The 121,896-nt window shown below is 39.8% G+C and overlaps 1 protein-coding gene and 1 pseudogene across 7 annotated transcripts; one reads left to right on the top strand and one right to left on the bottom strand.

Annotated features, from left to right (window-relative positions):
- Positions 1-53,409: 53,409 nt before the first annotated feature.
- LOC103350555 (uncharacterized) lies at positions 53,410-119,949 on the bottom strand. 7 transcript variants are annotated; one of them, XM_051819063.2, is made up of 5 exons: positions 119,344-119,747; positions 94,957-95,120; positions 89,389-89,483; positions 55,799-56,302; positions 53,410-55,586 (listed from the first exon to the last, which is right to left on the bottom strand). In XM_051819063.2, the coding sequence occupies exons 4-5, from the start codon at positions 56,060-56,062 to the stop codon at positions 55,272-55,274; spliced, it is 579 nt and encodes a 192-aa protein (XP_051675023.2). In that variant the 5' UTR covers positions 56,063-56,302; positions 89,389-89,483; positions 94,957-95,120; positions 119,344-119,747; the 3' UTR covers positions 53,410-55,271. The 7 variants fall into 7 exon arrangements, with proteins under 7 accessions (XP_051675023.2, XP_069928173.1, XP_008265193.3 ...); XM_070072072.1 differs by lacking the exons at positions 89,389-89,483; positions 119,344-119,747 and adding an exon at positions 119,798-119,949; XM_008266971.4 differs by lacking the exon at positions 89,389-89,483.
- LOC138849542 (U4 spliceosomal RNA) lies at positions 83,406-83,471 on the top strand (annotated as a pseudogene).
- Positions 119,950-121,896: the final 1,947 nt, after the last annotated feature.

Consider the following 121,896-nt stretch of genomic DNA (forward strand, 5'->3'; position numbering starts at 1 on the left):
CCTTTCTCTCTGTCTCTCTTTCTCATTGTCCACTCTGCCTGTCAAAAAAATTTAAAAAAATAAATAATAAAAAAAACAATATCTAGCATATGTCATTTAACATAGTATACTCATTCACGTGGTCGCAAATGGCATGATCTTCTTTTGAAGGTTGAGTAATATTTCATTATCATTGAGTAATATTTCATAGTAAAGCTTCTTTGTTTATTCACATGTCAAAGGATACTTAGGATGTTTATATAGCTTGACTATGCTGAATAATGCTGCAATGAAAACAGGAGTACAGATAGTTCTTTCAGATAATGACTTGATTTTCTTTGGATATACATCCACAAGTGGAATTGCTAGAGCATAAAGTGGTCCTATGTTTAATTTTTTAAGAAAATTCCATGCCATTGTCCATGGAAGCTATACCAATCTATGCTGCCAGCAACAGGGTACAGTATAAAGATTCCCTTTTCTCTACAGTCTCATCGACACTTGCTATCCTTTGCCTCTTTGATAATAACCATGCTAAAAGATAGGAAGCAATATCTCATGGTGGTTTTTATTCGCATTTCACTGATGATTAGTGACGTTGATCACCTTTTCAAACACCTATTTGGACATTTGTATGTCTTCCTTGGAAAAATATCTGTTCAGGCAAAACATCCTCTTATTCATTTACATATTTACTTATTTATTGCTCTTGAGTTGTATGATTCCTTCTGTATTTTGGATATTAACCCTTTTCAGGTATATGGTTTGTAAATAATTCCTAAATGAAATTTTGGTATAAATTGCATTGAATCTGGTGATTACTTTTAGTAGTATGAATATTTTGACAACAGAGAATCTTCTAACCCTTCCCATTTACTTTTATCCTCTCCAATTTTTTCAGTCTTGTTTTATAGGGGTCCTTTGACCCCTTGATTACATTTAATTTTAAATATATTCTTTTTTGATGCCATTGTAAGAAGATATTTCAAAATATACATGGAAAATTAAGACATTTGCTTTTATAAAAAATTTTTAAAATACACACATAGTTGTTTTATAATATGCCTTTTCATGAATATTTGAAGACCCCTTAGATGCATGGATTTCAAAAAAAATTTTTGCACCAAAATTTTTAATTCCATTTTCATGAATTTTTTGGAGAACCTTCATTTACCAATATATTGGGCAACCTAGAAAAAAACAAATTCCTAGAGACATAAAACCTACCAAGATTTAATAATGAAAAAACAAAATACTACAGGACAAATGTAAGGAAAATGAATCAATAATCAGAAATCTCCTGTCATCCGGCGTAGAGGCTCAATAGGCTAATCCTCCACCTGCAGCACCGGCATACCGGGTTCTAGTCCCGGTCGGGACACAAGATTCTGTCCCAGTTGCCCCTCTTCCTGTCCAGCTCTCTGCTGTGGCCGGGGAGTGCAGTGGAGGATGGCCCAAGTGCTTGGGCCCTGCACCCGCATGGGAGACCAGGAGAAGCACCTAGCTCCTGGCTTCAGATAAGCACGGTGTGCCGGTCACAGTGCGCCAGCCACGGTGGCGATTGGGGGGTGAACCAATGGAAAAAGAAGACCTTTCTCTCTTTCTCTCTCTCACACTGTCCACTCTGCCTGTCAAAAAAGAAAAAAAAAAATCTCCTGTCAAAAAAATCCCATCAAAGATAATAGTGTCATTGGTTAATCCTTCCAAACATTTAAAGAGGGATTAATTCTAATTTTTCTTAAATTTCTCTCAAAATTTGAAGAGGAAGGAAAACTTCCAAATGCATTTTATAAGATCTGCATTACCCAGATATTAAAGCCAGGAAAGAACCCCACAAGACAAGAAAACTATAGACCAATAAACCTGATGAACATCAAAGCCAAAAATCCTCAACAAAATATTAGCATAATAAATTCAACATTACATTAAAATGATAATGCATCATGATCAAGTAGAATTTATCCCTAAAGTGCAAGGATGCTTCAATACAGTCAAATCAATAAATGTAACAGACCACATCAACAGAATGAAGGACAAAAGCCATATATGATCATTTCTGTGGGCACAAAAACCGCATTTAACAAAATTCAACATGTTTTCATTATTCAAAACGCTCATCAAGTTAGGTATAAAATAAATGTAACTCAACATAATAAAGGCCACATATGACAAGCCCACAGCTAACATCATACTCAGAGGGAGAATGTTGAAATCTTGGTAGTTGAAGTGAAGATTCTTCCTAATAACAGAGCCATTCTCTTGGGAATGTGTCCAGGAAAAAAATCACACTTGGATTACAGGAAGAAGAAACCTAGGAGATTTCTCATTTGTGGATTTTATGGCAAAAGAAAATACTGAACAACAAAACTGGCCTGGTAACTAAAGCTGAAGCATAGACCAAATGTGAGGCCCTTAAAATAGTGATTATAGTAGTTTGGAAAAAAACACATCTGTTTAGATAGTCATTGTGTACCTAGAGTTTAGCACACACAAGATGTTTAAAAAATACTGAATGTTGGACAATCACAAAATGAGACAAGATTAGATAAAGAGCTAACAGAAATGATTACATGTTCAGGATGCTCCACTTAATAATTGATGCATTATGAAATTGGGCTAAGTCCTCTATAAGCACTAATGAAGGAAGTACAGAAAGAATGACTGAAGGCCTCCAACATTGCTGTTTAAGATCCTGGGTAAGGAATTTCCATCAGGCAAGAACTGAAATCCCAAACTGTGATGGAGCCTGGGACTAGATCCCCAGGGATCTGGGGTGGTGAAACTTGAGACACCCAGTGAAATCTCCCGGACTTTTCTTGGGACCCAGAAATTAGGATATGTTTGTGAAGAGCATATAATGTCGGTCTTTTGAATACAGTCCTGGGTTCTAAATGGTGTGCCTGCAAAAGCAGTGTGGATAGTGTCAATAGACTTTAGGGTTTGCAGAAGAGGGAAAACACAATGACCATATAGGCTTGTGGGTGGTGGGACTTTGAGTATTGCTCCTGGTATGCTCCAAAGCCATGCACACTCACTGTATATCAGAATGACAGAAGAAGCTTTCCAAAAATCATAAGCCCTGAGATTCTGATTGAATTAAAGTAGAGCCCAGACATCTATGAGGGTACTTCAAAAAGTTCATGGAAAAATCAAGTGAAAGATAAGTGTATTTGGTTAAGATCATGAATAGTGTTTTTATAGTACATGTTTTCCATAATCCTTTTCAAAATTGCTTGTATATTTTTTGAAGATCTCTAAATGAGTCTAATGTATAGCCAACGCTGTGCTATACAAAGGCTGAGCTTTCCAAAAATTGAGCAGGTCCCCTGGTGGATCCTCAGAAAAAGTACATTACAGATAACTCCCAAAAGAAAAATGTAGGGTTTGGGTGGTAAAAATAATTAGAAAATAGAGCTGAATAAACAAGATGAGTCATTTGGTATTTGCATAGATTATATTTCAAGGACAGGTATTTACTATATTTAAATGCTGGTAGATTTTATGGTAAAAGTGGCTTCCAGTTATTATAGATTTAAGTTCATTCTTGCCTCCTTTCAAAACAGCATGACTTTTAATAAATAACTCAGCCTCTCTCAATCTCAATTTTTATCATCTTTAAGTTAGAAATAATAATTTTAAAATCCAAGGAGTCATTTGAAATGGAGAAATTGTAATGCCCATGCTAAGGCTTTATTAAGAAGTGCTGAAAGCCTATCCGTGCTGAAGTCACGTTCAATCTGGGGACTTTGTTCACCTTTCCAGTTCCAAAGTAAGAATACAGATGAGCAGAAGGCATAGTGATGAGGAGAGGGCAAAACAAATGACTATGGAGACAGGTATGTGAAGCAATGTCTACAGGAGGCAAGACTGAAAGCCAGCTAGGAGAGTAAAGTAAAGACTGAAAATGATAAGAGAACTTTCACTGGGGCAGTAAAAGATTATACCAATGGAATCTACATGATAAAGACTCAAAAGCTTGATTTTTCCTATCCTTGACCACCTTGTAGGAGCACCCTTCTCATTGATCTCCTTGGATGTACCAAAAATCCTTATTCATAATTGAAGGCCCTGCATTGAGTGCCATAAAAAGACAAAGTAGTGATTCTTTTCATTATAACTTCAAATGAGAGAATTCTGTTTTTCTAAATAGGATAACCAAAAACTTACATTAGAATAAGAGACTCCAAAAAGTACAATTGTCTAACCTTTCCTTAGTGGCCATGAAGCACCCCAGCAGAGAACTAAGAGAGTTCATGTTTTCCCAAAGCTCACATTGCCAACTTGACTACTCTAGGAACAGGACCCTGTTCCCTGTTTCTGTAAATTGAAAACAAAAACAAGCATCCTGCAAAAATCTATTATGGCCTGTTCATTTTCAGACTTGTACTTTGCACTAAACGATTTGACCAAAATTAATTCGACCTTCCATCTGTGAAATTATTTTCCATGGACTTGGTCATCTGATTATTAAATGGTGGTTTTAGTTTCATCATTTCCTTTATTACAGTTTAATATCAGTGTTTTATTATCTTTGTAGAAAGTAGAACTGTGGACTGTAACCACATTCATCATATTTCTACTATGAGAAAGCATTTAATGAGCTTCACATAAAATGCTACCTTGAGGAAATGTCACAATTAAAATTGTATAGCTGCTTTGAATACATAAAATTCCCCACTGAAAAACAAAACCAAGTACACTTGGAGTATTGTCATGGATGATGCCATTATTATGACTCTTGTTTGGTAGCCCCACCTCCTCCATCTCTTCATGTGTGTTCATTGCTTACAGCTAACGCTGTGGTCAAACAACTCACGGCACATGTGCAGTAAATAGAAAGTAATGGATGGATATGGAAGCTCTTCCTGTTACAACACTTGGCACCTTGAAAGACCTGCCTATTTATTATCTGCCTTCCACTTCCTTACAATGTCTGCCCTTGAGTTTTAGAATATTATGTGGAGGTATTTTCCACACCCTACCTTTAAGATCTTTCATGAGAGGTGAGGAACATTATATGAGGCACATTGCCTTTCCTATCACTTGGCTAAAGGAAAACAAAAGATATAAAAAATTTTCAAAGAGAAATAATACCATTTAAGCATTTTCATGCTAGATGGGATATCATTTTAGTCTCCTGAAACAGACACTACCCCAGGCACTCCTTTTGTGAGGTGTGCACAAAGCCAGACTGCTAACTGCAAAGCTGGTGCTGCGGCTCAGCTTCCTCAGAATCTGATGCAAACTTGCAAAATAGGTCAGACTTGGAGGTACACCAGTAGCATACATATAATCATTATGGGAAGTCTATGAGTTATTTACTCAGCAAGCCTGAAAATATCAAAGGATGAGTTTGGCTCTTATTAGCATGAAGCCTTTTAAAATGACACTCAGGAAATTCTTTTCTACTTTTTTATTTGCAATCCATCTCCTGAGCACCTCTGTACCACATCTTGAAATTAAAGAACCATCCACAAATTTCATCCTCTTTTTTTAGACAAACATTGATTTTATCCAGCCTTCTAAGCCCAAATATTTTGGATGAGTTGGAAGTGAATGTCGCATTTCTCTTTAGGGCTGTAAAGCACTTAATAATGGGATGCCCACAGGAGCTGTGGCACTCGCCATGCAGTCAGTCACTAGTTCTAGAAGGCGTTGTGGTGATACAGGGTCCCACTTCAGTGTTTCTTAAGCTCTTACTGGAAAACTAAGGCTAAGCGTGTGAAATTGGGAAAGCTGTCATCCCATCGCAAGTGATCTACCTTCAGACTACTACTACTTCTCAGGAGAGTTGCATCAGAGGGACTCGGTCTGCCTGGCAAAGGTTCTGTGCTAAACTTCCTCTGGCCCAGTCCACAAGCACGATAGCTGGGTAGGTCAACATTAGAGCAAACTCCCCTGGAACCTCCTGAGAGCAGAGCCAGTTCTGGGGCATCTAGACCACCTCTCTGTTCAGTCCAGAGCAACTACAAGGAGGGAAGATAAACACTGCCCAATAATGAGCGTGGAGTTACCAGAACCAATCCCTTTGTTGGGAGACGGGGCCTATTAACAATGCTGGACTGGAAATGGGCACAGAAAGGATAAAATATGAAACTGAGCTAAATAGAAATATCCCAATGCCAAGTAGAAGAAAAAGATTCACACGTTTCCTGGCTCAGCAATCATTTGGAAGGATGTGAGATATTGCAGAGTGACCACTAGAGGAAGGGAGCAAAGTCTGGAGATCTTATGTGACTTTGAGACGAGTTGGATCCTGGGGAAAGCAGTAAGCTTTTTTGTGGGTCTCAAGTGTTTCTTAATAATAGCATTTATGTGTTTTAATGTTAACAGAATGGATTTATATACATTTTGTCTTATATTTTTTTGTCATAATGCCAGGGAATGAGGATGAGGAGTTGGAAGATAAATATCATTCTGCTGTTACTCTTTGTCAAGTTCTATAAATCCATCCACTTAGTCCTCCAACCCTATGAGAACGCTACTAGTATTAAACCCAGAGATAGAAAATATGCTAGATGAGAAATGGACGTTAGAGAGGTCACCTACTGCCTGATGACACTCAATCAGTAAGTGTTGAAGACAGAATTCAAACAAAGTCATCCTGGTTTCACAACCCAAATACAAATGTATTATCATTGCTATTCTCACAGGACAATAAAAATGTGATGATGGAAGACAAGAACTACACAAGTAATTCTGCAGAGATTAAATCATATTTCCTCAGACTCCAAACTGCTTTCCTCCTGTGAGAAACGCAATGTTGAGTGCTACAAGTACTCATGTTGGTGATTCATTATAGAAACTGGCAACTAAGACTATAAGCACCTGCCACAATACTTCACATTCCCCACTGCACTACAGGCAGCCACCTCTAAGGTAAGAAGAAAGTAGGCATTAGACCTTTTTTAAAAAAACATTTATTGATTTGAAAAGCAGATTGACAGAGAGAGAGTGAGGGTGAGAGGAATACAGAGAGAGAGAGAGAGGCAACAAGACAGAACTTCCTTCTGCTGTTTCACTCCCCAAATGGCCATTAACGACCATGGTAGGACCAGGCAGAAGTCGGGAGCCAGGAATTCCAGCGAGGGGCCCAAACACTTGTGTCATCCATCTCCCACTGCCTCCCCAGGCACATTAGCAGGGAGCTGGATCCAAAGCATAGCCACATAGACTCAAACCAGCACTCTGATATGGGATGCCAGCATTGCAAGCTATGCTTTAACCCCGTACACCACAACACAGACCCCAAAATTGGACATTACTCTTATTCTCACTCAGCAAAGAAAACTGAGGCTTCCTATTCCTTACTGCACAAATATATTGAATGGAGTAGACAACTCTAATGCAGTTAAATCTTGTCAATTACACACTGTGTAATGCACCATGAATATTGTTTGCCCTGACTTGGATCCAAAATTTCCCTCCCATTGCAGTTGTTAGAAGATTCTGCTGGTGCAAGTCTGTAGGACTCTTACAAATGCTCTGATTCTACTTTTCCTCTTACACAGCAAGATCGCCCTTCCCCAGCCCACTGAAGTTACACATAGCTATTCGATTTAACTTGACTAGTGAAAGATGAGCATTAAGAGATGTGTGTCATTCCCCAGAAGTTTTAAAGCCAGTGTGTGATTTCCCATGCTTTCTTTTTTTCTGTTTATCAGGGTGATCAGCGATGTTTCACAGGTGGATTCTGCAATAGTCCCAGGATGCTAAGTAGGGAGACACGGGACAATATCCCCTACTGACCTGCTTCTGGTGTTCAGGGTGAATGTGAAAACACATTTTGCAATGTTAATTCTCCAGGATTTAGGGAATATTGCTGTTTATTTGTTTAACTTTTATTTAATAAATATAAATTTCCAAAGTACAATTTTGGATTATTGGCTTTCCCCCCCTATAACCTCCCTCCCACCCACAACCATCCTATCTCCCGCTCCCTATCCCATCCCAGTCACATCAAGATGCATTTTCAATTATTTTTATATATAAAGATGAATTTAGTACATACTAAGTAAAGATTTCAACAGTTTGCACCCACACAGTATAAAGTACTGTTTGAGTACTAGTTATACCATTAATTCACATAGTACAACACATTAAGGACAGAGATCCTACATGGGGTTTAAGTATAACCTAGTTTTAGGGTGTGTGAGGTGGGAAAGAGGAAATAGACAGAGAGAGACACAGAGAAAGAGAGAATCTAACCTCTGGGTCACTCCCCAGATGGCTGCAACAGCTCAGGCTGGGCCTGGCTGAAGCCAGGAGGTCTCCTGCATGAGTGGCAGGGGTCCAAGCATGTGGGTCATCTTCCAGTGCTTTTCCCAGGACATTGGCAGGGAGCTAGATCAGAAGTGGAGCAGCCAGGACAAGAACTGGCACCCATATGGCTGGCATTACCCGCTACACCACAGCACTGGCCCCTAATCTAGCCTTTTCTGACTAATGTACAGCCTGAAACCATTTTAGTAGGTGCCAATGTAAGAATCAAAAAACCACCCTACATATTATTCTAGCAGAAATATTATGAATAAATAAAATCAAGTGCTACAAAATCATTGAAAAGCTTGAAGAGAGATTTGGGTCACAGAACGAGCAACTATGCTGTGCAGATCAAACCTATTTCTGCCACCCCTTTTTGTAAAATTTTGTTTACTGTAACAGTCAAGCCCATTTCTTCTTGCCTTATCTATGGCTATTTTCAAGCTACCATGAAATTTAGTAATTGCAACAGAAAACTATACAGCCCACGAAGTCTAAAATATTTACTAACTGCTCATCACCGAAAATGTTTTCCTATCTGTGATTTAGCCATAGCTTCCTGTAATGGCTTCCACAGAACTCAGATCCAATCAACTCAGGGAGCTACTTCCTCTGAGGCCACACCTGGAGTTTTGCCAGAAGAAAGAAGACCATCTCCCCTCCCCCACTCCAGCTGCCCTTCTACATAGAGAAACCGGAGAGCAGACACTGGGGAGCTGCTTCATGAAAACTGAACATTTGCAGAACACCATTTGAAAGAGCTGCAGGAAGACAGCCTCTGCCTCACTTCCACCTCCCAGGTCTTATACAAGTGGACTTCATGATGGAATCTAGTTCTTGTCTAGAACTGTACTTTGTCAGCTGCAAGCAAGTATAGAGTAGAATTATTTTTCCAATTTCTCACCATGAAGTACAATGAAGGGCAGATTGAATCAGCCAACTCAGAATGTTTAGTTTACAGGTACTGCTCACTGTTCTCAAATTTCTGGGCCAGCCCATTCCATTTTTTTTTTAATTTTTTTTATTTATTCGACAGGTAGAATTATAGACAGTGAGAGAGAGACAGAGAGAAAGGTCTTCCTTCCACTGGTTCACTCCCCAAATGGCCGCTACACCCAGCGCTGCGCTGATCCGAAGCCAGGAGCCAGGTGCTTCTCCCTGGTCTCCCATGCAGGTGCAGGGGCCCAAGCACTTGGGCCATTCTCTACTGCCTTCCCGGGCCACATAGCTGGACTGGAAGAGGAGCAACCAGGACTAGAACCCAGTGCCCGTATGGGATGCTGGTGCCATAGGTGGAGGATTAACCAAGTGAGCCACAGCACCAGCCCCAGCACACCCCATTTATTTACATGTGAAAACTTTTCCAAGTTAATCTGATGCTTTCCTTGCAATCATTAGAGAAACACTTGAAATTAAGCTGCAAAAAATGTACATTATCTCAATTTTATAAAAGCATACATATATGAACTTAAATATTCATTTATGCATCAGTCACAGCAGAGTTGCCAGTTGACAGTAAGTGCCTAATGAATATATGTCACATTACATTGTCAAACGCTGGGGGCTGCCACTGTGGTATAGTGAGTAAATCCACCTCCTGCCACACTGGCATCCCACATGGGCACAGCCTTGAGTCCTAGCTGCTTCACTTCTGATCCAGCTTCCTGCTAATATACTGGGAAAGCAGTGGGGGATTACCCAAGTGCTTTGGTCCCTGCACCAATGTGGAAAACCCGTGGGAGACCCAGAAGAATCTCCTGGCTCCTGGCTTTGAACTGGCCCAGCTCTGGCCTTTGTAGTCATTTGGAGAGTGAACCAGTAGATAGAAGCTCGCTCTCTCTCTCTCTCTCTCTTTCTCTCTCTCTCTTCTCCCCCTCTCTCTCCCTCTCAACCTCTCTATCCTTCTCTCTCTCTCTGTAACTCTATCTTTCAAATAAATAAATAAATCTTTTAAAAAATTGTCAAATACCTTCCCAGCCTATCAGTTTCCCTCTTCATCAAATACAGTCTTCTCCATTTCAGTTTTAAGACCAGTTATAATCTGGCACCATTCTATCTATCCATCTACCCATCAAATCTTAAATCAGCTTTACTATTCTGCTCAAACTGATCTGGCTGCTGTCCCATAAATTCACAATATTAAGCCTACCACAGTGGCTTCCCAACGATATCCTCACTTTTCCTTTGAGCCCATCAAAATTCTTTGAAGCCAAACTCCTACAGCTGTTGTCTACATTGGTTGTCTCAGTTCCACCTTGACCTTTTATCTCTATCGGTCCAGGAGACAATGAAATTATCCATACCACTGAGCTAGTGGGCATTTGATCTTCACATTACTGCAGCTCTCAGCCACAGTTGAAGCCAAGACGAAGACCCTTGGTCTACCGTTTCTGTGACAACATCCTCACCTAGTGTGCTCCTTCCCCTCTCTGCCGCCACCTTGCTGTCTTCCACTCAGGTGCTGACAGTTTCTCAATCTTCTAACCTAGGCTGTTCTTTCTGTGTGTTCTCTCCCTAGGTGAAGTTGTCCAAGACAGTGAAATAAATTTTCATCCTCACACTGTTTATTTGTTTTGGTTTATATTTCTCTCCCACTCTTTTTGTTTCCTTCTTCATGAAGAGATGTCCCAGGTGCAACACATCCCTGACCTTCCTATCACCTCTTCTTGTTCCTACATAAGGGAGGACAGATTATTTGTCAACTGCTAATTTAGAGGAAAATAAGCCATGGGTGTATAGGTCAACCCCTTTCTACTTTTTCTTTAGAAACCAGACACATCAAGCATGTATTTTCCCCTCTTCCTCCATCCTTCAGGTTTCGAGGACTGGTCTACCCAGGTGTGGTGTAGCACTGCCTCTGGCAAACTGAGTAAGTCTGTTCGTGAGGTTCACTATGAGTGAGCAGAGTACCTACAGTCAAGAGCCATGTTTACCAATACCAGTCTCACCAGTTTAAAAAAAAAGTTTAGTTACCTGGAGCCAGTTGTGGAGCAGCAGGTTAAACCATCACTTTGGATGTCTGCATCCCATCTTGGAGTGCCTGGGATTGAGTCTCGCCTCCTCTTTCAATCCATTTTTTTGTTAATCACACGCCGAGAAGCAGAACATGATAGCTCAGGCATCTGGGTCCCTGCCACTTAGTTGGAAGACTGGATTGGAGTTTCTAGCTCCTGGTCTTAGCCTGGTACAGGTCTGGATACTATAACATTGGGGGAATGAATCAGCAGATTGAAGACCTTTGTATCTGTCTTTCAACCACTCATCTTTCCCAAAAAATGAGTAAGCTTTAAGGAAATGTTTAGTCTTCCATCCTAACTTTTGATTCCTGTGTCAGTTAACTGTATACTGGGCCCACAAACAAGTTTCATAAGATTGAGTCTCATGATCTCAGAGCATCCACCTCACTTCAAAGTTTTTATTGAATACCTACCAATCTAAACACTGTACTATATACTCGGAACATGCAGTATCTATTCTCAAAAAAACGAAATAGCTATCTTTGTTTCTTTACTCACTCATTCATTTGGCCAACAATTATATGTTGAACATCTGGTGTTTGTGCTTGATCTACAGCAATTAAAATAAACAAAGATAAAATGGCACATGTTCTTATAGAATTTAGGTAATTATGGGAAGATAAACAATATGTAATAAATAAATTACATAATATGCTGAAAGATTTTATGTACAACAAAAAAGAAGGAAGAAAAAAGAATGGCGGTAACATGGGAGGAAGGAAAGGAGAAATGAAAAGAAAGGTAGGAAATAAGGAGAGTTAAGACTTTTTTGTGACTTATAATAGGTTGTTCCGGGTAAGCCTCATTGTAGGTTGGTTTTCCAACAAAAATCAGAAGGAAGTAAGGAGGTAGTCTTGTAGACATCCCGGGAAACCAGATTTAGGCAGACACTGCAAAGGCCTTTAGACAAGACAGGAAGGAGGTCTGTGTGCCTGGAGCAGAAGTAACAATGGGAAGATACATACATGAGGGCAGACACAAATTCTAGGGTCAAAGTAGAGAGTGTCTTATAAACTATTGTCAGGACTTTGGTATTTGATGGCATCATCCAGGCTCCTGTATTCAGAGTGACTCACTGGGACAAGACACTATTTAGGCGGTTTTGCTGAGAGACACAGCGGTTGAGACCTTGCTGTTGGCAGTAATGGTGGTGAAAGATAGTCCAATTCTAGATCTAATTTGAAGGTAAAGCCAGAAGGATTCCCCAAACAGCTGGATATGAAGTGTTAGAGAAAGGAAAAAAAAATCTTAGCTGAAATCAAGGCTGCTTTTGTTTATGTTTTGTAGCTTTTAGTGTTCCATTGTATTTTTGGCTTTCTCACTGTACCTCTTTTATTAATTATTGTTTTACTTGCTTCCTTAAGTATTATGATATGTATTCTCTATTTCCAGTAATGCATTTAGAATTCCTGTTGTACTACTTCCCTTGAAATACAGGAAACTTCCAACAGTATAAATCCATTTATGCCCATCCTTTGGGCTACTGGTGTCATATATTTTACTTGTATATATATTATATATGTCACAAGAAAATGTTTTTATTTTTGTTTTAAACCACCAGCAGTTACATTAAAATTTTTCTCAAGAAGAAAACCATAAAATAGTCTCTTATATCCACCCATATATTGACCATTTCTCAAACACTCTTACTCTTTCCTTTAGATTTGAATTTCCATCTGGTATTACTTCTCTTGCATCTGAAAGCCTTACTTTAGAATTGCATGCAGTGCCAGTCTGTTGGCAACAAATTTTCCCAGCTCTTCTTTATCTGAAAATGTCTTTATTTCACCCTCCGTTAGAAGGATGTTTTCGTTGAATACCAAATCTGAGTTGACATATGTTTTTTTTTTTCTTTTAGGTCTCTAACAGTATTGTTCTTATCATTGGTCCCCTGCATATAAAATCTTTTTTCCCCTGGCTATTTTTATGATTTTCTCTTTACTACTGGTTTTCAGCAGTTGATTTGACAGTGTGGTGCATTAGTGTGACTTTTCATGCAACTTTCTTGGAGTCAGTTGAGTTTTTTGCATCTGTAAGTTAATGCTTTTATCAAATTTGCAAATTTGGGGATATCATTTCTTTAAATATTTTTCCCATGTCCTTTGTTCTCACCTCTTCTTCAAAAAATCCAACTATTGTATACTATACAACACACACATACACACACAAACATATAAAGAATATAGCATGCAATATACAATATCAGGAAGTATACTATACCATACGACACTAAGCTTCTATTCCATTTTTAAAGATTTATTTATTTATTTGAAAGATGGAGTTACAAAGAGAGATAGGGAGAGACAGAGTGAGAGAGAGAAAAACAGAGTGAGAGAAAGAGAGAGAGGGATCTTCCATTTGCTAGTTCGCTACAATGGCTGGTTTGGGTCAATCTGAAGCCCAGAGCTTCTTCCAGGTCTCCCACAAGAGTACAGGGGCCCAAGCATTTGGAACATCCTCCGCTGCTTTTTCCAGGCACATGAGCAGGGGGCTTGACGGGAAGTGGAGCAGCCAGGACTCGAATCAGTGCCCACATGGGATGCTGGCCCTGCAGATGGTGGCTTTACCCTCTATGCCATAGTGCTGGCCTTCCTATTCCTTTTTTAACTCCTTTTTGGTCAATCTTTTTTCTTCTGTCATACTGTCCTATTATGTTACTATCTTCTTGAAGTTCTTACTGAAAATATGTCCGCATATACATCACGTTTAACAATCTGTCCCAATGGTCAGGCACACCCTAGCTTGCATGGTGGTATGGAGGAAAGAGTGCTCAGAAAAGCAGCTAGAAATGTTCATAGCTGCTTTTGGAAGAAGATAATTATCTCTTTCTGCCAATAGGAACTAAATGAAAGTCTAGCATGAGAATTTTGGCAAATACGTTGAGGCCCACTGCCATGGATTTGCAGAATGTTCCATGTATCAAATCAAAAGACATCTCTGTATCAAGTATTCTGTTCAAAGTGTGGCTCAATTAGATATCTCCCTGCATTCAATTATATTTTCCGTATTTTGCCAAGATTTGAAGTAAATAATCATTTATTTTCATTTATTATTATAATTACAGAATCTAAAAACATTTCCAGTGAGTATATTCTGAAAATAAAATAAACATCCAATAAGAGCAAAAAATATTTGCTTCCTAACTCACCTCTTTTCATTCTCCTAAATTGCGTCTTGTGAGGGCAGTTTTTGTGACTACTTGGGGTAGAGATCCAGGCTTGCTGCCTGGTTCTTTTTTCCAATTCTTACTTGACTCTCAATCACAATACTTATAAAAGTGTTTAAAAAGAAGGCCAATGCTCCAGAGTTTTGCGTGTACTACAGAGCAGATATGGGTTCTAACTGGGAGAGTACTTCTCTGATCATTATTTATCAACAAAACCCTAAAGAGGCCACTTTGGGTTTCATCTGTTTTAAGCAGTGTTGATTTGTTGATAAATGCACAAGAGAGGATTCCAGACACTGGGTTAGAAAAGACAGCAAAAATCTTTCTCTGAAGGCCGAATGAGAATCAGACTGTTAATTCATTGTTATTATTAATTATTTTTAATCCACAGTAAGTTGTGGAGGTGGTAAAGAATAGAACTGTTGAATTATGTCACTTAGAAAATAATAACAAAAAAAGCATAGTTCTTGGCCTTAATTTTCTCAGAATCCATAATTGGAGAAAAGATACATGCAAACACACAAAACAAAGACATGTAAGTCTCACTATGTATCCTCATGAAAGCCAAATCATTTTTAAATGTTGTGAGGCACCAATATGATGCCCAGGGAAGACAGGCCTGTACCTTCAACCAATTCCTTAAGATCATCCAACTGTCAGAGGATTATCCTGAGAGCTTCATCATGGGAAGAGGCAGTGCGGGTTCCAGGCAGATGCAGGAGATCCACATGTCCTGCAAAGAGGAGGCTGTGATGTTGCGGGAAAAGAGCCCCATAATGCACAAGGCCTCACCTGTGGAAAGCAATCCAGTTCTGTAGAAGCTGTTGCTTTACCATGGGGGACCTCACTGAAATCAGAGATGCTTTGCTGTCCAACAAAGTGCAAGCTGCAGCCTGTGCTAATGCCATCACTCCCAGCAAAGTCTTATGCCAACCTGAAACACTGACTGGGACCCAAAATGACCTCCTTCCAGACTTTGGACATCACCACTAAAATTTCCACCAGCACCATTCAAATTTTGAGCAATGTGCAGCTGATAAAGACTGAATATAAAGTGGAAGCCAATGAAGTCACACTTATGAAAAAGCTAAACACCTGTTCTTTGCACTGGTTGTCCAACAGATGTTCAATGACAGCAGCATCTACAAACCCAAAGTGCTTGACATCACAGAGGAAACTGCATTTCAGCTTCCTGCAGGATGTCCATGACATTTCCAGTGTTTGTCTGGTTACCCTCCTGTTACCCTCCTGTTACCCTCCTGTTGCATCAGGTACCCCATTCCATCATCAGTGGGTAAAGGTGAGGCTTGACTTTGTTTACAGAGATTGTTTACACCTTTCCGCCAGTCCCAGCCCCAGCAATGAAAGTCTCTCTCTCTCTCTCTCTCTCTCTCTCTCTCTCCCTGTATGTGTGTGTGTATGTGTGTGCTTCTCCCACTCTCACTGAAACCCTTTCAAATAAATAAATCTATCAATCTTTAAAAAAACACACAAAATTTAGACACAGATACGGATGTGAGAGAAGCGCCATGTGAACACGAAGGCAGAGACTGGAGTGACACATCGACACGCCAAGGCATTCCAAACTCTGCCAGAAAATAACAGCATCTGGGAGAGACACATGGAACAGATTGCCTGTTCACCCACTCAGCCTCCAAACATACATCCTGTGACACCTTGATGTCAGACGTCCAACCTCCAGAACTGTGGTACAATAAATTTTGGTTATTTAAGCCGATCAGCCTGTGGTACTGTATCACAGTAACCTTGGTGAATGAATACTGTCCCTAAGTTATCCTCTTTACTCTCACAGTTTCAAATACTCTCTCTATTCCAGCACTTCCCAAACTGACACCTTTATCTCAGGACTTCACTTCACTCTCTAGTCTCATTTGTATCCACCTGCTGACATTTCCACTTAGATGTCTGAAAACCTTGAAACTCAAGGTGTCCAAATCCGAACTCTTGCACTCCTCCCACAAACCCTGTGTACCTACAACTTTTTCCATGTCTTAAGAGACGACACTTTTGTCCTCTTGGTTTCCAGCCCAAAAATCTTGGTAGGTGTCACCCCTGGTTTCAATCTTCCTATCACAATCCATATTCAGTCTTCCCAGAAAACCTATTGACTTCACCTTTAAAATATATCCAAAATATATTATTCTACCACATTGATTACATGACTATTTAAAATATTTCAGATTCCAGAAAGAATTATGAGCTAAAATTAATTGTGTTGTTTGAACTGCTATTTCTGGGAACCTCAGTTTCTTCACTGGTTAAATGAGGAATTTAAATAATCCGTAAGGCTCCTTTCAGCTCTATCATATAATTTTTATTAGCAAGAGAACTCACTCCACTATGTGTGTGGTGCTGACACCATATTGAAGGAGCCCAAAATGAACCTATACTGTTTTATAATTATAGAGTTGATCTAATTATTGCAGATAGTACACTAGGTAATTTAATCCCTGAAGTGAATTTCACTCAGTGTAGCTGCCTATTTTCAAACAAATTGGAAAATTAGATAACCTCGGTCACTACAAAGGAAACTAGTAATCTTTAAATAAACTGTGTGTTTTGAGTTGGCTGATTCACATTTTACATGGCTGAAAAATATACAGACATGTAAGAATACTCATGTTTGTACATAAATAATTAGTTTTATGTATTAGGATAAGATAAGAAAACTTGATTTAGGATTTTTAAGATGTGAAATATCTTTTTTTTTTTTTTTGACAGGCAGTGTGAGAGAGAGAGAGACAGAGAGAAAGGTCTTCCTTTGCCGTTGGTTCACCCTCCAATGGCCGCTGCGGCCGGCGCACCGTGCTGATCCAAAGCCAGGAGCCAGGTGCTTCTCCTGGTCTCCCATGGGGTACAGGGCCCAAGCACTTGGGCCATCCTCCACTGCACTCCTGGGCCACAGCAGAGAGCTGGACTGGAAGAGGAGCAACCGGGACAGAATCCGGCACCCCAACTGGGACTAGAACCCAGGGTGCCGGCGCCGCAGGCAGAGGATTAGCCTATTGAACCGCAGTACCGGCCAAGATGTGAAATATCTTTAAAAACATATGTAGCATTAAATTTAAAATAAATCAATAAAATTCCTTTTATTTTTATAAAATATTTTCATTAATATAACTGTTTTATCAACTTGATTGTTTCAATATTTAAGCATTTATTTACTTGTGAACTTGAAAATTACTTGAAAGATGCTTTACTATTCTCTTCCGTGCTTGCTCCCTTCCAGGCACACTTTCTACTTATTCCTGGAACACATCATGCATTCTCCCACCACAGGCCCTTTGCACTGAGTGTCCTCTCACACTGGAGCACCTTTTTCTCCTGATACACCCATGACTATCTCCCTCACTGCCTTCAAGTCTTTGCTCAATTATCATTTCCTCAGTGAGATCTTCCATCTATTCCACATTCATGATCTACAATGGTTTCGATTTCAAGGAAGATCATGAGATCTTTCATCTACTCCATCTTCTTGATATCTACTGCTTTAGTGTGTGCCGCAAGGGTTGGTTCTATGAAGAACTAGAAGAACTAGAAGCATGAACCCCAATGTAAAGTACTTAGGTTGTAGGGTCTTCAAGAGATATTGTATCATGGGGATGACCCTTGGAAGGGATTAATGCAGTTCCCAAAGGTCTGGTTAACTCCCAAGAGGGCAGGTTGTTATACAACGGTGAGCCTGGCCTCCTTCTACTGTATTCCTTCCTATATCTTCATGTGATGTCTTTCTCTAGCACATACTCCTGTCATGTTATGACACACGCAGAAGGCACAACACAAACTGGACTAAGACATAATTACTCTTACTTTCTCCAATTTTTATCTATAGTACTAAAAACCTTATAATATGCAATATAATTTTCATAGTTATTATTTTTTGCTTCCTCTGTACTACAATATTAGCTCCTTAAGGAGAGAGATCTTCATTTTTGTTCACTTACATGTCTCAAGAGCTTACAATAGTGCTGAGCATTTAATGGGGAACTCAATAAATATTTGTTAAATAACTGAATCTGACAATATTCTTGTGTATGTACATTTCAATGGACACTAATAAATTCACTGAAAATAGTAAGGTACCAAAAACAAATACATCAGTTAATAATCCGAAAATACTAAGTCTGAGATAACATTTTACAGAAATTCTCATTTTAATTGGCTCCTTAATTGTGATTTCTAGTAGCATCTCACCTCTAATGCTGAACCTTGAGTGTCATTGCCCATAAAAAGAGAGGGGAAATATTTGATTTATTTATTAATTAAGTAAAAAATAGGCTTGAAAACCAATCCTGGAAAATAAAAGAAGAAGTATGGTATCCAACATATTTAGCCAAGTAAACTCTTATCACAGAGTTCTTATCATGGAGAAAAACACTATCCACAAAGAAAGAATGCACCAAGAAATTTGGTACTCTAACGTACAAGAAAGTTTTCTCCACTCTTGAAAACAAGAGGTGTTTGGGACCGGTGCCATGGCTCACTTGGTTAATCCTCCGACCTGCAGCGCCAGCATCCCATATGGGTACCAGGTTCTAGTCTCTGTTGTTCCTCTGCCAGTCCAGCTCTCTGCTGTGGCCCAGAAGGGCAGTGGAGGATGGCCCAAGTGCTTGGGCCCCTGCACTCCCAATTAAAATGGGAGACCAGGAGGAAGTGCCTATGGCACAGGGCTGGCCGTAGCAGCCATTTGGGGAGTGAATCAACAGAAGAAAGACCTTTCTCTCTGTATCTCTCTCTCTCTCTCTCTCTCTCTCACTGTCTATAACTCTACCAGTCAAATAAATTTTTAAAAAAAAGAAAAGAAGAGATGTTTTAGATAAGGTAACCTGCACACTGAAAGGAGATACTGTTTACTTATGAGTCTGAAAAACACCGAGATAGAGAACAGTTCTGCACCAACACAGCAGATCACACCACCATCAGGAGGATAGTGCACCTTGGCAGGCAAAAAGAATTTAGTTGGCACCCCAGAAGCATCCTTGATTTCTGTGTGTGGCGTTTTTGATGAATTGAGAGGAGGTAGTTCTCCTGTCAGGGCTACCATGACTCTACTTCAAGCCAATCATACCTGTTTTGCTGGCATTTGCTGCCACCTTCATCAATTCCGAGATGAAGTGTTCTGTCGAGGTCCCTCACATGTGTACATCATCCATTGCTGTCCTCTCTCTTGCCCCCACATTGATGTAAAAACCTTCTTAACATCCGTCAGGAGATCAGTTTATCACTGCCACTTCTGCCAAGAGCCAACAATGGGAAATCCAAAGACATTTTCCCCTGAGGTTTCCAAAATGCCCAACTTTCAATATTCCACAGTTTCTTCATTGTGATAAGCCAAAAGCACTCCACCATCCCAACTCTACTTGCAAATTTCAAATCACTGAGATGTCACCACGTGCACCTCAAAACCAGAATCAAATGGCAGAAACTCACAGTTGGTGTTCATTCTTGCATGTGGTAGGTATGCGCTGGGACAGCTGGTAATCATATCTGTGTGACCTAAATCTAGACAGTTAAGCAAGGAAAAGGGTGAGTTTTGAGCCAAATTCTTAAAAAAGAAAGGCAGGAGGAGTGAGGGCATTCCATCCCGTGGGAATAAAATAGTGCAAGCTAGAGTCCAGCTATCTGAAATACATAAAAAAAAAAAAAAAAAAAAAAAAAAAAGAACACTTGTTGTGCTGGAGGAGAAACTGTGTGGGGGAGATGAGACATGGAATCATGACAAAGAAAATGCTGAGGGCAGCTGTGAGCTGTGGGGGAGTCATTTGATGTAACTTCCTTAAGGCCAAATCTCCCTACCACAATAGGAGAGTATTTCACACTTCAGAAGCAAAACTATGTCGGTATTATCTTTCAGCTGAGATTACATATACAAGCATGTTTTTAAAAATGTTTTGCCCACTGAAGAATTTTTCTCTTGGGAAGTAATATTAAAAATGTTGTCATAATGAAACCACTCAACAACTGTAGGTACACTTTTAAGGCTTCAGTAGTGTTTAGCTGAGGTACCATGACACCAGAAAACACAACAGATCCTTTAGAGGAATAGGAGTGGCCTCTATACTTAGCAACACTGCCTACATTTGTCATAGGTGGGACAGGCTCTGGGACAGCTTTGAATCACAAGGAATTTGATTCATCTTTGCCAAAGACTCTTGATGAAGAGGCTAAGTTTGATTTTATAACAATGGTAGAAAGTATTTATAACACATATGTGTACATTGTATTTAAAATATGTTCTGTACGTAGAAATAAATATATATACATATATATATCATCAAATCATAACATATAGGTAGCAGATAAATTCACTTTAACTTGAAAATTTACCCTGGATGGTAGTCTGTAATTGACTCTGGATCATTAAACCAATACTTATTTGAAAATCTGTATATAATCTGTGCTACATGAAGTGGAAGCTTGAAATACCATTTCAGACTCTCAGAGAACTATCAGCTGTCTTACCTTAGAGCAGCCAGGGCAGAAGAAAGGATGAATCTTGGTTTTAGCACACATCCCATAACTGCACTCTTCAGTGCTCACAGGGCTTGATTAGTCCATGCACGCTTCAGACAATGCTAAGCTCTTTATTGCCAAGAGAAGGCTGTGACATTCCAACAAAGAGGCACTTTTCCTCCTAAGAAATCCAAGGCACGGACCCTCATGGTTTTCCTTCAGTTATGAAGGTTTATTCCAAGGATTCAAGAACACAAAGCCATATGGAAGTTACCCCACTGGCCTGGTAATCATGCAGAGATTTAGATTTATAGACTATTCAAGAACTTCATAGAAACCCCCAAAAATATATTCAGCATTGGGTAAAAGGAATCTGGACTACCTGCTACTCCCCCAGCAATTGTACTGTTCTAAATAAAAGATATGATGAGGATAATTTGCCAACATTCTCTACAGTGCAGCCATTGGGTGGAATTTTGCCCAGGCCATCTCAGAGAACCCTGAGCTTCCCCATATGCATTCTTTATAGTTACCCCTACCCCTGTTTCTAACTAAATTGTGTCTGCCCTTTGTACCAGAGTGACACTGTGAGCCTGCAGGAAAGAACAGCTTCTGATCACTTTCCTCCAAAAGTAGTTGCACGCAGAAGGTACCACAGCTTCCACCAGCCTGCAATACCCAAGAGCACAATGTAGGAGTCCAGGAAGAACCTGTGAGTTAAGCATTAAGAGGTCACTTAGGTAGAATTGTGTCACAGGTGAACTCCTCAGTCAAGGACACTGAACAGAACCTGGGCCACCTCTCAAGAGTCAGAGCGGAAGCCCCGTCTTGAGAAGTGAATTGACAGTCATTGAGGAGGCACCAGAGTTGGCTCAGGTTGTGAATGATGACTTCTTGGATAGCATATTGCTAAATCTTCAAGGGAAAAAAAATGGATGAACTTAACTGAAGAGCTGGGATAAAAAAGGCAAAGGAAAAAATGAAATCCAAAGAGGTCAAATGTAGAAATGGCATAAACAAAAAAGCTAAATGATAGTAGAGTTGTCCCTTGGTGTCCCTGAGGGATTGGTTTTGGAACTCTCTGTGGATATCAAAGTCTTCAGATGCTTAAGTCCCTTATATTAAATGGTGTAATTGGTGCCTATAACCTACACAGATCCTCTTGCATTCTTTAAATCATGTCTAGATTACTTACAATGCTTTGCAAAATGTAAATGCTATGTAAATGACTGTTATACTGCATTGCTTAGAGAATAATGACAAGGAAAAAGATCTGTACATATTCAGTACAGTCACAATTATCTTTTGCAAATATTTTCAATGCATGTTTCATTGAATTCCTGGACACAGAGTGTGCAGGTAGGAAGGGTAACAAATAAATCACCACCCATGGTGCCAAGGTGTCACTGGGGCTCTCCAGGACTCCTCCATACCCAGAAAAACCACCTTACATTAAAGGAGTCATTGAGCTCAGTCTTGAATGGATAGGCACTCGTGAAGCAGCAGGGCGTGAGAAATCATTGTGACTGCAGCCTCGGATGGGTGCAGGGAAGTGGCAATGATAAAACTCATATAAAGAAAGATGAAAGCAAGCACATCACCAGAATAAACTTGAATGAAGTGTGCCTGCACCACATGAGGCCTAAATGAGAAACTGTTGCTCCATCTCACAGCTATTTGAATATCCAGACAGAAGATTCAGAAGAAATCTCACAAACACATGACATTATTCACACTGAACTAAAAACAAAAAATACAAGCGAGTCTCCAGATGTAGTCGGCAACAAGTCTGTGTTAATGAGGCATGGCATAATCTGTCAACTGATTCTGGAATAAAGGCCCACTTCAACAGCCGGGCATGTCAGGAGAACACTGCATGAGATGTCTCAGTTCGTCAATCTAATAAATGAGTTTTCAAATGTCATTTTCCCTCCATATGCAGCAAATATTTTTCTATTATTTAGTTATGCTGTTTTAATGGAGTTAACTCTCCATATACCAGTGTGTTTCCATCTGTGAAAAACATTATGTCACGTAACAGAGAGAAAGAAAGCAAAAGATCCGAGGGAGTGACAGTTCAGAGGGACATGCGGAATGGGCCTAACAATACAGAAAATAACCATGCTAACTTTATATTTTTCAATTAAAGTTCATAAAATCAGCTGGTGATTTGCCTTGTAGTTCATTAACAGAAACATTATCCATGCTAAATATCTTTGAAAGCAAAGTAAGCACTTCAATTAAAATCCTACGACAGAGGCTAATGCTCTTGATCTATTTGCCATATGTAACAACTGTAATAGAGGTATTAACAGCATTTGTGAAAACAGCACAGAATGATATACACGTTAAACCTGAGCAAAACAAATCACTGGTCTAAAACGTGGCACACGGATCTTCTCACACGCGGGAAAAATCCGGAAGGCCTATTTAGAACAGTGACAAATTTAGTCATTAGGATATTTTTGCTGATTCAGAAGTGGTTAAGTCGACAATACCTAAACTGCCAACACTAAACTTTAAAAAAACAATTGAAGGAAATTTTGCCAAGCCCTACCTTTTTAATCTTGATATTCAATTAAAGATACCACTTTCACATGTATAAGCCTTGAGTGTGTGTGATCTATATGGAATATGAATTAGTCATTCAGAATGGATAGTTTGACTGGAGATTGTTGGCCTCACCTAGGGTCCCATGGCTACCTATCTCTCAATTTATGTGATGGATATAGACAGTCAAATAGAAGAAAACATACTTCAGGGGTTGAATTATTTAATTTAGTTATCTGCATTGATCAGATTTATTGTATAAAATAGTCATTTCAATCTGTGCTAGTTGTATATACTAAGCGATGCATTATTTTTTCATAAAGAGATACAGGAGGGGCCAGCGCTGTGGTGCAGCAAGTTAACGCCCTGGCCTGAAGCACTGGCATCCCATATGGACACCAGTTCAAGACCCAGCTGCTCCACTTCCCATCCAGCTCTCTACTAGGCCTGGGAAAGCAGTAGAAGATGGCCCAAGTCCTTGGGCCCCTGCACCCACGTGGGAGACCTGGAAGAAGCTCCTGGCTCCTGGCTCCTGGCTCCTGGCTCCTGACTTCAGATGGGTGCAGCTCTGGCCATTGTGGCCATCTGGAGAGTGAACCATCGAATGGAAGACCTCTCTCTCTCTCTCTCTATCTCTATGCCTCTCCTCTCTGTGTAACTCTGACTTTCAAATAAATAAATAAATCTTTGAGAGAGAGAGAGAGAGGATATTTTAGCTGAAGGAGGCTTTAGAAATTAATCATTTATTTTGCAGATAAGAAACTGAGGAATCACTATTTGCCTAATCCAATCAGCACAATCAGATCAGGGAAAAAGCATTTGCTGCACTCTGATTCATCGCAATTAGTTTTCTAGAACCAATATGGTAAGATAGGACCACTTGAGTAGAGTGATTTTAGGATGGAATTTTCCAAACAAAATAGCACAAAGGTGCAAAGATATTGGTCGTTGGACCATAGCATGCTGGGTAGTGCCTGAGGCAGCTTGATGTCTTGTGTCAGTCCCCCAAAACTTGAGCAAAGCTGACTCTTTATCCAGGTATGCCAAATACACTCACTTTTCCTACTTTAATGATATGCAGGAATTGGAAAGAACTTGATCTTTGACACTTCAGGCAATTAAATCAAATCTATTCATACCTTTGATACTGCCTCTATGAAGTTCCGGGCTTAGCCTCTATCACTTGTGCAAATACTTCCCAAGAAGTTCTTTCATTTACCATAATATGCTAGATTTCTGGAGGGATACATTTATGAGTAAGGTACAACACATTGTATTAATCAAAATAGCAAAGGCTATTCTGTGGTAACAAAAAAATACCAACAACTCAGAGACTTAATCCAACTCAATAATTCCAATGCATGAAAAATGCACTCCTCTGTTATTTTTATGACATCCAAGGTCATGACAGCAGAGGAAAAGCAAAATGGGAGAGACATACCAGGTCTTTAACTATTGGACCCAGAAGTGATAGCACATTAGTTCTACCCATGTCTCCTTGGCCAGAATTGATAATATGTTCTAATTGTCAGGGTTCTAGAAAGCGTAGGGAATCACATAAATATTTTCCCCTTTATTTATGAAGAAAAATATATACATTCATACCTTTACACAGATCTTATTCTAATATGCCATGTTTCTGTTTTTACTTACATAATTATTAGTAACTATAATATTTACTCACCCAATGAATTCTGATTTAGTACCCTCAGAATACATGGCAGTTGGGTGGAGATTCCCAACATAAAAGCAGAGTCCTTTTATTCAGATGAAATGTAGTACTACTAATAATAGTTTACAGCAACAGAGCTCCATGAATTTTAATTCTGCCACATATATGAAACTAATAATACCCATTCCCTTTGTTCAGACAGCTATTAAAAAAACCTCACAAAGTGGGTGTTTACATAGAATAGAAATTTATTTCTCACTGTTCTGGAGGCTGAGAAGACCAAAATGAAGGCAAATGTGGTAACTGTTGAAAGACTATCCCTTGCTTCACAAATGAGGCCTCCTTGCCACGTCCTCGTATGGCAGACGGCGGAAGGCACAAGGCAACTCTCTGGGGTCTCTTTTATAAGGACATAAATTCCATTGATGGGGGCATGATTTAATCGCCTAATGATTTAATCACAGCATATTAGGCTTCGCTTTAGGGAGCAAGACTTCAATGTATGAATTTGGGGAGAACACAAATATTCCAATCATAGCTTCAACCTTGAGTGATTGTAAGAATTAAAAACAAGTTAAAACATTTAGCATAGTAGCATATACAAGGAAATACTAAATACACATTAGTTGTTACCGTTGTCACCAGCAGTGTCATGGTTGCTTTGTTGCTTGATTTCATTTTATTATTTGCAAATCATATTTAGCTTCACGGCAGTGATTTAGATTTAAAAGGTTAAGCCATTGGCCCTGGTATACACAGCAGAAAGTATAAGAGCATGATTTCCTATACAACTGCTCTGAAACTTAGTCCAGCCAGCTGTTCTATAGTTTTTAACAGGAAGAAGTAAAGCAATCCCAAGTTTACCTTTAATTCTGGGACAATTCATTAGTTGCACAAGATTGTTAATTAGGAAACAGTTTGAACTTCTTTCCTATTCTAAGACTTTAACCACATCTACTTTTAACCAAATGATTTAGGACAAAAAAAAATGAACTAACTTTAAAAAAAAGAAAAACAAACATGATTTGGAAGTATTACAAATCTATGAAATCTCTGCCTAAAACTGATGACTAGGAAAGTCTCTCCCAATCCCAAAATTTGATGATTCTGCATTGACCAACTGCACCAAAACTTCTCTTCACCTGTTGCACTGTAAGTGTTATTCTCACACTCGGTGGTAACATAAGCTTTTGCTTAATCTCAGGGGACAAAAGACATTTGTTAGTTATATCATGGGACATACTATGCCAGTCTCAGACCCGGACAAGTCCCTCACAATTTGTCCAGTGTATTGATCGCTCCTGGAGTCTGATGAAGAACTCTGATATGATCCAGTAGTGCAGTACTTTAGAAAGAGAGTGCAATAGGGGCATACCCCACACATCTGCTAATGATTCAGTGACAGTGAATTGCCCAGAATACAGCTCTGGAGACCTTGTGTGAGCACTGTTGTGAGGTCACCTTTATGTGTACAACAGAGCCATTACAATACAAGAGTATTATTAGGGTTAAAGGAGAACATTATCCGAATTTACACCTGAACAATAGGACAGTCCTTGGAAATCCAGGATATATGGTCACTTTAGATAAATTGCCTTTCAGAGGAGAAAAATCAAGCAATAAGTACACTGAAGATATTCAGCTGAGGAGAAGTAAGGGTGTGTGGAAGTATGTATTTACATGCACTGAAAGTTCTAAAAGAACCACCATGTGGCAGAGTGGAAAGGCCTATGCACTCCTGCACACAAAAAAAATAGAATTATGATCAAGAAGCAGATTCAGGCTCAATATATAACAGACGCTTTCTTCCCAACCGAAGAAGCTGCCTGCTTAAAATCTTCTCTCCCTATCCTGAAGGCAGCCAAGCTGAGGAAGCGTGAATCCCTCTCATGGGCTGCTGGGATTTTTGTACCTTGAGTGGGGAATTCCATACATAGCTCCTAAGATAATTTGTAGATCATAATTTCCAAAGAGTTATTATGAAAAGCATTATTTCTTTTGTAAATCCAAGAATTTCAGGCATCAGTAAATAGTCTACACTCAGACTAAGGCAAATGGAGATAACCTACTACAGAAGAGAAAAATTAGAAATTTTCCAGTGTGACTGGTCATCTACGACAGGTCACAGAAGATAACACAATTCCATGCCTGATTTGCAAGCATGAAAGAAAATCATGGCAATATATTGTTACCAAGAATATAATTAACTAGTATCACCTCAGAAATGTGAAACCTTAAAACTCTCAAAACCATTATTTACTTATGTAAACTCCAAAGATTTAAACACATTGAAAAAATGTAGAATTTCATTAACTCTTGAATCCTTTGTAACTAGCATATTTCTTTATGAAGTCTTCTGAAATAGGATGAAATTTTGACTAGATTATGGTGATAAAATATGTTTTTCCCTTAAATTCTCCTTATTCTCCATTTTCTCCTCCTTGAGGCAACTGTATCTCAGGGTAAAATTTCCTAATGCTTCTTTCCTGCTCGTTTTCTTACAGGAAAAAATCAAATCAAACCAGGTTTCCTACAATTAAAATGGCTAAGAAAGGCAATAAGCCACCATCTGCTAAAGATTTCATATTTTAAAAGTGGTTTTGATACCTTAATCCCAGTGTGATTAAATTCTAATAACAGAATCCCAGAAACCAGTCTTATCAACTCAGAATTATTTGGCGGAGAATTTTTTTTAAGATTTTTATTAATTTGAAAGATATGCGCAGAACCCTGGCCCAGAACCCTGGAACCCCATCTGGTTTTTTCAGGTGAATGGCAGGGACCTAAGTACTTGACCAACTTCAACTGATTTCCAAGACAGCTTAGCAAGAACCTGACTCCGAAGAAGAGCAACCGGGACTTGAACTGGCATTCTGATATGTAACACTGGCATCACAAGTCATAGCTTGAACAGCTGTGCTGCAAAGCCTATCCCTAGAGGGGAATTCTTGGCCTCTGAATTTACATTGTGTAGGAAGCTACCAATTATTCATATTAGTCAATTTTATACTAAATTCATCTACTCTAGTAACATCAAAGGTAGACTTTTACAGTCTTCATCTATTAATAATGACAGCTGGATATCATTTATTCATAATTCAATGTGTCAACCATTGCACTAAACCCTTTACATATATTATCTCCTCCTATAATCCTAACAACTGTATATATTATATATTATGATCATAGGACTAGAAATAAAGAAATTTAGGTGCAAAAAGTTTGGGGAATTTGTTTAAAATTATATAAGTAAGCAGTGTATCTGGAATTTGTCATTAGGGCTATCCAATTCCCAGGCCTACACTGTCAACCTGCAGGTTCTACTACCCCTCAGTATGCAGAAACTAACTGAAGCCTTTCAAATGTGCATACCAGAAAAATGCATAGAAAGGAGAAAGTACTCTTTCTTTATATCTCATTCAATAATTTGTATTTGACTTTCTTCCATTGATGCTTAAGCCTGCTTCAAATTTAATCAGAATGCAGACATTTCAGGACTAATTAGAGACTATTTAGCTCCTCTCAAGCTTCAATATTCTCCTCTTTGTTTCAGAAACATGAGTTTAACATCTCATTCTCTCTCTCTCTTTTTTTTTTTTATTAAGTTCTTTTAGGCAAAAGTTTCTTCCTGGAAACTGAAACTTCGAATTTCTTTCTTTCTACTGTTTCATTTAAACAGAAGTTTTAGTGATTTAACTCAACAGAATTAATTATCTCCATATTAACCCAGAGGGGAAAAGAACAGAGATTTAAAAATACAGATAAACCTCCTGTCTCTTTGCCTCTCCCCTTCTCCCACCAAACTGATGTAATTGATCAGTATCTGACAATTAATCAAACTGTATGGTCAACTGGGCACGAAATGGTCCTGTTTTATTGCTTGTTAATGAGGAGTAGCTAGGTTGATGGTTGCAGACTGAATACCAAGAAGCACCTGCTGCCCATAGAGCAGGAAGGAGAGGTTCTGCTGAATCTCACAGGCAATCTCAGGTTCACCCCATTTTAACAACCAGCAGTACGGCTCATTCTGAATAAGCAGAAGATTTTGTCCCCTTTTACAAAACTTACGGGAATCTCATACACTAAGTGTGAAAGGAAGAAAATTTGTGATCACTATGGAGGGAAAGCGGGCCAATCATCAGAACTTCATTTTGTTCAGTTGGAACGTGGGTGGTAGGGTGGGTACACACAATTCTCATTAAGAAAGGATGGCAACAGCTGGACTATGTGTGTCTCAGCCCCTCCCACAGTCCCCTGTGGCAATCTTACCTCTATTCAAAAGCCATAGTAAATAGGCTCAGATTTTTCCAGTGGATCCTGGTGACAGTGAAGGAAGTTTGGCCTTCTCAGGGAGTTTACTCTGAGACAGATAAACAATACGTAAGAAGCCATGGATGAAGCTTTCAGTGCCTGGATTGGTTTTACAATGTTGATGGAGGTAATCCACTACAGAATAAGAAACCAAGCCCAAGAAACATAGATAAATTCTTGACATCAGCCCTGCTACACTGGAAAATTCATGATTCCTTATATTGAAACCAAGTGAGAATTTATGAGATGTTGACTTTGTAAGGTAACAACTGTGGGGAGCAACTCGGACTAGACTAAGTTACTGGAATTAAGACTTATTCTATGCATCTGCTCTCCCACAATATGGCGCTGAGAAGGGAGAAGCAACTTCTACACAGCTGCCTCCAGTTCAACCAATAAACAGCAGGACCTGCTCCTGATTGGAGGAGAGCAGCGTACTCGGCATGTGGGTAGCAGAGTTGGGATTCATGGAAGAGGACTATAAAGGAGGAGAGAGACAACATGCACCAGGAACATCTAAGGGGAACATCTAAGAGGAACACCTGTGCAGCCCCCGAGAGAGCCGGCCGGCGGTGTGCCGCTCCCCCGCGGAAGTGGGGAATGTGGCAGGGGGAACCGCCCTTCCACAGAGGTGGAAGGGATGGTAGCCAACCCGGGAAGAACCAGCAGCAAACCCGGGGAGGGCCGAGCAGACGAAAGAACAGCGCAGGGTCCTGTGTCGTTCCTCCACGAAGAGGGGGAGCGACAACAACAAGTGCCCTGGATTAAAGTTGACTCCTTTATAAAAATTGCCATGGGGGCAGGGGGGGGGGGGAGCGGCGCTGTGGCTCACTTAGTTAATCCTCCGCCTTCGGCCCTAGCATCCTATTTGGGCACCGAGTTCTAGTCCAGGTTGCTCCTCTTCCAGTCCAGCTTTCTGCTGTGGTCCGGGAGGGAAGTGGAGGATGGCCCAAGTGCTTGGGCTCCTGCACCCACATGGGAGACCAGGAGGAAGCACCTGGCTCCTGGCTTCGGATCGGCGCAGCGCAAACCGTAGCGACCATTTGGGGGTGAACCAATGGAAGAACTTTCTCTCTCTCTCTCTCTCTCTCTCTCTAACTCTGCCTGTCAAATAAAAAAAAAATTGTCATGGTGGGAATCAAGACCAAATTAGAAGACATAAACCCTGAGATACCCAGCTAGTAATCAACACAGATATGGCTGTAGAGCTAAGGATTTCTAAAGGGAAAGCTGATGGCGTTGGTTATGATGACCTTGCTGCTTGGCATTGGGCTTGTATTGGATCAAAAACACTGAAGCATCCTTTGGTTGAGCTATATGCAGCTGCTGCAGTCCTCACAATGGAAAGTGAATATGACTTATTGGAATCAAGTTTCTTTCTCCTATGTGATCCTGTCTCCTTCCCTCATCCAAACTCAACTGCTTTAAAGACAAAGCCAGTTATAGGTAGAACCAAGATCTCCCTGATGGCAAGGGCACCACAGGCCATATGCACCTACCCAATTATGCTGAGTAACTATGAAGAGAAACAAAAACTTCTCTGGCTTTTTGGATATAGAAGAACAAGTTATCATCCTGCCTATTATCAAGTGGGAAGAAGTTGTGCCAATTTAGCCAACAGAGCTTGGGCAATGCCCTCAGTGAGGAAAGGAAACTAAGCTAACCTTGTGAGTGGGGCCCTTTGGGGGTGTTACTAAACTGTAGATTCAGCATTGTGAATTGCATTGCTGAATGTATAATTGGTATTGATGTTTTACAAGCCTATACTGTGAGTGCTTACAAACGCCAGAAGGGTGTCGCCTATTGAGGAACTACATGTAGAGAACTACTAGGGAGACACCTAAGTGGCTCTCTAACCCATGTCCTTGTTCCCACCCCAAGTGGTTCAACAGGAACACTATAGAATTCCAGGAGGAAAAAAAGCACAAACACAGCTCTATGACTAAGGATTAAAAACACTAAGGGTAGTAAAAGTTGCAACCGCCTGAATGGCTCATAAAAGGACCAATGCCAACTGGAGGTTTAAAGTGGTTTCAATGCCAATAAATTCAGTAGTTTCTCCTACAGCCCCAGCTATTTCAGACACTGTGACTGTAACTTAATCCATTGCACAGATTGATGGCATTTGGTATGCTGCCTTGGAATTGCCACTGCTTCATTTCCTAGAACAATTCACAAGGTTTCCAACACATATTTGCTAGGGCTATTTAAACTCCACTTTTATGTGCCACCAATGAGTGGGTCAGAATTTAGCACAGATGCTTCTGCTCCATGGTGTCCAAAACTTTCACTCGAGAGTTGATGTTCTATGGGTTAACAAATCAGAATCCTCAGTCTCAATGATTCTGGCTGTACTGTTAGCATACTTCTATTGGTAGGGGTAGCTGAGAAACTCCTATGAAATTCAAAGGCCTTAACTAAGTAAATATCCTTAGGATCAAGCAAACAGATTCACAATACTTCATGTCTGGCAACTAAACAGCTATCTCTTTGCCTCTCCCTTCATCCACCAAAAAGAAGGTTTAACACCTACTACACCCAGGACTTTGGAGTCAGCACATGACTTGGTCATTTTTATCTGCTAAACTAAAAATAAGTATCCACTGGTTGGGGTTTAACCAGTAGGCTGAACTGGAGGTTGTCCTTCAGGTCAGAGTACACCAGCTACTTTTGGAGGCCCCAAACCATAATGACCTTGTTGAGCTACAATCTTCTGTTATTAATGATTCTGCTGATTGGAGACTGGCAAATAAATTGTGACAGGTTGTTAGATTACATGAGGGTAACATGTCAGGCTCTACATAGTTTATGATACCTAACTGGTCTTCGATCATCTTATTAGAAGTTTGTGAAAATATGCACTATATACACCTCTAGTTTTAAAAAAACATTTCTTTTGGGGATGGCACACTCATTTACATCTTTTTTAAGCAACATTAGCACACTCAATTTAAATACAGCTTCTATCTTTCCATCTTAAATCCCCTCTCACAGGAACAAAAGTTTATGTGCCATAATAAACTGAAAAAGGGCAGAAATGGGTACTGAGGAAAATAAGGAAGATTTTCATTTTATTCTATTTTAAAGAATGCATTACTAAAACAAAAAGAATTCATTACTAAAGATAAATGACTACATTTTATAGAACTTAACATTTTAATTAAAATGCTCTTTATAGAGCTTATGAGGGCTTCTATGAGGAGCTTAAAATATGAGGGGCTTAAAATCCTTGAAAACATCAGAATTTAAAACTATTCATTTTCTTATTGTCCTCTGGACTATTTATTTATTAAATTCTTAGATGAGTATCAAAATAGGGGCCAGGGATACTAATACCATCTTACATGTTTGATCATATTAAGTGTATAACTGATCATACAGATAGGATTAAGTGTTAAAGATATGACATAACTAAGACCAAGTGTCTGGTAATAACAATAGATAGAATTAAAAAGGAGAGAATGATCCAACATGGGAAGCAGGACACACAGCAGACTCATAGAATGACAAATGCCCTAAATAGCACTCTGACTTCAGAATCAGACCTTAAGGCATTCAAATCTGGCTGAAAAGCCCATGAGAGCATTTCAGGCATGGAAAGCCAAGACACTGTGGCAAAAAAATGATCTACATGAAGGATCTCTATGAGTGAGATTCCAGTGGAAAGAAGGGGCCATCAAAGAAGGATGTACTTTTCTCTGAAAGGAGGAGAGAACTTCCATTTTGCTTATGACCTTGTCTAAATACTGATGGAGTTTGTGGACTCAAAAGGCTTCCATTGCCTTGAAATGAGAGTGTCAATTGTTAAATCAACAACAGGAGTCACTGTGCACTTGCTCATATGTAGGACCTTTGTCCTTAATGAGTTGTACTATGAGAATTAATGGTAAAATATGTCTTCAAACAGTACTTTATACTTTGTGTGTCTGTGTGGGTACAAACTGCTGGAATCTTAGTATAGAGTTGATCTTCTGTATATAAAGATAATTAAAAAAATAAAAAATAAAAAAAAGATAATTAAAAGCAAATCTTAATTCAGAATGGGATGGGAGAGGGAGTAGGAGGTGGGGCAGTTTGGGGGTGGGAGGCCAGGTATGAGAGAAGAACTGCTATATTCCAAAAGTTGTACCTATGAAATTTATATTTATTAAATAAAAGCTTTCTAAAAATAATAGGGGACAGAATTGTGGCACAGTAAGCTAAACTGCCCCCTGCAATGCAAGCACCCCAGATCAGAGTGCCTGTTCATGACTCTGTTGCTCCACTTTCAACCAAGCTCCCTGCTAATGGGCCTGGGGAGGTGGCTGATAATGGCCCAAGTGATTGGACTCCTACAATCCGTATGGGAGACCCAGATGGAGTTCCTGGCTCCTGGCATCAGCCTGGTGCAGTCCCTGCCCTGTAGCCATTTGGGGAATGAACCAGCAAATGGAAGCTTGCATTCTCTCTCTCTCTCTCTCCCCTCCACTTCTCTCCCTCTCTCCCTGTCACTTTTCCTTTCAAATAAATAAATGTCTCCCAAAAAATAAAATATATTAATTAAAGAGCAAACTATTGAGTTCTTTCATTTAGCATATAACTACAATGTATAAAGTTGAAAGTATATTCAAGCATTTTGAATCAGATGAAAGTCCATTTTGTTTACAAAGAGTAAAATCAGGGTCAGTGCTATGGCCAACTAGGTTGGGCTGCCATCTGCAGTGCTGGCATCTAAGTTTGTTTTTGTTGTATAAGATTGCTTTAGTTATTCGGGCCTCATGTGTTTCCGTATGAATTTCAGCATCACTTTTTCTAGATCTGAGAAGACTGTCTTTGGTATTTTGATTGGTATCCTGTTGAATCTATAAATTGCTTTCAGAAGAATGGACAACTTGATGATATTGTTTCTTTCAATCCATGTAGTAATTTCTGATGCTTCTTTTATTTCTGTGGTACAACAGACACATCTTTCTTCATCTCTAGTTTTATTGACTTGGGTCTTTTCTCTCCTTTTTTTGGTTATTTGGGCCAATGGTGTGTCAATTTTATTGTACCAAAAAACTAGGTCTTTGTTTTGTATCTTATTTTTGGATACAGTTTTGTTGATCTTTTGTATTCTTTTTTTTTTTTTGTATACAGTTTTGTTGATTTCTTCTCTAATTTAAGTATTTCTTTTCTCCTACTAGTTTTGGGTTTGGCTTATTGTTGTTTTCCTAGATCCATGAGATGCATTGATAGTTCATTTATTTGGTGCCTTTCCAATTTCTTGATGTAAGCACCAGTTACTATACTTCCCTCTTAACACTGCTTTTGCTATATCCCATAAGTTTTGATTTGTTGTATTGTGATCTTCATTTGTTTCTAGAAATTTTTTGACTTTTTTGATTTCTTCTTTGACCCACTATTCATTCGGGAGAATGTTGTTTAGTCTCCAGATATTTATGCATATTCTAGAGATTCCTGAGTTGCTGATTTCCAGCTTCACTGCATAGTGATTCAAGAAGATATGTGGTATGATTTTTATTTTTTTTTAATTTGCTGAGACTTGCTTTATAGCCTAGTATGTGGACAATCTTAGAGAAAGTTCCATATGCTGGTGAGAAAAATGTGTATTCTGGGGCTGTAGGGTGGAAGGCTCTGATGACATCTGTTAGGTCCATTTGGTCTATAGTGTCAATAAACTATGATGTTTACTTGTTGATGTTTACTTGCTGAAAGTGAGTTATTGAAATCCCTCATTTTTATTTTATTGAGTCTATATCTCCATTTAAGTCCATTAACATTTCTTTTAGATAGCCAGGTGCCCTGTAATTTGGTGCATGTACATTTATAATAGTCACACCTTCCTGTTGAATTGATCTTTTTATCATTATATAGTGTCCTTTTTTTTCTCTGTTAATAGCTTTGATGTTAAAGTCTATTCTGGGCTGGCGCCGCGGCTCACTAGGCTAATCCTCCGCCTAGAGGCACCGGCACACCAGGTTCTAGTCCCGGTTGGGGTGCCGGATTCTGTCCCGGTTGCCCCTCTTCCAGGCCAGCTCTCTGCTGTGGCCAGGGAGTGCAGTGGAGGATGGCCCAGGTGCTTGGGCCCTGCACCCCATGGGAGACCAGGAAAAGCACCTGGCTCCTGGCTCCTGCCATCGGATCAGCGCGGTGCGCCGGCCGCAGCGCGCTGGCCGCGGCGGCCATTGGAGGGTGAACCAACGGCAAAGGAAGACCTTTCTCTCTGTCTCTCTCTCTCACTGTCCACTCTGCCTGTCAAAAAAAATAAATAAATAAAAAATAAAGTCTATTCTGTCTGATATAAGGAAGGCTATACCAGCTCATTTTTGGTTTCTGTTAGCATGGGTTATCTTTTTCCATTCTTTCACTTTCAGTCTGCATGCATCTTTGTTGGTAAGATGTGTTTCTTATAGGGAGCAAATAGATGAGTTTTCTTTTTTAATCCATTCAGCCAGTCTGTCTTTTAATTGTAGAGTTGACACCATTTACATTGAAGGTGAATTTTGTTAAGTATGACTTTGCCCTGCCATGTTTCTGTAAATGGTCTTAATTTTATATTTTGGGTTTCCTTTGTACTTCTACTGGGTCATTTTCTGAATTCATCTTCTTTCATAGTGGTGTTCCTATTTCTGTGTTATGTGTGTAGCATATCTCTGAGCATCTTTTGTAGGGCTGGGTTACAAATTCCATTTCTCTTTGTTGTGGAAGATCTTTATTTCTCCTTCATTCATAAAAAGAGCTTTGCAGAGTACAGTATTCTGGGTTGACAGGGTGTTTTCTCTTAAGACTTTGAATATATATCACCATTCTCTCCTTGCCTGTAAGGTTTCTGATTAGAAGTCTGCAGTGAGTCTAATTGGGTTTCCTCTGAATGTGATTTGGCATTTCTTTCATGCACATGTTAAGATTGTTTCTTTATCTTTTACTGTGGAGAGTTTCACTACATTTTTTTAGAAAACTTTTTTTTTTTTGACAGGCAGAGTGGACAGTGAGAGAGAGAGAGACAGAGACAAAGGTCTTCCTTTTCCGTTGGTTCACCCTCCAATGGCCACTGCGGCCAGCATGCTGCAGCTGGCGCACCACGCTGATCTGAAGCCAGGAGCCAGGTGCTCCTCCTGGTCTCCCATGTGGGTGCAGGGCCCAAGCACTTGGGCCATCCTCCACTGCACTCCCAGGCCACAGCAGAGAGCTGGACAGGAAGAGGAGTGACCAGGACAGAATCCAGCACCCCGACCGGGACTAGAACCCGGTGTGCTGGTGGAGGATTAGCCTATTGAGCCGCAGCGCCGGCCTAGAAAACATTTTATGTAATAAATATAAATTTTGAATGCACAACTTTTGGATTATAGCGTTTTTGCCCCCCATAACCTACAATATGTTGTGGTGAATATCTTTTCTGGCTGTGTCTATTGGTAGTTCTGTGTACTTGCTGTACTTGGTGTATCTTTCTTTCTCCAGATTGTTTTCTGTTATATTTCATTAAAAAGGCCTCCTAATCCTTTCTCTCTTTCCATGCCTTATGGAACTCCTAGGATTCATATGTTGGGTCATTTGATAGTATCTTGTAGGTCTCCAACCTTGATTTTTAGTTGTCTAATTTCTTCTTCTTTTGGTCTGGGTGTAGTATTTTCAGAAATTTGTCTTCTAGTTCTAATATTCTTTCTATTGTCTCATCTATTCTGTTGTTAAGGCTTCCCACTGCATTTTTTATATGGTCTATTGAATTCTTCATTTCTAGTATTTCATTCTGACTTCTCTTTAATATCTCAATTTCTTGTGGGCACTTTTCATTTAGAACATGAATTTGCTTCTGATTGCTTATGAGTAATCTGGTGATTAATGATCTGAATTATGTTTCTGGCATATCTTCAATCTCTTCATGTTCACTTTCTTCTTTTTTTTTTTTTTTTTTTTTTTTTTTTGGAGTGGGAGGTAAAATAGCAAGGTTTATTAGGGAAGGGACATCCGTAAGGATGTATGGGCACCTCTCCAGACAGAGCCTGAGAGACTGAGGGGAAGGAGCGAGGTTACATGGTTGAGTGGAGAGAGTACACCTGGCCAGACCAGGCGGGCAACTCAGCAGAGAGGCAGAGGGATGAGTGTGCAGTCCAGTTGAGGCTGAGGGTTTTTAAGGAGATGGGTCTTGCTTCCCCACCTGTTCCTCTTGGAACAAAGGGCTTTTTGGATGCAAATGTTAAGAAACTTCTCCCTGAGTTTTGCAAATGTTAAGAAGCTTCTCCCTGAGTTTTCTCTTGAAGGTCTGAAACAAAGGACTTTATGGATGCAAATGTTATCAGACAGGAGGAAGGGAGCAGGGTGTTTGAGACGCAGATACTGGGCTGTACCTGGGAGATTGTAGAAGATTTGTCAGGCAGAAGGGGTAGGGACCCCCCAACCTGGCAGGTTATCAGGTGGAAGGGGGCAGGGCAGGCAGGATGTGAATACTGGGCTGCCCCTGAAACACCATCGGGATGACCTTGAGATGTAGCATATGCTGGACATAGATGTCTTCTCCTTAGGTCTTTATGTCGCACACACATAAGCTCATAACTGACTTCCTACCTAACATTCCCCCCTCAAGAGGTAATACCCAAAATTATTCTTTGGGATTATGGATGGAGTTCCGTTTTCTGTAACTTCTTCAAAGCTGGCATATGGGCGTCTAGGGGGATTTGGGTATTTCCTCTTGCTATCTGTCTTATGGTGTGCAACAGTGGCCTTGGAAAGACTATGCTGCTCGGTCCAGAGGGCTGCTCAGGTCGTCCAATGGAATGGACTGGAAGCCTTGTCTGATGACCATTTTAGTCTGTTAGAGACAAAACGAACAAGGGCATTGAAAACACTCAGTGCAAAGAGAAGCATCAAGATTACAGAAGTTATTGGGCCAAGGAGAGGAAATAGTCAGGATTTCCATGACCAGATGTCAGGCCAGAAATCTCAGCCCTTCTTTGCCTGGTCCTGGAGCTGTTTGGCTTTTTCCAGGAAAAGTCATGTTCACTTTCTATTATTGAAGAGTTGTAGTGTTCTGTTGTGGGGGGGAGCTCATAGTATCTTCCTTATTCTTAATTATGGTTTTTTTCCTTTTTTGGCATTTGTGTATTTTTTTTTTTTGGTCTGGTTACTTTTCTCTTTAATTTGTGTCTTTGTGATTTTGTGGGACGTCTGCACTTTTAGTGAGCTCCAAGAGGTGTGTGCTGGATGTGGCCTGGGTGCTCTGTTCATTATTCAGAGGTGGAGGAGGTAACCAATGTAAAGCCCCCATGGGGCTTTGTATCTTTCCTCTGGTTTTTTGGTTAGAGGAAGTTGTTCACTTCTGTTGATGTGACCCATCCTTTTCCTCACAGTTGTAGGATGCCCCTCTGTTAGTCTCTGGTGTTCAGCATTGTATCACCTTGCTTAACAAACTGCATCTCTAATCTATGGAGATTTTCTTTTGGTGAGATTTCCCTCTGTTATGAGCTGCTATGTGTCTGCGTTGCAAGTAAAAGCACGCATCCCCGCCTACTAGAGCCCAGCTCACTTCTCAATTGTGGTGGAGGTGGGTACAAGCTCCAGTGCATGGAGCCCCACCTACAGAGTCCTGGCTCATTTTTCAATGATGGATGGAACAGGCTCAAGTTTTCAAAGGTCAGGACTTCTCCTTGTTGTACAGCTTGCATGTTGGGGAGGAAATTCTGAAATGTTGTGGTCTTCTTTCCTGGTTGGGGTGTGCTGAGGTGGCCCCTGCAATTGATGGGCATGTGCACTGGAGGCAAAGACAGGAGCCCCTGTTTATGTTCAAAAATGTAAACAAACAATATGGCTTCTCCAAGCCAGCTGCAGGTCTAGCTGGTGAGGAGAAGGGACAGAGATGGGCAGAGGGTGCCCAACTTCTGTTTGTTCCTCTATATCTTCTCTTTCTTCCTTCACAGAACTTCACAAGCAGTTCACCAAGCTCCCCCTCCCTCTGCTATTTGCAGTTCCATGGACCTGCAATTTCCCATCCAACCTGCTCCACTGGGGGCTGACACAAACCTCCCCTGTCCACACCTCTGCCAAGCCTCCGCCACTTCCCTTTCTTGTTTGCTATTTCAGCATGGACCTGCCCAGTCTCTGTTGGTCTCCTGGCCTTCCCATTGCGAATTTCCCATGGCTGTATCTCCAGTGTGTATATTCTCCTTTTTAACTATCTATTGTGGCCTGCATGACTTGGATTGTCTTGTTAATATACTGCCATCGTAGGACACCCCGTATAATTCAACATTATTATTTTAATGGTAGGATTTTACTCTCAGATAGTTCCTATTTCCTCAATCAGTATAAGAAATCTGGGACTATTTATTTACTATATCCCAATTAAATGTGCCACCAATTCACTTAATCCACATAAAGCTCTTCTGAAGTAGGCACTACTATTATCTATATTTTACAAATAAAGAAATTGATGAGTAGTCAGAGTAAGTGGCTTGTTGATGGTCAGATAGCTGGGAAATGACAAATCTGGAATTTAGCGCTTTGTTCTGGATTCTGTGTGATAATATCAAACAAACCAGAGCACCTCTCAAGACAGATCTTAGATAGCCATTCCTTATAATCCGCACATTTACCACCTGACCCTAGGCTTACATTTGAAAAAAAAAAATCAAACAAACAAACAAAAACCATGCCTCTTTCTCTTCCAACAATGCACAACTTGAAATCTGTCCTAGCCATCAAACACCTACATATCCCATGCTTCTGCCAATCAGGGCTATACCACTAAAGCCAGAAATACTTCCACAAATTTATTCCTCACCACTAAAGAATTAGCCTACTCTTTCCAAAATTACAAGCCCTGCTGCAAATCTACTTTAAAAATTCTTTGTTTGGGGTCAGCATTATAGCCTAGCAGGAAAAGCTGCATCCTATATTGGCACTGGATTCGTGTCCTGGCTGCTCATTTCTAATCCATCTCCCTGCTAATGTACCTGGGTAAGCAGCAGCAGAAGATGGCCCAAGTCTGGGCTTCTGCATCCATATAGGAGACCAAGAGGAAGCTCCTGCCTCCTGGCTTCAGTCTAGCCCAGTCCTGGCCATCATGGCCATATGGGGAGTGAAGCAGTAGATGGATGATCTCTCAGTCTCTCTCTCTCTCTCTCATTCTCTCTGTCTCTATAACTGTGCCTTTCAAATAAATAAGAGTAAATCATTTTTAAAATGCTTTGTTTCTTCAGAACTTACAAGTTAAGAATAGGATGGTGATTTCAGGATAAATAGCCAGTTGGAAGGGAATGATAAAATGTATGATTAATACAGCAGTAAAGAAGTTACAGCACCTTTATATACACCTTATATCTTTCAATACCATATCTATTGACTTTAGTGCCTGTACACATATTTACAAATGTTATGTGTCATTACAGAAAGCTTTGATTTTTTTTCCCATCTGCCACCAAAGTTGAAAGAAGGTGTAACAGGTTAAAATAAAGTCATAAATAGGAGTAATTCATCTCTAATTAAATGATTATTTCATAAATTAACACATGTAAGATATAAATTAGTTTTGAACATCTCTTAGAAGAATTATGAAAAAAATAAAATGCCAGAAAACTCTAGACTAAACCATCTCATATGAATCTAGGAGAATGCTAACATCTGGAAGTTTTATCATTGAAGTGTCACAGTGTCCTATCATATTGTATGTATGTTATCTGTTCTAATAGTTGTTAGACTGGTGTGCAATAGAATACATTTGAGGATTGGAGCAAAGAATGTTGTTAAAAATACTGGCTTCTTAAGGGCAGGCATTTGACATAGCCATTAAGCTGCCATTTGGAATGCCTGCATCCCATATCAGAATGTCTGGGTTGAAGTCCAGACTTGGCTTCTGACCCCAGATTCCTGCTAATGCACACCCTGTGAGGCAACAGGTGAAGGCTCAAATATTTGGATCCTTGCCACCTGTGTAGGAGACCCAAACTGAGTTTCAGGCTCCTGGCTTCAGCCTGGCCCAGCCCCAGATGTTGTGGGTAAATAGAGAGTCAATCACAAGACGGAAAATTGCTTTCTCACTCTGTTTCTCTATCTCTCTTCCTGTAAAATAAAATGAAAATTAATTGATTCAAAAAGACTGTCTCCTGAAGCCTAGCTCTATTCTACTAAGAATCTTTGAGGGCAGAGCTTAAGCAAAAATATGTCTTTGCTTCTACAATGATGCTGATGCTCTTGCAAAGTTTGAGAAATATGGATACATATTTAGCTTTCAGGACTCAAAGATCTGGAAATAGATGCTAAAGAAATCTTAATTATTAATATCTATAACATCTGTACTCCAACAATAAGCTATTAGTCATACTGACATTTTTGTTGATTTTCTGCTACTTAGATATCCCATCACAGAAAAGTATAGTGTTACTTTCGCAATTTTCATACACTATTTCCTGAATAAAATAACAGCTGAATCATGATTTTAAAATCTAGTTCTGTCTTATATAGATAAATGTATTGCTACCTCTTTTCTCCTAGTATATGATATTTCATCAGTTATGTCTATCAGTTATAAAATCACAACTTATCTTTGAATTTATTTTCTGGGTTTTATGTGGGTGTTGTATAGATGCATTTATACAGATGCACACACACACATATATGCATGTATGTATTTGAATACATAAGACATTTAAAAAGATTGGGAGACAAAAATTTTTTAAAAAGACTTTCCTTACCACATAGATTGTTGGCTTTTTATATATCTGCTAACTTCAAACAACAACAACAACAAAGAAATGTCTTGGAATCACTGGAGAAATGCTGAAATATGTCACGTGCATTTGCTTCAAAAACATTTCTAATAGCTCTGTTAATACTTGTCAATCACCGTGTGTTCTTGATCTTGTTTTTTAAATATAATTTCCAGTTCTTTATTGAAATCTTTTTCAGTATTTTAAATATCTTCTACACAACTGCACATTTTCCATATTAAAATCAAAATTTCTTTCCAGTTGATTTGCCTTCATTTCCCTTCAATTGCCAAAGTTGCTACTACAATTCACAAAATATTCTAGTTCCAAACTTTCCTGTCATTTATTGAATAAAAATGTTCACCTGAATGCTTTTTGGATAATTTTATTGTGTGTTTATTTCTGCCATTTCAGACTCATTAATCATAAATTACCACCTGCCTAAAGAAGTCACGCTGTTTGAAGGATTTTTTTAAGCTTAACTCCATAAAGCAAAATGTAACAGGTTCACTCAACATTGATTCTCAAAGAAAAGAAGATACATGCTTCAAAACCAAGCTGTTTATATGGTTTATGTCTTAATAGTATCTCAAGACAACTCAAAATGAATTTTCTGAAAGCAATAGTAGTCAGTCAAAGACAGAAAAGGAATTTAGACTATAAATAAAATTAAACTTGAAGAAGAGAGAAAAAGCACCAAGCTTCAAAATAAGTCCTTCTGGAGCATGCCTCCAAACGCAATATTAAATGCATGCAATCAGTCACAGTTCATAGGTTAAAGAACGTGTGCAAGTTACTGAAAATGTACAATTTTTAAGCCCATGAACTGTCATCACTGCAAGGAGATGAAATAAAAACTTCAGTTTGTTTTTCAATCTCTGCCTAATGTCAAAGAAAGTAACCTTTGGCTGCAAAAGCAGTCGCACAATTTCTGTGCCCTAACAGCTCAGAAGGTGCTGAAATTTAGGTGATGTGATGAAGGTAATGTCTTTAATTCTGTACATGAAGTTGTCTAGACTCAATAAATTACCAGACATAAATCAGTAAGTGGCAAGAAGGCTTAAGTGACATTGACAGTCATATGATCCGGTCCTAGGGCACTGCCTCAACTCTCCTAGGTAAACAAGTTCACGGCCCCATTCCAAGAAATACCCAAATATGGAGATAAAAATCTGCTTAGGTTTGGCGTTTCCCATTGAACAACCAAAGATTCCCTGTTCTGACAAGAGCAGTCAGTCAAAGGGTACACATAATTGTCACAAATGCAACATTATTTAATTCCCCTGATTCTTCATGTTGAAGCTAAATTATGAAACAAAAGAAAATTACTAAAATAATCAGTTTCAATTAAAATAATGACAGTGGAAAATGAATAATGGCGTGCTTCTGGAAGGCTGGTAAGGTGAGACAACTGTGATTACCCTATCCCACGCCAGCACAGAGTCCTTCTACCAGATCAACATTCCATAAGTGGGAGAACAGAATTGCCATGGTCAATAACAACTCAGCTTCCATCTTTGAAAGTGACAGATATATTTTGAGGAGGAAAATACATTGTTTCTGGTCTCTTTTCCACTCCAAATTCTAGACATACGTTTTGGGGAAGGTATCCCTTATACTGCCTCATTAAACAAATCAAAAGCTGTTCAATTGTGAATAAAATACGTACAGGCAGAGACAATGAAAAGTCAACTGAGCCAGCTGGTCAGCATTTAGCACACTGATTTGGCTTGGTTTCCATGCAAAGTCCTAAAGCATATCACTTTAAAAACCATATAAGGGCCGGCGCCGCGGCTCACTAGGCTAATCCTCCACCTAGCGGCGCCGGCACACCGGGTTCTAGTCCCGGTTGGGGTGCCGGATTCTGTCCCGGTTGCCCCTCTTCCAGGCCAGCTCTCTGCTGTGGCCAGGGAGTGCAGTGGAAGATGGCCCAGGTGCTTGGGCCCTGCACCCCATGGGAGACCTGGAAAAGCACCTGGCTCCTCGCTCCTGCCATCAGATCAGCGCGGTGCGCCGGCTGCAGCGCACCGGCCGCGGCGGCCATTGGAGGGTGAACCAATGTCAAAGGAAGACCTTTCTCTCTGTCTCTCTCTCTCACTGTCCACTCTGCCTGTCAAAAAAAAAAAAAAAAAAAAACCATATAAGAACATGCTTTTAGCTTAGCAGGTTAAGTAGCCACTTGATATGCCCACATCTCGTATCAGAGTACCTGGTTCAAGTCCCAGCTTTTCTATTTCCAATCCAGTTTCCTGCTAACTGCACGTTCAGGGAGGCAGCAGGTGACGGCTCAAGGATTTGGGCCCCTGCCACCCACATGGTAGAACCAGACTGAGTTCTAGGCTCCTGGCTTTAATCTGGATGTTACAGTAAGCATTTCAGGAGTGAAACAACAGATGGAATATATCTCTCTATTTGTTTCTCTTCCAAATCAAATACATTTTAAAAAAATTAAATTGAAAAAAAAGAATGAGCTACAGGGCTGGTATTTTGGTGCGGCATATAAAGCTGCCACCTGTGATGCCAGCATCCCATATAAGCACCAGTTCATGTCCCAGCTACTCCATTTCTGATTCAGCTCCCTGCTAATGGCCTAGTAGAAGCAGTAGCTGAAGATGGCCCCTGCCACCCACGTAGTAGACTCAGATGAAATTCCTGTCTCCTAGCTTTGGTTGGCCCAGCCCTGGCTGTTCCAGCCACCTGGAGAGTGAACCAGAGGATGGAAGCTCTCTCTCTTTCCATCTCTCCCTCCCTCTCTGTAACTCTCATTTTCGAATAAATAAATGTTTACAAAAATTGAGCTAGAATTACAGAAAATGTTTAAATATTTTTAAAACAACATTCAAATTCCTCTTCTCTGACAGAGAGGTCAAAGCTTCTGGCATTTGATTCACTGGTCACTGTTCTTAGTCGCTTTGAAGGAAACGTACAGTCATTATATCTCACCTCTGAGAGCTAAATAAATATTTGCTAACAAAGAATGTTGCTACATATTTCAAATATAGTTTCTGCTGTCTACTCTCAATTTGGTAGTGAGCTCCAGTCATAATGGAAAAATTTTGTTTAGTCACAGAAAGGGAAAAACTAGATTAAGCTACGCACATTCTAAGCTGTATCAGAGAACCCATATCTGAAGGTCCTTATTTGTTTATCGTATCTCTCCTGCTGGCCTCTGCTGGGCAAGGTGAGATTCCCAACTTCAGTTTTTAAAATGTTGACACTTAACTCTTCATGCTATCTTACTTCCATTAACTTATCCCTTACTTCCATGCCCTTATCCCTTGGTTCTCTACATAGCACCTTTAAGAACTAATTTTAAATCCCCACAAAAATATTTCCTCCCCTAAAATATGCCTCTTCCAGAAAAGAATTCCCACATACCACTATAGTCTTGACACTTTGGGGAACTCCAGAATGTTAAAGAGGAATTAAATTTCTCTAATTCAATCAAAAATGTAGCAGATAATATTTCCAAGATGGCCTATCCTGTGTACCTTCCTTACAGTGTTACAGTGGCAATCCTTCCATGTAGAAGGGGGTTGTGGGGTGTCCTCTGAGCTGGATGGCCAATGATGACAGCAGAATTGATTCCAGGGGCATTCTGAGTCTAGGTCATAAAACCTTGTTCTCCTGAGACATTTGCCCTTGAAACACAGCCACCATGCTGTGAGAGGAAGCCAAGAAGACCTGAAGAGGCCCACGTAGCGAGGAACTGAGGCCCCTGGCCCAAGGCCAGCTGAGCTCCCAGCTGACAGCAGGCACTAACTCACCAGTTCAATGTGTACCATCTTGAAGGTAAAATGTCAAGTCAAAATCCCAGTCACTCCAGGTGATGCTGCATGAAGCACAGATGAGCCTTTCCTGAGAACCCTAAGCAAACTGAAGATTCATATGCTAAGTAAATGACTGTCATTGTTCCTAGCTACTTAAAAAAATATTTGAGAGGAAGAGAGAGTGAACTCCCGTCCACCAGTTCATTCCCTAAAGGCCTGCAGCAGTCAGGGCTGGGCAAACCAAAGCAGGGACCTCAGAACTCAGTCCAGGTCTCCAAAATGGGTGACAGGAACCCAGTTACTTGAGCCATCACCACTGCCTCCAGGGGTCTGCATTACCAGGAATCTAGAGGCAGGAGATGCCGCTGGATATTGAACCCATGTACTTCTATATGGGATGTAGGCATCTTAACCGGCATCTTAGGCTAAATGCCCACCCTTAAGCTACTAAGTTTTGAGATGGATTTGCAATTAGCAAAAAAAAGTTATTGAATATTTTAAAAAATATTTGTACATTTGTGCCTGTGCATGTGTACATTTTAAAGCAAAATACTCAAAGTGCTGAAACAGGGAATACATTACTTCTTAATCGCTGAAAATAGCATGTATGGACCTACCTTTAAAAATCAGCCTAATTCTGATCTCACACCCCCATCCCACTTAACAAAAAGACATTCAGTGCCTTTGGGGATCTTCCCCAATGTGCCATTATCTTAGAGTTGCTGTAAGTCTCAAAGTCTGCAAATGCTTTCTATAGATGAAACAAGTGTTGTTTCTATGAGCAGTACATCTGATTTTACACAGATTGGAATTATTTTCTTAATTGAATCAGTTACTCATTTACCTGACATTTACTGAGAAGTTATTATGTGCTAATTGTGCTGGACATTGTGCTAAACACTGAGCATAAATAGATTCTATAGTTTACAGGTGCTAAGAACATGCTCTATAACCAGGGAATACCAGGGGTTGTCTTCAAAGATAACCTCTGTTTACACACTGCAGCTCACTAGGTTTGGTGATTCCATATTTAGTAAGGCTAGGAGCCCTTATGCTTGGGTTTGAATTTCCCAGGCACCTCACACAACCCTCCTCTTCCGGTTATTACAATCCCTCCCCCATACAAATCAGCATCTTAAAAACATATCCCACCTATATGACAGTAAATGAATACACTTATTTGTTGATCTCATATGTAGTATGCCAAGCTCTATTCTGTTTTTAAATGGTATTATTAATTCATTTAATTCTCACCAAAGCCCTGTAAGATAGGTCTTGTTGTTGCTGTTTTTTAGAGGAGCAAACCATAGCACAGGAAAAGTAATTTGTTTGAGGTACATGGTTATTAAGTGGTAAAGCCAGGAACTGAACCCAGAAACTGCCTGCTGAGATGATCTCAAATACTAACATATATTGCTTTGCTGCCTTATGAACAAATAAGCATTTGCAACCTTCCACCAAATGTATTATTTAACTTTTATGTTTAACTTTTGACTAATGTAGAATATGAAACCATAAGTCAAGTGATCATGAATCTCCACATTCTTCACAATACAAAATACTATGTACTGACAGATGAGAGTTCCTTTATTATTGCTCCTTTTATTTTATCCATCATTCTCACAAGAATATTGTGAGCATGTTGTGGAAAAGGGGCAATCTTCTCGCCCAGATTAAATAGTGAGAGACAACTAACCAAGCAACACATTTCCAGGGTTCATTACTGAATCTAAATCTATGACCTTGCATCTCCCTGTGCTGCTATTTGTTCCTTCCCAGGCTCACTAACTTAAGCGAAGTTATTTCCTTACAGAAGATCAAGGGGCTCCCTCTCACCTATGAAATCAAAGCTAAATATGGAATGCAAACATGGAGTTCAACTGGCCCCACCTTATTTCTCACTAGACCCACTGTATATGTCCCTAGTATGATTTAAATTACCATATATGTACATTTCTTTGTGACTTGATTCACTTGAATAAATCTCCTGTTGTGCCCTTCAGTATTTTTCACGCTGTTTTCCTTTGGCAGTGAACACCCCACCAAAAATACTCTGTGGCCAGCACCCCACAAGACTGTGTTGTTTAGGTAAAAGTCGTGGTCCCTCTCTGTATTCTAGCCTTCATGATTGCCTCTGTACAATTTTTGCCTTTACTCAGCCATTATCTATTTCCATCTTTTGGACTGCCTATCCTTGGACACAATGATTCATCTCTAATGGCCTCATCATTTCTGCCAGGTTTCTTTCTTATATCTGCTTTACACCTGTGGTCTGCCTCCACCCAGCCTCCAAGATGCTACCCGTTAAAGGGATTTTAAGCTGTTTGGCTGTGGGATTGGATGAATCTATAACATTTCCTTCTCTTCCAAGGTCTAGTTCAAAACTTACCTATTTGAGAACTCTTCCCATGCATTCCACCTTGCAACAATTTTTCCTTTACAAGGCATTCTTTTAGTACTTACATAATCACATTGTATAACAATCTCCTGGGCTCTCTAGGACACTTCTGATGTAGGTAGGGACATAGCAGAGGAGCCAATGTCTGACAGTACTTCCATGCTGCTCTGTCCAGCCTGCTGTAGCCCTGCATGGCCCACAGCATGGCAACACAGCCTATGGCATGACCATAGCCTATGGCTAACCAACGTGGCAGCTTTTGTCCATTTTAGTGACAGCTCTGGTTGGCCAATGTCTCTCAAACTACCCCTCCTTCCTGCATCACCCACACCTCCTTTTTTTGTACTGTTCACACTCCTCTTCGGTGCACTGCCCAAACTCTCCCTTCCATACTAGCTAAAACCACAAGTTCCACAATGCAGCAAACTTGGAACCAGCAGGAGCTAGAAATATCCAATATGCCTGCAGGTGTCCTGATGATGGCCTTTAACTCATTATAATGTCACTACCAATAAAATTGCCATGGCTGACAATCCCACTCTCATCACCCACTTCAAGCCATGAAACTCCCAAGATTTCCTAGAAAGGACACGGAAAAAAGCAGTTACTCAAGCCTCACCGCTAACCCACCCTCTTGAATATTTAATTAAGCTCTGCCTCAGACACCACCCCTTATGCCTCCAGATAGTATAAAAGACAAGTCCTGTGCCTTGTCGATTGCACCTCATTCTCTTTGAAGCTTGCCTGCATTTATTCCTTGAGTGGGTACTTTTCCTTTACTTGAAATAAATCTTGCTTTTCTACTCACCTTTATCCATGTCTCTTCCTTGAATTTTTTCACACATGGAAACAAGAACCTGGACCAAGTCTAGCCTGGGACCACTCCATAACACTTGCGAAATTGTCCAGTAGTCACTGCATGACTGCTTGTCTTATTTTCTCTGAACAGGCTGTGTGTTATTTAGCATTGCAGACAGGTTTTTCTATTTTTTATGTATGTTCCTTTAATTTTGAGATAAAACAGCTTCATTTCAATCATAGATATCTCTTCTACTGAGTAGAAGAAAAATAAAATTCCAAATCACAAAACTCTGGAATTTAATGGCGCTTTACCCTGTCGGTCTGGTTTTATCAAGTAGATTAGGGAAATGGCCAACAAACATTTCAGCATACAGAGGGCCTTTTCCCAGTGATATTTTTTCCAGAATTCTAATATATCTGAGAGATGCCTCTATCATTATTTCACTAATAATCATTGTTGTAGTGAAGTGTTGTTATTGATGGGGCATCTACTGTCATTCAGAGTGACTAGAGCAGGAAAAATGTTAAGAACCACTATTCTATGACAGCCTTTGAAAAAACTGTCTTTACAATTAAGCTTTCTTAGAAAATGTTAATAACTTATTAAAAGGATGTTGCATAAATCATGGCAGCTTGGGATCAAATGAATGTCTGTTCAGGACTATAAATCAAGGAACCCAACTAATAATGATTTCATAGATTATAACAATAATGGTTTGGTTTTGTCAAAGTTTGGAATAAATGTTTCCTATAGACACATACAAATTGAGACTGAACCAATAATAAGTCAATTTGCTCCACATGATTCCTCCAGATATAAAACTAGCCCCTTTTATAAATAAGAATTATTATTATCTTGTATAGGATTTAATACAGTTAATGCTTTATATAAGAATCAAATGGACATTATAATGTCAAAAGGTTTCTACTAGAAAACAGCTCCTAAGTTCTTTCAGACGTACTCCTATCTCATGAAATCCTCAAAAAGTCATCAACAGTGTGTTAATACCTTCCTTTCTTTTATAAATGAGACTAAGGATGAATGAGTTTAACGAAATAGCCAAAGTTATACAGTAGTAAATGCAAGACTAGAATCCAATATTTAAGTCTCTTAAGTCCATACTCAAGCACATATTTCACAAGTATTTGTACAGCATTTAGAATTAGATAACATACAGAGTTAGATACAGGCCTTTGCTTTATAATTTTCATTTTAAAATGAGACCAAATTCTAAATTAAGATGAATGGTAACTTTTAGAAAAGAGATTATGAATTATTATTTCATTTTTCATCTATTAGCTTCCATACATAAACTTAAGCCAAAGATCCTTACTGAGCATCACAAGTGGAAGGACTGGTAATCAATGATGGTTGAGATGTGTTTTACTTTTTGTTATTAAAATTTTTATTGGCATCATACTTCTGCTTTCTTCCAAGTAAAGGGGTAGTTGAGGAGAAATATTTCTCACAGCAATTATTAAAAATCCCCAAGTTGGAGTTTCATCATTCTTTAGTGAATGAATCTATTGTCTTGTTCACCAGAAGAGTTACCATCATAATGGTCCAAGACATCTCAGATTTCTGAATTCATTTAAAATTATGTAACCTATTTATAGGGTTTTATCATCTGTTTTGAGATTTACTTTTCATGTAGGCTATTGAAATTTCTATTGAAATAGCGGTCTGTGGGCCCTTTATCAATTGCAGAACTGACTCCAAGGCACAGGGGAGGGGAGAAAAAAAAAAAACCCTCAACTATTCCATTCAAAGCCTGTCTCTGTCCCTGCACTGTGAACCAGGAGGATATTAACCATTGCTGTCTGAGATAGTCCACAATGGGGACAGTGCTGCAATCCTTCATAGCTGGCAGAAAATAGCCCAAAAAATCAGCAGAACTCTGCACTCCCACATACAGCAGCTGTTCTCAAGTCTTGCACTTGGAAAAATGAAGAACTACACTCCCTGACCACATTGACCAGTGCTTTGAATCTTCCAGTTTTGTTGTTCTTTCCTTTTGTCCTGAAAGAGACTTTGTCAAATCAGAATGAAAAGAATGCTTGAAGCGTGAGAAAATTCAAATTTCCTATTTAAAGCCTGGAGTTCATTAGCAGTAATATATACTCACTCATTTCAGGGGTCACTGGGTTACACAGAAGAGCCTGTCTCTGCTATCCAAGTCTCAAACCCTTCACCTGAAAGTGGTTAGAAATGTCCTGAGTCTATTAGCTCTCTGTGGTGTCTAATCCATCTTCACCGTGCTTTGTCTTGTGACCCTGTCAAGTCAAGGGCCCTGCTTTGATTATATGCTATCCCTCTTTTCTTGATCACTTTTCAGTTAAGTAATTGTCTCAGTTTAATTGGTTGTAACAATTAAAACTTTTACTTACATTACACTGCAATTTTATCCATCACATTTAGGTTGGCTGTTTTATTACTTACGACTCAATATAGAAATTTTACCTGAAGAAATTCTTTTTTGATGGATATTTTTAAAATATTTATTTATTTATTTGAGAGGCAGAGAGAGAGAGAGAGAGGTCTTCCATACACTGGTTCATTTCCCAGACGGCCACAACAGCCAGAGCTGTGCTGATCTGAAGCCAGGAGCCAGAAGCTTCTTCTGGGTCTCCCACGCTGGTGCAGGGGCCCAAGGACTTGAACCATCTTCTACTGCTTTCCCAGGCCATAGCAGAGAGCTGGATAGGAAGTAGAGCAGCAGGAACACAAATCAGCGCCCACATGGGATGCTGACACTGCAGGGCTTTAACCCACTGCACCACTGCGCTGGCCCCTGGACTTTTTTTTATTGGACTATTTTTATTGTATGTGCTTTAGGCTAAAACCTAAGTTTTGTCAAATAAGAGAAATAGTCTATTCTTATTATCTAAGAGTTACACCAGTAATCAAGACATTTTATATGATAATACAGATAATACAGGCAGAATATGATTGTAGGCATCCCAGACCAGACTTGAGTTTAGATTAGGCATCAGGATTTATGGGGCTTTCCTAAACTTAACTTAACGTATCAACAGAACCCTATGGAGGATATTTAAAGATTATAGATGACAGGTGGGCCTAATGGCACAAGAGTTAAGATGCTTAGGAGGCCCATATCCTGTGTTAGAGTGTCTAGTTCAAGTTCTGGCTCCTTTGCTTCTAAGCCAGTTGCAAATGCATAGCCTGGGAGGCAGTTGATGATAGTTCAAGTACTTGATCCCCTGCCACCGGGAGACCAAGATAGAGTCATGGCCTCCTGATTTCTACCTGGCCCTGCCCTGTCTGTTGCAGGCATTTGGGAGTTCTGTCTCTCTAAGTTTCAAGGAAAATGAAAACTAATGATTTTATTAAAAAGGATTATACATATATGTGTAAAATACAATATTGAATCTAATGTTTGTTATTGTTTTAGCTTTGCCAACTAGCCAGCTATGTCAGTTTGAGAGAGTCACTTAATTTATCTTTCAGGTTCCTCCAATGTACATTAAAAAAAAAAAAAAAAAAAGGCCAGGACTACATACTTTCTACTTATTCTATCCAAATTCAGTTAATAAGTAAAAGCTCTCAATTGATTCTTTGTAGAATTTAACATTAGTCAGAGTTTTCTTGTGTTAAAATTTTCCCAGTGAATGATGATGACATTAGTTGGACTTTGGATAGTTATGTGAGGATAAGATGACCAAAAAGAAAAAAAAAAAAGGTCAGTTGGAAATGTTTCAGTATGAAATATTGAAATCAAAGCAGAAGAAAGCCCATTTGGAAGATGAAACCATAGACTAATAGTTAATTAATCTATTTTTATAACTTATATTAGGATTCCTATCCTTTAGTGACTTAGAAAATCACTGGAAATTTTATCTCATTGACCTGCTTCATCTTAGCAATGGGTATAGAAATGCTATTTCTAGTTCTTTGAGTTCTCATGAACAACAACAAAAAAAGGATCTAAACATATTAAATATGATCATCTCTGTAAACTTTTGAAGTATTTCTTTTTCCATCACATTTAAAATAATTGCTTATCTACTTTGCAAGAAAATAAATTAAAAATTACTTTTAAGTTTTATACCTCAGTAGTAGTAGGTTGTTTTATTTGTTTTTACTTTGAAACAGCTATTGTTTTTCTAAATAGATTTTGCTTTCTTCCTTCCTTTTTAATTTTTTTCAAGGCTCCACTCAGGCCCATTGCTTGCTACTCGCCTGGCTGGTAGGTGTTTCTTTTCTCTCATTTCCCCCTTTTCTGGGCCTTGCCACTTTTCCCAGGGAGCCCCTGAGATGGAAGCCTCTAAATATATTTTTTTCCAAAAACAACTTTATTAAATCATAAATAATATTTAATAACTCAAACAATAAAGACAGCAACACAAAATTTGAAAGTTGAAAATATGTATACTTTCTCATTTACAAATCCATCACTGGAGACATGAACATGCCTTAAGTAAAGGGGTCAAGACGCATGAACAGAAAATTTCAAAACAAAGTGCTTATAGAGATCTTGCCTTGTGTGAAATCACTATTTTAAATTTTCAGCAAGCAACTTTTACATGAAAATAAGGGTTGTAGATGGAGTTGAATATAAATACAGCTAATTAGGCTCCAACAAATACATTTTCTATAATAGAACAACTCATTCTAAGATATATTATGATGAAAATAATAATAAAGTATTAATAGTAACACTAATATCTGCCTTCCTTTGAGCTTTTAATAATAGGCTCCATGACTCAGGACTCTGTGTACATTATGCCTTGCCTAGGAGTACATTTTTATATTAAATACAGAAAATATATATACAATTTTAAATTTGAGCCCATTTATAATGGTTGACTAGATCAGCTAAAACTTCATACTCTGAAATGGAAAATCAACCATTTTTTTAGACAAATAGAAATATCAAAGCATGGCTGATTTTAAAAAGCTGTTCCTTGTTACTTCCAGCACTGTCTATGACATTTTGCAAAATTCTCAAGTCAAATATGAGTTTCTCACCAAACTTCAAGACTTCTCCAAGGATGGCTTTCACCTATGACTTCCAAGACAGGCTTAAGGATCTTGGCCATGAAGCTGGCAACTCATTCTATCCCCTTCCCGACTACATTCTTCCAAGAGTAAAAAGCCCTATTTCCAGTCAAGAAAAGAACAGAGTAAACTTATTGGTCTCTCCTGCAATGTTAGTATAGTAATCATCAGGGTCAGTGCTAAGGATGAAAAAATATAAAGTTTACTACTTCCCTCTTATGCAGGCACTTTGAATTTTTATTTACACATTTTTTATTCTTTTATGAACTAAAAAGCTGGTAAAAATAGGAAATACCGACAGATAATTTGAGCTATAGAGAAACTACTAAACCCTTTCTGAACATACTCCATCAAAGGAAGGTTATAACATTAATTTAAACTCTTATTTTGTATCCTGAAAACAGGACTAACCTCTAGCATACCAGAACAACAAGGGAGAAATAAAATGGTCTTAAACTTTCTTAAAGTATTTATCTTATTTAGGATCCTCAGAAGAACTCAGGGGTCTAGGAGGGTCTGACTAGAGAATGACAAGGAAGGATCATTACCTGGCCTTTGTCTAAATCAGATGGCAAGAGACAGGCTCACTTCAGAAAGAACAGAAGGTATGTTATGAACAAGCAGCAAAAGGGAAGCCAAATAAGTGATTGGAGACAGAGGAGGTGATAGTTGTATACTGACTAGAACAGTGGCAACCATCATGCCCTGAAGGTAATTTAGGTCAAACAGAAATGTCAGAATTTGAACAAAGTACTAGTGATGAAAAATGCAAAATGGATCTCTTGCCAAAGATCAAAGCAAATAAGAGGAGATGAGTTTCTACTTGGTTGTTGATATCTGGAAACACTTCCAAAAATAATGAATTGTATGGCTTCCATCCTCACAGCAGCCAGAGAAAGCTAAGTCAAATGACGGAAATACACATGAGTTTTGGAAGGCACTGCTCCAGAGTGAATCCCATTTCAGCCTAATGAGAAAGAAATAGGAAGCAGTCCCACCAACGGAAGCAGATTAAAAGTCTTAAGGTTACTTTTGACTTTGTTTTCCTGTAGCCTTGACCTCAACATAAAATCGCTCCTCCATCTCTTTGACAGACTGGAACACAACCAACAGAAAGGTGTACAGAGAAGATACAAACACAAGGGAAAGCTGCTGAATCAGTTTCAACTTGCTACAGGCTCTGGTGAGACTGCACTTTGTTTCTGCCCAGATGCTTCAGCAGGCGGGATCTTGGAACCTTAGCATCACCTCCTGCCTTAGCTTGGTCGCTGTCCTTTCTTCTGGAAAGCTTCCCCTTCCTAGACTTTGAGAAGTCTGGGCAGAGACAGCTTAGGAAGCGGCCAAAGCAGAGTGGCGGTGATGCCAAGGATGTTGCCGCAGGAGAGGGCGCAGGTTCCTGAGCCACTGAGATCTCACACGGCTGGAGCTGACATTCTTGATCCATCACCACACAGGAACCTTCATCCTGCTGACTCCGTAATCTGTCCTGCAAGTGGAAAACATGAATGAGAAGCTCTCAGCGCTAACACCACATACAAAAATGGTGTGACCAAGATTTTTGGTGGGTCTAAAAAATCTCAGTTCATCTCTCAAGATCCTCATCCCCAATTCCTCCCACTCCACGTAAGGAGTTATCATGACTTATCCTGTGGAAGACTGACAAGCCCAGGATTCTCCCCTCCCATGCGTCATTCTTGCCTTACTGGGAAGATCAGCAGCATCTTCCTGCATACTGAATATGGCTGGCTCTTTATCTGTAACCTCGTCCTCTTCACTTTGTGGAGGTGCTAACAGTGTTGGAAGGATACGGGGACACTGGGCCTCCATTTGCATATTCCTCTTGCTCTTTCTTATTCTCTTCTTCCTTACGACCCTTCTACGATGCCCGTGCTTCTTTGGAAGTGGATCTAGCCTTCTCCTCTGGCATGGAGAGAGGGCGGGATCTTGTGAAACCTCAGCCATATGACTCTCAGATGTTCCTCTAATAGCTCTGAGGATGAATCCAAACTTCTTTTCAGAGGGTCATTTTCCACAGGTGGACTTTATTCTCTGTATCTTGAATATTCAATGATATGTTCAAGTCATAAGTGATGTGTTTTGGGATGGAGATGGGAGATTCCAAACCTCTGTCACAGAGGAGATATTTTGGGGCCACTTTGCTGAGGTTCTCAGGTTGTTCTTGGCCTAGGGTATATCAGTTTCCTAAAAGGAGAGAGAAAATCATTGAAATAATTGGTCTACAAATAAATGAGTTCTTCCTAGTCACACATAAATGTTAGTTCACTAAGACTCTGCCAAATCCAGTGTAAATTCCTGAGTACAACAATATCTAACAAATTTTCAGAACAATATTTTCAAAGGAATAGAATAAATTAACAAGAGATGGGCATTTGTCACAGCAGTTAGAGAGCTGTTTGGTGCACCTGCATCCCTCATTGGAATGCCTGGGTTCAGCCGTGACTCTGCTCCTGATTCCAGCCTTCTGCTCATGCACATCCTAGGAGGCAGCAGGTGATGACTCAAGTACTTGGGTCCTTCACACACACACAGGAAACCCAGATTAGGTTCCTGGCTCCTGGTTCCCACCCGGCCCAGCCCTGGATGCTGGGGCATTTGAGAAGTAGACCAGTAAATAGAAGACCATTCGCTCTCTCTCTCTCTCTCTCTCTCTCACACACACACACACACACACACATACACACTTATGTGTGTGTATGCATGTATAAACGTATATATATACAAACATATAATACACATACATATACATACATCTTTATTTGCATTTCAAATAAATAAATATTTTTAAGAGATAAAGGTAAGCAAGTTCTCTGTATGTACCAGAATCATCTGCAATGCTTACTAAAATGCAAATTTATGGACTTTATCCCAGACCTAAAATTAGAATCTCTAGGAATCTGTATTTTCCCTAGTGATTTTTATGCACTCTAAAATTTGGAACTATCACTTTAGAGACACAATGAATCCAGTATTCTACAGGGGCTTAGTAATGACTATTTTATTTCTTACGATTTATTTATTGGGGCAGGCACTGTGGCGTAGCAGGTAAAGCCACTGCCTGCAGTGCCAGTATCCTATATGGGCTCCGGTTTGATTCCCAGCTGCTCCACTTCCTTTCTAGCTCTCTGCTACGGCCTGGGAAAGCAGTAGAAAACGGCACAAGTCCTTGGACCCCTGCACTCACATGGGAGACCCAGAAGAAGCCCTTGGCTCCTGGCTTCAGATCGGCACAGCTCCAGCCATTGTGGCCAACTGAGGAGCGAACCAGCGGATGGAAAACCTCTCTTTCTCTCTTTCTCTGCCTCTCCTTCTTTCTCAGTGTAATTCTGACTTTCAAATAAATAAATAAATCTTAAAAATTATTTATTTAATTGAAAGAGTTACAGAGAGGTAGAGAGAGAGAAAGAGGTAGAGAGGTAGAGGGGGGAGGGGAGAGAGAGAGAGAGAGAGAGGTCTTCCATCCCCAAATGGCCACAATGACTGGAGCTGGACTGATCCAAAGCCAGGAGCCGGAGCTTCTTCTATGTCTTCCATGTGGGTGCAGGGTCCCCAGCATTTGAGCCATCTTCTACTGCTTTCCCAGGCCATAGCAGAGAGCTGGATCAGAAGTGGAACAGCCAGGACTCAAACCAGCAACCATGTGGAATGCTGGCACTGCAGGTGGTGGCTTTACCCGCTACACCACAGAGCCAGCCATGATGACCATTCTTAAAAAATAAAATAAAATCCTAGCTTTCCTTATAGGTCTTCCCTAATCATATCAGCCCATAATAACTTTTTAATCATTATCACTTAATTTGACATGCAATACCTTATTACCTTCAACTATAATTTAACTTCTAAATATGTGACTATGTCTTCTAAGCAGATTATAAGCGGCTGAAAGGCAGGAATGCCATTAGACAAATTAGGCTCTACAGTACCTCACTAGTATTGAGTGCTTAAAAAAATTGAACAAATAAGTGGAAATAAAAACCAGGTTATGTTCTAGTGTACAATGGCCAATATAACATGAGGCTGTTCTGTAGGAAAAGTTCTAGAGGAACAAAGTGCAAGGAGGATGCAAGCCCTGGGACAACCTGGCCCAACTCTCTTATGCTACAGATGCAGAAGATGAGGTTCAAGTCAGAAAACGACTTGCCTGAAGACAAGCTCAGCAAAGTGTTTCTGCAAAGCAACAGACAGTACATTTTCAGCTCTTTGAGGTATGTGGTCCCCTCACAACTATTCATCTCTACTTCATAACAAGAAAGCATTCACAGCAGCAGGTGTTTGCCCTGACAGTTAAGATGCCATTATTCCCACATCAGAGTGGCTTAATTTGGTGTCCAGCTCCAGCGCTTGACTTCTGTTTCCTGCTAACACAGACTTTGAGAGGCAGCAGTAATAGCTCAAGTAATTAGGCTCCTTGCCCCAATGTGGGAGATCTGGATTGAGCTCCCGGCTCCTGGCTTCAGCCCAGCTGAATCTCAGTCATTGTAGGCATCTGGAGAGTGTACTAGCGGATATGAAATCAGTCTCCCTTCCCCCCTTCCTCCCTCCCTCCTTCCTTTCCTCCTTTCCGTCCTTCCTTCTTTTCCTTTCTATACTAACATGGAAAGTTTTATAATTGGGTTTAATCTCACACTCAGAAAAGTTCAGTAAAATCTTTGAGTGGGAAAAAAATGTATATGTTAATAAAAGAGAGAATGTAGGTTCAAGTCAGGGTGGTCCCTCCAGCTAAAACATTATAGAGGCAGCACCTATAACAACATCAACAACTGAATATCCAAAAGAGATTGGGACAGGATTGAAAAGAAGTCAACTTGACAGACTCAAGTCTCTAAAACACCTTTGTTTTTCCCCACCTTGGCAATTACTCTGAGCCAGGCCTGCATTATCCTGCAGTTTCACCTTCCCAAGGTTCTACTTCTGAGTCTGGCCTCTATTTTCTCTAACCTGTCCTCCATAAAGGAGCAAGAATGATTTCTCCAGAACAAACCTAACTGTGTCACTCCTCTGCCTAAAGCTCTGTCCCCTATTCTCCCAGCAAGATCACACATAGGTCCACTGTGGTCTGGTTCCGTGCCACCTGTCCAGTTTCAGCTCTACCACCCACAGTCAGATATCTTAAGATGTGGCAAAAACAGCCTGGTTGCCATTTCCTAAAAGCACCAAACTCCTTTTATCTGCAACATGCCCCTTCCCCTTCTCATTATCTGGCCCCGCTATAATATAGCTTCTAAGAAGCCTTGGCTGGCTTCCTCAGGCAGGAAAACACTGGTTTTAATTGTCACATAATATTCTCTTTGTACAATAATCATCTCCCTTAATTGTAATAAGCTGTTTAGGTATCTTTCTCCTCACTGTGCTCAGAGCTCCCTGAGGGCAGGAACTATTGCTCATTACTTGATCCCTACCATCAAGTCAATGGAAAGAATTCAGTCTTCAAAATGAAGTCTTTATAGGCAGCCTAGAGCTTCCGGGTTCTAGAAGTCAACACCCTCTCCCTTTATTTGGGCCTCTCTCTGAATGAATGAACATACTGGAGTTTGAAAGACAAAGTTGAGCAGCTCTGGTTGGGAACTCTGAGTGAATAGTCCAGCTACTAATCAACCACTCAGAAAAGAGCTGCCTATCAGTTGGTATACACCATTCAGCTCGATCCTATCCTAGCGCCGTTCTCCCACTCACTTCTCCAGTAGAATCACAACAGGGAATGCTACCTAAGAAGGCCCTACAGTCATTCAGACCTCTGGCTCCCAGCAGGCTTCCTTCCTTCCTGCTCTACCACACTGCCCGGTCTTCCTAATGGACTCTCAGTTCCTCTTGATCATCCATACCTCCCTGCCCTTTTTCATGTAAAGCCTTCCCAAAATCTCAATCATCCCTGAATTGCAAGTTTTAACCTCTAATCAGCTAACTTATCCCCATAGGGCACACACCCAACCTCACATTTTGACTGTCCCTCTTGGTGCCACTACTCCATGGAACCTCATCTGCAGGGACTAGGAAGGCCCACATGCAAGAATGCTGCTCAACACAACTGGACCTTCTGCCTGGCAAGAAGCAAAAGAGGTTTGCACCACGTGACCCTCACTGAATTTGGAACACATGATTCCCCTAGGTATCACCCATCAGGAACAACTAGGTATACAATGCTCTTACACATGAATTTACAAGTCACAATCTGAGCCTGTTAGTCTTCCGAACCCATTGCACTGCCATCTTCTGATTTTCTTCCCATTTTCATATATTACTTTCAGCAAAGCCAAGATAATTAAAGTCCTTGGATGCATTTGTTGCCTAAGCAGATTCAAACCCAACCTGGAAGCTCTAAAATAAAAACAAACTCTTGAATGCTGAATTTTTGATTGATTTTGAATTGGAAACTAGAAAAAAATTTCACTCTTCCTTGTCAACAGTAAGGTGACTATCTTATTTTAAAAATGAGAAAGAAATGATTGGCATGAATGAACTAATTTTGCTTCTCAGTGACTCCTTAGAGAATTAAATAACTGAAGCATCAAACAACAATTTTCTTTGAAGATGACCTTTCACATTAAGTGAAAGCTGAAAAGCTAATCTCACTCAAAGGGAAAAAATGAATAATCTGTAACAGCAACTACTTACTCCTGAGTATACAGAAAAATACAGGCTAAAATATGACAATAAACAGCACAGAACACCACATTACAAATTAAGTGAACTTTCCATTTGCCATGTAAAATTGAGAACCTAATGTATATGAATCAGGTACTAGAATAGGAGTTCTTTGATATGGTTACTAAAAAACTTAATCTGGCCGGTGCCACGGCTCACTTGGCTAATCCTCCACCTGCAGCACCGGTACCCCAGTTCTCATCCCAGTTGGGGCGCAGGAGTCTGTCCTGGTTGCTCCTCTTCCAGTCCAGCTCTCTGCTGTGGCCCGGAAAGGCAGTGGAGGATGGCCCAGGTTCTTGGGCCCTGCAACCGCATGGGAGACCAGGAGGAAGTACTTGGCTCTTGGCTTCAGATCAGTGCAGCACACCAGCTGTGGTGACCATTTGGGGGATGAACCAACAGAAGGAAAACCTTTCTCTGTCTCTCTCTCTCTCTCTCTCACTGTCTATCTCTGCCTGTCAAAAAAAAAAAAAAAAAAAAAAACTTAATCAGAACACCATAACTTAAATCAGTTGTTTCCTCATCTTAGCAAGCATTTTTTTAAAAAAAATGAATTTATTATTTATTTGAAAGGCACAGTTATACACAGAGAGTCAGAGACAGAGAGAGGTCTTCCATCCACTAGTTCACTCCCCACATGGCTGCAACAGCCAGGGCTGAACCCACCAAAGCCAGGAGCCAGGGGCCTCTTCCAGGTCTTCCACATGGGTGCAGGGGTCCACATACTTGGGTCATCTTCTGTTGCATTCCCAGGGGCATTAGCAGGGGGCTGGATCAGAAGTGGAGCAGCCACAATTTGAACCAGCACCCATAAGGGATAATGGACCTTCAGGAGGCAGCTTTACCTACTACACCACAGCGCCAGCCCAAGCAGAAATCTTAATCAAAGATAGGCCCCATCTCTGTAGTTCTGAGTCAATATTTTGCAATTCAAAAAGAATTTGCATTTCTTACAATTTGCTGGTTAATACTGTTGGTCTGGATATGGCTCTTTGAGAAACACATTAGGTAATCTCAGTTGAAAGACAAGACACACTGAGAAAAGGTATAAAGGGGGCTTCCTACTTACTTACTGTTACCAAATGTAAGATATACGAACACTGAAATGATTATCAGTTGGGTTGCAGCCTCTAGCCATGCTGTCCACTGCCATTGTGGGCTTTTAGGAGGATATGGTCAGAGGGGAATATGCTTGGTATGTGGATACCTCTGACACGGAGTTCATTTTTTTCCTCCACGGGACCCACAGCATCCCAAAAACTCTCCTTCCAGTTTCAACCTCAGACTAGTCACAAGCTTCAGAATGTGAACTGTAAAAGAAGATCCCTAAGTATTAAAAGACAGGGAACAGGGCCAGCACGGTGGCACAGTGGGCTAACCCTCTGCCTACAGAGCCAGAATCCGATGTAGATGCCAGTTCAAGTCTCGGCTGCCCCTCTTCCAATCCAGCTCTCTGCTGTGGCCTGGGAAAGCAGTAGAAGATGGCCTAAGTCCTTGGGCCCCTGTGCCCATGTGGGAGACGCAGAAGAAGCTCCTGGATCCTGGCTCCTGGCTTCAGATCAGCTCAGCTCCAGCCACTGTGGCCATTTGGGGAGTGAACCAGCAGATGGAAGACCTTTCTCTCTGTCTCTCTCTTCGCTGTCTGTAACTCTAGCTCTCAAATAAAATAAAAATCTTAAAAAAAAAAAAAAAAGACAAGGAACACACATAAAAAGTTGTCAGAGTTGTACTTTTCTAAATAAAATACTTGAGAATTATGTCTTTATTAAGTTCCTGCTCTTTTCTAAAATTTCATTATCTCATTTTAAAACTTTACCCCTCTGGGCGAAAAATCAATGCAGAAGACATGTGTTATCTTTGATTTAGCCTAACAAAACAGTAACAAATAACACACTCGGTGGGTGGCTAAACCAGATAATATTTTTCTCTAAATGTTCTGTTGTAATCCAATTAAAAATGTTATTGGCCAGCCACCAGAAAGTATACATATCACCAAAGTTTTATACGATTTCATTTTTGGTCTTAAAATAGCCTATATTACTTGGTGTCTTTATTCACTAACCTAAATATTTCAAGTAGAGTTTCTTCCAAATATAATTTAGGATAACCATTTGTATTTGTGCTATTTAAAAGTCTCTGTTGGCTCACATCATTATAGTGTTTAAAATTCCCATTAAAGAGGAGAAAATACTAATCAGAAAGAGAAATATTATAAAAGCTGTAGTAATATGACCTCCACAATACCACTGTTTCTTAGAGGCTCCAGGGAACCATAACACCCTGGCTCCTCCACGCCTTCCTTCAATCAGCAGAGCCCACAGAAAAGGAATACTGTCACTCAAAGCAAGCTGAAACTATTTGGAATCACTTAATCATTTGGTCATACTTAATACTGCCAGGATTCCTAGCCAAAGAATCCATGATCATAGTCTTTCCTCATGCCTTCTCTAACAACAGCCTTGAATCATTCCAGAAAACTTTAGCACTTTTTTTAAACCATAAATTGCACATAACTCTTCCAAATTCTCAGTCTATAATTTCTCATAAAATTCTTTGAGATCCTCTAGAGAAGATAAATAGCAAGAATTATTGGATTTTAAATTGTGACCCCTCAATGTTATATGCACTGGATCATAACTATATAGCTTCGGTTCCCTCATAAAACTAAACCACAAAGCCATTCTTTTCATTTCAAGCTTAACAGCACACAGGCCCACGGGTGAAGCAATATAAACACTCTTAAGTAATTTCTCAAAAAGAAATCACTTCTGCAAAAACAGACTTACAACCTAGTGGTGTATAATCTCTCCTCAGAACCTGTGAAGTTTGTAGTTCTCAGGCCACCCAAGAAGAATGGTGAGAATATTGTTCATGGGTTAAAGTAAGATGAGCCTAAAAAGATTCTTAGACTAACTACGGAATTGGGTTTACTCCCAGCTCTACCACTAAGTTACCTTAGACAAGTCAACAAGTCAGGTGTCAGGGTGGAGGGAAGAAGAGAGCTCAGATCTACAGAATATTTTTTCAGAATTCAAGTCAAGTCTTAGTGTAATGAAAATCACTAATTCATGGTACACTTCTATCAGTGGTCCATACGCAGCCCTTTTTTAAATTTATCACCTTAAATGTATATTTTGAACATATATACTCTTAAAGTTTATACCTGAGAAAATGCAAAACAATCACCAAAAATAGTTCATATGAATGTACACAGAGGTACTATTTACAACAGCAAAAACCTGGAAAAAGTCCAAATGTCCTTTAAGATACTATGGTAGATCCTAACCAAAGGATAGTAAACAGGAGTCAAATAAAGAAACTATAGCTACCTGTAGTAATAAGGAGTTAATGTTCTGAATCTCTGTTTTGACCTCTACCATGAAGGCCATGTCACTTATCTTAAGGATAATGCAGGGGGGCAGCACTGTGGCACAGCAGGTTAAAGCTCCAGCCTGCAGCGCCAGCATCCCAAATGGGCACCAGTTCATGTCCCGGCTGCTTCACTTCCAATCCACCTTTCTGCTATGGCCTGGGAAAGCAGTGAAAGATGGCCTAAATCCTTGGGCCCCTGCACCCATATGGAAGACCCAGAAGAAGCTCCTGGCTCCTGGTTTCAGATCAGCACAGTTCCAGCCATTGGAGCCATATAGGCAGTTAACCAGTAGAAGGAAGCTTTCTCTCTCTCTTCCTTTGCCTCTCTGTAACTTTGCCTTTCAAATAAATACATAAATCTTTTTAAAAAAAGGATAATGCAGATACTATATATAAAAATTATTTGAAAATTATAACTAGTAAATGGTTTTATAATTAATAAGTTATTTTCCTCATATATTGTATACTACTACTTTTTTTAAAGATTTATTTATTTTATTTGAAAGTCAGAGTTACAGAGAGTGAGGAGAGGCAGAGTGAGGAGAGGCAGAGAGAGAGAGAGAGAGAGAGAGAGAGAGGTCTTCCGTCCGATGGTTCACTCCCCAAATGGCCGCAACGGCCGGAGCTGCTCCAATCTGAAGCCAGAAGTCAGGAGCTTCTTCCGGGTCTCCCACATGGGTGCAGGGGCCCAAGGACTTGGACCATCTTCCACTGCTTTCCGGGGCCATAGCAGAGAGCTGGACAGGAAGTGGAGCAGCTGGGTCTTGAACCAGCGCCCACACGGGATGCCGGCACTTCAGGCCAGGGGGTTAACCCACTATGCCACAGCATCAACCCCGTGTATACTACTTCTTAAATTACACAAAGATAATCCGGACACAGTCAAGAAGAGGAAAGCATTATAATCTGTAGGATGCAATTTTGGAGTTGCATTGCAGGGGTTCAAATGCTGGATACTGCAATTATTTTTTGTATGGACTCAAGGTAAATTAACATCTTTAAACCTTGATTTTCTCACGTATGAAGAGCAGAAAAAATTAATAAGTTCTTAAGAGACGTTACTTCAGTGAAATAACTCAAGGGCCTTGCACACTGCCTGTTACAACATAATAAGCGCTCACACCAGTGACGGCTATTAAACTAACAGATGCTAGGGCTCACAAAGTGAAGGTCTCAGAAGCAATGTTATTCTCTGAGCTTCTCCTGCCTACCTGTCTCTCACTCCTCATTCTACACCTGGATAAGCCATAGAAACTAGAATTCCTCTCCCACAAGGTGTGTCATAAAAACAAGAACCTTTTCCCCAACATCAGAGATAAAACTTAAAAATGTTATTCTAACTTGCTCTCCATCACTGGTTTTCAGGAGTTGGCCATAAAGAAATGCCCCAATGTTTCCCATTTAATAAGAAGCCATAAGATCTCCATTCCACAAACAATCCTGCCTCATACCTAAAAAGAAGGAATACTGCACTAGAAGCCAAGAAGAATCCAACAGACCTTGCTAGGGCCCCTCCTGCCATCACCACCAGCGCCATCAGTCTGTTACTATTGCATTATGCCCTTTGTTGTCCAGTCATATTTCTAAACAGTTAGCTATTCGGCTTTCATGGACACTAAGCATAAAGATGAATATAATCCACCCTGGTCCTTTGGTTTTTGAATCTGAAAGCTCATAGGTCACATAAAACTATGAGCAAATAAATGTGTCGCTTTTCTCATGTTAACCTGTCTTTTGTTATGCAGTTGTCAGCTATCACCCCTTACAATGGGCAAGAAAGGGATCACCCAATTTTCTGCCCCTACATGTGGATGCCCTTTTATGTTTGTCAAGTGAGTAGAGCTGCTTTCCTAACTCTACCCTCTCACCCTCCCAATACCCCACATGAGTGTACGCACACACACACACACACACACACACACTTGCACATACTTATTCTCTTTGTTTTTTGCCTGCTTGTCAATTCTTTATATCTATATTAGAATTGAAGGCAGTAATTAAGCCCAGGGTTTCTGACTTGCACATCAGAACACAAGTGGGTATAATCTGGTTAGATTATAGCACCTTAAATATAAAGTTCCTTTAATGATTTCCATCACAATTCTCATTGAATATGGAATGCAAAGGACTAGGATGGTGTTGTGGTGTAGCAGGATAAGCCACTACCTGCAGTGCCAGCCTCCCTTATGGGTGCTGGTTGGAGTCCCAGCTGCTCCACTTCCAATCTAGCTCCCTGCTAATGTTCCTGGGAAAGCAGTAGAGGACGACCCAAGTGCTTGAGCCCCTGCACCCAAGAGGGAGACACAGAAAAAGCTCCTGGCTCCTGGCTTTAGCTTGACACCACCCTGGATGTTGTGGCCATTTGCAGAATGAATCAGCAGATGGAAGATCTCTGTTATGTGTGTGTGTTTCTCCCTCTCTCTCTGCAACTCTGCTTTTCAAATTAAAAAAAAAAAAGTGAGATTCATTTGCATTTTATTATTTAAAAGAAGTGTAAATAGGAAAAGACAACCATTTTCCCAATCCACATAGAGTGAAAAAAATCATGAGAATAATTTTTTAAATGTAACTCAAGCTGATGGGGGAAAAATTAAATTGTAGTATTTAAAACAAATATTTTGAAAGGACTATTTGCCAATTGTTAAATTTGCCTACTAGACAACTGCCTAGATAGGTCAAAATGGAAGAAGCTAGGACCTGAAACTAGACCTGCCCACCAGGGAGGGGAGCCCATCTGCAAATGCTGGGAGAATGTCCAGTCTGGCAGGTAGAACAAAGCTTCTGAAGAAAATGGCAGTGCACAGAGTTGATACTGCAGTCAGGAAATTGGCATCACGAGGAAAACATGAAGTAGTGGAAGTTTACTGACTAGGAAAGCACAGCATGGTGTCAAGGAATCCAGAAGCAAAAACTGCTGCAAAATTCACAGGGACAGCATCAGAAAGCCTAAACTAAGCTATGAAAGGAGAGCCTCAGTCAGCCTGCAGTGGGGCTAGACCCTCGTGGCTGAGAGAGAAAACAATTCACGTAAGGCTGAATCTTGGGTGTCCTTAGGGGACTTGGGTAAACCTGGCAAGTTCCTAAGACAGGAATTCATTCTGGATAAGGATATCCATGTACAAGAATTACAGTAAGAAAAAAGACATTGAATTCAAGGAAAAGAGACATATATGATTCTAAAAATTATGGCTAAACCACAATTCAATGCTAAGAAACACCGGTGCTGAGTTAGAACTCTTTAAATGTCCCCTTTTCCAGGTTCAGCCTTGCCAAAGGGAGCTTAGAGGGCTGAGTGAACATTCAGCAGTCATGGTGAGGGGAGGGCTACAGAGATGGGACAATATGAAGGACCCAACAACAACATCAGGAAAACTAGTCTGTAGCACCAATAATACAATAAACATAATTACCCTGAAACCTTCTAAACAATAAGCAGCACTCCTATTTAAACTGAATTCCTATACAAACCACCACAAAAATAATTTTAAAAAGTTCTTATGTGTGTGTTTTAATGAACTTGACCAATACTAAGAAGATAGGCTATTTTTGCTGCCCTGTCCACAGAAGATGCAAAAAAAAAAAAAAAACCTATAAACCTTTTCCTATTTTTCCTTCCTTTTCATTAATATGTAAATTTAACCTATAAAAATGAATTGTCTTTTTGAATTTCTTCTCATCTCTGAGATACAAAGACTTTTTCTTGGCTTTGTCCTCTGTCTAAAGAATAATAAATATGGTGTTTTTTTCAGGTTTTTGGCATTCTTCTGGGAGCAACAGCTTCTCAAGGGCCCTAAAGTATTGAACCCTGAGAATAAAAATGCAATACAAAAGTGATTTATGTATTTATCACACCACAATGATTTATGACCTCCCACAAAGTGACACACACACACAAATGTCTGTCACCCCCATGGTCCAATTCATTTAGAAGAATCACCACAATGCATCCTTAGAAGCCAAAGATGAGAGGGAGAGGAGTTATTTCACAAGCCAAACATACCCCATTTTCTGCCATGGCAGCCTGTGCCTTACACGTACAATGACCACGGACAGCCTGGACCCCTGGACTACACAGATACAAGAAGCACCAAACACGGCTTAAGGGTCTTCATACTCAATGTCAGCACAGCCTAATGGGTAAGTGATCTTCAGCTGAGTAGGCCGTCATGAGCAACTGCTCACAGAATGTTCCAAATCCTGATCATTAAGAGCTATATACACTAATTAAATTTTATTTATGCTTTAGATAATCAAGCAAGCTATTTCTTGTGTATTACAGTCATACTTCATGTAGCAATAAGAAAAACATGAATTTTTTTATTTTTATTTCTTCTTAATCTAACTGCTCTGCTATGTGTATCTCAAGTCACCATACTGCCTGTATTCAATAAGCAAATTCCAGTGCCTGTGCAAAGACCACAAGGCTGGCAAAGGCATCCAAGCTTTTCCCCAGGCATTCACAAGCCCTCAGAGCATGCCAAAAGGGATTTTCTAAATTAAGGCAATGACACTGAGGTCTCAGCAGTCTTAATTCACCTCCATGGTCCCTGTGGGCAAGCTCTTTCATTCAACAAATGTTAACTGAATGTCCACTAGACTCATGGTATGTTCAGAGGTCTACAGAACTAAAGGGTTGGAGAATATGCTTCTCCAGGTCCTTTGCAGACTTAAGATTTTAAAAATTAGTACATCTAGAAAACACATAGACCAGAACTTAAGGAATTAGCAATTCTGAAGGTGATATCACATTACACACACAAAAAAAAAAAAAACCATAAATCAGGGTCATTAAGTTTCAAATATTAAGAGGCAAGTGTTCTAAGAGCACAGAGCAGCACTTTGAATGTCAGGCTGAAGAGCTCTATGGCAGTGGTTATTAAACTACAGCATGCCCCAGATTTTGTTAAAACAGAAGAGTGTTTTGTACCCTTCTCAGGGGCCCTAAAGCATTAAACCCTCACAATAAAAATGCAATATAAGTTATTTACATATTTATCATACCACTATGATATAGTACGTGCCACAAAGTGAAACACACACACAAAATGTCTCACACTTGTAACCCAATTTAATTTAGAAGAATTACCACAAAGCCATCCTTAGAAGCCAAGCTACTGCCCGTGATGCCAGCATCCCACATGGGTATCAGTTCGTGCCCTTGCTGCCTTACTTCCAATCCAGCTCCTTGCTGATGGCCTGGGAAAAGCAGTGAAGGATGACCCAAGTGCTTGGGTCCCTATTACCAGTGGGTAAGACCTGGAAGAAGCTCCTGGCTCCCAGCTTCAACTTGGCCCAGCTATTGTGGTCATCTGGAGAGTGAACCAGCAGATGGAAGGTCTCTCTCTCTCTCTTCCTCTCTCTCTCTCTCTCTCTGTTTCTCTCTATATATATAACTCTGACTTTCAAATAAATAAATCTTTTTTAAAAAATGTGACTCTTCCACTGGCCTCTTCCTTGTTTCAGTGCTTAAAAAAATGAAAACAGAAGTCAAGGATGAGATGGAGAAGCGTAGTTACACCAGCCAAACATACCCCATTTCTGCTGTGGCAGCCAACTAGACACACAGAGTATCTGATTCAGTGGGAATAGGAGGGCCCAAATGTTCACATTTCTCCCTACTTTCCAGGTAAATGCAGATGTTGCTGGTTCAAGAAGTAATCCAAGATAATACATGGGAAATAAAAACAACAAATCAACATGATGGAAGCAGTGTTTTGAGAGAGTGATTAGGATCAACTAGAAGGAGGTTGACAGATTTACAGCACACCCCAGGAAGGACAATGATAAAGCCAGAAGGCTGGAATTTCAAAGAATTGACTTGGCTAGCAACAGCAGTTACTTGGTGACAAGCTCAAAAGGATTGCTAATACATGGAATGGAACCTTGATAAGGATAATTTAGTACCACTGTGTCCGAATCTCTTCAGGGACGATGAAGAATCCTTTGGAAATCACATCCCCCCTTAACATGGGCTGTCCCTGTCCATATTGCCACACAGGAGAGGTTTGGAAGCCCCTATTCGTAGTTCTCTTGTCTCTCACTAAACTTGAAATCCCTACTATCTGAGTCACTACTTTGGGTTAAGGTGCTAAAGCCCTTAAGGCCTGTTTCAGTTGGTGTGTATTATCCTGTACCTTAACTGGAAAATCTTGCTTCTTCTGTCACTGACCAGAGGACAAATATTTTTTTCTCTTGAAACTTCAGTTTTAGAAACTCAAGCTCTCCCTAATGCTGTTTCATGAGTTATTTGAATCTTCACACACTCCAGTCAGTAATTTAAGACATAAGTATCTCTGAAGCTTTAATACATGAAGAGGAATCTTGGAACACATTATATGCATGTTAGCAAGTGGAAGGTATGTGGTGGTTGCCAAGTTTTCTAGCTTCCCTTCAAAGCATCCACCTTGGTCTACTCTGTCAGATCAGCCAGCCAAGGCCTCTTACAGCCACCCCACATCATCCACCTCTTTGCTCAGGCTTCCAAGCCCAAATATTCCAACAGCTTTAGCTATTTAACCCCCATCTGCCCTTTCCCTCATTTCACACCTAAAGGACATACCTGACCTCAGCCATAAAGTTACAGAGTTCCAGCTCAATAATAGGAAAACCCACATGAAAACACTCTGAGCTGCATTTTCCCAAGACCTGGCTTCTCCACTTCGCTCACCTGTCTGGTAATTCATACTGTATGCCAAAGACCTTGTCTCCATTTCCTGCTAACTCTAACATTTGTCATTGTGTCAGCCTGAGCCCTCAAACATTTTAGATTAGATTTGCAGCCATCTGCAACCCACTCTCTCCTTTTCCCTCCCACCCAAGAAAGAAGTGACAAGCCAGACAGCTTTCACAATGGCCTTTGCTAATTGCCTAAAGTATGAAATGTGCACAGTTCAATAATGAGGTTGGGGAGATTCCAGCCAGATACCTCTGCTCCTTCTCAGCTTCCTCATATTACGGCAGGGTTCACTCAGCCCCATTTCAGCCAAGTCTCTTAGAATGCCTCTTTCCTTTATCTAGGCATTGATACCTCGAGGAAAAGGATAGAAAGCTCTTGTTCTATATCCTCGTCACCTGTTTTAGAGCTTGCTTCCACCCAATTTTGTTGACACTTAGCATGAGGCTAGCTGCTAAGGATACAGGGAAAACTATAAACAAATAAAGGGTTCCCATTGTCACAGAGATCTCAGTCTACTGACCCCAAATTTAGAAAAAGTACCAGAAAAATTAATGTGGAAGTGAGAATTCTAATATTTGGGAAGAAACCAGAGATTCTCCATAAACAATCTGTATCTCAATATGTAAGAAGTCTCCTTTCAAGATACTTTTTAAAATGAAAAAAGGATTTACACCTGTTGCAGTCTATTTGCTGGCCTAAACAGAAAGGCGTTTCTAAAGATTTCGTCACAGTGTAATGCAATCTCCCTTGATTGTTGCACCAGGTGCCTTTCCCTCATTGAAATCTATCATTTAACGAAGCTCCTACATGTCAGATGAAATGAAATACAGAGAAGAATAAGTTTTTACCCCAACCTTCCAAAGTTGGCACTAAAAAAAAAAAAATATTACTCATGAAATGTTTCTAGTACACATCAACTCTTCACCTACTAGCAAAGTTCCTTCCTTCACATTCTTGTTTACTTTTCTGATTGTAAAAGTAATATAGGTCCATTGTTGGAAATTCAGAGAGTACAGGGGAAGATGAAAAGAAAATACTTCTAATATTTCTAACCAGTGATAATCACTTGTAATATTTTGGCTGATTTCCTTCCAATTTTCTTTGTTTTTCTATGCAAATAAATCCCTGCTTGCTTGTCATATGTTTACAATTTTGAATTCTGCTTTTTTTTAATCACCCTTAAGCAAGAAAAAAGTTCTTGCATAATTAATTATTTGAAAACATCAGCAAGACTTAGTCTTCATACTTGGAATAATGATATTACTCCCATTAACCTAAGTTATAATTTTGTATAACAGAGAAAAATCTGGACGTCTAATTTACTATAAGCTTCATCTTAAGAATACAGCAAAGGAAAAGAAAAAAGATGATGAAAGGAAAGCACTGATAATAAAATCTCTAAAATGAAGAAGCGGATGCTCCTGCAAACTGCACTTGTCCTCCTGTAGACTGCACTTGTCCTCCTGTAGAGAAATCCAACAAACTTGGGAGAAGTAAGGGTGATGTTCAATTCTCTCTTCAACCCTAACAGGTGTTCTTTGAGATTTTATGGAAGACCACAGACCCCTTACTATAGATCTTCATCCTGAAAGCACATAAGGCATTAAGAAAAAGAAACTGATTTTCAGTTCAAAATCTTGATTGTACAAATGGCACAAGGTAATCTAGTTTGGCAACAAGTTGTTTGTAAAAAAAAAAAATCAGAGATTTTAAAAAATTGATAAGAAACTGAAATGAGTCAATGTGTGTTGTTTTCTATAAAAGCAAGAAAAGTACTTTAAAAATTAATCTTTTATTTACATGAAGTTTGCAGGTAACCATTTTATTAGCTTCATTTTCAAAATGTCTTTATTTTTAAATATTATCTGGAACATAGATTCATTGTTGACATGGTCACAAATTTAGTCCATAATCATACAAATCACTTTCTTTCATGTTTTATCCTCTCAATAATCCTATGATACTGGGTAGGCAGAGGAATATTGCAATCTCCGTTTGAGAGATTAGGCCATTAAGACTGGAAATGTTATGTGTTTAATTCAAGGTCACATAGTAAATCAAAGAACTGGACTAGAAAGTAAGTACACCATTCTTTTAAAATAATCTATTTTAAGCACCTTTTATAAAAATATTGTTTGTGTACATGTTTAGAAATATATGACATTCTAACCAATTCTGTCACAAAACAGGTTTCAGGTGCAAAATTGACAGTTGCAAGCTGGCACTAGAGGAGGGTGACCAAGACTGTGAGAACTATAGAAACCATATTATATGACCAACAATGGATGAAGGAGCTTGGTATATTTAGCCTGGAAAGAGAAGATCAAGAGGAGATAAGAGAGTTCTTTTAATGTTTGAAGGGCTGTCATATGGACTGGTGAGCAGACTTGTTCCATGTTGCTCCAAATACCAGGCAAGAATAATGGACAGAACTTCAAAGGAAACAAGTTCCTGCACAATAAGAGATTTGTCTTTTTTACCAATGGAGCTGTTCAACTGCAGAGCACACTGCTCTCAATATTATGGTAAACGCCTCCACAATGACATATCTAAGGACAAGCTGTCAGAGATGCTCTGATGACTATTCGACTCCTGTATCTTCAGTCTATTTTTCCTTTGTTTTTCTTGGCTCACTAACACAACATATAGGGTACAGAATGTGATTGAAGGGAGACGACTATGAGCCAGGTGCTTCCAAAGCATGGTTCCCAGACGATAAGAATCACCTGGAGCAGTTGGTGGGCCCAGTGAATTCGAGGCCTTGGAGAAGAAGTCTGGGAAACTTGGATTTAACAAGTGCCCCAAGTGATTTTTATCATCACAGAAGCTTAAGAAACACTTTCAAAAACATCACTTCATTTAATCCTCCTGACAAGGGTAGATGAGAAAATGGAGGTGCAGCATTATTTAGCCATGTGCCAAAACTCACATAGGTTTCAATGATAAAGCCAGGATTCACTCCCAGGAAGGTTGACATGAAGTTTGAGATCTCACCCTCTAGGTGATGCAGAATAGAAAGACATTAAACAGGAAAATAGGCAATGTAAAGAACAGTTTTATTAGACATGCATATTTGATTTTTAAAAATAATTCATGAGGAAGTCACCCCTCACTTTGATTCCAGGACCAAACCTTGTGGATACCAAGATCTGTGGGTGTTCACATTCCATATAAACAATGGTATAGTATTTTTGTATAACTCCTCCTGTATACATCTCCAGATTACTTATAGTATGAAATAAAATGTAAATGCCACATAAGCAGTTGCTGTACTATCTTGTTTAAGGGGTAATGCCAAGGAAAAAAGTCTGCACATGTTCAGCACAATTTTTCTTTTCTAAATATTTTTTATTTAAGGTTGGTTGAATCCAGGGATGCAGAACTCACAGCTACTGAAGACCAACCATACTTTGTATGCGCAGTAAAATGCAGAGGCCTGTACAGTTGGTAGTGTTTGAATTTAAGCAGGAACTGTGTTGAAGTTCACTTTTTTGTCTTTCACGAATAATTATGAACCGGGTATTCTAACCAAATAAATAATTTTAACATGATTATAAAGAGAACCACACTTTAATGCACTTAGTAGAAGCAATTTACATGCATACAATTAATGTGCTAATTTCAGTGATCTTTAGCTATTCATTAAAACAGGCCTGGCAGGTCCTGTTCTTGGCAACACTTTGTTAGTCATTTCCTACTATTACTTTACGTACTCAATAGTAATCAGCCATCTATAATTTAAGACTTTTCACTAATTTAATAGCCCTTTCTCTAATTATGTCCAAATTAAAGAGGTTAGCATATGGATAAATATGTTTGTATTTGGTACATGTATTCAAAGATGGTGATTTCTTTGCATGTGGCATCAGAGACCAATAAGAGATTTGGTCTTTAACACAGAATAGAGTGGAATGTTGTTATGTGAACAAGACCTTTTGACATAAAATCTGAGCAGCAGAGAGAAAGTATTCTCACTGAGATGGGCTTTGTGTTCAGCCCTATAAACCTGGCAGAGTCTGAATCTGTTGCCCTTCAAGGGATAATACCAGGATGATCTGTTTTTTCAGGCCTTTGCCCAAGAGATGCAATGGAACAAGGGTACAGGGAGAAAAGGAGTTAAAGGTTGTGTTTGCAGGAATGTGTTTGCTGACATTGATCAATGGGTAATTTTGTGATTGTAGGTTTATTCACATAGAGGGTTCAAAAAAACAAATCAATAATAAAGCAATGGTGAAGATGCCAAAGAAAAGGTGATTAATGAAAAATATGGTGGAAGTGCAATCTGCCACATAGTATGAATGCTCCCTCATTCAGCACCCTAGAAATAAATATGCATCAGACGGAAAGAGAACATTCCCTTGGAATGTCATTAGAGCCCATGCTTCAAAGAGCAGTTCCTCATGTCCATGGGAGCAAGTTTAAATTCTCCTGTGTGAAGTCTCTGTGAGCAGCTCCACTCTTGAATTATGCATGACTCTGACATCTTGTAACATGAGAAGTGTTCTAAAAATGATTTCCAATTTTGTTTCACGTGTTATGTTTTAAAGATGCTATTTAGGTTAACATTTTACTTTGGTCACATAATATCTTGTTACATTCCCTCATATAGCATTTAATTATGGTAGCAGTATTGTAACCTGGTACTATATAGATAGTCAAGAATTTAGTATAGCTTTAAAATAATGTGCTGCTTTTAAAGCCAATACTTTGCTCCATCATTTTCATTGGGCCTATTTAATATGTACTGGTGAACATTGGGCAGGATTCCAGCTCCTCACACCTGGGAGCTGATAATAAGTAATAATGAGGTATGCTGGAAAGTGAATATCAAAATCTAGCACAGCCCAACCTTACAGTGGGTCATGTCTTTCCTAGGGTAAGAGCACTCAAGTTCTCAACACAGAATTCCAGGAAGCATTGACCCTCAGCAATCCTGTGAAGAAGCCAACAGCTCTACTTTTCTTCCTTGTGTCTCTCCCTTCAGTTTTGTTTGCAAGAAGTCAGGCTTTTCCTCCCATTCAGCCCTGCCCTTTAGGAAAGATTTGAAATCAGTCTTTAACACCTAGGAAATATCATGAGAGGGGATTTACTCTCCTTATAAGTTTCAATGTTATATTTATATTAGTTTGCAATATCAGTCCCCTATATAAATTATTTCATGTTAGTAGATAGTCACAGATGGAACTTAGGTAGCAAATGTGCAAGTAATTTTCTTTCCAGATCTCCTTTTCTAATGGTCCAGACAGAGGCAAATCTATCTTTTATAAAGATAAAATTACATGCTTTCAATTCATCCCTTAATTTGGTTCATGAGTCGGAGCATTGAGGATATTACTAGGAGGGTTTAAGCATTTTTACTGATAACCCAATGATTACCACGTAAGTTCCTCTCCATGATCTTTGAGTTATGTGTAACAGGTGTTATGTAGTACATTGCATGAAAAGTGACTATTGTATACCAGCTGCAACATACAACATCTCAGTCAAAAACTGCATACACTTGTGCCCTGGACAAAGGTGTCCAGATTATCAGGAAGAGGTCAGAGCTGAAATTCAGTTCAGGTTTCCTTTCCATGTTTGAGAGGAGATAAAGCCAATGTCAGCCCTAACAAGTGAATGACTTTTATTAAGTGTATCTCACATGGGAAGCATTTTTTTCTAACTCATATCAGACCACTATATGAAGGTACTTCAAAAAAGTTCACGGAAAATGCATATTATGAAAAAAACTGAATTCAAAAATTTTCATACCACAATAGTCTTCATCTGCTAATTCCATGTTCCATGAACTTTCTGAGGTACCCTTTATGTGTTAGTGTTAACCTTGTTCTCATTTCATACTCAGAATAATCTCATAAAGAATGTGCATTAAAAGGTAAAAAGCACAAGACGATTTAGAGGGGTTAAATAACTTGTTTGAAGCGCCACAAGGAGTAAAATATAACAGAACTTGAAATTAGATCTGTCAGCCTTTAAATATCATACTTCCTCCCCTAAAATAAAAGGAAAACGGGGGAACTCACATTTTCTTTCATCCATGTCTGCTTCACTTTGTTTGGAACACTGTGCTAGTAATGAAACTGCAAAGCCAATGGGTTCAGTTAAAGATGGTGAACGCCAAAGCCATAGCTGCACTCGGTGAATGGTGGTCTATCAGATGCAAAGCGATGAGAGGATAAGAGCTAGAAAGTGTAGTGCAGTGATTCTCAAACTTCAGTGGACTTCAGAATCAACTTGGAGAGCTTGTTAAGGATATTGCTGGACACACACTGCAGAGTTTCTGATTCAACTGTACTGGGATTGACCTAGGAATGTGCATTTCTGACATTGCCAGGTCACACTGATGTGGCTCATCTGAGGATTTGTTGTGCTACACCAAGATGCTGCTATAGTGTAAAGGAACCATCCACTAAAATAAAAACTAAAACTAAACAAAAAGCCACTGGTCTTCAAGTGAGTCAGGAGTGTTGTATAAGAACATAAGAGATGAACATGATTTGTGTCTTTTTTTTTCCATGTTCAAGTGAAACTGCTTGCTGGATTATAATGATATCCCCAACTTTCTATGTACAGCCAAATTGTAAAATAACAATAATGGGTAACAGAGTACCAATCTAACTGGTTTAGTTAGTGTTAGATGCCCTGCTTAGTAGTGTCGTCTTTTGGAGAAGATACTGCTGGAAATGTGAGAACACAAAGAACTGGTCTTTGTATGCATAGTCAGCCAGCATTGTGTGGAGGGCACTCTAAGCCATCTTAACAGTCTACATGACTGTGTATCACCCCATAAATACGGCTACTGTGTCACGAGTGATCATGTAAACCAATGCTGCCAACACACACTGAGTGATTATTTAGGGCCACTATATATCCACAGAGGATCTAGAATAGCCTTGGCGTTATTTTTTTTTTCACCCTATTTCCTTTTGTCCCTTCCATGCTTTTAATCTTCTTGTAAATAATCTCAATTCTCTCACCCCTTAGTAACATGAAAAAAAAAAAAACACCATTAGGCAATCCGTTTTCTGAACGGTAGAACAGGAGATTCACAGCATTTAATTAGAGCTAATTTCAAGAGGGTTTGCTTAGTCTTCAGGACCAAATCCCTCAAGGGAAATAGTGATGCAATTGTTTGATGTCTTTCACCCAGCTGGCTGGCTTACTTTCTGAGTTATTAGTTATGTCTGGGGAAAAAAATCAGACAGGTGGGTTTGTCTTGATTCCCATGGAAGCTGCGTTGTCCTGATAGTCTGTTCACAGTTCCTGGCTCTGCATCACTGACAAGTCTGCTTTGGGCTTTAAGGAGAGCCTCGCTTGGAGAGCTGTTTTCTTTGATGTGAATATCAAACTAACGCTGAAACCACTAGGCTTTTTCTCCCTTTATTAAAGCCACAGATAGAAGAAAGTTATCTTGTTTTCATGTGAAAATTCCAGACTTTTTTAAAGGGACAAACTACTTGAGAAAATTTAATTGAAAAAAAAATTGTCGTCATCTAAAATGGACCTAAAATTCATTAGGTAATAATGAGAAACCCTTATTTTAAGGCTAGGGTATCTGTAAATATGACAGACCAAAGCAAGAATGATAATTGAGCAGAGAACAGATTGTTAAATGAATCAGATTTGCCTCTTTATCACAACTTGTCTTCTCAAGGGACTTCTTTAGCTCCTCAATTCTGAAATGATGACAATAATAAGGATAAAAATACTGTAGGGGAATGACTATTGAGGCAGAACTTTAACTTTTCTAATGAGAGATTATGCATTTCAAAAACTGCCCAGCCCCTTGGCTTCCACCAGTGGAGACATCAATCAGCTGTGGGAAGAACGCTATGTAATTAAGTGGATATAATATAAATGGCCATCCATGGGTGAAAGTATAACAGGCCAGTGAATCTGAAAATATACCCCCTAAAATATGTTCAGGTTTACTATATAGCAGACACTTGGGTACACACTTCACACATAACAACTTACTTCAACTTCACCATGTCTTATCCTACAAAATAAAATAATCACACAACATTCAGTGGGGAGCAAGGATTCAAACTCAGTCCCATCTGAATCAAGAACAGTTTAGCACATAGAATAAATCAGCTAGTATTAATAATCTCAAATTTCAGATGCTATTATGAAAATCCCTTAGTAAAGAAAATAATAATTAGCTAAAGCCCCATTCATTTAAGGTGTTAGCTACTTAATCTTTTAAAACCAATCCCCTAGGGATAGTATTGATTTATTAGAGAAAAGTGAATGTAGTTCCATATAAAAATTACTCCTTCAGATAATAATTTCCAACAAATTCTTAGGTTAGAGAAGTAACGATTTTGTCAGTATACCTAATACTTCACCTCTCTGTGTGTTTTACAATGTATAATCTACCTTTCACATACTTTATCTTAATTGCTCTCCATTGATGGCCTTTCAGACTGTGAGATTTTAATGGTATTAAGGTTTAATTTGCCAACTTGAAAAGGTTTATTTTTTTTTTTTTAAAAAGGGGGGGGGAGTTTGGAAATATTTGCAATAATCCAAGCACAAGTCATTTTCCCTTCTCATAATTTTCCCATTTCTGTTATTGTCTCACTGGCTCCCAGTCATCCAGCTTAAAACCCTGAAGTCATCTCTCCGACTCCCTCCTCCTTCACCATGATAGTCAGCAAGTCACCAAAGGCTGTGACTCCTCATTCACCTACTTAATTATCCCACATCCTTGCAGAAGCTTTCCCTTCTCTACTAACTACTGACCCATATAAATTCTCGCAGTGACCACCCCACACAATATTACAAGCCTCTTAGTCAGTCTGCCTATCTTTCGTCCTACCTCCCTGATCCATCCCACGTGATTCGAAGATCAAATCCCTGAAACACTACTTTGCATATATATCAGTTTTAATGGTGATCTTTTCTGACTATTCAAGAATACAGATAATCCTTGACTAATAATGGGGTTAAGTACCAATAGACCCATTGTAAACTGAAAATACTGAAAGTTGAAAATGCATTTAATATACCTAGACTAATGAGTAACATAGCTTAGTCAAGCCTACCTGAAACATGCTCAGAACATTTGCACTACACTGAAGTTGGGGAAAATTATCTAACACAAAGCCTATTTTAAAATAAAATATGGAATATCCCATGTGGATGTCAGAGAAACTAGATAAAACAAAATGCAACATCTAAAAATGTTGACAACACAGTACACTGTGGAGTATTGGTTAGTTACCCTCGTGATCATGTGGTTGACAGGAACCTAGCTGTATCTCCTGCTACTCTCCAACATCTCTGGAAAGTATCAAACTGCATTCCACATTCTGGACTATTCCAGGCTTATCATGGTTCAATTCACAATCTTTCGACCTTAAGGTGGTATGAAAATGACATGCATTTAGTAGAAGTGGTACTTCAAACTCTGAATTACGATTTTTCTCCTAGATCAATGTGTTAGTCAGCTTTTTGTTACTTTAAAATACCAGGCTGGCGCCGCGGCTCACTAGGCTAATCCTCTGCCTTGCGGCGCCAGCACACCGGGTTCTAGTCCCGGTCGGGGCGCCGGATTCTGTTCCAGTTGCCCCTCTTCCAGGCCAGCTCTCTGCTGTGGCCCGGGAGTGCAGTGGAGGATGGCCCAAGTGCTTGGGCCCTGCACTCCATGGGAGACCAGGAGAAGCACCTGGCTCCTGCCATCGGATCAGCGCAGTGCGCCGGCCGCGGCGGCCATTGGAGAGTGAGCCAACGGCAAAGAAGACCTTTCTCTCTGTCTCTCTCTCTCACTGTCCACTCTGCCTGTCAAAAAAAAAAAAAAAAAAAACTAAAATGTTGGAGCTGGCATTGTGGAGCAGCAGGTTAAACTGCCACCTACAATTACAACATTCCATATGAGCACCAGTTTGGGTCCCAGCTACTGCATTTCCAATCCAGCTCCCTGCTAATGCACCTGGGGAAGCAGCAGCTGACCCAAGAACTTCGGCCCCTACCCATGTGGAAGACCCAGATGGAGTTCTAGGCTCCTTATCCCATCAAATAAAAGCGATAGTTTATTCTGAAGGTCAAGCAACTATTTCACTTACTTATTTAGCAAATTATTTGATGGAATTATCAGTGCATTTTCCATATCCCTATTTTTAGATTGTAGAAACCTAAATATAGGAACTATATCATATATGTTTCCTTTTCTTGTCACACAGATATTTATATTCCTGGATATAAATTTTATATTGTATATTAATATTTATGCTTCTGCTTCATGAAGTTCAAGTTAACTTATTGTGGGATATCCACCCCTTTGTGAGGATTTGTTTCCATGGTCCTAAAAGATAAATGTTATGGGAACAGACTGAAATGAGTGAGTTCAAACTTCGTTTCTAGGAGGGTATCTCACAAAGTTTGTGGGAAACGCATATTATGAAAACACCTATGCATGAATTTCAGAAGTTTCTTACAGCAAACTAAACTTACCTTTGAATTTCATCTTTCCCCAAAAATGGATTAGAAAAGTATCCTTGTATTTTAGCTATTACTTAACATAAAGTTCTTTTGCTTTCCAGAGCTCTAAGGTAAGTTACTTGCCTAGTGGCTGAACCTGTTCTTCCTCATGTAGAGCGCAAATTGACATAAACGTTCAGTGTCTCTCAATGTACCAAGTGTCACTGTCTGCCTCTGTGACTCAGATGCATTTCACAGCTCAAAGAAAAAAGATTCTTTGATGACCAGTGACATCCCTTAAGCTGACAAACTACTTCCTTGCTATCCCTGGCATCTCACACACCTAACCCATTAGAAAGTGGCAGCTCTAAGGGATGCTAAAAGTCGAAGCAAAAAATGAAAACCAATACCAGTCGTTTAAATACTGACAGGTCTTAGGAAGGCTGGGTTTTTAAACTAGCCATTTTGAAACAGATATGGAATTTTGCCGTTAAAATCAAAATGTTATGTCCCTTAGCTTTGCTGTGTGGCAGGTTTTAATGCCTGGGAGAAGTTTTAACCCTGGCTCAGAAATATGGCTGGTCACACACACGGTGCCTTACTTCCTCCTCTTCACTCAGATGAGTCTTATTGATATGAATTCTGCTATGTCAAGTTAAATGAGCATTAGTGGGAGTTCCACAGCTGGGACTCAAAGTTGGGGAAGATGTGAATTAGAGATCTGGCTGCTCATCCATTTGTCCTAGGGATTCTGGAACCTCTTGGGAGATAACTTCTGAAGAGAAGACAGTGTCAAGTCTAAAGTCTTAGGTAATAAACTAGCTTGATTTGTTCCATTTCGGTACTTCAGGGGCTCATCTCTGGGCCCTAAGGAAACAGATGGCTGTATGTAAAGACTAAAAACATTGGCGTATAAGGTGACCCTGCTTTGAGCTTCTAATAAAGGCTAATCCAAAAACTGGGAGAGGAACATTCCCCCACCCAGATGTTATTCCCAGTTTGAGCGGTGGCAGCAGTCCTTGGCAGAAGAGGCAGTAGTGCAAGAGAGATTTATGTGAGCCAGCAGCAGCAGCTCAGCACCCAGAGGATGCAGCGCCACCATGCAAGGCATCAGCGGTGCAGAAGACATTCTACAGCACATGATCAGCCTTATTCCTAAGCACATGGAATGCACCCTTGTTGCCTTCTCAGAAAAACCTGAACAGAGGAAGTAACAGTGTTTAGAGCACCACACTCCTGTACTGACCAGCAACTGCCAGTGAAATATGGCAGAATTAGCAAAATAAGCCTATTATTATTCAGGGTCTCTAGAAAAGAAAGAGATAACATAGCTGATGTTCATTGGTTTTATTGAGTCAATGCTTTTTTACTTACTGATTTATATGAACCTGGAATCAATTCTATGAGTCAAGTTCTAATATTTTCTTCACTTTACAGATGAGAAGCCTAAATTTTGAAGAAATGAAGTAATCTACCCCTACACTAAAATAAAAGCAGCTGATCAGTCTGAAGACTGAACCCAAAATGTGAGGTTCCACTCTCTGATGGGCAATCACAGGTTATATAGGTCACTTGCTCATACTAAAAAAATGATCTAGGAGGGCTTGTTGTAAAAGCTAAATACAAATTCTTTGTTCTACAAAAGGCCAGAATTGGTCCAGTTGTTTAATATTAGGCATGTCTCCACAGCCAGGTGAGGATCAGATCTCTTCTCCCTAAAATGAGCCAGACAATCTCCAAAGTCTGGTGAGGAGACATCCCAGAGTGAGCAGCCTGATCCAGCCAGACAGAATGGAGCAAGCTCAGGACTCTAGATAACTGCTGCAGCAGCTCCTTCCCTGAGACTTCATGGCAAGTGTTCACAGAGGTTGGTTAACACATCTGGAGGGTTATTATCCAGCTGATGTGGACAGAAGGGAAGCAAAACAATGTCCTAGGCTTTACACGTTGAGAAGGCTCATTCTTGATATTTTCTGGGCTTGGCTTTGGGAGATTTTAGTTTTTCCTTATTTTTCCTGAAAAATCAGATGCCTCTGTTATAAAAATGAAGGACTTGGAACAGTCGGAATTGGAACTTCTGTTTGACAAGGTCGAGATTTGTTTGAATAAGACTCTCTGAGCTGGCACTGTGGCATAGCAAGTTAAGCAGCTGCCTGCAATTTCAGCATCCCTACCTTTGCACAGTGGCAGTATCATAGCCAATGAGGTCTATCCGAGGCACGATTATTGCTAATTTCAGCATCCCATATCAGTTCACTGGTTTGAGTCCTGGCTGCCCTGCTGTCAATCTAGCTCCCTGCTAACGGTCCTGCGAAGGCAGTAGAAGATGGTCAAAATATTTCTGTTCCTGCCCACCTTTGTGGGAGACCTGAATGGAGATTCAGGCTTCAGGCTTTGGCCTGGTCCAACCCTGGCTGTTGGGTCACTTGGGAAATGAACCAGCAGATGAAAGATTGTGTCTCTCCTTCTCTGACGCTCTTTCAAATTAAAAAAAAAAAAAAAAAAAAGCACTGAGAAAGTGGCTTTTACATTCTTTCTATAAGCCTTTCCCATGATACTATGAAAGCCATCAAAACTGGTATGAAACCACTTGCAACAACCCTAACAAAAACTAAATGAAGCCAGGAGGTTCTTCTTGGTTGTCTGATAGAACTGTCATAAGACTGTCAGAATCACAAACTTGCAGGGCAGTCACTTCACCCTTACACAAGAAGTATTTCTGCAGGAAATCTTCCTAGCACCTGTCTATTCAACCTTGAACTGAGATGACCCATGGTTTTAAAACTGTAGTCAAAAATTATTGTTTCAAAATATATTGCATAATTCTTCTGTTTACCTTTAAAAAATTTTCCCCTTGCTTCAACCTCTTTGAATATGTCCATAGTTTAGTACTATACACATATTCTGCTTGCTATTTCTATTGTAATGCTACTCCCAAATAAAACTGGATTTTGCTGATTTTAACCTCTTTGTATTTCTCTTGATTCAATAAGGAGAGAATAAATGAACAAATGATTGAAAGAAAGACAACACTTTAAAAATAAGCCAATGGAGGCAGTGCTTAAGCCTAGAAAGGGGTAAAAGGTCTTCTGTGGGTTTTAACAGAAACAGGTTAAACCTTTCTTCATTGTGGTGAAACACTCTGCAGTGTATTTCCTGGGATAAGATAAGTTGCAGCCTCCTCCATTCAAGACCCAACGAACAAAAAGAATAAAGTGGAAAACACCAGGAGGTTTTGAAAGTGACTCTGTCGACAGATAATCAGGGACACACTTCTTGACCTTCTAAACAATGCAATTTGGGGATTCATCTTCTTTAGAACAGAGTGAAACCTTTGTCTGTTAGGATGTTTTAACTGGGCTAGACAAAGAGGGCACTGTTTCAGAAATGTCCTGTGTTGTATTAAAGTACATACAGTACAGAATGGTCTGACAGGGATCCCTGGGGGAAAGAACTGGGTGACCTACAACTTTTTTATACTTGTGGACTGTTGCTATCTTAAACATTTTGCTGCAAGCAGCAATTCCCTGAGGAATGGGGAACTGAAATACAACAGGTGGCTTGGCTGGCTCTCTCCAGCAGATGTAGAAAAAGCATGCCAAATGTTCTGTCACCAACGTCACCCAGCTTGCACGCATTCTTATTCTCTCTCTCTCTCTCTCCCCTCTCTCTCTCTCTCTCTCTCTCTCTGGGGCAGGTGGGTGTGTGTGCCTCTGTTCACCTACAATTGTTCTCTTGCCTTGCATATCTGGCAGGGCATACATAGACAAAGTAAAGAAGAAGGCTTTACTGCTGTGTTTAGAGTTCCCCTTAAAGCAAGCCATAGCAAAAGGACCATTCATGCTTTTCATTTTATCATGGCCCTAATGTTGCACCCAGTTTAGATCTACCTAAAGGCAATCAGGAATAGAAACCTCAATAAGAAACCAAGTCATCCTGCACTATATCAACAACACTCATGTAAGAATAGGTTTACTTAGGAATAATTCAATTCTCTGATCCTGAAAACAAGCAAAAATAAAATAAACTCCCAGAAAGACAAACTAAGCTGAGATTATACTACTATCTACTATAGTTTCATATATATCTTATAACATCAGACCCTAAGAAATGCCTAGAGATGATTCTGGAAACAGAAAATTAGTGTGGGGGTGGGGAAGAGAAGGGAGAGGAAGCATACAATTCCACTTTATTAAGTGTCACTGTGTTTTGACTGAATGCTAGCACACTCTAGGCAAAATATTGTCCCTTTCCTCAAGGGGATTTATGCTTAATAAAGGAAATATACACGTATATACAACCAGTTATAAACCAAGTACTTTCCTTATTATGGAAAAAAAGGCATGATAACACAAAAGAAGAAAGAATTCTGATTGTGAAGCAATGGCTAGTGTCATCAGAGAAAGCCTCACCTCACAGAAGGAGGTAGAGGAGGACAAAATTGTAGATACATTTTTTGTCACTTGGAAGAAATTAAAGCTCAAGGAGATAAAATAATCTACCCAAGAGAGCTGAGCTATGAGACAGAACTTACGCCCAGGTTTCTTTGTATTTAATGTCTGTCCTGCCCTTTCCTCCATACCAAAGAGGTGATCCTACAACCCATCTACCAGGGTATGGAAAGTTTTAAGGAATGGAGACAGAGAGATCAACATGAGTAAAGACACAGGGCATGAAAGTGCATTGCAAATGTGAGGAGGGTGGAGTATCACATGCATGAGTAGACATGGAAGAAGAGATTAGAAACATTTTCAAGTCAAAAATGTAGAGAAAAAAGTTCAAACCTTGGAAAAATATTAAACCATAGGTTATTCTCCTAGTTACTTAAATATGTCGCCCTTCCCTCAAATCAAATGAAATTTAAGAAAACTCCATGATATGGGAGGCATATTATTTCAGATACTCAGTAATAGCTGGATGACTAGAATTGTTGTTCCTGTTGTTGCTGCTGCTGTTTTTACAATCAGATGTCAAATGGACTATTCCAAAGTTTGATTTACATGACACGAAGAAAGATTAAGGGAGGAGGAAGAAGATAATGGAAAAATAGAGTACACAGGAATCATATCCACAAATTATCCTAAATCCATATATTTTTATAGTCTTCAAAGCAAAATTTTTCAAGAAATAACAGAAAAATTAAACTCTCTTTGGCTGCTGCTAGAAATTCAACTTAAACGGAACTTTCATCAAATTCAATCTAACTCCTTGGGTTCTCAAAAGACCTGATCTCAGGACTCAGTTTATTCTCAGAGAGGAAGTGTACAGGCGAGAGAGAAGGTATCGTGGGAAGAATCACTATGTTCCTAAATTTGTATATATGAAATTCATGAAGTTTGTATACCTTAAATAAAATTTTTAAAAAAGGAAGTATGTTGGCCGGCGCCGTGGCTCAATAGGCTAATCCTCCACCTAGCGGCGCCGGCACACCGGGTTCTAGTCCCGGTTGGGGCGCCGGATTCTGTCCCGGTTGCCCCTCTTCCAGGCCAGCTCTCTGCTATGGCCAGGGAGTGCAGTGGAGGATGGCCCAGGTGCTTGGGCCCTGCACCCCATGGGAGACCAGGAAAAGCACCTGGCTCCTGGCTCCTGCCAGGATCAGCGCGGTGCGCCGGCTGCAGCGGCGGCCATTGGAGGGTGAACCAACGGCAAAGGAAGACCTTTCTCTCTGTCTCTCTCACTGTCCACTCTGCCTGTCAAAAAAAAAAAAAAAAAAAAAAAAAAAAAAAAAAAAAAAAGGAAGTATGTTTAGTTATAACATCATCATTATCAACCACATCTGTATTTTATAAGACAAAATCTTTCTATATATGATAATGAAATTAACTTACCAAATACCCAATTTTCTCTTTCCAAGGATTTTTTTAACAAACAATTAAATCTGAATATATTTTCCTTTGTATGACTTCACTACTTCCAGATTATGTATATTCTTATTTGTATGCCTTATCATCAATATAAAATATCAAACAAAAGTATTTTCTATGTTTCATTGCCAGATTGAGAGAAATCCAGAAATTTACCAAGTTTTAATTGACCTAGTAAATTTAAGATAGAAATAAAAAAGCTTCCTAAACTTGTTCATGCCGAAGATGTATCAAATTCAAATAGGAAGTACACTGACCTATAAAAAGTACTTGTCTTGCTCTAGCAAAGAGGAGTCCTGTGTAAATGGATATCTCTATTTGAACTAAAGTTTACTTTGTTCGAATCAGAACTGATGTATCAGATCGCTTCAATAGTGTTCCTGTTACACAGGAAAAGCATCCTTTTTCCCAGATTTGTATTGCGGGGCACACGGTATTCTACCAAATCAAAATGCATAAACAAAGAACTTTTTAATACTCTAAAATTGATAAATCTCTCAAGACAGATGACAAAAAATATAATTTGCTGCAGCTGTCACTCTCAAAAATACTGTCCTAATAATAAACAGAGGCAGATATTATGGCACACTGGATGATGTCACTACTTGGGATGCCTACTTTTCATATAGAAGTGTGTGGGATGGATTTCACCTCTACTTCTGATTCTACTACCTGCACCTTGGGAGGCAGCAGGTGATGGCCCAAGTACTTGGGTTCCTGCCACCCACATGGGGGAATTGGGTGGAGTTTCTAGCTCTTGGCTGCAGCCTGGTCCAGCCCCCACTTGCTGTCGCTCTCTCCTCCCTTTGCTCTTTCTTGTTCTGCTTTTCAAATAAATAAACTTTAAAAAAAGTTCAAAATGGATTTTATACAGTCTTGCATCGCAGAATTTCAAGAATCCAAAGGTGCTATGAGTACCGAAACTCAAAGATTATCAATTCTATCAAGCCTATGACCTTGTAAGAGACTTTAAAAAACATTAGGAATCTAAATTTTCATTTAGCATTCTTTCAGGATAACTTTCTTTCACTTCCCCTTTGCCTTTGTTCTGCCTACACCAAAGTAAAACATTGTAAAATGTCTCTTTAAAATTCAGTTTAATGGGCTGACTTTTTGGCATAGTGGGTTAAGCCACGGCCTGCAACACCAGCATCTCATATGGGCACTGGTTCATGTTCTGTCTACTCTGCTTCCTGTCCAGCTCCGTGCTAATGAACCTGGAAAAGCAGTTGAAGATGGCATGCGTGCTTAGGCCCCTGCCCCCACATGGGAGACACAGATGAGGCTATTGGTCCCTGACTCCTGGCTTTGGCCTGGCTCACCCACAGCCATTGTAACCATCTGGGAAGTAGACCAGAGATGGAAGATCTCTCTCTCTCTGTCTCCCCCAACCTCTCTGTAACTCTGCCTTTCAAATAAATAAAATAAATCTTTAAATAAAAACTCAGTTCAAGAGTCATCTCTGTGACAAGTCTTCCTTTAACTATGTGCCATTGAAATGTCTCTCCCCTGTGCACCTATGGCCTCTTCTGCACAACTCTAAAGTTGCATTTACATACTCTAAGCTATAGTGTTTGATTTACTGTTGACAACAAGGAGCATGAATTATTCCCATTGTCTAGCTGAGTATCTGGGACAACCAGCTATCCAATAAATTTTTTTCAATTAATAAGTGACAAATAATTTCTATTTATACAGTAAGATAATTCCACATAAATGTTCAAAATTGTATCTTCTGACATTTCTATTTATTCTTTGTCCTACATTTTAATATACAAAGATATTCTAATTTTAGTTTTTGTGCATATTCTGGATTTCAACATCAGAATTTTCATCAGGTAACATATGTCACCAAAAGAGTTTAAACAAAAAGAGTATACATATATTTTACCTAACTACTGCCTGAAAGAATGGCATGGGTTTATGAACACAGTGATACATTTATATTCTGAAACTCAGTGATTGTGTTCTACTATGACTTGGGTATATAATTCTTTCTTCAAGCAAAGGGCTGTCAATAGGCAGCTTCCAAAAATAATGAATGTTTGCAGTAATAATTTCATGGGTTGACTGGAACTTAATAGCCTTTATTTCCAATTTAGCTTTGTGATATGTTCCAGTAGAAACAGTCTCAAATGAAATATAGTCTATTACAATGCTATTTAACCCTCTATTACTTTGTTAATCCTTTACTGGTGTATTTTGTGTTATGTTTACAGCTGTGGCAGACTATTAGACACCCCACTTTTTACTTTGCTGCATCTATCTTAGCATTTATCAATCCACTATACCTTATCCAGAAAGGGGCTGTCCTTTGATTCATTATCTGAGTAATAAAGACTCTTTGTTCATCTCTCGACAGCCAACCTCCTTCTAGATCCTCTTACTATTGAAGCATCACATCCAACAGAGGAAACAGAAAGATAAAATCCGTATTAGTTTGTCCCGGCTACTGTCAGGAGATTAAACTGGGGAAAATATTAAAAATCTAAAATAAATAAATGGCTTTGGTATGCATAGTTATGGACAAGTTTGACTGCCAGGAACACAGAATTCAGTGGTTTTAAATTTGCAAACTCCACATGTATTGAGACAATTAAGCTTGTTATTATGCACATAGTACAAGCTTTACATTCTGGAGGGGAAAATAATGAGATAAAAACTAGGGTAGTATTGAGATCACGGGGTTTCTAAGTATTTGACATACAGCAGAGCATTCCTGCAAATAATGTATTTTTTTCAGAGATATATAACAAATTCATTTCAGATGGTTTTGCAAAAACTACACATAATTGGTGTGTATCCTGGGAACACAGGGAAGAAACAGATCAAAAGTTCCAGAGGTTGGCCAGCACCGTGGCTCACTTGGCTAATCCTCAGTCTGCGGCACCAGTACCTTGGGTTCTCGTCCGAGTTGGGGAGCCAGATTCTGTCCTGGTTGCTCCTCTTCCAGTCCGGCTCTCTGCTGTGGCCCGGGAGGGCAGTGGAGGATGGTCCAAGTGCTTGGGCTCTGCACCCACATGGGAGACCAGGAGGAAGCATCTGACTCCTGCCTTCAGATCAGCGCAGCACACCGGCCGTGGCAGCCATTTGAGGGGTGAACCAATGGAAAAAAGGAAGACCTTTCTCTCTCTCTCTCTCTCTCTCTCTCACTGTCTAACTCTGCCTGTCAAAAAAAAAAAGTTCCAGAGGTGCCCAGACACAACTATTTTGAAGATAAACTATCCAAGGTCTCACGCATATTTCTTTTTTTTCCCAAAGAATTATGTATTTATTTATTTGAATGTCAGAGTTACACACAGAGAGAAGGAGAGGCAGAGAGAGAGAGAGGTCTTTCATTCCACTGGTTCACTCCCCAACTGGCCGCAATGGCTGGAGCTGTGCCGATCTGAAGCCAGGAGCCAGGAGCTTCTTCCAAGTCCCCTACACAGGTGCAGGGGCCCAAGGACTTGGGCCATCTTCTGCTTTCCAAGGCCACATGAGAGAGCCAAATCAGAAGTGGAGCAGCCGGGATTTGAACCAGGGCCCATATGAGATGCTGGCACTGCAGGCAGTGGCTTTACCCGCTGTACCACAGCGCCAGCCCCATGCATATTTCTGATAACAATAAGTCATTGCTTAATTATTATCCCCATAATGCCAAAATCAATAATTCAATGAAAATATGAATAAAATAGTTCAGGTAGTTGAAGAACAAAAATTCATTGGCAGGAATTTTGCTTTGGATTCTCTGTCACGGTACTCATGGTTATATTGGCTACTGTGCTTTTCCTGATAGTACTGCACAGAGAAGTGGCTAATACCATAGACTCATTTTGCAAGAGGTCAGATCAAATCAATATCATAATTCTTTGAATCACCTTTGATACAACCACACTAAAACCACTCACATGTTTTATCAAGACCACAATGAAATAGCTAGAATGACTACTATAAAAAAAGATAAGAGATAGCAAGTGTGTGAGGAGGGAACTCATACATTGGAGGGAATGTATACTGGCACAACCAATATATAAGTTCATCAGGAAATTATAAACAAAACTAGCACATAATTCAGGAAACCCCAACTGGGTGTATATATAAACAAAGTGAAATCAGTATCCTGAAGAGGTATCTGCATGAAGTTCATACCAGCATTATTTATAATAGCCAAGGTACAGAAACAACCTCAGTGTCTGCCATTGGATGAAAAGATAAACACATACTACGCGCGCACACACACACACACACACACACACAGAGACATATTATTCAGCCATAAAAAGAAGCAATTCCAGCCATTTAAGACAGGGTGGATGAATCTAGAGGATATTATGTGAAGTAAAGTAAGCCAGACAGAGACTTTATGATCCCATTTATATGTGGAACCTAAAAATGGTTTAACTCACAGAAGCAGAGAGTAGGATAGTGGATTCCAGGGACAGGGCAGCAGGGGAAGTAAGAAGATACTGGTCATTAAGAGTATAAATTGTATGTTATAAGACAAGAGCTCTGGTGATGTAACATACAGCATGGTGATTATAGTTACTTATACTGAATGGTTTACTTGAAATTTGCTAACAGAATAGATCTAATTACCCTCATTCTCCCCACCCCATCCCCCACACACAAATGGGAACTACGTGTGGTGATGGATGTGTAAATTAGTGATAATCATTTCATAATGTATATAGACATAAAATCAACATATTGAACACCTTGAATATAAAGATATATATACATTTTTGTTTGTTAATTATACCTCTATTAAACTGGAAGAAAGTAATTGTGTCATCAAAAAAAATCACATATTTGGGGGCCAGCATTGTGGCACACCAGGTAAGCTGCACCTGCAAGGCCATATATGTACCAGTTCAAGTACAGGCTGCTCCACTTTTTTTTTTTTTTTGACAGGCAGAGTAGACAGTGAGAGACAGAGACAGAGAGAAAGGTCTTCCTTTGCCGTTGGTTCACCCTCCAATGGCCGCCACGGCGGGCTCGCTGCGGCCAGCGCACCATGCTGATCCGATGGCAGGAGCCAGGTACTTATCCTGGTCTCCCATGGGGTACAGGGCCCAAGGACTTGGGCCATCCTCCACTGCACTCCCTGGCCACAGCAGAGAGCTGGCCTGGAAGAGGGGCAACCGGGACAGAATCCGGCGCCCCGACCGGGACTAGAACCCGGTGTGCCGGCACCGCAAGGCAGAGAATTAGCCTAGTGAGTCGCGGCGCCGGCCAAGGCTGCTCCACTTCTGATCCATCTCCCTTCTAGTGTTCCTGGGAAGTGGAAGATGGCCCAAATGGCCTAAGTGCTTGGGCCCCTGCCACACAAGTGGGAAATCTGGATGGAGTTCCTGGCTTCTGGTTTCAGCCTGGCCCAGCCCCAGCCATGTGGCCATCTGAGGAGTGAACCACTGGATAAAGACCTCTCTCTCTCTCTCTCCCTTTTCCTCTCTCTCTCTCTCTTTATATATGTGTGTGTGTGTGTGTGTGTGTATAAAACTCTGCCTTTCAAATAAATAAATAAAACTTTTTTTTAAAGAAAAGCACATATTTAAACAAAACTTCATCAAGTTCATTTTTTTTTTATTTGACAGGTAGAGTTATAGACAGTGAGAGAGAGAGACAGAGAGAAAGGTCTTCTTCCGTTGGTCCATTCCCTCCCCCAAATGGTTGAATACAGCCAGCGCTGCACCAATCCGAAGCCAGGAGCCAGGTGCTTCCTCCTGGTCTCCCATATGGGTGCAGGGGCCCAAGCACTTGGGCCATTCTCCAATGCCTTCCCAGGCCACCGCAGAGAGCTAGACTGGAAGAGGAGCAACCGGGACTAGAACCCAGCACCCATTATGGGATGCCAATGCTGCAGGCAGAGAATTAACCAAGTGAGCCACGGTGCCAGACCCACCAAGTTCATTTTAAAACACAAGATTAACTACAGTGGATGAGATTTCTTTTGGCATCCTCTTTGCCTGCTCTGGAATTAACGGGTGCTTATAGAAATGTAGGAACTAGATATTGCATGAACGTGAGCTATAATTTTAGTAAATCACAGAATCTAGTAGCTACCAATAGAAAAGTTATTGATGAGCCAGGAGATTGTTTTTGTCTTCTAAAGTAGATACCAAAGCAATGAGAATAAAGAAGTGAGAACAGGCCAGCGCCGCGGCTCAATAGGCTAATCCTCCACCTAGCGGCGCCGGCACACCGGGTTCTAGTCCCGGTCGGGGCGCCGGATTCTGTCCCGGTTGCCCCTCTTCCAGGCCAGCTCTCTGCTGTGGCCAGGGAGTGCAGTGGAGGATGGCCCAAGTCCTTGGGCTCTGTACCCCATGGGAGACCAGGAGAAGTACCTGGCTCCTGCCTTCAGATCAGCGCGATGTGCCAGCCGTGGCGGCCATTGGAGGGTGAACCAACGGCAAAAGGAAGACCTTTCTCTCTGTCTCTCTCTTTCACTATCTACTCTGCCTGTCAAAAAAAAAAAAAAAAAGTGAGAACAGTACCAGAAGACTTTCTCAATGGAAACGTAATGTCTGGGACAGAGCTGATAAAAGAAAGTGGTCTCATTGGTTCAAATAAATCTACCTTTCTGCAAAGCAAAAATTTAAAGAGCAAGGACATCAAAGATTTAAAATCTTTGATAATAAATGATTTCCTGGACAGAAATCAAGAATGCTTCTACGTTCTCAAGAGTACTCATCATGCTGCTTGCCTTCAGTCAGTGTTAATAATTGTAATATGTCTGTCCCTACTGTGACCTCTGAGAGAACTTGTCTTCCAAGTCATTTCTCCAAACACCAACATCCTTTACTCTCTGCTCCAGGACAAGCCCACTTCCTCAGGCAGGGATGGCCCTCTTCCAAATCCAGACCATTCCTGCTGGCAGCTCTTGTCTGGGTCCAATTGGCCTCAGTTGGAGGCCCAGATGGCTCATTTCTCAAACCCCTGCAGGACTTTAGAAGTATCCACCCCTTCCTGATTGCCCTGCCATTAGTGCCATCAAGACTTGAATGTTCTCCCTAAATCCTAACCCAGTTTAGTAAAGCACATAGATGCTGTTCCCAGAGAACAGAGTTGGTCATGGAGTGAAGGCAGTTTCCAAAAGGGTGCAATACATTTATCAAATGTAAATAACTGCCGTTCAACTATAGATTTAGTTTTCATTAATAAGATTTCTTGTATATATAAATGGTCATTACATCTATATTAATCAATATCTCTTGATTTGTCAATCAGTTGATAGAAATTTCAGGCTGATAGATGAATAGAAATTATCTGAAAATATCATGTATAGATAGAAGTATAAATACAATATAGAGATATAGGTATATGGAGATTCTATAGTTAATAGCTATGTCTGTATAAAATACAAATATACATTTTTTAAATTAGCAATTGGATACTCTGTTTAAATACACTTATATCGGTGCTAATCTATCTAAATATTTTTAAAGAATTTCTGAAAATTTGTCAGTTTATCTATGGTTGCCACACTATATTAGACAAGCTACAAAGATTTTCAGCAAATTTGAAGAGTATGTTTTAGATCATGTCATTTAAAATATTGACTCTGTGTCAAATGCAGAATTCAAGCTGGGAGACTTTCTAAGACAGGCGAAGATGAGGACGGATTGTCACCTCCTTTCAAGTACACATTTGGGATGCTCTATTTTAAGATGTGGATTATATGATGTATACAAATTTCACTTTTTGAGTTTCAAAGAACTCCTCAGTCATCTTACAGAACAGGTAAATTGAGGATATGTGTTTCCCAGGGCTTTGGTAACAAATTACCTCAATATAGCAGCTTAAGACAACAGAAATTTATTCACTCACAGCTTTGGTGATGAAAAGTCTGAAGTCGGGATGTTGGCAGGACTACATACCCTGTCTGACAGCTCCAGGGAGAAATCCTTCTTCACTTCTTTTAGTTTCTGGTGGTAGTCAGCAATCCTTCACATTCCTTGCCTTTAGTAACAAACTCCATTCTCTGCCTCAGCCTTCACATAGTCTCTCTCCCTGTGTCTCCTCTGTGTCTTCAAATCTTTCTCTTAAAAAGGCAACAGTCATTGAATTTAGGACATACTCCAATCCAGTATGATCTTATCTTTATTTGATTATATCTGCAAAGATCTGATTTCCAAATAAGGTCACATTCACAGGTACCAGGGATTAAGACATCAGCATATCTTTTTGGCAGACACAATTCAACAAACAACAGGAAAATCTTTAACATGGATCAAAAATCCACTTTGTCAGAGGCTCCAAATACCAATCTGGAGAGATAGGTGCCAGGACACAAAATGCCATATACACAGGAAACAAGTAGGATTACAATTAGGACTCTAAAAAGGATTAAAAAAAAAAAAAAAGTTGTTGTCCAAACTCAGTTACTTTTGATAGTGAAGGTGAGTACAATTAATAATTAGGTCAGGGAGTGAGTGTTTATCCTACCAGTAAAGATATCTGCATTCCACATCAGAGAGTCTAGGTTCACTTCCTGGCTCTGGCTCCTGAATCCAGCTTCCCACCAATGCAGATGTTGGCAGGCAGCATTGATAGCTCAAGTATTGGACTCCAGGAACCCAAGTTGGAGACCTGGATTTTAACCTCAGATCTGAGCTTTGGCCCTGGCCCAGTCTCAGTCATCATAGGCATCTGAGGAGTAATTCAGCAGATGGAAGCTTGCGCTCGCCGCTCTCTCGCTCTCTCTCTCTCTTTTTCCTCCTTTTGTCTCTCTTTCTCTCTCTCTACTCCCAAGTAGATAGAAAATTGATTAATTAATAAGTCATGACAACACATATATGTCAACACAGTCCTTAAAAAAACCATCATGTGGGGCCAGTGTTATGGCATGGCAGGTCAAGCCTCCCCCTTGCCTGCTATGCTGGCATCCCATATGGGTGCCTGTTCGAGACCTGGCTGTTCCACTTCCAATCCAGTTCCCTGCTAATCTGCCTGGGAAAGCAACAGAAGATGGCCCAAGTGCTTGGGCCCCTGCATCCATGTGGGAGTCCCAGAAGAAGCTCCAGGCTTCCAGCTTCAGCCTGGCCCAGCTCTAGCCATCGTAGCCATTTGGAAAGTGGACCAGTGGATGGAAGATCAATCTCTTTCCCTCTCTCTCTCTCTCTCTCTCTGTCCTCCTCTCTCTGAAACTCTGTCTTTCAAATAAAAAATAAATCTTAAAAAAAAAAAAAACTGTAAAGCATGATCACCTTAGTCCTAAAGGCGAAAAAAATCACAATATTAAATTCTTGAATTATAGCTATTATTTTGCATTTGAGTTGGTTTTTTCAAATTTATTTTATTTAAAAGGCAGAGAGACACAAGGAGGGAAAAAGATCTCCCTTCCAGTGGCTCATACTCTCCATCTGCCTGCAACAGCTAAGGCTGGGGCCAGACTGAAGCTAGGAGCTGGAAACTTAATCAAGGTTTTCCACATTGGTGGCAGGGACCCAAATATATGAGCCATCACCTGATGCCTTCCAGAGTGTTCCTTAGCAAGAGGCTGGAATTAGGAGCAGAGCTGAAACTCAAACCAAGGCAATCTAGAGTGGAATGTGGGTATCCCCAGTCTCATCTTAACCACTACACCAAACACCCACCCCTGAGTTATTTCTTGAATGGGAAACTCCATGTAGGCTTTTTTTTTTTTTGTAGATTTTAACAAAATATTTTTAGAAGTATGTATTTATTTATGCGAAAGGTAGAACAACAGAAAGAGAAGGAGAGACAGAGGGAAACAGATCTTCCATCTGCTTCACTCTCCAAATGGCTGCAACAGCCAGGGCTAGACCAGGTCAAAGCCAGAAGCCAGGAACTTCGTGTGGATATTCTACATGGCTGGCAGGGGCCTGAGCACCTGGACTATCTTCTGTCTTCCCAGGTGCATTAATGGGCACCTGGATTGGAAACAAAGCAGCCAGGACTCAGACACTCCAACATGGGATGCTGGCATCAAACAGCTACCCTACAATGCCAGCCCCTGAAACGCGCTCTAGACTGAGGCATAGCAGGGATTTCAGTATTTAATGATGGATTATAATTTTTAGAGTGACACTCGCTAATTTAAAGAAATAAATTATTTATACATTGGGATTTCTGTTTATATCGTAATTGAAACCAAGGTTGCTGTGAATTTTTTCATGAACTTAGATTTAGCTACCTTTAAGTTAGAATTTCATACTTTTTTTAAAGAATATTTTATTTATTTTTATTTGAGAGTTAGAGTTACAGACAGTGACAGGGAGAGACAGAGAGAAAGGTCTTCCTTCCGTTGGTTTACTCTCCAAATGGCCGCAACAGCCGGAGCTGCACCAATCCGAAGCCAGGAGCCAGGCACTTCTTCCTGTTCTCGTATATGGGTGCAGGGGCCCAAGAACTAGGGCTATCTCTACTGTTTTCCCAGGCCATAGCAGAGAGCTGGACTGGAAGTGGAGCAGCCAGGACTAGAACCAGCACCCATATGGGATGCGGGCGCCACAGGCGGAGGATTAACCTACTGTGCCACAGCGCCGGTCCCCAGAATTTCATACTTTCAATTTATATTAATAAGGCACTCTCAAACATTACTATGTTATACCCCTCAATGCATTTGATCATTTGGCAGGAATGTTACTGGTTAACTTTCCTAAATCTTGTTTCTCATGCCATCAAAATGAAACCCACCACAGAAAAGCTGAGGGATAGAATCAAGGACTGAACAATAACTGCTTAGCTATCCAAAGTTACCGACATTCAAATACTAAAACAGAATAAGGAATTTGGGGGTTATTTGGATTTTTGCAGGACAAAATGTGAAAAAATTAACTAGCTGAGTTTATCTTAAAAACTAGGTCATCTCACAGAATGAAAGAATGGCTGTCTAATTATCTAGAAGCTTGAAACCTCAAACTGGTTAAACCACTGTGTTTGTCTTATTAGAGATTAGCCTTTTAGACATCTTATAAACCTGGCTGGGTCCTAGATAATGATAATCAATTATATAGTTAATGGATCCCCAAGGTTACCACACAAAATGTTAGATACCATAGTAACCGCATAAAAATAAGATATCACAGAGACATTTTTTGTTAAGTATTCAGAATATGCTTATTTACAAATCTAACTAGAAAAATAGAACAACAAACTGGTTACCCCAACTAAAAGTAAGAGTATCCTAAAGCAGGAAGCCAATTAGTAAGGGCTGGAATCATAAGGAAATTTACAGGTTAAGTGTTATAAGTACTGATCTTTGAACAGAATACCGCTAGAGGGAGACGATATAGAGGAACAAAGGAAGGAGGAAGGAACTAACATTGTCGGAGTAACTACTCAACCTACTGTGTTAGGCAGAGTACCAAACACATTATTTACATGGTCTAATTGGATCCTCACAGCAAGCCTAGGTGGTAAGTAAATAGTTAGAATAGGGGCTGACATTGTGGCAACCTGGGACACCAGCATCCCATATGGGCACCAGTTTGAGTCCCAGCTGCTCCACCTCCTATTTACTCCCTGGTTTTTTCTTTTCCTTCTTCTTCTTCTTCTTCTTCTTTTTTTTTTTTTTTTTTTTTTTTTTTTTTTTTTTTTTTTGACAGGCAGAGTGGACAGTGAAAGAGAGAGAGAGAAAGGTCTTCCTTTGCCATTGGTTCACCCCCAATGGCCGCTGTGGCCAGTGCACTGCGGCTGCACACTGCGCTGATCCAAAGCCAGGAGCCAGGTGCTTTTCCTGGTATCCCATGTGGGTGCAGGGCCCAAGGACCTGGGTCATCCTCCACTGCTCTCCCGGGCCACAGCAGAGAGCTGGACAGGAAGAAGAGTGACCAGGACAGAATCCGGCGCCCTGACCGGGACTAGAACCCAGTGTGCCGGCGCCACAGGCGGAGGATTAGCCTATTGAGCCGTGGCACCGACCTCAACTCCCTATTAATGCACCTGGAAAAGCAGCAGAAGTCCTTGGACCCCTACAACCATATGGGAGACCCCAATGATGCTCCTGGCTCCTGGCTTTGGCCTGGCCCAGCCACAGCTGCTGCAACCATTTGGAGAGTGAATATTGGCAGGTGGAATTGCAACTCTTTCAAAAATAAATCTTTTTTTAAAAAAAAATTGCTAATTAACACAAATAGAAGACACTGGAGAGGATATCTCAGCAAAGACAGTCTGAGTCCAGACCCACATTTTGTTCCATACTAAGTTATGTCACCTATTCCCATCACATGGTAAGGAGACTGGTCTGCTAAAACCAAGGTCAGAATATTGGAAAGGAGCAAGCTCTCAAAGAAAGTGGAACCTCAGCTCCCAGTAGCTCCTCATCAGTAAATAGGCCTCACACTGAAGTGAAATTTCCTGATTTGGAAATTCGCACTTAATCTTCATTTTATCTTCTACAACTATTCAAAGAAATTACTCCAAGATTTCACTTGTTACAAGGAAATGCGTGGAGGAAAAAGGCAATGTTACACAGCTGCCAGTGGGAGTAATTTTTAGCAGCTTGAATTGATATTAATATAAGCCATAATCTGAGTGTAAATGCAATGAGTCAGTATACCGCCACTTGGTACATTTCAGGGCCATTTTTCTTCACTTGTTTGCTGTCATTTCCCAGATTATATTCCTCTTATATACAAAGGACCATACAGAAAGGGATGGCAAAAAATAAATAACAACTCACTTTTCGTAGAGGTTATTTGACTTGGTTACACACTAGGGGATCAAATTTTCAAAGGTTTTTAAGTAATTATTCCATGGATAGTTTAAAGTTTACATAAGCATGGGCAACTACCAAAGGACACAAAAGTTTCCTGGATAAAGAAATGCCTTAACCAATAAAAATTTTAGGTGTACTTTCTTACCGATGAATAAGAATCTATGGGCTTCTTAGTTCACAGTGACAAAAGAGCTATGAACGCCTCATGTACCTCCCCACATGGGATCATGCTTATATTGGTTAATTAGTGTTGGTAAAAACCAAGTGAAATCCTAAGATAAAAATGCTATAAATTATACATAGGAGACATTGGTAAAGGTGTTATCAGCAGCAAGATTCAAGGTTTTGTTTTGTTTTGTTTTGTTAGCTGAAATACAGATTCTGCTTAAGGTACATCATATCCCTTAAGATGAGGATTTTAGCAAGGTAAGTTTAATACTCATTAAACTCAAAGTTTTACAAGTGAACCTAAGTAATTAATAATGTGTAAAGATGTTTTCCTCCCTTCATTAAAGAGGGCAGATGTGCAATGCATTAACTCATAAACAGGTTAAGTGCAAAACAGCTTTCCTCCCTCTGGAATTTGCTGAAGAAAAGTGTCTAGGAAAAGAAAAAGGGGGAAAGCAAGAAAAAGGTAAATGCTTTCACAAGATTGTTGGAGAGAGTAAAATAAGAGTTACCTCAACTTAAAAATGCTGGCTCATCTGCAGGCTTATTTGCTATGCACAGATTCTGTGCCAAGCATTGAAGGTACAGTCTGAACATGACAGACACAGAGTTTGAGCAAATCTAATTGGGGAGCCACACAAGTAAGTCAGGGGAGAAGACATGTGCTGAGTGATAAGGAGACTCATCTCTGACTTGGAATATTAGGAAAGGGTTTTTTTTGTTTTTTTGGTTTTTTTTTTTTTGAGAAAGTACTGTGTAAGATGAGACATAAAATACCTGAGGATGAATCATCTGAATGAACAATTGGGGTGAAATGGGATAAAAGTTAGCATGGAGAAAAGGTTTATTAACAATGTTCCAAGTATCCCTAATACACACATTATAGTTAAGAAACTAAAAAGAGGGGGCCGGCGCCATAGCTCACTTGGTTAATCCTCCACCTGCAGCGCCAGCATCCCATATGGGCACTGGGTTCTAGTCCCAGTTGCTCCTCTTCCAGTCCAGCTCTCTGCTGTGGCCCGGGAGGGCGGTGGAAGATGACCCAAGTGCTTGGGCCCCTGCACCCGCATGGGAGACCAGGAGGAAGCACCTGGCTCCTGGCTTCGGATCGGCACAGTACTGGCCGTGGTGGCCATTTAGGGAGTGAACCAACAGAAGGAAGACTTTTCTGTCTCTCTCTCTCTCTCACTGTCTATAACTCTACCTGTCAAAAAGAGGGAAGGAAGGAAGGAAGGAAGGAAGGAAGGAAGGAAGGAAGGGAGGAAGGGAGGAAGGGAAAGAAAGAAAGGAAAGAAACTAAAAAGAGCTCAATATTCCTGGAGTACCGAGTTCCTTGAGGGGGCCCACTTCACTCAAGAACACTGAGTGGACATTACCATGCGCCTCCTCCTCAAAGAGGTTAAATCCACTTGTGCAGTCGGAAGTGTGATTCAACCACGGGCTAACTATACAGAACAGATTGGGGAAAGGAGACCTCGCCTCCCTGTCTCCTCTCTTCAGCACCCCTTGAGTACCATAAAAGGTTTGTGAAAATTAAGAACAGAATGCTCATATAGCTCAAACTCATCAGAAGAGGCTTAAAATTTGTCTTAAGTATCAGTGTGCTCACTGGTTCTCTTACAAGAAGAAGTAAATCAAATCTGAGCAGAGAAACAGGAGTAGGTGTCAGCCTTAGCTGAGGGTAGGAACATGTAGTTAAAAAGAAAAAAGCCACATGGCAAAAGCATCAGGTAACCCAGGAGAGGGCAGGGGTTGGCCAGTAAGGCAAGGAGTCCATACATATGGCTCTTTGATCTGAGTGGGAGTTCAGTAAGCAGAATGGGAAATTACACCAGGAGGTAAATACAGCAAAGAGAATATTTTTACCATTCTCTGGAGAAATTCTAAGACCTAGTAACCACACTATTTAGGAAAAGTGGATCCTGAGATCTCTTTAAATGTCAAATCCTTTGTAAACTTGTATAAGGAATAGTAAAAAATTCAAGTTCCTTCTACCACCAGAGAAAGGAGGTAAATTAAAACTGTGGGAGCCACAACATCATTCATTGGTCAATCCCAGCACCGCAAAGTGAAGATCAGAACACTCTAACCTATCACTAGGAAGGTTTATCCACAAGAGGACAGGTAGGGTTTGCTATGCTGTCCTTTCTCATGCACAGTTCAGATGGCTGTGTGTGCATCTTAGAAGTAATAAAACAGGACAAAGATGAAGAAGGAAAAAAAGTAACCAAAATGAAAGAGCAGCAAGACCGCACCCACTAAGGAGGATCAGTACATGAGCATGATGTGTCCAATCGCTTGTCGAAGTATGTGATGGGTCCCCTTCTGGAAAGTGACCCAATTGTGGGTGATAGGTGCAAAGTATAAGGGTAGAAAGTAAAAATACAATTTGTTAGGTAAAGTACATGGGATTATCATTCATATAAATTTTACACATCAAAACAAAAGCATATGTTGTTTGAGGGATACATTTATAAGTAATATTTTAAAAACACATCAAGCTCATAAATTGGTTCTCTATGAGGGAAGTAAAAAGAAGATTGGGACTAAGTAAATAAAGAAGAGCTACTCTAGCTATGCTTTAAGTCCAAAGCAAAATGTGAAAAGGGTTAGATTTTTAAATTTCAGGTAGGTACACGGGTGTATGTTACACTGTTCCTGTAATTGTATGATGTGTTTTCCTTGATTCCTCTTCTTCATTGTATTTCTTTATTTTTAATTTTTTAGTTTTTGAAATAACATATTTTTAATTTACACTACAAAGTATTTATGCTCTCCTAAATAAGGAGTTCAACAAGTAAAAAGTAGAAAAACCATAGTTCAGCAAGAATATAGTTTTGCCAAACTTTATTTTATATCATAGTCATATACATTGTTAAGAATGATATGCTACTATAGTTTTAATGATGTTATTATTTTAGAATTTACGGTATGTGAGTGAAATTGACATCTTTTTATTTAAGTACTGTTTACGGTTCTTGTTTCCTTTTGCTACCTTTTGAAAATACAGAAAGAGGGAGAGGGAGGAGGAAAGAGGAATGGAGAGGGGAAAAAACAGAAGGAGCAATGGGAGTTAGGGAGAGGAGAGAGGGAGAGGGGGAGGAAGAGGGAGAGGTGAGGAAGGGAGGGAGGGTTGGAAGGAGAGAGAGTGTGTGTGTGTGTGTTTTCAGGACAAACTGTGAAGCATCAAGGTATATAATCTCACCAGCTAATTACGGGCAAGTATTTAATGTCACTGCATTCTGGGAGTAACTGGAAGGCAGTTTTCCATCCAATACAGGGTGATCTTTAGTTTTCTTTCTAGTTTGTTTGTTTTTTTTTCCCTAAAACCACTTTCGAGAAACAGTCTGGCTGACGCAACCATTCTCTGTGGCTCAGCTTTGTTTATTTTCAGAAGTTGTTGATTAACTGATGTATTTTATGCCAACTGAAACTTACGGACACATTATCATGATTGATAGGAATTGTGAACTAAAATAAAAAGATTTCCTGAAGAATCTCATATGTACTATTGGACACCTTTTAAATCCTTCTAGCCAAGGTGTTCCCTAGCCCTATTCATACCATTGCTGTGAAATCTTAAAATTTTCTAAAATTCTAGATCATATTGTGCCTACAGTTCCAAAAAAGTCACTTTTCCTCTAAATCAATATGCGGGTATAAGAGATACCTGTAATACAGTTTATTATTAACAGTTTATATTTAGCAAGCAAGAGAGTTTTTCATATCCTATGAAAGAGAGAGAGTAGGACACAAAACTTTTATCCAATTGGTTATCCGGAGCTCTATTTGCAGAGCTGGGAAAGAGAAACTGAGTCACACTGAAAGACAAATAAGAGGCTGGCGCCGTGGCTCACTTGGTTAATCCTCCACCTGCAGCGCCAGCATCCCATATGGGCTCTGGGTTCTAGTCCTGGTTGCTCCTCTTCCAGTCCAGCTCTCTGCTGTGGCCCGGGAGGGCAATGGAGGATGGCCCAAGTGCTTGGGCCCCTGTACCCACATGGGAGACAGGAGGAAGCACCTAGCTCCTGGCTTCGGATCGGCGTAGCTCCGGCCATGGCAGCCATTTGGGGAGTGAACCAATGGAGGGAAGACCTTTCTCTCTGTCTCTCTCTCTCTCACTGTCTATAACTCTACCTGTCAAATAAATTAAAAAAAAAAAAAAGAAAGAAAGAAAGAAGAAAAACAAATGAACTGAAACCAAGTACAAAGAAAACCAATAAATTTGTATAATTTTTTGTCAATGAGTTATAGGAGCCCAAAGAATTGAACTTCCTGAGATTACATGTGATGAGATTAATGGCAGATAGAATCAATGGATAAGGATACTTCTAAATGGGAAAATAAATGACATACAGAGCAATGTTTAGGTATCCTCCAAAACACAGAGGGAGCCCTGAACACAAAACCCAGATTGTCTGAGTAAATTGCACTGACTGTTAGAGAAGAGTGGGATTCTATGATTTAAGAACATAATATTTTTGACTATTTTCCATTATATGTCATGTCAATACCCACTATCAGTCCACTAGCTCCATCTTCCCAGAAATAAGGCAAAAAGTAGCTGAGGGTCACAAAGTAATGAAAATTATAAATTATCACTTCCATGCCTGTACTGAGCTATCCAGCATTATTTGCATTTACTTAAAATATATTTGAGTGAATTCTGAAGGTGAAATAGGGACCAATAAGTTATTCTATAAATACAATTAAATGAAAGAGAAACTACTGCATACTTAAGATAAAACCTACAGTCTGGCTACAGTTTGGAAGTACTGAAAGGGTAAACTATGGCTTTGGATTTTTCTGGTCCATGGCAGAAATTTCACTAGCAGAACTGGAAGCAAGGGAACAACTGATTATTTATCTGAAAGCAACTGCTACACAGCTGTTGGTGCTTTTGTGCTAAATAAGAGATGGATTTACTTCCTACCTAAAGGCTTGACAGTTAAGTTACCACTCATTTAACCTGATTATAAAAATACATGATATATGTGACCATGTGCATCCACACAAGTGACATACACATGCATGTAGAAAAACTGCTCCAAAAATATATTTATGTAGGTATAAATGTATTAAGATTAAACCTAAACCTTGCTTGAAACAGTTAAGAGCCAAATACTACAAAATCATGATATAGTTCCTCTCATTACTAAGTGAGTTAAAAAGAAAAGAAAAAAATAAGTACAATGAAACAAGAATTGGAGCCTCTGGCAGATGCTTCTCTTGTGTGATGTTTTTCCCTAACAGGAATGAAATGCAGATGAAAACGAAAAGTGAAAGTTTAAATGTGTTTTGTATAAATGTGAGGAGTAAACATGTCAAATGGCAGAATTAGTAGCACATGTGTTGGGAAAGAAGCGTGATAGCATTTGAAGAGCTAAAATTGGAGGCGAGCAATGACAGTGACCAAGAAACAAATTGCCTAGGTGTTAGTTCCAATATAGGAGATGAGAAACAGAGCAGAGGCAAGAGAAGGGGTAGAAGAAACATCCCTAACAAATTATATTTTGTTGGGTTTTAAAAAAATGTGTGGGGAGAGGAAAGTGAGCTAGGTTATGACTAAGGGAAATGCAGGGAGAAGTCCACACTCATATACTTTCATGAGCAACCAAATAAATGTAATTTAACTTGTGAGGGTGATATTAACACATCCTTAAAAGAACTGAGGTAAGCAGCAGAGTAGATGAGGGAGAAACATGCTACTTAATAACTAAGAGTTGATGAAATGTTTATATTGTGACACCTTAGTAATCTAAGGTAGTACACCAAGAAGATGGAGGGTGAGTCTTGCAAGTAAGCACATTTCTAATACAGTGAAAGTTTATCCCCTTAAATCACAGCACCAAACAATGCTGTGGAAAATTGCCCTGAGAAGTATAATACCCTTCTGTGATCAAATAAACATACAGAATAGTATTTAATTCCTTCTTAGTAACAGAGTCCTAATCATGAACATCATGTTTTAGATGCTCAAAGCCATTGAGATAGGCAGTTTTCAGACTGAATTCCTCCCACCTGCCAGTCCATTCTAACAGCCAATTTTAGGCACCTCTTCCTTTATGTGGCAATTCCAATAGCACAGAGGAGAGCCACCATACTAAATGACTTCATATCGTTGGCTGCTCCAGTTTTCTAAACAGTTTCTTACTTTATCCCCAGGCTGGCTTCCAGATACCCATTTGCTCACTTCCTGGTTGTCACCTAACATGAACTAAAGATTGACAGGAGGAAAATTACTTTTTGTCATTTTATGGAGTATTGACTCAAAAAAGGAAAAATATGGCTCTACTCTCTGCTAAGTAGCAAAATGTATAGGCTTAGTCATGGGCTGGCTGTATTCTTTTTCTGAGATATTTTCAACTAAATTTTGGATAGTGAAAATTACATAGTATCTGATTGTTACAGCGATACAGATCCTGCAGTGTCACCCTCTTGCACTCACCCTTGTTCGCACTGTCCATACTCAGCCTTCATCATTTTCCCATTTCTCACGTTGCCATTTCTGAGTTGCAGAAAAGCTTCAAAGAATCCCTCCTCTGTTATGAGGTTCAGGACAGGATATACACAAAAATAACATTTTTAGGATAATACATCATTCCTTAAAACAAATTTTCATCAACTCCTATTTCTATCTTCCTTTCCTTCATTCAGAGGGAACGAGAGCAGTTAGATGGGAAGAAAAAAAAAAGTAAAGCTTTTCCCCCTTGAAAATCCACTGCTCAATAATTTAAGCTCTTGCTACTACTCCTAATGTTTTCTTTGGTTTAAGAGTGTGTTACAAGATACAGCCGCTCAGAATGTGAATGTATATCTAAGCTTAATGAAAATCACTTGGATACCTAAAGGGACGTTCTTTCACTTCCCTCTCAAATCAGTAGGTATAGAAAAATGACCCTTCTGCTGTAGAAGGATTTCAGGGTTTGTCATTTGGCTTTGTTTTGTTTTGTTTTGTTTGTTTTGTTTTGTTTTGTTTTGTTGTCTCCTTTTTAAAAAGGAAGGTATCCTTCACTCAGCAGCCAGAAAAGTTCTGTTATTGCTTAGCAGTGTCTGTATATAAGGACAAAGAGCCAGGGACAAAGAGGAGTATTAAATGTGTTGTCTATTATAAGAAAAGATATAATGGCCTAATAACTGGACTAGAATCTGAAAGCTCCTCCAACTAGAAGGACTACATGAAACCAGAAGAAGGCAGCACAAGGGGCAAAGAGAAACCTGGGTACCAAAAGAGCCAGAACGAAGCACTACTCAGTCCTGAAGTTCAAAGGATGATTTATCCTTCTATGAGATGCTTGTTTCCCAAATGACTAATTACAATATGTCTCCAACCTAAGTCTTCCAGCTGTCTAGGATTATTCTCTCTTTGGTTATATTTGAAATAGCTCAAGCCTCTAGCCTTCACAATCTTATAAGGATTTTGATATTTTTCACAAGAAATCTGAGAATTTCTGGAGTCAAGTGCTCTCATGGCCACCTCTCACTCCGTTTCAAGACGGTACCACAACCACCTAAAATCTATTCTTGTACACCTGTGCTTTAAAGGTCCTCCTGACCAACCTCTACAGTCCTTCTCCATCACGCTCTGCTCTCATGGAAATCTCTCACTGGGAAACACTGCCTCTCAAAGTCCAGCTTCCTAACATATTGCTACATCACCCACCATAGACATCCTAAATTTCTCCTTTTCTAGTGCCTTCAACACCTGTTTCCCAGGCTACCTAAAAAAAACTCTAGATCTTTTTTATGAAAAGTTATTTAGCACTCAGCTCTTCCTTCCATTTCACAGTCATGAGTCTACTTTGGAATCACACATCTTACCAAAGTCCAGGCCCCACCCTAGGCCAGATGAATTCCAGTTTCTATGAACAAGGGCCAGACAGCACTATGTCTTAAAAGTTCAACAGGTGAGCCATCGCTTTAGCTTCTTAAGCTTTAACATACATTAAGAATCACCTAAGAATCTTGTTAAAATGCAAATTCTGAATCAGTAGACCTGAGGTGGACCTTAAGTTTGCATTTCTAACAAGTATTCAGTCCACAGTTTAAAAAGCAAGATTCAGGGCTGGCGCTGTGGCTCACTTGGTTAATCCTCCACCTGCAGCGCCGAAATCCCATATGGGTGCCGGGTTCTAGTTCCGGCTGCTCCTCTTCCAGTCCAGCTCTCTGCTGTGGCCCGGGAGGGCAGTGGAGGATGGCCCAAGTGCTTGGGCCCCTGCACCCATGTGGGAGACCAGGAGGAAGCACCTGGCTCCTGACTTCTGATCAGAGTAGTTCTGGTTGAAGCGGCCATTTCGGGGGTGAACCAATGGAAGGAAGACCTTTCTCTCTGTCTCTCTTTCTCTCACTGTCTGACTCTATCTGTCAAATAAAAAAAAAAAAAAAAAAAAAAAAGGCAAGATTCCAGAGCAGTTGTTTCCAAACTTGCTCCACTGTGAGGATCTTTAAACACTACTGATATCTGGTTCCCAAGCCCAGACATCAGGATTTTTAGTTTCCCAGGTGTTTGCAAATTCCTGTTTTAGACCATTTCCATAACAAAGGCTGTCTCTCCAAAATGAATATTGCAGCTTCCCTTGCATGCAAAAGCTTCTATAATTGGCTCTTACTTTAAATCACATTTTTTCCATTCTAGTTATAGAATGTTGTATGTGAGTCCATGATAATTACTTAGTGAATCAGTATTTGTTATTGTCAATTAATACATTTATTTTCAAAGATCCAATACAATAATCTCTTTAGATAGTTGGCAAAAATTTCTAAACCCAGGTGGACATTTTCTCCCATAAACTCTTGATAATAAGACCAATGGGACAATACCCCATAATTAGTATCCTGACATGAGGCCTTTACAAAACCAACACTTAAACAAGGATGCCAAGATCTTTTCTTTAAAAGGTTTATTTATTTATTTGAAAGGCAGAATGACAGAGAGACAAGGAGATATTGCCCATTCAATGGTTCGCTCCCCCAAAGGGCCACACAGCTAGGGCTGGGGCCAGAAACCAGGAATTCCATACAAGTCTCCCATATGGTTGATAGGGGCCCAGTGACTTGGGCCATCATCAACTGCCTTACCATGTACATTATCAGGAAGCTGAGCAGCTGAGACTTGAAAAAGCACTCTGACTTGGAACGCTGGCATCACAAAGAGTGGCTCAACCTGCTACAGCATAACACCATCCCATGCCAAGATCTTATCTTGAGGATGGTCAGTGAGTGGTTTATTGGACAGGAGTCCCATTTGCCCATGAAAATAGTCATTAGTGAGTCTATATAGAGAGCAAGTTTTGTTTTGTTTTGTTTTGTCTTTTATTTTAAAGATTTATTTTATTTATTTGAAAGGCAGAAGGAGAGACAGAGAAAAAGAGAGAGAGAGAGCTTCCATCTTCCGGTTCACTCCCCGAATGGCCACAATGGCCAGTGCTGGGCCAGGCCAAAGCCAGGAGCCAAAAGCTTCATCCAGTTCTCCCATATGGGTGTCAGGGGTCCGAGTACTTGAGCCATCCTCTGCTGCCTTTCCCAGGCCATTAGCCGGGAGCTGAGCCAGAAGCATAGCAGGAAGCATTAGAACCTGTACCCATATGGAATGCCGGCGATAGAGGTGGCAGCTTAACCCGCTATGCACAGTCAGATCCTAGAAAGGCAATTGTTGACTAGAGCACTGACTATACAGGCACACACTCCTATGTGATTAAATTTTCTCTTTCCAAGTATTACTTGTGTGACTTTGGACAAGTTTATTAATTTCTGAACTTGTTTATTTCTATCTATAAAAATTAGAATTAGGGACCAGCGCTGTGGCACAGCGGGTTAACGCCCTGGCCTGAAGCTCCTGGCATCCCATATGGGCACTGGTTCGAGACCCAGCTGCTCCTCTTCCCATCCAGCTCTCTGCTATGGCCTGGGAAGGCAGTAGAGGATGGCCCAAGTCCTTGGGCCCCTGCACCCACATGGGAGACCCGGAAGAAGCTCCTGGCTGCTGGCTTCGGATCGGCTCAGCTCCAGCCATTGCAGCCATTTGGAGCATGAACCAATGGAAGGAAGACCTTTCTCTATGTCTCTCCCTCTGCCTCTCCTCTCTCTCTGTAACTCTGACTTTAAAATAAATAAATAAATCTTTTTAAAAATTAGAATAATTAAACCTGATATAAAGCAATTCCCCAAACTGGTTGAAGGTATTGCTATAGATTTGCCATAAGTGGGTCCACTGGTCTCACACACAGAAAGCCAATCACTGACATCAAGGTAGCATGAGAAAGGAGATGCTTATGGCAAAGTGCAGAGCAAGGAGCCAGGCAGCTATCAATTCTGGGGGTTTCCAAGAGGCTAAAGGTGAAGGTCCTTATGAGTTGAAGTTGCAATGAGAAGTGCATGGTCAGCACATGTCCAGTTCCTGGTTGCTCAATGATGCTTGTGGTCTTCCCTTCATTGGTCAGCAATATCATGTTCTTCAGAGAGTTTTTATGATAGCTAAATAGACTTCAGTCTGTCTGGGAGCCATATATAGATGGTAGTTACGTTCCTGGACCTGGAATTCCCCAAAAAGAAACCCCTCAAGGCAATACCAAACATCAAGGTGTTATCTATTGGAAAAGCAAATGACCTCCTGAGTCCAGTGACTAGAACCCTGGAAGGCCAGCTTTATTACCCCCTCAATTCAGTGAGTCAGTCTGAGTAAATTGGTTGTTCTGCTACCACAAAGTCAGGGCAAGGACACTTTAAGAGAAGGAAGGAGTCTAGGAGACAGAAGTCTGATGGTATCTAGCATCTATATTCAAGGCACTATACAGGCGCTCAGCTTCAAGACTGCCATACACACCTACCCACACCATACATATACATATGGAGAATTTAAAAATAAACATATATTAATTACTGCTTATTACACTGTGCTCAATAAAAATTAGCATTCTTACTTTGCATATTACACCCTACCTTAGTTTGTAACTATATGTAGCTAGAAGATTCTTCAATATATCAGTTCTTTGTAGACTGATTTTCTATTTCTAATCAAAGGGACAATATGATACCAGAGCAGTATAATATACATTGTAGAGAGCTGTGAAGGGACTAGATATGTTTTCTGCATTTGAAAAGCATATCATCTACTGTCAAATAGGATAAACTTAAATATATAAGTATATAAAGTATGTATTCAGTATATAAAGCTCCTACACACAACTACTTTCAGTTGTACAAAGAATTAGACAAGAGAATTGCACTGTTGCTGAGAGACCAGCCCTGGGGCCATCTAAATGTGAAAGCTGCATAAAAATGGTGTTTGTGTAGAATTTTTAAGTCACAAAGGAAGGACCTTGGTATAACAAAAGTAGGGGGAGGAGGAAAGAGAACAAAGAAGACTACTATTTAAGCAGTATTATTGGCAGTGTTCAGTAGCAATACAATCCCAGCAAGTAAAGTTCATAGACCAGGGTTTAAGCACTCACATTTTTAATGACTGAATATAAAATGGATTCACGTTTTAAAACTTAAGATCCAAAGGCATTATAGAATTCTCCTTCCTCCTCTGTGACAATTCTGAAATTTTATTTACAAAAGAGACATAGTTCAAGGGATTTAAAGAGTATCCTGTTACCTTGAAGATCAGTCTGATCTCTAACTGCTTAGCTGTTGTATGCTCTTATGGCAGAAACTGGAGACCTTTGAATAGTTTTCACTTCAGAGTACTTTTAAGTATTTTCCTAAAGTGAAATGTGTGTTTGCAGTGCATATTTGGCAGGAAGGACAGGACAGTAGATAAAGCTTTTATTGTACTTGATACTCTGACAACTTGAGTTTCATTCACCTATAATGAGTTGGCTAAATTTTACAATAAATAAAAGCTGTGCCATCATCTCATCAACAGGGCTCTGTGCTTGTATGACCAGAAGGTATAGATGCATAGGCCAAAAAGTCAGCAGCATCACTACACATTAACAATGTTAAATTAATCAAATATTCTTGAAGATTATAGGTGAATGAATGCTGTGATACTAGATAGCTGAGATGGCAAGCAGATGTTTGAGCACTGTTCATCATTTTTCTGAGTTCAATTATCTTTTATTGCTATTTTTTTCTGCTGCTTTAAAAATAATCATCTATCAAGGGCATTTGAAAACAAACACCATAAAACCCAACTCTTTTACTCTGTTGTCATTAAACTAAAGAGATCAGGTATCACTCTTCCAACTTCATATATATATATATGTATATATATGTGTGTGTGTGTATATATATGTGTGTGTATATATATGTGTGTGTGTGTGTATATATATATATATATATATATCATCCTAACTAACCAGAAAAGGCATAAGACTTTGCAATTTGAGAACATTCCCCAATGGCCAACTGCTAATAAATAGAACAGGTAGATGAACTAGTATCATGCTCAGGTTCTATGGCCTCAACACCTAATCAATTCTATACTCAAGGTGTGGTGGTTTAGTATTTAACTTCCATGTAGCCTCACACTGAGTTCACAACAATATAATGCTAGAAAAATCTACCATTTAATTGAGGTGACAAACTAACCCAAAATCTAAGGAAAAGCAAGCTCTTCAAGGACAAATGGAAAGGAAAAACTTTTGCTATTTTGGGATAGATTCTGGTAGACAGATGTAAAATGAATTGAGTTAATAGTTAAAGAACTACACTAACCAGTGAATACAGAACACCTGTAAACTACACATATACGAGCACTTGCACTCACTTGCAGGCTCACCTCCAGAAACCTTGCCAAATGTCTTAGTAGAGTAAGAAAACCTTCCTTGAGAGGCAGTCTGGGGAAGCACAAAACCCCACCAGGAACCTTGTCTCCCATCTCTTTTAGCATCAAAGGCCTTAAACTGCTCAGGGAAGGAAAACAAACCATGTTTGCCTTGGAATACCACTGAAAATCAACTGGTGTTAAGGAGTGAGAATAGAAAAATTACTTGAAGAGCAGCAGGAACAAGAGCTGCACCCTGACCATTAAAGGTATCTTCCGGCTGGGTTAGATGTGACATCATGAGAAACCCTACCTCTCTGATCTAAAACATTGTGCCTGGCTGTGTCTCCAGCTTTATCAGAATATCCCCACTACCACAAAAACCGCTATGCCACACAGCTAAACTTGAGTAAAAAGGAAGAACAGGGGCCAGTGCTGTGGCACAGTGGGTTAAAGCCTCAGCCTGCAGTGCCGGCATTCCCATCTGGGCAGTGGTTCGAGTCCCAGCTGCTCCACTTCCAATCCAGCTCCCTGCTAATGTACCTAGGAAAGCAGCAGAAGATGGCCCAAATACTTGGATCCCTGAACTCACATGGGAGACCTAGAAGAAATTCATGGCTCCTGGCTTTGGCCTGGCCCAGCCCTGGCCATTGCAGCCATTTTGGGGGTGAATCAGCAGATAGAAGACAGACCTCTCTCTGTCTCTCTCTGTCTCTCTCTCTGGAACTCTGTTTTTTCACATAAATAAAATAAATATTTAATTTTAAAAAAAGGAACACCATTTACTTCTGGGAAAAGAGCAAGGTCATGAAGAGAGATGCTCTCTGAGGCACAGCTCAAAAGAAAGATCTAAAGCAGAGGGTGCAGCAGATTCAGAAAAACCTTCTGGCAAACCAGATCCACCATTAATGTTAGAGAATTGAAATCTGGTGTTGCACAGTTACCACAGCAACAATGAAATGTAAACAGATCCCAACTTCTAACTTAACAGATCCAACTTCCCCCTATAGTGAAAGCCTGCCATAAGAAAAAGTATTATGCCATTTCCAGGTACAAAAGTCATGTATTCCAATCTCTGCTATCTTACACAAGATGTCCAATTGCCAACAAAACTTTAGGAGGTATCCAACAAAGTAAAAAATCAAAATAATAAAAAGAGTCAAGAAACAAAGAAGTAAATATATCCAGTCTCAGATATGATACAGATGTTGAAAATATCAGACTAGGAATTAAAATAGGATTAGTATATAAAAGGCTCTAGTGGAAAAGCAACAGAACATGCAAAACCAGATGGGTAATTCCACTAGTGAAATTGAAACTCTTAGCAAAAAGCAAATGCAAATGCTAGAAATTAAAATATAATACTGACGGAGAATGTTTTCAATAGGCTTAATAATAGACTAGCCTCAGCAGAGATGAGAATAAGTGAAATTTAAGGTAAATCAATAGAAATTAACCAAATAAAACCCTAAGGGAAAGATCAGTGAAAACAATGAAAAGAGGATCTAAGAGTCATGATTGGATAATATCAAATTATCTAACATGCATGCACTGAAATGTCTGGGAAGAGAGAAAAGAGCAGGGAACAACTAATTTTGGAGAAACAGCTACGGTTTCTGTGTTCTCTGAGCATCTTAATTTAAAAATTAATGATATACTCCAAACTCCAGATTCAAGAAGCTCAGAGAACATCACACAGGATAAATAAAAACACAAAAGAAAACAACTAGACATAAAATATACAAACTTAAAAACCAACAACAAAGAGAAAAATCTGAGCACAGAGAGGGAAAAGTCATTATGTACAGAAGAATAAACAGAAGAATTACAGAAGATTTCTCATCATAAAAAATGTAAGGAATAAAAAAGAATTGAATGACATCTTAAACATGCTAAAAGAAAACTATTAACTGACAATTTTTTTTTTTTTTTTGACAGGCAGAGTGGACAGTGAGAGAGAGAGAGAGAAAGGTCTTCCTTTCCGTTGGTTCACCCTCCAATGGCCGCCACAGGCGGCGCGCTGCGGCCAGCGCACCGCACTGATCCGATGGCAGGAGCCAGGTACTTATCCTGGTCCCCCATGGGGTGCAGGGCCCAAGTACTTGGGCCATCCTCCACTGCACTCCCTGGCCACAGCAGAGAGCTGGCCTGGAAGAGGGGCAACCGGGACAGAATCCGGTGCCCCAACCGGGACTAGAACCCGGTGTGCCGGCGCCGCTAGGCGGAGGATTAGCCTATTGAGCCACAGTGCCGGCCATTAACTGACAACTCTATACCCAGTAGAAGATCTGTCAATAATGAGAAATAAAAATCTTCCTTATACAATAAAGTCAAAAAGAATTCATGTCAAGAAGTATTTGCTACACCAACTATAGTAACATAGATATACTATACCTAATTGCCTAGTTCTTTAGGTTCTGATAACATCAGAAACCTGGATCTACAAAAAGAAATGAAAAGCATTAGAAATGGAATTTTTTTTATTTTCTAATTATTTTAAAAGACAACTACATAAAGGAAAAATAGTAAGAATGTACAGTGTTTATAGCATATGTAAAAAAAGTAAAGTTATGACAACATAAGAGAGGGAGAGACTGAGAGTATCCTATTACAAGATCCTTGCAATATATGCAAGGTACTATAATACAGACCCTGACTCTTTAGAGATGAACACTATAAATGATAGGGAAACCATTAAAAATTTTTATTAACAAATATTAAGCCAATAGTAGTTTAAAAATGGAATCACACCAAGTGGGTGTTGTAGCATTAGCCAGTTAAGCTGTCACTTGGGACACCCACATCCTATGCTGGAGTGCCAGTTCAAGTGTCAGCTACTCCATTCCCAATCCAGCTTCCTCTACTAATGTGCCTGAGTGGGCAGTGAATGATGGCCTCAGGAACTTGAGTTCCTGCCACCGATGTGGGAGACCCAGAAGGGGTTCCTGGCTCTTGGCTTCAGCCTGGCCCAGCCCCCACTGATACAGGAATTTCAGGAGTGAACCAGCAGACGAATCTCTCACTCTGTCTTTCCCTCACTCTCAGATTCTTTTCAAATAGGTAAATAAATCTTTTGAAAAAATAGATCATAAAAAATGTTCAGTCCAAAAAGGTAGAAATGGCAAATAGAAACTAATAAATAGAAAACAGCTGACAAGATGTTAGATTTTAGCATTATTTTAATCATAAAATCAAATGCTAGAAGTCTGAATATATCAATATAAAAGATATTATTGTATTTAATAAAAGAACAACACAATATAATGTTGTCTGTAAGATTCTCACTTTAAATATAAAACCAGATGTACTAATAGTAAAAGGATGGAAGAGACATATCATGCAAATATTAAAAAAGGAAAGCCTGACTACCTATTTTAATATCAAACAAAGGAGACCTGAAAACAAAGGCTATTACCAGTCATGAAGAAAAGCATTAGATAATAACAAAAGAGTAATTCTTGTAGAAATCAAAATCATCCATAATGCTTATATACTTAACAACAGAACTTCAAAATACACAAGGCAAAACTAATAAAAACGAAAAAAGAAGTGGATTTATTCACGATTAGAGTTGCCGATTTTAATACTTTTTTTCTCAGAAATTGAAATAAGTAAACAAATAATCAATAATGACATAGAAAACTTAACAACAATTTGACCTCACGGCTATTTATACAATACTCTACCCAGCAATAGCAGAATACATATGATCTTCAAGAGCACGTGGAACACTCACAAAGATGATTATCTGGATTATAAAACAAAATGTAATAAAAGAATTTAAACTATACAAATTATCTCCTCAAAACTCTACATAATCAAAGAAATGCATATTAAAAATGAAAATAAGGGTATGCGTTTGATGTAGTTGTTAGGTCACTGCTTGCTATGCCTCCATACCATATTGGAACGCCTGGTTTGTGCCTTGGCCACTCCACTTCCAATCCAGTTTCCTGCTAATAGGTATCCTGACAGGCAGCAAATGATACATGCCTCAAGTACTTCAGTCCTTGCCACCAACATGGAAGACCTCGATTGAGTTCCAAACTACTGGCTTTGGTCTGGTCCAATCCTGACTGCTATGAGCATTTGGGGAGAGAACCAGTGCATGGAAAATCTTCTGTGTGTGTGCGTAATCTCTCTCCTTCTTTTCCCCTCCCTCTCTCTCCATCCCTCTCCTTCTCTGTTTTCAAATAAAATGATAATAAATATGTAAATATTTTTACAAAGAAAAATCATATGCTCTATCTACTCAGTTGAAAGTGGTTTAACTACTACAGTACACTTTTGAAAAAGACTGCTAAAATAGACACACTCACATGCCACTAATGGAAGTGTACATTGATAACAGCCATTCAGGATAATCACAATTTACTACAAACTTTAAACTTTGAATAATTTGACTTAGAATTTCAGCTTGTAAGGATTCACACTAAGCAAATAATATGAATCTGAAAAAATATGTACAATAATTTTCTTTCAGTATCATTTACTCCAGTAAAAACTGGAAATATATACACATACAACAATATATTAATAAATATTAATATGTGACAATATATTACCTCATTTAAGGAATAAATATGCATTCAGTGACAAAAACTACCCAAGCACTGGACAACAGGGAATACAACAAATCCAAATCAAGTTCGCTGCTTCCACAGACCTTCAGTTCCAGTGGAGCAGACAAACCATACCAAAGTAAACAATAAGTATATAGTTCTTGGTAGCAAATTGATGATTTTTTCTAAAAAAATTTTTGTACAGTCACACAACAGTAAAATATACACACTATGTAATCATTAAAATCATTGCAAGAAACAAAAATATTGACATGGGAAGATCTTTCCAATTTATCACAATTTGTATTACACGCTATAAGAACTATGTAAACTGAATGGTACCACATGTGTCAGGAGAGAAAGGTGCAGTAGCAGAAAAATAATGTAACGGGAAAATCCTAAAATGTTAACAATAATTAACTTCAAATTGTAAATTTGTGTTCCTTTGAATTCTTTGTTTCCTACATTTTCTAAGGCACTTCAAAAAGTTCATGGAAAATTTGAGTTAAAATATGTTTATTTTGCTTTGAAAAAATTTTGAAATCTATGCATAATATGCATTTTCCATGAACTCTTGAAGTATTCTCATGTATTACTTTTGTAATCAGAAAAACATGTTCTTGAAATTTGAGGTTAGGAAATGAAAGAAAGCAGAAAAACAAAATTGCGGGAACAGTTTTGTGCTTGTGTTCCTTGATTATTCTCATTTGATTTTTAAAATGAGAAATTTTATAAAATGTATAGGTCCAGGAAAAAGTATATATAAGAGGTTAATTTAGAAAATGCAGGGGCCAACACTGTAAAGCCACTGCCTGTAGATCCAGCATCCCATAAGAGTGCCGGTTCCAGTCCCGGCTGCTTCACTTCCAATCCAGCTCTCTGCTGGGGCCTGGGAAAGCAGTAGAAGATGGCCCAAGTCTTGGGCCCCAGGAACCTGCGTGGGACACCCGGAAGAAGCTCCTGGCTCCTGGCTTCAGATTGGCTCAGCTCCAGCCATTGTGGCCATCTAGGGAGTGAACCATCAGATGGAAGACCTCTCTCTCTCTCCCTACCTCTGCCTCTCTGTAACTCTGCCTTTCAAATTAATAAATAAATATTTTAAAAAAGGAAAAAAATGTGTTTTTTAGACAAGATTCAAAACAAGCTAGAGATTATGATGTCCAAGCAGAGGAAAAGGAAACAGATTTATCTTTCTTTGAAACAAAATAATTAGAAAATGAATACAACTGCCAAGATAATTTATAAGATGCATTGAAACACAAGGACACGGGACAAGTGTTTGGAAAAGTGGTTAAGATACCTACATCCCATATTAGAGGACATTCCTGGTGCTGGCTCCTAACTCCAGCTTCCTACTAACAGACTGTGGGAGACAGAAAGAATGGCCCCCATAATTGGGTTCCTGCCATCATATGGCAAGCACAGATTATATTCTGACTCCTCAGTCCTGGCTGCTGTGGACATTTGGGTAATGAATCAGTGGACGATAACACTTGTGCTCTCTCTTTCAAATAAACAAATAAAATTCCTAAAATACACACAACAGTGATTTTCAGAAGGAAACAATGTCGAGAAATGTTTTAAGATCCTTAATAAAAGGTCAGCAATTATGTCCACAGTTAATCAATAATCAATATATGGAGTTGGCAAAGCAAAAGAAGTTTTGGCCAAATGAGATAAATGTAACAGAAAACACGGATGAATAAAGGATTACTGTTGAAGGAACACCTCCCTTCACAGGCATCCAGTAATAGTGACACCAACCAACATGGTCATGTGACATTTTGCAAACCCACTTTCCAATATGTTACAAAGCATATTTGCTATAGAAGTCAATTTCCTAATGTGAATTGACCACATTCTCTTGGAATACAGTGGGAAAATACATGTCACTTTCATTAACTTAGCCTTTAGTGAATTCTCATATTCTAACTTCATGTTTTTTCAGGAGATGAATTTATCCTGTCGTTCAACTGTCACCGTCTAGTTACATTTTCAATATTGGTAACTTGCAAATAAAGGAAATGTAACTTAATCTCTTCATTTGTTTCATTAAGTAGTTGATACATTACACCAATAATGAAAAGAAAAATTTTACCAAACAACTATAAAATTTAGAATTTGTAAGAATGGTATTTACATGCTGCCACCAAGTTGAACACAGAAAATCCCACGGGATAACTGAGAAAAAATGACGACATCCACAAACAGTTGATAGCGTTAATGTTGATTCAGTCCATAAGTAATAACTAAGGACAAAACGGTAGCTGGCTAATGGAACCAAAACATGACCCTCACTACCAGGGACGCCAATCTCCAATGGAGGGCTGAGGCAACAACGGACTTCCCAACTGAACTGCAGAACTCGGCCGGTCGCCCACGCCGGCGCGCTCTCTGAGAGTGCAGGCTGAAGGGCCCGGCTTCCCCACTCGGGAGCCCTCTGGCACAAAGGGACTCTACCGGGTGCTGCACACAGGAACAGACCTCTGCGGGCACACCCGTGAGAGACCGCATTCCCCGCAGAGCGAAGTTACAGAACCAGCCACGCCCAGTTCCTCCTCTCCCGCGAACCCACCAATAAAGTGAAGTCCTACCGGCGTTGCTGGGGGAGGAGCCAGTGCGAAAAGGCCAAGGCCCGAAGTGTGCAGAGAACTGTCCTTCTCTGCGAAGCTAGGGGCAGCTGAAATTAAGATTCCTCGGGACAGGAATCCGGAGCTCTGCCTCTGGGAACGTCATTATGGCCTTTCTAGGGAATATTTGGAATGTGAAAGGACCCTCTTTGGGAGCAGGTTTTTGAAATAATAGGCAGATACCACGTCACTGTCATTTACCACTACAAGCAGTATTTCAGGTTGAAAGAGAAGGATGTTCTCTTTCTCAACCTTCTTTTATGGTAGTAGAGGCCTTTGCACACTTTAAAAAGCAAAGTAAAATGGATTGAACCTTTTCATTTTAAATAAAGTAGTAGCTAATCGTTATCTAATCGTTATCAAATCGTTAATTATCGAAGTAATGTATGCTCAGAATTAAAAGACATTATGAAAAAAAAAACCAGACCCTCCAACCTATCCTACTACCAGAGATGTTCCTTTTCAGGAATGTGTCTCATTTGGCTCATATTTAAATTCATATTTTAAAGAATAACCCTCTGCGGCTCAGAGGGTTAAGTTACAGCCTTCAATGCCAGCACGCCCTGTGAGCAGCAGTTGGAGTTCTAGGTGCTGGGCTTCCAACCAGCTCCCTGCTAATGTGTCTGGGAAAGCAATGGAAAATGGCTCAAGTGCTTGGGCCTCTATTAACACATATGGGAAGTTCCTGGCTTCAGCCTGGCCCAGCCCCAGCCACTGGAGAGTGAACCAAACGATGGTGGATCTCTCTCTCTCTCTGTCTCCCTTTCTCTGTAACTCTGCATTTCAAATAAATAAATCAAAAAACAAACAAAAAAACTTGCCTAATCTGATATGTCTTCATTTTTCAGTTTAGGCTTTTAGTTTTCTCATGTCGCAGACAATACCAGTCTTATCCTGATTTCTTTCCTCATCCCACAAAATTAAGAATATCACAATTTTTATGAAGTCAGTATTTAGTACTTAACATTATTGTTTTTTTCACCTGATCACATGCAACAGCACTTCAATGATTTCATGGAAAAGAAAGTTTATTTGGGAGCAAAAACAATTGAAATCCTTGTGTAGTTTCTTCATAATACACATTTTCTTCCCTGAAGTTAACAACTTCACTATTTTTTTTTACCTTTTTAAGCTTTTTTTAAAATCTACTGATAATTTTTCTCACAGCTTTCAACAGGCTTTTATTTCACTTTTCCACATAATCCAACATACTTTTAAATATATCTGTAGTTCCATGCCTTCCCCAAAGTGTCTCTACCCCTTCAGCTTGTTGTCCTAAGTTTGTTGTATGGGTTTTGTCCAGGTCCTTGCCTTTGCTCTCAATTTAGAAACTGCTTTCACCTCTCTAGTGTTGGATCTATTTCCAGATTACACGTCTTCTTTTGCTTAAATTAACTCTTCCTTTTAGCGTATCTACCCAAAAAATATGACATGGGAAGTAAAAGGTTGTTTTTTTTTTTTAACTGAATTATTCTGGCCTATCAGAAACCTCTTTTAATCTGGAGATTCATATGCGTCATTAATGGAAGTTTCCTTATATTAATTCTGCTATGAAAAGAGTTGCAGATTGGTGCCTCCTCATATGGGACACCAAAATGTTAGGAAAAGAGGGGCAGAATAGAGAGGAGGCAGTGTATGAATTTACAGCCAGACTGAATTTATTCAGAGAAAATAAATCCGTAGAGGTGGGTGACCAACTGCCCGCATGCCCATGATGGAACACCTGGCAGAAGGCCCTGACCCCAAGGGCCGGGAGGGGTGGGGTAGGGGGCAGCAGGCGGAGGGGAATTCCTGGAACTGTCTTTCAAGGGTGTGAGACTCAATTGAGATTCAAGAGCAAGGAATACATTCCAATGTTTATCTCTTTTGGGCAAAGAGCAAGAATGGCTGAGGCCTATGTCTTTGTTCCATCAATTTCCTTATGAATTTTTCTCCATTTTATCTATCCTATCTCATTCATCTATTGTTTTCTATAATCAGTGAGGGAAGTGTTCCCATATTTTATGTAACTGCTTTGTTTTTTCTCACCTTTTCTCCCCTTTTACCCTTTCATTATGTCTTCT

Source organism: Oryctolagus cuniculus, chromosome 4 (genome assembly GCF_964237555.1).
Source record: "Oryctolagus cuniculus chromosome 4, mOryCun1.1, whole genome shotgun sequence".
Classification (NCBI taxonomy): Eukaryota; Metazoa; Chordata; class Mammalia; order Lagomorpha; family Leporidae; genus Oryctolagus; species Oryctolagus cuniculus.

Coding starts and splice junctions, on each gene's coding strand:
- LOC103350555 (XM_070072072.1), bottom strand. CDS start 56,062: ATGGCTGAGGTTTCACAAGATCCCGCCCTCTCTCCATGCCAGAGGAGA. Junction 55,587..55,798: donor CTGCTGATCTTCCCAGTAAG/GCAAGAATGACG, acceptor TTCCACTTGCAG/GACAGATTACGGAGTCAGCA.